Source organism: Aulonocara sp. 'chitande type north' Nkhata Bay, linkage group LG20 (assembly GCF_057382095.1).
Source record: "Aulonocara sp. 'chitande type north' Nkhata Bay isolate Kocher_YH1m ecotype deep benthic linkage group LG20, A_spYH_male_GT1.1, whole genome shotgun sequence".
In the NCBI taxonomy this organism is placed as follows: Eukaryota; Metazoa; Chordata; class Actinopteri; order Cichliformes; family Cichlidae; genus Aulonocara; species Aulonocara sp. 'chitande type north' Nkhata Bay.
This window is the reverse complement of record NC_141363.1, coordinates 27,309,443-27,412,522: the sequence shown is the minus strand read 5'-3', so window position 1 is coordinate 27,412,522 and position 103,080 is coordinate 27,309,443. Positions and strand designations below refer to the sequence as shown.

General features: G+C 41.1%; 2 protein-coding genes across 5 annotated transcripts; both read right to left on the bottom strand.

The window, feature by feature from the left end:
• Positions 1–5,766: 5,766 nt before the first annotated feature.
• LOC147305807 (E3 SUMO-protein ligase ZBED1-like) lies at positions 5,767–8,018 on the bottom strand. Its single transcript, XM_086277242.1, has 2 exons — positions 6,730–8,018; positions 5,767–6,566 (listed from the first exon to the last, which is right to left on the bottom strand). Exons 1-2 carry the CDS (start codon positions 7,794–7,796, stop codon positions 5,891–5,893), a joined length of 1,743 nt encoding a protein of 580 aa, XP_086133368.1. The 5' UTR covers positions 7,797–8,018; the 3' UTR covers positions 5,767–5,890.
• Positions 8,019–15,719: 7,701 nt separating this feature from the next.
• vps13d (vacuolar protein sorting 13 homolog D) lies at positions 15,720–88,281 on the bottom strand. Of its 4 annotated transcripts, none has more exons than XM_086278725.1 (70): positions 87,630–88,281; positions 86,508–86,709; positions 86,018–86,095; positions 83,081–83,271; positions 82,602–82,682; positions 81,936–82,052; positions 79,083–79,187; positions 78,434–78,604; positions 77,110–77,210; positions 75,767–75,935; positions 75,250–75,351; positions 74,851–75,040; positions 74,511–74,693; positions 73,740–73,870; positions 73,577–73,631; positions 71,665–71,844; positions 71,350–71,480; positions 71,073–71,205; positions 68,676–70,967; positions 68,426–68,577; positions 65,629–66,681; positions 64,279–64,369; positions 64,017–64,143; positions 63,737–63,917; positions 62,996–63,220; positions 61,651–61,804; positions 60,781–60,997; positions 60,136–60,307; positions 59,681–59,796; positions 56,793–57,017; positions 56,408–56,706; positions 54,304–54,437; positions 51,581–51,736; positions 50,154–50,340; positions 49,521–49,595; positions 49,233–49,433; positions 48,782–48,871; positions 47,239–47,379; positions 47,014–47,139; positions 46,473–46,547; positions 44,887–44,989; positions 44,478–44,630; positions 43,963–44,098; positions 43,786–43,833; positions 43,181–43,331; positions 42,784–43,000; positions 42,449–42,699; positions 42,171–42,362; positions 41,951–42,077; positions 41,687–41,829; positions 41,190–41,320; positions 40,615–40,790; positions 38,635–38,758; positions 37,946–38,181; positions 37,760–37,862; positions 36,702–36,859; positions 36,475–36,583; positions 36,208–36,378; positions 30,970–31,074; positions 29,669–29,818; positions 27,474–27,623; positions 27,200–27,296; positions 26,973–27,121; positions 25,328–25,462; positions 23,491–23,658; positions 22,394–22,526; positions 21,121–21,316; positions 18,969–19,100; positions 18,646–18,886; positions 15,720–16,671 (listed from the first exon to the last, which is right to left on the bottom strand). In XM_086278725.1, exons 2-70 carry the CDS (start codon positions 86,602–86,604, stop codon positions 16,540–16,542), a joined length of 13,221 nt encoding a protein of 4,406 aa, XP_086134851.1. In that variant the 5' UTR covers positions 86,605–86,709; positions 87,630–88,281; the 3' UTR covers positions 15,720–16,539. The 4 variants fall into 4 exon arrangements, with proteins under 4 accessions (XP_086134851.1, XP_086134852.1, XP_086134853.1 ...); XM_086278726.1 differs by having other exon boundaries at positions 74,511–74,690; XM_086278727.1 differs by having other exon boundaries at positions 63,038–63,220; positions 87,630–88,280.
• Positions 88,282–103,080: the final 14,799 nt, after the last annotated feature.

Genomic DNA, 103,080 nt, shown 5'->3' with positions numbered 1-103,080 from the left:
GCGCACGTGCAGCCCCGGACATCTAAGGGCATCACAGACCTGTTATTGCTTAATCTCGTGTGGCTGAACGCCACTTGTCCCTCTAAGAAGTTGGACTCAGACCGCACGGGGTCGAGTAACTAGTTAGCATGTCGGAGTCTCGTTCGTTATCGGAATTAACCAGACAACTCGCTCCACCAACTACAATTACTGGATCGGATATCGGAGAAAAATAAAAAATGTAATCCGATCCATTAAATATCACGAAAGCACCTCGCAAAACTTGCAACACGCCGTAACTCACCTCAGAACGTTAGCACGTCGGAGCAGTATGCATCACGTGATAGAGCGGCTGCCGCATGCGGGACCTGTCGTGGTCTGGATAGCATGTGGAGCTTCGCTAGCAACCCGGCATTTCATCTCCGACAAAGTTATCCCCGAGAGAAGTAAAGCAAGTGTGTAAGTCCATCTCTGAATGTTTGTAAAGCATTCCTGCGTTAAGCTTAACAAACGATATATGGAGCGACTGCCTCTTCCTGCTGCTACTTCAATCATGAAACTGCTCAATGATCAGCTGATCGGCTTTTCTGTCACGAGTCCGTCTCTCTTGTTTGTTTTTGGCCCACTTTGCACCAGAAAGAGGAAACGAGCGGCTAAACAACAGCAGCACGTTTAAGCTTGATCAGCTGTTGTTAGAATGTATTTAATATTACTTTCTACTCCAGGATCTTTTTCTAGTAGCTGACGCTGATAACTGTGCAGGGGCGGATCTAGCAAAGTTTAGCCAGGGGGGCCGATAGGGCATTAACAGGGAAAAGGGGAGCAGAAAGACATACTTTTCTTTCTTATTCTCATTTAAAATGTCTAGCTTTTAATAAATAATTATCTGACACCCAAAGTTTTAATTTGATGCAAAATGAATAGAAGTCCATTACTGTATATAGTAACTATTAAGTCTAATATATATACCCTAGTAAGCTATAGTACTTTTTCCTTTGGGAAGGTACCATCTGTGCAGTCTGCAATTTTGTTGAAGAAAGATGTTGAATCTATTTAATATTTTAATATATTGAAAAATAATTGATTTCTGTGCATTTTTTTTCACACTGCATCAAATTAAGGTTGATTACGTCGATTGAGCATCATGAGGTGGAGCGTGAGGGGTGGTTCCCTATTTTTTATTTATTTATTTTTGTTGTTGCTGGGAGTTTGAACCCTATTAGTTAGGTTGCTTAATATTTACGCTAAGTACTCTTTAAAATACCAGAATAGGGAGGATGGTGTAGGTTTAAGTTTATTAGATTGATCAGTATTGCTGAACTATGAAATATATTTTTTTGCATACAGGTATAACAGAATAGCTTTAGTGTAGTTGTTGTTTTAAACTTGAGTATGAACTTATACAAAATGCAGCAAGATATTTAAAAAAAACAGTTTTGTTGAAACACACTATATCGGATTCATATCGGTATCTGCAGATATCCAAATTTATGATATCGGTATCGGTATCGGACATAAAAAAGTGGTATCGTGCCATCTCTAGTGAATATAGAGTTTCATAGAAATCCCTAAAAATGTTGTTTATTCTTCCAGGGTCATATATTGTGTTTCCAGATAAATCTTTAACAGCACATATAGTTGTTTTTTCTTTATTTATTTTTAACTGGTTAGCTAGAAATTGACCTGATTTGTTACTGTGTTCAAAATTCTGCAAGCGAAGTCTTTGTACTAGGAATTGTGTTTTTTTTATTAATAATTTCATTTAATTCTAGTTTTGTTTTGCATATTTTGTTCATTATTTCTTTAACTTGGTCGCACACGTAGGCTTCTTCTAAGGATTTGATGGTTTTTTGGGGTTCCTGAATGTTTTTGTTTTCTTCTTTCTTTTTGTGTGATGAGAAAGAAATTATTTTACCTCTCATCACATCTTTCCCTGTTCCCATAGAACAGAAGCTGATGTTCCAGGAGTGTCATTAAAGTCTAAATATGCAGTCCACTCTTTTTTAAAATATTTAATAAAGTCTTCATCTTTGAGCAGCGATGTAGCGTTTTTCTTATGTATTAGTGTTAAAGATGCAGGAGCATGATCGCTGACAGCTATAGGGTGAATCTCAGTGTCTGAAATATCATTCAGCAGTGAGAGTAGGAGTGATGAACATGTGAGAAGAAAGAATATTCCTTACTGTTGGGGTGAAGGGAGCACCATGCATTGCAAAGGCCATAGTCGCTCATATACTGTTTGATTATATTTGTGGACTGCCAATTGCGCTGAGTTCCTGTGTTGTGTTGAGCCTATCCATTTCTTCATTTAATCCAAGGTTGAGGTCGCCTCCAAGAATAAGTGTGCAATCAAGGTGTTCAGAGAGTGCACTAAAAAATTCGTGGAAGAATGAGGGTTCATCAACATTTGGACCATATATACTTACAATACATAGCTTTTTGTTAAATACTGATAATTTAATAATAAGGAATCTACCCTCTGGATCTATAACTGTATTGAGTACTGTAAAATTAACATTTTTATGTATTAAAATTGCCCCTTTGTTTAGAATTATAACAGGCTGCAAACACATTAAGAAACTCAGTTGTTTTAAGTTTGTTTAAACCTGTGACAGGCCGGTCTCTTGTAATAAAACAACATCTGCCTGTAGTTTTTTAAGCTGGTTAAATATCTTTAACCTTTTTTTCTCTGGTGCCAGCTCCATTTACATTCCATGTGACAAACCTTAGTATGCCCATAATTGTGTGTGTATGTCTAATGATGTACGCTGGGTGTTTCGTTTAAATGGGGGAAGAGAATGTGGAAACATCACTTGTTTGTAAATAGAAAGAGAAAAAAATGGGTGGTGAGAGGCTGATTATGTGTGTGTATATTCACTAATATGAACAAGCGTGGCTTGCGTGTGTGTCCTATAAGTCTGTGTGTGCTGTGAGGCTGTTGTAAATGTGCTACCGTTGAGTGGATGTGTTTGCGTGATCGTGGTGTGTAAATATGCAGAAATATTGTTTGTAGGTGAGTAGGGAAGTAGGTGATCACAGCAGTGAAAGAAAAGAGAAAGAAAAAAAAACCCGAGAACGGTGAGTAACAACAACAAAAAAGAAAAGAAACGGAAACATTCCAATTACAGCAATGACGGAGGGTGACGGTGTTATATCAGCTATGACATCATACTGATATTACTGTCACGGTTCTGGGTCCGTTGGACCCAGTATTTTGAGTTTATTATGTTTTGGTTCACTTTTGCATCATGGATTATTCTTTGTTTCTCTGGTACTTTGTGTTTCAGTTATCTTGGTGTTTTGGATTGTTTCTCATTCTCTTGTTGTGATGTTTATTATTATTATTATTATTATTATTATTATTATTATTATTAGAGTTTCATGTTTCTATTATCCATGTTTTAGGAATGGTGGTTTCATGTATAGTTCAGTTCCATGTTTCATTTTCTGTCTCTGTGTTGAGTCCATGTCTCTGAGTTGTGATTCATGTTTCCTGTTTTATTGTGAAAGTCTTTGTCTTATGTTAGTGTGTGCAGCTTTGTTCCCCATGTCTCGTTAGCCCTGATCTCTCCCAGCTGTGTCCCCCTCCTGTGGCCCATTTCCTCATTACTACCCTGTGTATTTAAGCCCTGTGTTTTCCCATGCCCAGTGTTGCGTCGTACCCTCAGATTATGCCTGTGTGTCCTTGGTCTCAGTGTTCCATCCTCACTTCATGTTTGTTTTCCTGCCAGCAATAAAGCTGAGGTTTTTGAGTTACAATTCTGTGTTCGAGTCCTGCATTTGGATCCTCATCTCTGCCTGCCCGCACACAGAGCCCTGACAATTACAAGGTTAGACTCATGTTAAAGGAGAGAGTGTGAATGAATAAGAAAAGAGTGTAGTGGGTTTTTATCTGGAGTGCAGTCAATATAACCACGGAGTGGTGCCGGGGTTGCGGTAGAGCTGTCCGTCCACATAGAGCCGGTCCACGGTGATGACAGTGCGGGAGCCTCTCTGGATGAAGCTACGTCGAACTGGGAACAGGACCTTGCGTCGTTCCAGGATCTCTTTGGGGAACTGGTCGTTCACGCTGAAGTCCATTACTTTCAGCTCCCTGCCGCGACTCTTCACCTGTTCCTTCTTTTTGAATTGGCCGAATTTGGCCACAATTGGACGTGGTCTCCCAGTCGGCGACCTTACAGCCCCCAAGCGATGCACTGTTTCGAAGGCGATGTTCCTCCGGCAGCTTCAGGTGGGTTTTAATGAAGCGTTTCACCATTGCTTCCGCGTCCTCTCCGGCAGATTCTGGAATACCAGAAAACACAAGATTGTCTCGCAGCTACGGGCTTGTAGATCGATAACGGACTCTTTTATTTTCTATGTTTAACTGGGTCACGTTATCGGTGAGAGATTTGACCAACTCCCATAGCGTGGCATTTTCAGTGGCAAGCGTTTCCACCTGCTGCTGGCTGAATTCCAGGGATTCTCTCCGAGATTTAAATTCCCAGTGTAAAATCTCCACCAGGGACAGCCTCACATCAAAACTGGACAATCGCTTGTCGATTGACACCAGGATGTCTGCAATGTCTTTGCCGACAGGTGATGTTGTGCCGGAGGAGTGTGCCGGGCGACATCTCCTCGATGACGGTGTCTCAATTTTGGCCGGGGAAGATGCACTCTGAGCCTTCTTCATTACTAAATCTTGGAAGCACCGGTCGATGTAATCTTGGAGAGCGTCTAAACTCTCCCAGCTGTCCTCCAGGGTGTTAGAGATGACAGGAGAGATGTTGTTAGTTATATGACAATTGATTAGTTTATTTGGTAATACTGAAGCTTAAAGAAACTTTGTTAAATTCTACGCTACAATTCTCTTTTTTCCACCAAATCTCCGGCATCTGATGTCACCTACAACATGGGTCGCTTACCTTTTCCCATCACTTCCGTCACGTCCATCAGTCCCTCTGGAGTCATCCCTGTTAGGTGCATAGAGGCACTTAACCTGCTTGAAAACCTGTCATTTATCCTAGATAAAATATTACTGAGATATAGAGCACATCTATAATAACAACTAATAAGCCAAACCCTGTAGACAACAGCTAAAGCTACAGGATTGAGAAGCTGAATTAAATATGTGGACACCGCTAAGTTGATGAGCATGTTACACATTTTCTTTTATTTTTTATTTATTTGTTTTTAGAGCAGAGGCTGCATGCTATTAAAAGCCAACACATGCGGCTGTCTGTGAGCTCAGTTTTTACCTCACACTTCTGCTCTGTTTCAGTAGCAGCATTTTTCTTTTTGTGTCCTGACTCATGTATGTTTTCTGTTTTGGTTGATTATTTTATTTTGTTGGTTTGGAAGCGAATTTGTGACCATACTTGTGGATCACAGTGACACATAGTGATTAGGCATATGATTTACAAATGCCCAGTTTTAGAACTGTGAGCAATTCAAAGTTTAAAAATATATATATTTATATATTTATTTATATATATATATATATATATATATATATTAGTGCTGTCAATAGATTTAAAAAAAAAACAACTAACTAATCTCACAATTTTCTGTTATTAATTGCGATTAATCTCAATTACTTTATTAATAGCCTGGCTCCAATTACATTTTTTTATTCTTTATATTTTAAGATTGTAACAGACATTTATGCAACACAATGAAGTAAATGCAGAATAAACACAAAGAATGTATGCTGAAATTCAAAGAGAATTTTAATGGTTTTCATCAATCTTTAACACAGTGAAAACTTACAAAAAACCTTTAAGGCCATCAACAGTGACTGAACCCAGGCCTACAGGTTAAAGTGAATATCATAACAATAAAGGGTGCACAAAACTCAGTATTTAAAACACAAAAAGACACGGCTGAAAACCCAGAATGTTGAACATTTTTCACTTCAAAGGAGCAATCTGGATTAGTCCTTCTTTGCACTCAGCCAGTTACTGAGGCAGACTATTCTGTTTACATTGTCTGATGACAAAGAAGCACGCTTCTTTTGAATGATGTGACCTGAGAGTGAGAATAATCTCTCACAAGGCACTGTGGTTGCAGGGGTTGACAGGTACTTGCGTGCAATAGGTGCCAGCCTGGCATGTGCTCCTTCTCTCTTTAACCACCACTGTAGTGGACACTCTCCTATGTCAATTTTGGGCTTTGCTTTGTACAGATTCAGACAGCAGTCTATAGCATCTTCCTCTTCCTCTGTATCTGAATCAGGAGAACCCAGCAAGCAGATGGACATCTTGCTCTTCTTTGGTGAGGGTTCCTCTGTTGTCTGAGCAGATGGTTGGTGTGCATCCGTCTCTGACATCAGAAGGTCATGTACTGATGCCCACACCTCTCTTCTTTCATCTTTGGAAAGGCATTTAAGGTCTTTAAACCTGGGATCAAGGGCAGTAGCGATCTTCAGCCATGTGAGATTGCTGCTGTCCCTCCGCTGAGCTAGGTCTGTGGTAAAAATCTTCTTAAACCTCAAAACGTAGACTGGGTCATCATCTGAGGGCTCCATAATCCTGAACAAATGACACAAGGCTGGCAACACCATGGAACAAGAGACATACCGCTCTCCTCCCAGCAGTTCGGTAACATATCTGCAATAGAAAGATCAAGTCTGTATTTTTCTATTAATCACACAGAGACAAACATAAATACCACATATGAAAATACACAGAGAGGTGGAGGTGGAGAACATACTTGAAAACAAAGCTAGAATGCAAAGATAGACACACAATCATGAGAAACAAAATGATTTACCTGCAAGGTTCCAGTAGTTCCTCCAGCTTTTGCAGTCTGTCAAGCTCCTGGTCAGTCAACATAGTCACCTTGCTGTTTTGTTGAGTCAGGATGGTGGTCAGCCCAAATTTGTTTCTCTGGATCCGCTTGATCATCTCTAGGGTGGAGTTCCATCTTGTTGGAACGTCCTGAACAAGCGGTTCTGTTTGATGTCCATGTGCAGCTTGCTGTGCCTTTAATTCCTGAGCGTTTGCTGGACTATGCTTAAAATGTCCAACAATCTTGCGACATTTGGCCAGAGCCCTTTCAAATGCGCTGTCATTAAGAGAAACTGTGACCGTTCTTTGCAGAATGTGGGCCATGCAGGGCATGTGTTCAAATGGAAGTAGTCTGGCGGCTGCAACCATGTTACGAGCACTGTAGGTGCCAAGCGTGGTTACCTTGTCCTTGATTTTCCATTCGTTTGCAACATTCAGAAAATGGTCAGCACACGCCTCAGCATAGTGTCTCTCTTCAGTTTTACTCACCGTTAGTGCAAACGATTGCATAGTCCAGTCGTTATCAATAAAATGCGCCATGACCCCCAAGTAATTATCGTTGTTCACCGAAGTCCAGTGGTCTCCGGTGAGAGCGACATTCCTTACTTGCACAAGCTTGCTGGACTGCTGAGCCCTCTGGTCCCCATACAAAGTGTGCAGTCTTGACACAATGGTTCCTCTCGAGGGCAGATTGTAACACACATCTCCTGATGCAGCACGAATGACTTCTCTCAGTCCATCATCTTCTACTATGCTAACTGGTCGGCAGTTTTTAGCTATCCAAACAACCAAGGAATTGGTTACCTTTTCTCTCACATTTTTTGTTATTCGTCCACAAGCACCATACTCCTGAAGCGTAGACTGGCGAGGTCCCGTAGAGGTGGATTCAGTTGGGTGTTTTGCTCTCAGGTGATACGCCAGTGATGAACTGCTTCTGTGGTACTTGAATTCAGCTTTGCAAATTGTGCATATTACTCTCGTTTTGTCCAACAAGCCATCAGGCAACTTCTTAAAGAGAAACTTTCCACCCAAAAGTCCGCCCTCGTCCATGCTTGCGTGTGTTAGCTAGTGTTAGCTAGATAGTAGCATGGTGTCACTTCTTCTTCTAATCATTTCTGTCAGGCCAAACGCCAGCATAGCACACTGTTGCCCCCTCCTCCAGAGGTGCTCATGAATTTAAAGGTCTTAGATTACAGGAAATTAATAAAAAAACAAAATCAGCGTTAAATTTTTTTAATGCATTAAACATTTCGCGTTGATCTTAACAATTAACGCGATAATTTTGACAGCACTAATATATATATATAAAAACTCTAACTTCAAAGTTTGAAATATGTAAGATGTGTGAGAGGGTGAATTCTTTGAAAAACTAGAAGTTATCTAAAAATGCATTAAGTGAAAATGTAATGTTGCATCTATAGAGAAGAAAGAAGAAGCATTCAGTTGTTTAAAAATAGGCATTACAGACAGATACAGTTTTAGCATTGCCTGACTATGATAAGCCTTTCTACTTACGTGTAGATAGAGGAGCAGCTTATATGAAAGCTGTGATAACACAGGCATTTGGAGAAAAATAACGCCTGTTAACATTCCTGGTGAAACTTAGACTTGTGTAAATTAGACTCTGTTGCGTCAGGCCTGCCTGCATGTGCAAGTCTGTGTAGCCGCAGCAGAGGCAGTAAAAGAGTCAGCTGCACGTATGCAGTCATACGTGCATATGAATTGCACACAGGCCAAAATATAAATATATACACTGACAGCCAGTTTGTTTTTCAGCAGTGCACCACTTTGCAAAAATTTTGCATAATAGAGATATGGTCACCTCTACGGGTAACCCAGTGAAACACGGCAGCTTATTAAAAATCTTATTGGAAGTGATCACCTTGCCAAAACAATTGGCACTTTGCAAATGTGCAGCACATCAAAAAGACAATTTTATTGTCACAAAAGGAAATAATTTTGCAGATCAAGCAGCAAAACAGGCTGCACAACAATCGGCAGAGCTACTAGTATCCGACTACTGCCCAGAAATACCACTTGACGTACTAAAAACCGAACAAAAAGCTGCAACAATCACTGAACAAAACAAGTGGCTGAAATGTGGAGCACAACTGAAAGATGACTTAATGGTCTGTGATGGAAAACCAATATTACCAGAGTCGTTACACAGGACAGCGGCTGTAGTGACACATGAAGTAACACATGTGTCAACAGGAGGGAAATATAGTATAGATAAACAATACACACTTTTACACTATAAATTTTTACACTATAAATTTTGAAACTTCAGCGAAAAAATTTGTAAGAACATGCCTATTCTGTCAAAAACACAACTCACAAGGAAACTTAAGACCTAAGAGAGGCCAGTTCTCCACACAATCCACATGGATTTTATCAAATTGAAAGAATGTCAAGGATCAAAATATGCCTTAGTGATCACAGATGTGTTTTCAAACTGACCAGAGATACAGTGGGGCAAAAAAGTATTTAGTCAGCCACCGATTGTGCAAGTTCCCCCACTTAAAATGATGACAGAGGTCAGTAATTTGCACCAGAGGTACACTTCAACTGTGAGAGACAGAATGTGAAAAAAAAAAATCCATGAATCCACATGGTAGGATTTGTAAAGAATTTATTCGTAAATCAGGGTGGAAAATAAGTATTTGGTCAATAACAAAAATACAACTCAATACTTTGTAACATAACCTTTGTTGGCAATAACAGAGGTCAAACGTTTACTATAGGTCTTTACCAGGTTTGCACACACAGTAGCTGGTATTTTGGCCCATTCCTCCATGCAGATCTTCTCGAGAGCAGTGATGTTTTGGGGCTGTCGCCGAGCAACACGGACTTTCAACTCCCGCCACAGATTTTCTATGGGGTTGAGGTCTGGAGACTGGCTAGGCCACTCCAGGACTTTCAAATGCTTCTTGCTTCTACACTCCTTTGTTGCCCGGGCGGTGTGTTTTGGATCATTGTCATGTTGGAAGACCCAGCCTCGTTTCATCTTCAAAGTTCTCACTGATGGAAGGAGGTTTTGGCTCAAAATCTCACGATACATGGCCCCATTCATTCTGTCCTTAACACGGATCAGTCGTCCTGTCCCCTTGGCAGAAAAACAGCCCCATAGCATGATGTTTCCACCCCCATGCTTCATAGTAGGTATGGTGTTCTTGGGATGCAACTCAGTATTCTTCTTCCTCCAAACACGACGAGTTGAGTTTATACCAAAAAGTTCTACTTTGGTTTCATCTGACCACATGACATTCTCCCAATCCTCTGCTGTATCATCCATGTGCTCTCTGGCAAACTTCAGACGGGCCTGGACATGCACTGGCTTCAGCAGCGGAACACGTCTGGCACTGCGGGATTTGATTCCCTGCCGTTGTAGTGTGTTACTGATGGTGACCTTTGTTACTTTGGTCCCAGCTCTCTGCAGGTCATTCACCAGGTCCCCCCGTGTGGTTCTGGGATCTTTGCTCACCGTTCTCATGATCATTTTGACCCCACGGGATGAGATCTTGCGTGGAGCCCCAGATCGAGGGAGATTATCAGTGGTCTTGTATGTCTTCCATTTTCTGATGATTGCTCCCACAGTTGATTTTTTCACACCAAGCTGCTTGCCTATTGTAGATTCACTCTTCCCAGTCTGGTGCAGGTCTACAATACTTTTCCTGGTGTCCTTCGAAAGCTCTTTGGTCTTGGCCATGGCGGAGTTTGGAGTCTGACTGTTTGAGGCTGTGGACAGGTGTCTTTTATACAGATGATGAGTTCAAACAGGTGCCATTCATACAGGTAACGAGTGGTGGACAGAAAAGCTTCTTACAGAAGACGTTACAGGTCTGTGAGAGCCAGAGATTTTCCTTGTTTGAGGTGACCAAATACTTATTTTCCACCCTAATTTACGAATAAATTCTTTACAAATCCTACCATGTGGATTCATGGATTTTTTTTTCACATTCTGTCTCTCACAGTTGAAGTGTACCTCTGGTGCAAATTACTGACCTCTGTCATCATTTTGAGTGGGGGAACTTGCACAATCGGTGGCTGACTAAATACTTTTTTGCCCCACTGTATATCCAGTAAAGAGCAGAGGCAATCTCCATTGCAAAATGTTTATGTAATCATTTTATTCCAACATATGGTATCCCTTCTCTGATAAGATCAGACAATGGGACACATTTTGTCAATGATGTGATCAGTAAGGTCTCTGAAGCACTAGGATTCAGCATAAGAAATCAATGTGCTTATCATCTATGGAGTGCAGGGTTAGTAGAGAGAACTAACGGCACCATAAAACAGAGACCCAGAAAATGCCTGAAATAGATAAAAATGCAAAGAGTTTAGTTTATTTAAAAGGCAGTGTGTGTGAGAGGATTATGAAATTATTGTGTGAATGATGCTACATTTTAGATTAAAAGTTAGTAGAATTACAGAGGGTTTGTAGATTGTAAATACAAAATGAGTTTGATTAGCCTGTAGAAACACAAAAGAGAGTAACAGGAAGTGTGTGTGTGTGACAGGACCTTTGCATGCCCATAAAAGGAGTGAGCACCCAGAGAGAAAAACAGAAGAGACAGACTCTAGCCAGATGAAGCAAATGGAGGCTTTAAGAAAAGAAATGAAAATGATATTAATGTTATGGTTTAGTGTGTCAATATAGGTCACAAATAAATAAAGGTGGACTTTTCTCAACCTAGAATTTTGAGCATAGCAGCAAAACCATAGATTAACATAATTGGGAGAAAACAGGCCAAAGTTTGGCTTAAATTTTTACAGCTTGACCTCCCACTTGTCCCGATCCTGAGAAGAAGCTCAAAGGACAGTCAATCTCCTGATGAAGACCATCAGAACATCGTGGACTTGAAGAATTAACAGCAGGCTGGTAAGAACAGTGTGACATAACTGTTTAAAGGCACTGAATGTGATATTTTGCCTGGCTGGGACTTAATCTAAAAGGAAAATACTGAAAAGAAACAGAGAAGAAACAGATTATGTTTGCTGGAGATTTAAGACAACGAAGGATACTTTGAGAAGGGTACAGGGGCCAGTGAACGTGAAGCCCAGAGGAGTATAATTGGGTTGAAATTGAAGCCTGAACTCATGATGGTGTTTAGAGATGTCCACCAGATCACAACAAAGAGGTAAACAAAAATAGAAAACACACATATATACAGTAAATTGTTACATGTGAAATTATTTTTGGAAAGAATCAGAAGTAAGATAGTTTGAATCAGACCTCAGTGAAAAGATGCATGATTTGATGCAAGTGAACCAATAGATAAATCTGTTAGAGAGGCAACTTTAGTAGAAAATAGAGATATTGTTTTGAACTGCTGTGCGACGCTTCTCAAGTCTCTTGCAGATTAAAACCAGGCGATTGGGTCCTTATACGAGTACTCCAGAGAAAGAATTGGAACTCACCTCGGTGGGAAGGTCCATACCAAGTACTCCTAACGACACCAACAGCTTGCAAAATCGCTGAGAGGCCCTCTTGGGTCCACCAGAGCCATTGCAAAAAAGTGGAAGTGAGTGACAGCACAACCTAAAGACACCACCACCCCGACTCTTTGGTGATCTACAGGTGAAGGGAGGGCTGATTGGGTATATCCCGCCTTCTACTTCTCGCCTGTAGTCCACTCACCAGAGTAAATCGGTGTGTCTGGTCATCATGAAGATTATTCTGTTTACCACCTTGGCCCTGCTGCTTACAGCATGGACTCTGATGCACTTAAAGGATCAAGAAGCCAACTTGCATAGAAGGGCATGGACATATGACAACTCACACCTGGCTGAAGTGACACAGGACCACATCCATCCCTGGATGAACAAGGCCTGGTATAGATACATATATAATCGCACAGAAGGCAAAGATTGTTATATATACTCACACATGCCTGCTACAACACAGCATGCTACATTATATGGCAGGCCTATGAATATGACTCAAGTGACATGCGCAGCAAGCTTTGCCAGTCTAGGTTATCAATATTCAGGAATTGTCCTAAACCACAGCGACCCCCTGACTATTGGATTATCGTTTTGGGCTGTTTTTAAATGCATCGACCAGCATCAACAAAGAGCAAAATCAGGAAATTGATGCCATAAGAATAACTGTTATGCAACACCGAGTTGCCCTGGACATGATCTTGGCAGAAAAGGGTGTTTTGTTTAATACAACTTGTTGTACATATATTCCAGACAATGTGCATTCTGGTAATATGACAAATAATCTACAATTACTTCGAAACGTTCAACAGGCACAGGTAACCGATTGGGCAAATTCACAAAGTAATTGGTGGGATTGGCTTATGAGCGGCTCATGGAGAACATTGATGTTTAAGGTTTTGATGTTTATTGGCCTAATACTTATCATGTTTTATATCTTTACTACATGCATTATCCCCTGTGTAAGAGGAATGGTATCAAGAATGATATCTCAATCTCTTGTTGCATATGTCACTGTGCCAGACGAGGAAGAAGGAGAAGACGATGAGTATGAAACTAATGTGATGAATGATTATGTTTGAATGATACACATTTTATGACGACCAGACCGAAAGCACTCACAATGTAGGGTCTGTGTCTGAAACACGTTGATGTATCTGTTTAAATTCGCTACAACAGGAGGGAATGATGAAAGATTTTTTAGTTTTGTGATTATGTTTAGTTGTAGCTTCATTTAAAGGAAGGAGAGCTTGTGAATTGGAACCACCACAGGAAAAGAGAGTGAAGCCATATGTGTAGAAGAATGCTGTGACATATGATACTACCTCCTGTGTTAACAGACAAGTTAACGGTCTCTGAGTTGTGAGTTTCTTTGCCTTCTAACAATTTTCTCCTCACAAGGGGTGAAAGGTCTTCAAGAAACTTAGAGAATTCCAGCTGCTTTCTTTCAAAGCTCCTCAGACTACCATGACCTGGATGACTGGGAACCCTTTTTTTTCTCATTCATTGTGTGCAGTCCCTCTGGAGTCATCCCTGTTGGAGCTTGTTAGTAGCAAAGGCCTGAAAGTACAAAAATGGCTACTGAGGAGCGCTTAAGTGCATTTGATAATCAGCACCTGGCTGGACAGCTAACGTTGGCTGTAGGTCAGGAGGTATAGTCCATCTACTAATTGGAAGGTTGGTGGTTTGATCTGTGGCTGCTCCAGTCTGCACGCTGTCAGATTCATTTCATGAGATGAAAGACAAATATGCCCAAAGTACATTTCCTTAAATTTATTAAGCAGTTAAAAGGTTCAAGTTAAAAACACCATGCCTCTTAGGTTGTTCAGGAGACCCAGAGTTGTTTTCTTGTAGGTATCACAACCCAACACCCACATTGGAAAGATAACATTTGAATGTGTGAGATTAGATAAAACATAAATGTGTTATGAGTTTATTTGAAATATAAAGTAATGAGGTTTATAAGCATTAAACATAAAAAGTATATTCTAACAATGCCCAAGCATCTGTGGAAAAGACACTGATACCCATAGTTGCTCTCTGATCATTGGAATGTGTAGAAAAGTAGAATAGAAAAGTGATATATAAGAACCAGTCCATTTTCCATTTATTTGCCTAAATAAGGCTTTACTTAATTGTTTCACACTACTTCTACATTTGGATTTACTATACCTGTTAAGGACCAGATGATTTTTAAACATTTTTTGCCACTTTGGGAGCATCCATATAGTGTTTGTTGATTTTTCATCGTTTTCATATTCTGAGGAGCTTTGGGCTGCTTTCACTGAGCATATTTATCTATATCGGTTTTGTTTTTTGTTCAAGTAGCTGGTGGATACTGAGGTCTTGCTTTGGATTATTTACTGGTTGACTGGCATCTCCTTCCAGTACCGTGTTGGAGGGCCCAGTCTTTTTTCACTTTGATGGTTGACAGCTGCACATTTTCACTCGTAATAACTGCCACTCCACGTTTCCGGTCCTTTCACTGTTGGAAGTAAGGATCGACTCTATAATATTGAACCACCACTTTCTCAGCATCAGTTACATGCTCCTGCAGCTCTTCTCCAGTAACATTGCCTGTTTTACTTTTTTGCCCAGCAAAAGTCATCACTGAAAAAGTTACAAATAATCACATCCCGTCCAATTAAGAGTTCTTCATTCCCACTGTCACAGAGTGCTCCCCATTGGAAGGTCATCTGATTGTTGCGGTTTCCTCTCTAATATTGTAGGGGTAAAGTGCTGTAAATTGGTGCTATATAAATGAAGCACAAGTTTCACAAAGTTTGAGCTTGACAGTGGAGGAATAGAGCATCAATTAGAGTTTTCAGAAGAAAGAAAATGAATAAACTGCTGTCCAGTGATATAATGTATAAGGTTTAAATGTTAAACTACAAAAATACCTTAAATGTACATTAACTGTTATGAAGCTGACCCCAACTTTAGGTGGAATTTACTTAAAATGAGGTAGTAAAGACTAATATCAGTTTTTTAGGGATTTAATTTAATGTATAGATTATGTATGTAATTTTTAAAAATATCATTATACCTTTATATACAAACGTTATGTAAAAGAAAGAAACCCTCAACTGCATATGACTAAATAGATTAAATGTGGACTATTAAACATTAAGTGAACTTGATTAGAGCAGGCAGAATGCAATAGTTAAAATGAATCAATACCTAAATCATACTAACTCTCAGAATCCTTGAAGCACAGGCAGAGGAGGAAGAGGAGTGACAGCAGCAGTAATCTTTCTTGCCAGCTGTCTAATTTCAGGGTTTTGCAACCCCTCAGCTGTGGCTCCGGTAATAAAAAGAAAAACAAAAAAAATATATAGGGAAAAAACACTGAGATTGTAGACTTGGCCAGCTCTTTCTTCCACATTTTTGGTCTTGGTTTTCCTGAGACAGGACAGTAGTGGCCCCTGTGTATCATTGAAGTAAAGACCACTGGACAAGCAAGAAGTCAACAATGGAAATGTGTGTTTTGAATGAGTCGGAAAATAATGCGTTCCCCACAGTGAGTACTGCAATCTGGTGCTTTATTTGAAGTAGTGTCTATTTAAATCTTACCATTTTAACAGGATCACAGACCGAGTGTGTCATCTCTCTGACAGGCCTGTGATAACGCACGTGCACGCACACCTGCAAACAGTGGCTTCCTATCGTATGGGGCTGCTCAGAGTAAAAGGTAAAAAGGAAGCCCTCACTTTGCTTTAAAGTTTGGTTAGAAGGCTCATTATGAGGTCATTAAAAAAGGGTAGCTAAATAAAATTAGACACATTAGATTTATGATTGTAAAAAGCAGTGTAGGCGATGACGGACACTCCAGTGTGTATAATTGAAAGGATGAGGGGGCTGCATGTCCCACCCCAATGTCAGTGCAAATCAATGTCCCCATCTCTAATAGACTCTTACACAAAATACATTTGTAAAGGCAGTTTCTTACATAATCCACTTTAGTTGTGACTTTCTATATTTCATCATAATAGAGTATGTACAACAATTTATACTCTTGGTATGCAGCTCTATTTACATTTAAGTCTAGTCACAAATATATAGAACTGTTGTGGAATGTGTACAACTACAGCCATAAAAGTCATAAATGCAAAGGCCAAATGCAGTACAAGGGCTTTCTACATATACACAGTGAAAAGAACACTGCAGTGCAAGTTTTATTTTTTTTCTATCCTGTACATGTCTGTGCTTTCTGAAACATCAGGTCACGTATCTGTACCCAGTACCCTTTACTGCTGTTTGTCAAAACAGATTTAAAAAAACTGTTATCTGCAAAAATCAATTAAATGCCCCACAATCCTGCAGACACCATCTCCAAAAGTCCTGATCAGGATTCAAGCAGTAAGCAGTCCTCATTCTCAGTGGAAGGAAGCATGAGCTGTTGCTCGTAGTACAGACTCTTGGCGTAGTTGATTTCTTGAGATATTTTGATGGCGAGGCTCTCGCTTTTCACATGGACCTACGGAAGGAGCGTCAAAGAATGAAAACACTGAAGTTGGGAAGAGACAGAACAATTTGAATGAAAACTGGTCCTATAAGCCACCAGTCACTGAAATTGGAGAACTAAATTAGACAACTTCTTACAATTTAAAATGACATGGATTTTAAAAATTCAGCTGAAGTGTATCTCATTATCTGATTGAAAAAGAATCCTAGCTCATGAAGGTTCGGGATTAAAGAAAGTTATTTTGGTCTTCTAACCCACAACTTGACCTCTGCAATCATCACATTATGTAGGTGGGGAGTACTTCTAAGACCTTGAATTTTGTATCTGCAGGCTTCCCCAAACCATTATTATAAAGTGTCAAACTCCAGTCCTGGAGGGCTGGTGTCCCCAAAGGTTTACTTTTTTTGCTGCAACACACCTGAATAACATGAGTAGATCAACACTCTATAGACTTGACTGCATGCTGACAGCTCTGAAGCCCATGGGTGTCTGCCCAGAGTCAGCTGCCATAAGAGTATCATCTGTGATTTTGACCAGGGCTGTCTCACTACTGTGAAGTGACCAAAAACCAGAGTGAAAATGCTCAAACAGACGATTGTTAGGAAGGTGAGAGTAGATCTAAACAGCAAGTTTTCAAAAGAAAAGGTAAATTAGCAATTGGACACAAATTATTTAGGTTGGAAGGGTCTGCATCAGGTTTGTTGAGAGTTGGAATTATCACAGCTGTTTTAAGAGGTAAAGGAAAAAAGCAGAGATGAGGGAAGAATGAATAATGTCTGCTATTAAAGGAAAGAGTAAGGATAAGTAGGATTTAGCCTCCTAAGTGGGAAGTGGGTCAAATTCCACCCAGCAGAGTGGATAAAGGAGACACTGGGTTTTTAAAGGAGCAAAAATATCCATAAGACTGGAGTCCATAATTGCAGTGAGACACCAGTTCATCAGGAGTAGATAAATTGTCTCTGCTAGGAAGACTCAATTAAATGGGAGAAAGCAGTTATATCAATGTTCTTGATATTATGATAATCGAAATGGGAAAATTAGCTTTCTTCAGGCGGTGGATGTGCTCTCCCTTAGCATGGGGTGAGGAGTTCAGTCATTTGGGAGGAGTTCACAGTAGAGCTGCTACTCTTACATATCGAAATGAGCCAGTTGATGCGGTTGCCTCCTGGGTTCCAACTGGAGGCCACGGGGTAGACCCAGGACACACTGGATTGGGAATGAAGTGTTTTTTCCCAGATAAGGTGGAGAAGGTGGCTCACTGCTTTTTCAGTAACTTATCTTTCTTGTAGAAATGTGCTCCAAATAAAGAACTTTGTGTTGACAAGATTGTTAATTAATTGTTTACAAATCAATTGTCTGTATGGACAGCAATTTCCCCCCCCCCCCCCCAAAAAGTGCACATGTAAAACTGTGGTGTTAAGCAATGCGGTTGAAAAATTTGGGTGCACCTAACTTTTGTGCTGGTGCGCAAAAAGTACACTGGTGCGCAAAGTGCTCACCAGTGCAACCGTGGCAAAAAGTTTGTCTAGAGCCCTGTATATGAGTGTTTCTTAGTTTTAAATTGGTCTATTAGTCTCATTTTCCCACTTGCTTAGTCGATTTAGGAAATTAGTCGGCAGGAACATCCCTACTTGTGATGACACATGATCAGAGGGTAAGCACCAGACACTTACATGGCTACTAAGATGAAGTTATATTCTTAGTTACCAAACATACTGCAGAAGATGTTCAAAGGGAAATTAGGAGTCTCTTTTTCTGCAGTAAACCATATTGATGGGTGTAGTTGTTTGAGTATCACACAGGACACAAAATAAAAAACATAGTGGATTGGTTTCTTCTTCTGTGAATGAATCTGTGTCTGGCTTTTATTTGTCCTGCTTGGTCTAATGCAAACTATCTGCTTAAAGAGAAATGAGACAGTATTTTTGTCTAATTTGAATCAATCAAAACCACTGGAACAATCCAAAAATGTCACCGAAAACTCACCATGGGCTTCTGGTGGGAAGGACCGGGAATTGCCACACCACTGCTAGTATTCTCAGCCTTCTTGGTGAGTTGCACATATACCTTCCCATGATCCTTAGATACCAGACAGTGGTAGAGGTCATCGTATTTGACCTCCAGAATGATGGCCTCACGATCCACGAAGTCACCTGGCTTCAGGAAGTAGACAACTTTCGAGGAGATGAGTACGCAGTATGTGTCGATGGGCTCAACAGCAATGAAGCTGTAGGAAATAAAACATTAAGCTTTGCTGAATCTGCAGGCAATCAACTGTAAGAACACACAATGAACTGAGTTACACTCACAACTCAGAGTGAATGTTGTCTGTGAGGTGGAACAGTTGCTCCTGACCGTCCGCCTGTGTGGCTGAGTATCGAGGCAGCAGACCCTGGGGTCCCTTACAGCAGCGGGGCTTCCTCACACGCTGCACAGTGAGCCTGAACGACATAGCAGCAGAATGTAAACACTTCCAAGAACAAGAACGATTCAGGATATTTCAGTTCTAAGAACATTAGACAAAAATGAAGCTGTGCCTTAGGGTCGGGGAACGGGTCCTGACTGTCAATTGTGCTTATGCGCCGAACGGGCAGGGTGCTTGAGGGTGCTCCACCTGAGGACTCTTTTGTCCTACTGGGAGACTTCAACGCTCATGTAGGCAACGACAGTGACCTGGAGCATCGTGATTGGGCAGAACGGCCTCCTGGATCTAAACCAGAGTGGTGTTTTGTTGTTGGACTTCTGTGCAAATCACAGTTTGTCCATAACAAACACCATGTTTGAACATAAGGGTGTCCATAAGTGCACGCAGCTGCCCTAGGTCGCAGGTTGATGATTGATTTTGTAATCATATCACCAGACCTGCAGCCATATGTTCTGGACACTCAGGTAAGGAGAAGGGCTGAGCTGTCAACTGATCAACACCTGGTGGTGAGTTGGATCAGGTGGCGGGGGAGGATGCTGGACAGACCTGGCACACATAAAACGTACGCCTGCTGCCAGGTCTATGGCAGAACTTCAACAGCATTCTGAGGGAGACTGGAGACGTTGAGGTGTAAATTTGATCCAGGAAGTTATGGCCGCACATTGGAAAGTCTACATGCTGGTAATACTTAGCAGGAATTTCTTCTTGATTCTCAGCAGGGCTGAAGATTGGCTCCCACATACCGATGGACCATTAACAACTGACATATGAAATGATCTTGCGTGCCAGATATAATTGTATCGCTGACCGTAGGTTTGGCCCCCCTGGTCTAAATGGTTCAGAGAAGGCTTGGGAGAAAGTGCTGTGGTCAGATGAAACCAAAAAACAACTTTCTGACATCAACTAACCCATTTAAACCTGAACAAGAACCTCCCTCCCTCAACTAGAACAGTGAAGACCGATCGTGGATGAGTCTTCCACCATGGCAATGACTCAAAACATACCACCAAGGCAACAAAGGAGTAGCTAAAGAAGAAGCACACTGTAAGAGGCCATAAGAAGATCATTTGTAACCTCCACTAAAGCTGTTTCTGTGCTGTGATGAGTTTTGAAACCTGACTGAAACTGTTTGAATAAACCATTCCCCTGCAGATGATCTGTTAGCTGTTTTACAGCTACTATTTCAACCATTTTTAAGATAACAGGAAAGTTGGAGATTGTCTTTAATTAGAGAGTCTATAATTAGCTAAGACAGATGTGTAAAGCGATGGCTTTTGAGTAGTGGTTTAATCACTGCTAGCTTGAAAGTCTGTGGTACCGAGGTCATTAATAGAGATAGGCATGTTTAAGAGTGAAAGATTGTAGGATGGCAGGACTTCATTGAGCAGTCTTGTAGGAATATGGTCTAAAACACATGTTGATGTTTTGGAATTACTGAAGTAATAATTACTGAGGTTGGAGAAAAAGAGTCTAAATAAACTTCAGTGATACTGAAAGCTGTACTGCGCTGAAGAGAAATCTAAGGTTGCTATTATTTTTTTTTCAATCAGTGATGAACAGTAAGATGTTCTAGCTTCACAGGGAGCTTTTTTATAGAGTAACAAAGTATTTCAAAGTATCTTCAGGCTAAATGTAGATTGCACATTTCAGTTACATCTTTCCTTTTCAGAGGAGCCACAGTATCCAGACTTGTATGCACCAAACATGTAATACATTTAATAAGATAATTGATGTCTGGGGGCATAGAGTTTAAGTAGTTGCTCTGCACTGTGTGGGCACAAGGCATTGAAGGAGATAGTGGATAGTGGAGGAATAATATCCTTAAACTTACTTTCACCACTATCAGAAAAACATCTACTGAAATGAAGAGTATTCCCCACCGCAGAGTGGCCTAATCTGCTTGGAGAGAATCCGTGTGCACATGGTCAAAATATAAGCTGGTGCATGTTCAGGTTGAGGTTATATAATAAAACTGACTTTAACAAAATAAAAGAATGTTTTGGATTCGAATACTACAGAGAACAGACTTAACCCACCTATGATTACTTAGACTAGCCATATCACGGACTGTCTGGGCTGTCTCTGATGCAAAGTCCAGAGCTCCAGCCACCGGTTTGGTCACAGTACCAACAAGGCCTTTACCCAGGCCAGAGAAGAAGCCACCGACCCCACCCTCCGTCTTCACACCCTCCACTGTGGAAGTGATGATGCTCGTCATGCCTCCAATGATACCTGAGAGAGGACAGAACGTGTATTTAAAAGGATGTACAAACTTGCAAAAATGCTAGCTTCAAGGGGAGCAGGCAGTGGGTCTTTAGTTTAATGTAGGCAATCCGTAACTTTGATATTTCATGTGAGTAATGTTTCTGGTATGTTGTTCTGAGGCTCTTGGATGAGTCGTTGCTGCGCTGTGTAAGTTTGGTTGCCCAGCTACTCTTGGGAAGGTTCACTACTGTTCCATATTTTCGCCCTTTGTGGATGTCAGAGGTTGTGTGTGGAGGCGTGGAAGAGATGACCCAAACGCAGGACTCACGGTGCAGAAATGATGAGGATTTATTGGAGTGGGTGAATGAACAACGCAGGAACGGCAGAACTGACTAGCTGACTGAAAGACTGAGTGGCTGGCTAAATAACTGAGCACTAACGGGAACGACGACATAACATCAATGACATGACAAAAAACTGGTGAAACCGAGGAACTTAAATACACAGGTTGAATGATGACAATGATTGGAAACAGGTGAGTACAGGGCTGAACATAATCTGACTAATGACCCGGGAGACAAGCTGACACGGGGAAAAAACAGGAAGTGAGAACATTAATGTGGCGAACTAAACTGAACATGAGCAAACTGAAATCACTGGGTCAACGACCCAGGAACCCTGACAGTGGATAATAGTTAAAAAATTCCTTGCTCCATTAAACAGCACTTTTCAACTTTTCACAATTTCCATAGGGGGCTAATAATTCTGTCATCTGAAGATCAGCTCAAATTATGTAAAAATCAATTCTGAAACATCACTTATTCCAAAGGGCTCAAATATTTTCTATTAACAATTATCATTTTAGTGTCATCTTTCATTCAGTAATCTGTATTGTTTGATCTTAAATCTTTTGTTTCAACAATAATTTGTTCTCCCCACCACTTTTTTTTTTTTTTTTTTAGCATTTTAGCATACGGACAACAGAATTTACATAAATTACATTTTTAAGGGTTTGGGAGGCTCTTCATTCAGACACTAATTAAATGAATCTTTTATCAACTAGTGGTAGCATTAACCAGACAAAGAAGAGTTTTGAAGTTGTACCGTGAGCCAATCCATGAATCCCTGCTACCAGGTGCTCTCCACTGGTGGCTCCGTGGTATCTGATGTACTCTCGTTCATTCTGGTGCCGATTGTCCATAGTCTTTCCCAGCCCATCTGATAAAGTCCCTGCAAACTGACAAACAAAGTAGAGTCCCACCACACTATAAATGGACTGGTTCTATGCACCATTTCTGCAAAGAGTGTGGCGCAGGTGCCGTTTCAGGTCATCTCCAGAAAGACATACTGATCGACCAGGGCACATCGTTCATGTCTCGCACAAGTGAAATGTCACAGCTTGATGCGTAGCCCATGCCCTGGGTTGACGAGCTCACGGACCGGTTAGGCACTGCTCACTTTTTTTTACAACACTGGATTTAACCAAGGAATACTGGCACATTCCCTTGTCTCTGCAGTCTAAGGAAAAAAATGGCCTTCTCTACTCCATATGGTTTGTACAAATTTTTCACACCTCCTTTTGGCTTGTTCGGAGCCCCAGCCACTTTCCAACAGCTCATGAACCAGGTGCTACGTCCACAAGGTGAATATGCTGCCACCGAATTTGAATCATCCACAGTGACACCTGGGCGGAGCTTGATTAAATGATTAAATCATTTCAGATTTAATCTACTATAATCTTAGAATATTTAATCAACAAAAACGAATTAAAAGAATTTAGATGCCTAAATTATGACTAAAACTAAATGACGATTTGCTGTCATTGGCTGGACATTATACACCTAAACAACAAAACTTACTTAACTCTTCTAATGTCTATGTATATATTTGAGGCTTTATGTATATTTTTGATCATGTGTGGATTTGCAGAAAATCCTAAATAAATTTGAAGTTGTGTATCCGAATCTTGTTTTTTTTAATCTCATTAGAGATGCTGCACAATCATTCTAACCTGGAAAAAGAAAGTTAAAAGAAATGATTAAAAGATGACATTCATACCTAATGACCAGGGTATATAAACTATATAAAAATATCACAGAAATACAGAATTCCCTGAATTTTGGGGGTGAATAAAGTTTATCTGATTTTAACCAAACCTAAAAAGTGAGAGGCACCGTGAAACAAACCTAAGATATACATACCTTGGCTGCAGAGTTGGACACACCGTGGGTTACACTGCGTATGAGACCACCCACATTGCCATGTTTGAAGAGTTCAGTCATGCCCTCAGAGACGTCATTTAGGAGGCCCATGGGGTTCCCCAGGAAGTCCACAGACCCAAGTATCTGAGCCGCTTGACTGATGAGCTCCTACATAAAGACAACACTGCACTGTAAGGCTCTGACACAAGCTACACTGTCTACCACAGCACATGACATAGTTGTCTATGTGATAACTTATAGTGGATTTAAAAACATTTTTTTATAAACACTTTAACAGCTTAGAATTGTTGCAGTTTTAATTTTTTTATATATTTTTTGTTGTTCTACTAAATTCTTCTAAATGAAATCTCTGTTGACATGTAGTACTGTGCAAAATTCCTGAGCCCACCACATTTCTTTATAGTTTGCTATGAAAATGGGATATAATAGCTGCAGCCTTTCATTGAAGAAGAAAAAAAAAAAAAAAAAAAAAAAAAAAAAAAAATATATATATATATATATATATATATATATATATATATATATATATATATATATATATATATATATATATATGAATAAAAATGCAGTATATAAGGCAAGAACAGAAGTTGTACAATTTCACAAAGCTTGAAAGTCTATATTTGGTATTTTTCAACACAGCCTGAACTGTCTTAGGCAGCTTGGGATGGGAATAAGAATTGATAAGAATGTAGTTATTCCATTATCATTATTACTTATCGATTCTCATTTGCTACATTTTGAGAGTCACCACTGAGACATTACATTAATGCAAATTAATTACATGCTGTGGGTCAAATGTTTGTCCATGTTGGAGGGATTTACCTTCTTTGTTGCTATCAGCGTTGGGATCATTACTCAAAAAAGTATTACACAGAACACTTTTCTTAAAAGTAATGCAGGATAATACTTTGCTACACTATTCATTACAATACTACTGCATTTATCTGTAAAATGACCTAAAACATATTGCCTCATAATTACCATTTCATATAAACCTGAAGTTACAGTTCCACACAACAACACAAATCCCTGTTTACCATTGTTCAACTGTTCTATTTATGGTGGTGTAGATCAGCTGATAGGCTGTGGTGATGGTTGCAGTAGGAATTGTCCATCATCTAGTAGATCTTCAGAGGGTACTTCACGTGGTCTTGGTAACCGGCTATGGAGGGTCCAAGTTTCCAGCTTTGCCATAATCCTATCTTTCAGGTCAGCACCTCTCACACTCAACACTCCTTCTTCCTTCATACTTGGGGTTTGGTACCAAATGTCAGATGGGGGTTATGATATCTCCCCTCTGACCTGTCGTCCTTGGTGTAGCATTTTTGTTGTACCTCGTCAGTCTCTTACAGTGAGAGCAGTTACCTTCTTCTGAATGTTGGAACACTGAGCTACTAGTTGTTTTGCCATCAAACTGGATGCTGGATATCGAAGATTCCATAGGTCCCTCATCATGTTCATGTGACCACTTCCACTGGAGTTACTTGTATAGTAGTGTTCCAACAGTGTCCTATTCTCATCTCTTGTCTACTTGCACCTTCTTGCTCCAGAAGCTCACTTCTCATCAGTGTGTCCTGGTTCCTCAACACCTGACGCGGGACATTATTAATCTGGGCGACGTCTGAGCCGGTATGGCTTCAGTCTCTCGCTCATATCAGAGGTAGGATTGGTTAGCATGGGAGTTCTAGCCTAGGGACCCTTACTTGATACAGACATTCTTACCACTATGCTAAGCACGCGCACACACACACACACACACACACACACACACACACACACACACACACACACACACGTATATAAAGCCTGTTACCTCTCTAAAGTGCTTAAGGATGTCATTGATGATGATCTCCTGTGTTTCATAGGGATGCACTCTTGTGAATGGGTACATGTTGATGACTGCATCTTCAAAGCGAACTAGAGGAAAGCCCAGGGTACCTTTCAGGGCCTAAAATGACCAAAAAAAAGGAAAAGAAAAACAAATCATGTAATAATATGAGGCAGTAGCATGGCAGCTCTCAGATACTTGAATTGTTTTATGCCACAAATGCAGAGTGCCTGCAAAGTCAGGCTTTAACCACATTAGAATAGAATAGAATAATCCTTTAATTGTCCCACATGGGGAAATTTGGGTGTAACAGCAGCAAGAAAGACACATATACAAACAAACAGTACACATGACAAAGAACAGAAACATGCACAATTTTTACATATTTACATGAAGGACAATGGTTACCAAGAGTACTGTACCGTTATTAAATTAAATAATTAAATACAGATAAGAGGCAAACACTGTTTATAGTGTGAATCGGTTGATAAAATAGTGCAAGTTACAGCGCTGATGTAAACATCTATGTTTGTTGGGAGTGGTGGTCTGAAACAAAAGGCAGCCTCAGGGGCCCACGGACAGCCTGATACAAAACAGCTTGGTAAAAAAATATGTTGCCGTCCATCTCTCCCTAGTAACAACTATATGGGAAGTAATGTGTTTTTTACGATAAATCTCCCATTTGGACGTTGGTTAGTCAGTGGCTTGGCTGCTTGGATTGCCAGGTGTACCTGTGTAGTGCTTTAGCTAGCAGCTGTCTGACTTCACCTCGGCTAACTGTCAATGATCTGGACCTTTTAACAACGTTTGGGTTTTTGGCGCCATTTGGTACTATTTTAACAGATTTATCTAATCAGCAGATATGCACAGGTGTGTGTGTGTGTGTGTGTGTGTGTGTGTGTGTGTGCATGTGTTGCATCAAGCAGTTTATAGATGCCCCTTGGTAAATGAGCTACCAACTGTTAGCTGATAACGTAGCACTCCATATCGAGCTCCAGATGTACTCTCCAGGCTCCAAAACCCAATATGGTGACAGCTTTAAAATAAATTAATTAATAATCGGCAAAGTCACAATTTTATGGTGTGAAAACCAGCTGATCACACATAACATTATAAGTATTTAAGTATTTAATGTAAGAAATGAAAAGCACTGATCTCCTGTGACAGAATACGATGTTCTGGTTGGAAACCTTGTGTCCTAGTATTCATGTGGATATCTCCCACCTAAATATTGCTGCTGTTGGCAGCACGAGTGAGAGCTACACAGAACTGGTGCCTGTCTACTGTTATATCAATCCTTTAAGATTTCATCTGCCCTACAAAGACGTTTTCAACTTTAAACAATTAATTTAGCTTTATTATTTATAAAGATCCAAGCTACTCCAATTTTTATACTTGGTTAGGTTAATTAAATTGTATTTACATGTAAACAGCATATTAAGGAAAAGAAGAAAATATTCTCAAAATGCTGAGCAACTGCTTTAAGAAAATAAAACTTTTGAGTGGTCTTTGAGTGTCTACCATTAAGCTTTGGTTTTTGGACATGTTGCTCTCTATCAAAGGCACCGCCACTTTGCATTATCAGAATGATTTCAAGCTTGGTTATAAAAAAAGATCAGTGTCTGGTTACCTTGAGTTCAGCAGGCAGCTTGTGAGAGGTGAAGACACTCAGTTTGACCTGAGGAAGGCTGATCTTCAAATTCTCAAAGTAGTACCGTTTGTGAGGTCCAGTGTCCTCGTTGGGCTTGTCACGGAGGTTTTCATCCAACTTCTCCAGCTCTGGATAAGGATAAAAATGATCAGTTTTGCGGTGAGCCTCTTACCACTATTAACAATGATGCTGAAACAAAGACCCACCAGCATCTGTCTGTCCATATCCAACGAAACTGAGCAGCTTGAGCAGCAACTTCTCCTCAATTATGACAGTGAAGCGACGAGCTGTCACCATCAGGTGCTGCGTATATATCATGGTTACATCTTTAGTCACAAGATTCTGGTACAACAAAGCTATATGTTTTCTAAAAAAAAATATCAAGATTAAGTTAAAAAATATACTTTATGACAGTTTCATCAGTTTACTTTTCTACAGTCCCCAGTGATCACCTGTGATGGAGCACTGTGTGGTACTCACCTTGTAGAGGTCAGTAAGCATGAGGCTGCTAGGAACCTTGACTGAATTGACTTGCATCGCTGGGCCACTGTCACTTACACTGCTCTCACTGGAACTGGGAGTCACACACAGCATGACAGGATGAGTGGTACCCAAGAGCTGATTATCCACCTGATAACCACAATGTGACAGAAAGAGTATTTATAGAGTTAGCGAAACATTTACTACATAAACAAGTTCATGAGGAAAGCATTCACAGCACAGTGTCAGACTGAATACTTATGTACATATTATATTTTTATTTTCAGATTTTAATTTACAAGAATTTCAAGAAAACTTTTTCCCTTTGTCATTATAAGGTATGTGTGTAAAAATGTGAAATTAAAAAAATAAATAAATCCATTTTGGAATAATATGACAACATCTGGAAAAGGTTAAATGTTGTGAATACTTTCCAGATGCACTTATCAGACTCACAAGTACAGCAAGTTAAATAATTATTTGTAAATTTGCTCACTTACAATACAAAGATGTGAAATCTCTCATTTTTATGGCAGCTTAATTTTGATTTAAAAACATATTTCATAAAAAGTTACGAATTGATTTGTATGTCATTGAGTGAATTAAGTATTTGATGCCTAAGCTAAAATGACTTAGAAACCACAAACACAGCAATAAGATGTTTCTTGTAGGATTTTGGCTGGGGGGGTCAAAATCCTACAAGAAACATCTTATTAAACATCTAACGGCACCAAGAAACCTAAAGGAATTAGTGTTTCTGTGGAGATGGGGGATCTCCACAGAAACACTAATTCCTTTAGGTTTCTTGGTGCCGTTTGGCAACTTGAAGCTTTAGCTCCCTCCATACATTTTCTCTAGTACTGAGGTCTGGAGACTGGCTCCATGATGTTAATGTGCTTGTTATCTGGCTGTTCCTTTGTTAGGTTATGTTGTTGGTATGTTTTGGATAACCGTCATGCTGGAAGACCCATCATGACCCATCGTCAGCCCTCTGGCCGAGGGAAAGAGGTTCTCATCCAAGATTTTACCGTACACGATCCCATACATTGGCCGCTCAATACAACAAAGTCACCCTGTACCCTTAGCAGAGAAACAACTCCAAAGCATCCACGTCTGTGCTTGACTGTTATTTATATGAAGTGTTTTTCTGGATTTTTGGTTTATATTCTGTCTCTCTCCAATAAAATGAAACTACCACAAAATTTAGAGACTTTTCTTTTGTTTGTAAGTGAACTTACAAATTCAGAGGGGGATCAAACAATTTTCCTTCTTAACTTTCAGCATGTATACCACATGAATGTAAAATGAAGCATCTTTTGCATTCATTTATCTATATTATCAACCGCTCTATTCGAATTCAAGGTCATGTGGGGCTTGTGCCTATGAATGTATGTGTTAGATAGAAAGCACGGAAGCATAGAAAAAAGTGCCTGTATGAATGGCTGAATGAGGCAAGTTGTATAAAATCCTCTGAGTGCTCAGGTAGAGTAGAAAAGCAGTATATAAGAATCAGTCCATTTCCCATTTACTCCACATGGAAAGGCCCTAGTCTGGACTCTAACCCAGGACTTTCTTACTGTGAGGCAATGATGCTAACCACTGTATCATTCTGCCACCCATTTAAGCTGAAAGTACACATTTCAATAAAATCTTGGTTGCTTAATTGAAGTCATTTATGCATCTTTTAATAACATGAATTCAAATTTAAGTGATTTATGGCTCAGCTGCAGGGCAGAAGTGGAGCAGTGGGTTCAGGGTGTGGTGTCAGGGGAGGCATGAGACCTGACTGCAGAGCGGTGTCCTGTACTAGAGAGAGGAAGCTGGAAAACTGTTTTACTCTAGGGTTTTATGTAAGCTGGGTTTTATGTATTACGAAGGTGGTTTAATTCCTACTGTAAACCAGTATGTTGCCATGGTAATTTTTGCTTCCTCCCAGACTATCATACACCACAGAGGCTACAACTAAGAGAAAAAAAAAACAGATTAGTGAAACCTTGTGTTAACGTTGATAGCCAGCTTTGTGTGAAACTTATCCTGACTGTCAGTGTTGGGTAAGTGAGTCCAGATAATGGAAAGCTACCCTGAGCATGTGAAACAGTTCGTTTAAAGTAGCTCTGGAATAAACCTCACACTGCGTGGTCCTCCAATGCGTTTATTAAGTACTGTAAATATTTTCAAATGTGCAGTAAGCTCACCTGTATATTGTGGATGCTCAGCTCCAACACTTCATTGGCAGCAGTGCGAGTAAAGTGGACATCTATACCAGACAGCGTAGTAAAAACAAGCTCCTCAGGAACCTTGTTGACCAGAGACAGCCCTAGCCCCTCCTCCAAGTTCACCAACACCTGGGTATAATTACAGAGAAGAAGTGTATGATTCCTAGATGAACCATTTTAAGGTTTTCTAGAAAGCCTATTCTAACCAAGACCAGTGCAACAATGTAAAAAATTCTAGAAAATAATAAGATAATATTCATCCACACATTCACCATCTTTCTCTTATTCAGGGCAGAGTTGTAGGGCTAGGAAGAGAGAAGGCAAGACAACCCTCTCCCCACCCCATCCAGCATAACCAGGAGAACATTGAGAGATTCCCAGACACGCCAAGAGATGTAATTTCTCCAGCAGATCCAGGGGCTTTCTCCTGGTGTGACATGCTTGGAACATTTCACCCATTTCATCTTTGCCAGATTACTGAGCCACCTCAACTGGCTCCTTTCGATGTCGAGGAACGGGGGCTCTTCTCTAAGACTCTCTCAAATGACTATCTCCTCATCCTATCTCTAAGGAAGAGAGACCAGAGAGCATCACTGTAGCCATGGTCTCTTGCTCCCTTCTCCCATCAATCATGAACAAGACCCTGAGATACTTAAGCTCCTTCACATGACGCAGCAGCTCACGTGGAGGACTCCACCCTATTCCAGCTAAGGGCCATGGCCTCAAATTTGGAGGTGCTAATACTCAGGTTTTTTTTGTTTTTTGTTTTCTTTTGCCTGTCCCGTTTGGCTCTTTTGCCATCAGAATTATTGTCTAAAGGCAAAGAACGATGCCCAACAGATTTACTTTACCAAATTGACCATCCCAGCCTTGCCGTAATGGTCCATTTGATTCACCTTTTATTGTTTATTTTATTTTCACTTGCTGAATACGGGACAGACTTGACTGGGGGAAAGAAGGGGAGAAAGAAAGAGGGAAAGAGAAACAGCTCAGAAGAGGGAAGGGGGACTCATTGTTGGTACGTCACACTCTGCTGTGCTCCTATCCAGTACCATGGAACAGATTTTTCAAGGGAGGCTGTGGAGAGTGATCCCCCAGTAGTTTAAGCACAGCCTCCAGTCTTCGTTCTTAAAGATGAAGAGCTGGGAGAACATATTCACTTTTTTAAACTGTGAGAATATCTGAATCCCCAAATTGAGAAGTATATATACACTACAAATAAACACTTGAAGTGAAAGATTTTTGTTACAGCATAATAGATGCATTTCAAATGATTTTACCTCCAGCTCCTGCTCAGCCTCTCTCTTCTTCACGTCATCTTTGCCCCGATCCTGTTCTGTACTAGGTGAGCTCCTCATCATTCTCCTCTGATTGAAGTCACTGATCTGCAAAAAATGCAGTTTAAACCAAAATCAATACTGAGGAGGTTCACAGATATGAAATTCAGATATTTTCACAAGTATTTTTGGATCATTAGAGTGATAAATATCTGGTACATCATAAAAGAAGCAGTTACCAGATTTATAGTGTGTGAACAAAAAAGAAAAACCAAAGAGACTGTATATCAGATTTGGAACATCTGGAGTCAGGTCAAATATAAATGACTGAAGTAAAGACTGGAAAGCAAAAACAACTGTATTATGGAATTGCAATTTTTTTTCAACATCAAATGTGTTACTCTACCATCCCACCTTCAGTAAAAAAAAACAAAAAACACATGCTCAGATGGGTTAAAATCATTCAAGAACATTCAATTCTTTGTCCTAAGGCACGCTCACACAGGAAGTGATTTGCCTGTCGTGCATCATTTTGTTGCTCACAGTTGTTCGCTACCAGTGTTTTTAGGAATGTTAGTCAGAGGTTTCTAACTTGTTTTGTGTTGCATGCTCTGGCCCCTGGAATACATTGACAAGTCTCTAGGGTGGAAACATGAGTGAGTTGGTAGTGTACCCAAGGCTTCTGATTCACACAATTACTGGGGGGTGTCCTATTGACCATAGCATATTCAGGAGCAGGATAATGAGTCAAGACCTGCTCCCAATAACATGATCCCAAAAAGTTGATTCTGTTCATCCAGACATCTCGTTTTCAGTGGGAGAAACCTTTCGTCACTCATTCAAGTGACTTCTTCAGTCTCAGCTGACTGCAGATTTCCCCAACCTTATAAACAGTACATTTGCATAATGACTGAAACAAGCACCACTTGTGAAAAATGGGCTGTGAGGTCAGTTTCTTGATCATTATTGCGCATGAACAACCACTGGTCACTGACCACTGATCATTGGCCAATGACTAATGATCAGTGTCCATGAGTACCACAGAGAGTTCACAGAGAGTTGGGGAATGGCTGCAATCACAGCACTGCAAGATGGTGACAGATGTACCCTTAGGACCCCTCCTCGATTCAGAGATGGTCTTTCCCTTTTCATGTAAATGGCCTCTTTGACTCCCCACTCAAACCAGCGTTCCTCCCTGTCCAGGATGTGTACACCCTTATCACTGAAAGAGTGTCCACTGTGGTGAAGATAGACTGCAGAGTCCTGGCCTGACAACTTAACTCTTTTGAGTGTTGTGCCATCTGCTTCGCCAGAGGTTGTTTGGTTTCCCCGATGTATAAATTCTGGCAATTCTCCCGGCACTTAACAGTGTACAGTATACTACTCTGTTTGTGTCGGGGGACACGTCCTCCACGTCTGCAATGTTGCCGTTTCTGTGGCTGTGATCAGTTCCACTAGAGGGATTTGTTTCTGTGTCACAGCAAAGTTCAACCCTTTTGTTTTTCTCTGCTTGGATGAGTTGTCTGTTAGACATATTTTTCACCCACTTGTCCCCTTCGGTGTGGCATCCTTCTCTCTTCTGGCCGCATTGTAAGTCTCTGTTAGATCCGCTCCTCTTTCGCAAGTGGTGCTAGTTTTACTCATTGTGCAAATTTACTGTTTATAAGGCTGTGGAAACCTGCAGTCAGCTGAGACAGAAGAAGACACTTGGATGATTGACGAAACCTCCGGATGAACAGCATCAACTTTTTGGAATTTTCTTGCCTGGATGACTGAGCATTCATTAAGTCAATATCATGATGTTATAACAGTATGTTAAAGACTCAAAAAAAAAGCATACATACCAAGTTGCTTGAGAAGAGAGTACTGCACCTAATCTACAGGGTAGGCGAGTTTGCCATGTAGGGAGGAAAAGATTGATAACTCCCTGGTACGTTGTGGTTTCTAGTAAACCAGGTAAAACAACAATAAACTACAACAAACAAGCAGGTTAAACTATTGGTATGACCTTTTAAGATGAACAAAAGCTGTCAGAACGCATTTTCTTAGTTATTATTTTGAAGAGCCTGTTAGGTGAAACTGTTTGTAATTGCTGTGTTTTTTTATTTGTCTAAACCAGGGGTCAGCAACCTTTAAGACCCAAAGAGCCATTTGGCCCCAGTTTCCACGGAAAAGAAAACACTGGGAGCCGCAAATACTTTTTCACATCTAAAATGAAGATAACACTGCATACATTGTTTTTTTTACCTTTATGCTTTGTATGAACAGCTATAAAGTGTTGCTTATGAAATTCACGAAGTGCTACAAAGAAAATAAAATTTAATTCATGTAATGAACACATTTTGAACTCTTAAAAAAATTACAAAAAAGAATGACATCCAGCTGAAGGTCTCTTTTAAATGAATTAAAAGGCTGAACTTAAATTATCCATGTAGCAAACAAAAACTGAGCTGTCATTCTTATATCACCTTTGGGCTTGCTCTGAATTTTAAAAATAATTGGAAAAAAGCAACCTATCCCCACAAGCTTGTGGGGATAGGTTGATTGGATAATCCAAATTGTCACTAGGTGTGAATGTGTGAATGAATGTGAGTGCGAATGGTTGTCTGTCCCTGTGTGTTGGCCCTGTGACAGACTGGTGACCTGTCCAGGGCAGGGCTCGCAATATCGCTAGCCCGACGTCCCGGAGCTAGCGATTTTTCCAGTCGGGCTACCAAAATCTATCTCTGCCCTGCCCGTCGGGCTATTGTAGGAAGGAAAAATATATGTCAATGCTTTTGCATTCTTTCAGAAATGTAGCTGGGTAATTATGTCATTGGCATCGGTGAGCCACTGTCAATATGTGACATATTGAAATCGCGTTTCAATATGCGCTTGTTTTTTTGCTTTCACTTTGCAATCGTGCGAACTGTGTATAGAGAGCGACAGCACTGATCTGTGAGTGATGATAATTTGTGCACCAATTCCTCTGACATCGTCTTATCAATCGTTAGCTTACTATGCAAACATGACAAGTGAAATCTCCCGCAGCTTAAACATGTGAGAGGTTGATCGCGCAGAGAATCGCTGAGCGTTATGTGAGTGCGTGTGTAAAAGCAGCAGGATATATATTTTAGTTCTGCTGAGCCAAATAAGACAGGTCAGGGTGAAGAAGTGACAGCCAAAGAAAAGCTTACCACAAGCAGCTTTATGGTTTCATGGACAAAAGAATTTCTGTGGCTGCAATATGACGAGCTATATAACCAGGGGTGCACATAAGTGGTCCGCAGGTGCGCATTCGCTGTCAAAAAAAAAAAAAAAAAACGCGCACAAGATATGAACTTGCAACGCGTGTTTGCATACATAAGATTTTCTGGAGGAGGACAGACATTTGTTTAAAACTCTTAAAGATGTCGAAGAAGCTCCTTTAAGCAATTACTTTGGTGTTCCTCTACCGACAAGCGCCTTTGTTACTGGGACCAGTCATTTTAAGAAAGGCCCCCATTAGAACCCATGAGAAATGCAAGAAATGCATTATTGCTCAGTCTGCAATATCTTTCCCAGAACAAACACCAATTGCAAATAACATACTAAAAATAAACCTGAAAAATCTGTTTAGAACAGCGTACTATGTTGCAAAGAGTGAACTACCACTGGCAAAATTTAGCAGTCTTTGCAAACTTCAAAAAGCAAATGGCCTAGATCTTGGTTCCACTTGTCTCTTACCCGTGACTTCAGTGGAAATTTCAAATTCAGGATCTGACACAGACTGATTCATGTCCTACACAGTTCTTACAAGTTCATAGAAATTTCTGTTCAATTAGAACCAAGTATTTGAGTTGATGATTGTAATTTTTATACAATGTTGTAATTTGTTTTTCAACAATTTTTTGATTAATGTTTTGTTTCCTTTACAATATTATACTTTAATGTATAATATTGTAAAGGAAACAAAACATCAATCAAAAAATTGCTCTCTTTTTTATTCGGGCTACTTACATTTATTTTGGGCTACCAAAAACTGAAGAGTCCCTGCCCGAAGGGCTACCAGGAATTTTGAAATTTTGAGAACCCTGCAGGGTGTACCCCGCCTCTCGCTGGGATAGGCTCCAGCGCCCCCCGCGACCCTGAAAAGGATAAGCGGAAGCGAATGGATGGATAGATGGATGGAAAAAAGCACTATGCTGCTAAAAAATGGTTAATGTGTATGGCGGGGCGTGGCCTGCAATGCCTCTGCAGAAGAGGTGGACGCACCTGAGTATCATCCGCAATGACGCCTTGCCACCTTAAAGTCTGTGCTCTCTCTGCTGTTGTGTTATGTGTCGGGCTCTGTGCTGGAAAGCTAAAGCCAGCTGCATGTGTACAGCAACCGTGTGTGAAAAGTGGTCAATAAAGAGATGCTAAAAAGCATGTTCATGCAAACATTGTTGGGTCTGCCGTGGTATGTTTACAATGGGGCTTTTGCTCCTGAACCTCTGCGCACAGCGTCTGCAAATCGGGGCTGTATGAAGTCACTTTCATCTTTACGCAAGACTGTAAGCTGTCATCTGTGAGGCGCGAGCGGTTTTTGTTTTTAACGTAGTGGGGAATAGCTGCTCAAATACGTATGTGGATCCGAAGTCCGAATTTAGGCATACTGGCAGGCCTCGTCAGAAGTAAATGCAAATAAATCTGCCCAGGCATCATTAAATGTTCTATTTTCTTCAGATATTTTTCTTTTCTTACATTTCTCCATACTTGGCCTACCTGGGGTTGAAAGTCCCGAGTCACACTCGCGGAAGCCGGGAGTGTGACTCTTATTTTGAGCAACGAAAAATAATAAAATATCATTTTATATTTTTTCAAGATCACCATGGTAAATGGCCTGTATTTGTATAGCGCTTTACTTAGTCCCTAAGGACCCCAAAGCGCTTTACACTACATTCAGTCATCCACCCACACATTGGTGATGGCAAGCTACATTGTAGCCGCAGCTGCCCTGGGGCGCACTGACAGAGGCGAGACACTGCCGGACACTGGCGCCACCAGGCCCTCTGACCACTACCAGTAGGCAACGGGTGAAGTGTCTTGCCCAAGAACACAACAACCGAGACTGTCCAGGTCGGGGCTCGAACTGGCAACCTTCCGATTACAAGACGAACTGCAAACTCTATACACAGTATAAAGACTAAAGAGCCGCAGGTTGCCGACCCCTGGTCTAAACAATTCTTTACGAGCAGCTTTTTGTCATTTCTTTAGACTTTCCTGTTTTGGGTTTTTCACCTGTAAGACACGTGTGGGTCCATCTGGCAGCACCTGGACCGACAGAACCCCAGAACCCGGCCTCATCTTCTGGTTGATGAACTGCTGCTCAAGACTAGGCTCCAGAAGTCCAGAATCTGGTCCCAGAACCACCTCTGCTCCATCATACAGACCCGCAACCCCACCTTTCACCTGGAGAGTACCAGTCACCGAATAGTGTAAAACTGAAGAAAGTCATGAAAGGAAAAACACAAGCACAATAATAAGCTAAGCTGGTGGTGCACCTACCTGTACTACCAGTCGAGGCAGGCCACAGGTCAGCATGCCTGAGCTGAAGTACCATGTCTGGGTGGTGCTGCGTCGTGAGTCTGGCCTCCTCAGCATTAGTGGCTCAAAACTGGGAGAGGTAAAGAAATACCTCTTACACCCAGAGTTCATCTCAGCTTACGGTCTGGGGTCATTAAATTACTGAAAATTACTCCTGAGAGAGAATTCTTAAACTGCAGAGAACAAACCTGTTGTCACTAACAGCTGCAAGTCCAGCGATGTCCAGTACAAGAGAGGAGTCCAGTGGGCGTGGCTGAGCTGGTTTGCTCTGTGGTGGAGATGAACCTTCATGACAAAGCATGCCAGTCCCAGTCATCCTCCACAGCTGGGAACGCTTTCCTGGTTCCTGCACAATATTCCATGTAAACAGAATGATTAGAATTTTCTATAATTTTCCTCTCTCCTCTCTCTCTCACACACACACACACACACACACACACACACACACACACACACACACACACACACACACACACACACACACACACACACACACACACACACACACAGGAAAAGATAATGGCAACAGGTTTTCTGATCAGCCTGACACGTGCATAAAACTTGAGTTGATGGCAAGTTTTGCTGCTGGGTTGCTGCTTATTCACAGTAGTGGAGAGCTAGCCTGCACACAGATGAATGCGTTAACACAATTCCAGGTAGTATTTAAAGTGTGATATTAGCAATGTGACCATTTTTAAAAGAGGGCACCTATGACTGGAGATTCAAGCCATTGCACGGTTGTATAAGGACCGGTCAATCTAAGTCGCTACACTCACCAATAGACAAGTGCTAGTGACTGAAAGAATTAGATCTTGGATGTTAGATGAGCTTTCTCCAAAGGGTGGCTGGCCCTCGTTAAAGCCAGGGGGAGAAGCTTAGCAATTCGGGAGGGGTTCCAAGTAGAGCTGCTACATCTATTGATAGATTTAAATTTATCACAAGCAATGTGATGGAGGAGACTTGTACGTTTTTCTTGAGAGGCCATTAGTCTTATGTTGTGGGAATGTGGATCTACGTCATATTGTAGCTCTTGTCTTTTTCTATTGCATTCATTTTGAGACATTTTGAGTTTATATGGCTGCTAACCTGGCCAGGTCTCCCTTGAAAAAGAGATTTTATCTCAGTGAGACTTTAAGGTTAAATAAAGGTAATAACTAATAAATAAATCAATTACTATCTTAAATGACTTGTAAATCAGTGCATTCTGTTTTACATTTTACAATGTATAACCTAACAAATATACTACCTTCTTCCTCAGGATGACCCTCTGAGTCTTAGTGTCCACATCTAGAACCAGTTCAGCACAGCTCACCAAACACTTCTTCCCAACAAGTCGTCTCTCGACAATCCTGCAGATACAAAATTAACCTTTGAACTTTAAAAAAAAGGAAAACAAAGAAAATGATGTCCTTTTTAATTCCTTCAGCCATACTGTGAGAAAGTGTGCGTGGCTGCGATGTAGATGAAGTTCTCATAGTAGAGTTTGTTGTATTCTCGGAAGAAGTTCATGTCAGCTGTGACCTCAGAAGATCCAGCTCCCTTCACAGTGAGTATGAGGCATGGGGGCAATGTAGGCTCATCACATGCGTAGTCTAGCACTGCGCCTGGCTTCACCTCAGTGTGCAGCTGCATGTCAACTACACCATGCTGCCAGAATCGAATAGGCACCTGCAACAATTAAAACAAAGGAGTTTATTCTAACAATTTACCTCATGCTCCATTTGTCTTTCATTTTTACTGAAGACGTGTAACAGATAATAAAGCCAACCCAGACACTTTTGCATGTGAAGGACACAAAAAGATAAGAAATAACAAATAACCAGACCATAACTGCTATGGATCTCAAAAAAAGATTCTGAATTCCTCTCAGAACAACACCCCCCAAGTTGCAAATTAATAATAAGACCCTTTGTCTCTGGTATACTATCCATTACAGGAGGTAGAGCAGGTCGTTTAACACAAAGCACATCAAAGTATCCTTGGGCAAGTTACTGAACCCTTGGTTTACCTAATGTGTGAGAGTGTGCATGAACGTTAGACAAAAGCACTTGTTGTCCAGTGTTTTGAGTACAGGCGTTGTTTATCTGACTAACACAGTAGCACCTGACAGTTAGGACCAACCTCAGAGGTGTTGTCAATGCGGAAAGGAGGAGGCAGCTGGTCAGTGTCAGTAAAGGAGATCTGGTAGGTGGCTCCCTTGAGGGTGATCTCTGTCCGTAGGAAGAAACAATTCCCCAGTGTGTCCCTTTTTAAAATAAGATACAAATAAAATCAAATAAATACATAAAATATTGTGAAATGTGTTTCTGTTTGTCTGTCTGTAACACCTGCTCCCCAGTATCCTTCTCTGTCTCAATCACCCTCTCATGTCCTCCTTCACTACATTTGTGAATCATCTCTGAGGTTTCCTCCTGCCTGGCAGCTCCATCTTCAAACTCTTTGTCTTATGTATCCACCATCTCTCAGTTGCCCATGTGCAAACCATCTCTCTAACTTGCACTCAGCTCTACACACCACCCTTGTTCTTGAAAATTGATACCAGCGCATTTCTTTCAATTTCCAAGATTGTGTTAAACAATCTGAGTAAAACATCCACTGTCCTTTTTTCCGAGACATCTTCCTACCTGTGCAGGTATTTACACGAACCACTTTTCTACTCTTCATAGCCAAACTCACTTTTTCATTAAAAATCCTCTTCATTATTCACTAACTATTCCCCATCCCTCCTCCCGTAGATGTCTTTCTGAAAGTGCTGTAACTAAGTTTAAGAATATAATCCACCCACTGTTATCATCTTCAATGCCCTGTACCAACACAGAGCAGAGCAGCTACCTGAACACTACTCCAACAGAGGTGGATAGTAATTTTGCATCCTCACTACGTATGACTCTGGATACTGTAACTCCTCTGGAATATGGAGCCTCAAATCAGAAGTACCTGACTCCGTGGTATAATTCTCAAACACATAGCCTAAAGCAGATGACTCATAAGCTTGAGAGGAAATGGCGTGTCACAAATTTAGAAAATCATCATTTAGCCTGGAGAAATAGTGTGTTGCTTTATAAAAATAAATAAATAAACAAAATTAAATTTTAAAAAGCGTCCCCCCGTTAAGCTACAACATCTTTCTATTCTTCACTGATTGAAGAAAATAAGAACAACCCCAGGTTTCTCTTCAGCACTGTAGCCAGGCTGACAAAAAGTCAGAGCTCTGTTGAGCCAACCATCCCTTTAACGTTAACTAGTAATGACTTCATGAACTTCTTCACAAATAAAATGTTAACCATTAGAGAAAAAATTACTCATAATCATCTCACAGATGTAATATTATCTACAGCTACTTTTAGTACCATTGATATTAATTTAGACTCTTTTCTCCAATTGATCTTTCTGAGTTAGCATCAGTAATTACTTCCTCCAAACCATCAATGTGTCTTTTAGACCCCACAAAACTACTACTTCCTACAAAACTGCTAAAAGATGTCCTGCCATTAATTAACCATGGGTTCCTCAGTTTCAGCCAATGTGGCAACTTGTACATGGAAGAATGGAAAAACAGGGCTTTGTTATCCTACCCTGGTCATTGTCATTGTCTCAGGTATGTGGATGACACCTGGGTGAAAATCAGATCTCAAGATTTAAGAGATTTTATCCATAAAATATTCTCTCAGATTATTAGAGAAACAAAATTCATGAGAATTTTTTTTTACAGCCAGTAACAAGATTGCTTTCAATGCAACATTCGATACCCCTCATCAAGTGACAGATGGAGCTGTTTATCATGAATTTGTCTGCCATGACCTGACCTAATCAAGTCATAGCAGACACAGATGAGAGAGGGACATGGAAATCAAATAATCCAGACTACACATATGCATAGCAATTCCACAGTAGTATATCATTCCAGCTTTTGAATTTTTTGTTTAGAGGCCACGCTACACATAAATAGAAATGGCACATTCTTTAAATAACTGCATGTGAATTTCATCAAGCTGGCTGCTGAGTGGGGAAACGTGCTCCTAGAGGGACTTTGGCATCACGGAAAGACAACATGGACATTTGCTAAAAGATTAATGTGTCTTCATACAGTAGGTAGCTCACCTCATATTTACATGAAAAGACTTGGGTTTGTTAACCTCAAAACCTCCTGACCATGTGCAATTGGGGATGTCCATGAAGCGCACACATAGCAGTTGGTCATAATCATTTCGTGGCCAGTGAAAGACAACGCTGGAGCCTGGCAGGGTGGAGATGTAACCATCCGGGTTGGCCGTACCCTAGGACACACATGAATATTTGTTGTTATGGGAATACTGGTTCCCTGGAATCACTTTATTACTTTATTTATCTTTAATTATTTACTTAGTTACCAACCAGCAAAGCAAAAAGAAGCACTGTTTTAGTCTTTGGGCCTGAAAAGTAAAAGTCCAGAGTGACAGGGATGTCAAGGCTGAACCTGGTTGGTTTGTTTGTTTGGTTTGTTTATGTAGGGACAGGATATGGACAGTTTTTTTTTCCTGTTTGCGTATCGTATCTTTGCAGGTCAGAGTAAAGAAGTAGACAGGGAATGATAGAGAGGAGTATGAAACAAAGATCACTCTAAGCTGCCACTACTCTAAAACACCTGTGCAAAATAAATAAAAAATAAAATAAGTATTATCCAGAGTTTCTTTCACCTTTCCTCTTGCAAATTCTCTCTGAGCAAAGGCCAGTTTGTGTGTAGATCGGTTGTCCAGCAGGTAGCGTGGGGCAAAGGTTACGATGTGTGTGTCTCTATAGCGTCCTTTTCCTTTGCGCACACTGATACCTGTGTTAGTGAGACAGGGAACAGTTAATGAACTGACATTATATTTTGGGGTAGTGAGAAGAGAGTGCTGTAACAGGCGACATTTAGGAACAGGAGAAAGATCCTTGTTGCACAGAACTATAGAATCAGGGCAAAAGGCCACTATTTACAAGGCACAAAATAACTCAAAACTGATCAAAAAAATGAGGGAGAATACTAAGAAAATAATTAGAGAAAAAATATTAACTCATCTAAAATGTAACCATGAATTTGTTGCATCAGTACTGACAGCAAATCATCCAGAGAGGTCACGAACACACTATGATAAAATCTGCCGGACATCATTCAATCATTCAGCTCACACCGATTGTGAATAGACCAACTTGCCTATGTTGTAAATGAGGCCAGGCCTGTTTCCATGTTGGATCACTTTGACTGCTCTGACTCCACTTCCTCCATCCAGGGAGAAGCCTTGACACCAGCCAGGAATTCCATCTGGATGGATCCCTTTACCAATCCGCATTGTACACCTGGGATCATTATAGATGGGGAAATAAATAGAAAGTAAGGATGAAGGAATCAAATTCTATACCTGCTGGGTAGAACTTGAGGCTTACTGTGGAATCCCTGTTGTTTATGGCACACACTTACATGGCAGGCTGTTCCTTGTCGGTGTAGCAGAAGAGTAACGGGCTGAGGCTACGGGCCAGCTCGTGCTCCTCAAACTGGCCTGCTGCATCAGTCTTGGTATTGTCCTGACGGAAAATTAATGGCAGACCTGAGGGATAAAACCGGCTTTAGAGAACAGAAGCTTCCGGGAAAATGTTTGCTTTTAATAATCAGAGTAACTATTGCGTTCAGAAAACATTACCAGTCTTGTTGATAAGCCAGTAGGGGGCAGAAATCAAGATTTTTAATGCTCCTTGTGCTCGTAAAATGATGCGAATGGTGAGACAAAGAAGACGTTTGTTGGTGTCATACAGCCGCATGCGCACTACATAGTTCTGAGTTCCCGGAGGAATCAGCAGCTCTTTACACACAGGGAAGTTCTCCAGCAGGACTCCTAAAGAACGATGCACATCATCAACATGGAGACTGAGAATACAAGTTTATGACATAAACACCAGCTGATGTTTGGCTAATGCTCACCCAGCTCCATGTTCTGTGAGGTGTCAGCAGCATGGAGCACAGCCTCTTTTCCCGGCTTCAATGAGCCTTTAATGGACATTCCTTTAATGTAGTAGCTGATGTCACAGGGCAGCAAATTGGCCAGCACCATGGTAGGCAGAAGGTAGATCGTGTGCCCTGGCTGTCGATAGATTTGCTTTGTACTGCCAGAAACGTATTTGTTGGCAGGCTGCTGGTCTGGGTAGTTCTCCTTTTTTATGACCACGCAAAACCTGCAAGACAGGAAGAAACATTAAGAATGGTATTGAGCGCAGGCGAGACAAGAAGAAAGAGCAAAAACATCTGACCAGATCTACCTGAAGTTGAGCTTGAGGCTGTCATCAAAGTCTGCTGACTGACACTCCCTCTTACTGCTGCTGATCTCTCCAGGCCGCTCCACCGTGGTCCAGTGGATAGGAACCTTACAGAAGAACAAGCCCAGGCCTTTAGGCCGAGACTGCAGCCGCCAGGAGGTCAAGTGGAGGGGGACTGCCAAGGCCTGGCCAGGCAGGATTGGAGGCAACACTACTGGTTCTGTCAAAACACACACGCACACACAAATAGAAGGATTTGACAGAAGACAAGAAAATAACATAGAATAACCCAAACTACATACAATAAAACATAATTAAAAATAGGATAAATCAGTGGTTGATTGGATAGTTGATAAAATAAATGACCCTACAGTAGATGGGAAATTGAGCAGCGTCTTACTGTCAGGCGCGGAGGGGCTATCCAGTCTGACCTCCATAGGAACATCCAGTTGGTTCTTGACCATGAGGGCAGAGCGGACTGTGACCACCTTCCTGGCACTGCCCTCCATTGTGATGGAGAAGACCACTCTCACAGGAGGCAGGGCAGAGAACTGAGGAGCCATTAAGTATGAGGTGTATTATTAGCAACAGTCACGTCAAAGTCGTCCATCTCTTCACACTCAGAGTCTCTTAACTTCTGAGAACAGCTTAGAACCTTTGTAATTACTTTGACAAATGCAGCGAAGTTTGTCTTCAGCTTCTTTGTCCTTTTAACTCCAATGAACTTCATTTTTTTTTATTTGTAGTATTAGATCATAATCAACAATATACAAGGTACATTAAACTAGATAATCCTTTGTCATGTATTATACTGGGCTGCTATTTGTTGCCAGTCATTTGAAAACTGTGAAAAACCTGACTAGACTAAAGACTGACAGAGCTGTTCACAGTCTGATTTCCTGCTGCGTAACAAGCATTACGCTGTTACTGTAGCTTTAGAGTCTCTTCAAAATGCTTGCCTTCTCTGCTGTTCACTAATCTGGAAACAAGATGTGGCATACTTACGTAAACGTGTGGGTGGATAATGTTGGTCCTGCTGATAGGGCTGCCGACCTGTGGGAAAGTAAAGGAGCAAAAAATATTTAAGATGAGAAAAAAAGGAACAACAAAAAAACATCCAACCCTAGAAGGCAGAAAACCTTAGCATTACTAATATGAATTCTGTTTTTGAGTTGCGCTCACAGTGTTGGAAGAGCTGCTCCTGTCTGGAGCTGCATAACGAAAGAAAATGCCCACTTTGTCCACAGACACCGGCTTCACTTGCTCCCATCCACATACACGAACCAGCAGCTGGTGCAGTTTCAGCTCATGAGTGTGTCTGTATTGAAAAAGGCAGTGATACACAGTAAGGGTGCGTAGCTCTATAGAGATGAACCATCTAAAAATATGAGCTGCATCGTGTTGGAGCTCATTTACCTCAACCAAATTGCTATTCACCCTGTTAATGTACTGATAATTTTCTTTTGATTAAAAAGGCAAATGTGAAATGCTTTACACTAACCAAATATCATTCAGATTCTTCTTGCATATCATCATTTGAGCAAAGTAGACAGCTTCTTAACAACATCTTAATTTCAGACAGCTGCTTATTAATAGCACAGTTAAGCTGCTGTGTTATCACAAGTAATCAAACCGGGAGGAATAAAGATTAAGACAGTCAACAGAGTCACTGGATGCAACGTGAAGCCGAGCAGTACCGATGACGGAGTTTCTCATGGGCTTCAAACTCAAAGGGAATCTCCTCCCCAGGCAGCACCTCTCTCCACTGGCTCACATTGTGGCTGTCATCAGATCCTGAACTGTGGACATCAGAAATGGAGTCTGCACTACTGCTGTGGGAGAGTGCTACCCTGTGGGAAACATGTAAAGAGCTTCAGGTACTTGTCTATTCTTTGTGGCTGAGGCAATTCTTTGCTGTGTAAATTCATGCTTCATTAGATACAAATTAAACCCAAACGGAGAAAGTTGTGGTGTTAGCAAACTGATGCACTCAGCATTAACAGAACTGTCAGAGTACAGTCAGTGTTCACTTGTTGGCAGTTCATTTCTATGAAACATGGTGTTTCTGCAGATTGTATGCATTAAGATCGTTATGGTTACACCTACCTGGTGGGTGTTGTAGTCATAGTGGCAAACCACATAGTACATCCAGTATGGTTGCGTAGAGCATAGGGGACAAAGGGCTGCCTCTTCTTAGACAACTTGACATCTGACAGAAACAGAATTAAAAACAGAGTTTGTGTATATACATATACACAGACAGATAGAAAGATAGATATTCAGATGGGTTACTGGAACAAGAAGGTCTAAGTGGATGACGGATGAGAATAGGGAGCAGAAAGGATAACAATAAAATTAAATATATATAAATAAAACACATAGAACTAATAATGGTTCATCCTAATACCAACTGCAGTATTATTTTGAATCCCTCAGTAATGTTTGTAGCGCTGCTGAGCAGATAGAGCTAGACTTAAATGGGTTTATTTTTTGGTTAAGAACTCTAAATGCAGACATTTAGACACATTTTTTCCATTCCAAGTCATTTCTATTTTTTTGTATGCATGTTGTTTGTATGGTTGAGTACTATAACAGTATTAACAATTAATGATCAACGGCCAAAAGGAGTGATGTGTGCAAGCAAGAGAGTTTTACATCCAGAACAGGTTTTAGCAGTTCATCCACAACCAGAGACTGAAATGCACCAAGTATTGCATTTCACTTGGTATCAAAAAACTTAACAATACTCACTTAGAAGCTGGAAACATCACATTTTTTATTTAAAAGCTTTAGGTAACAGACATGAGGAGAAATGAGAGTGAGAGAGAATGAACAGATGGAGCGGCTCTGCTGTAAGTCGGCTTCTTGGTTATTCTTGTCTGTAGTTTGGCATTTTTAATACTGATATCAGACATAATTTATAGAGTACGATCATTTTGGTGCTAGTCAGAATCTGACTGAGCCTAGTATAATAAGGGAACACACAACAAACTGTGATGCAGTGATAAGAAGATTCAAACCCATCGGCCAGCTTTGCAAAATTTGCATGTTCTATGTTGTTTGGTTACGACAGCTTTTCCCCACAGTCCAAAGACACTGTGTTGGGTTAACTGGTGACTCTGAATTGCCTGCAGCTGCGAATGTGATTCTGCCTGTCAGTGTTAGCTCTGTAATAGACCGGGGACCTGTCCAAGGTGCACCCTGCCTCTTGCCCTATGACTGGGATAGGCTCAAGTAGTTAAGAAAACGAATGGACAGATCAATGGATGAAGTGAGGCTATCCAACAGAAGTCATTTTGTTCTCACTTCTAAACAACTTGTGGCAATTTTGAGCAAAAACAGTTTGGGTTTAGTAGCTAAAATAGATTCCCAGCACGAAGCAGGTGCCAGTGAAATCATGGCGATGCTGACATCAGGTCAGCTACAATTCAGCTTCACAGGTTTAGTACAAGTACTAACGCGAATTACAAGTACTGAAATAAAGAGACTACTCAGAAGAACAAAAGGTCTGCAGAGCTTAGGAAAAAGCTGGCTTTGTGTACCAGTGGAAACACATGGGGTATGTGGTTCCTAAAAGAGACAGGCATGCAAAACAAGAACCTCACCAGCACTCCAATAGTTAAAAAAAAATCCCTAACTGTAGTACTGATGCTACTGAGGAAGCTGAGTGGGTGGCTTAATCTGAACTGTACCTCTGGAATGAATCTGCTGCTCGAGGCAAGTCAAGCTGGCTGTGCTCCTAGTTCTAAGGTGAGCAAGAGGCGCACCTGATAGTAGAGACAGATAGTTGAAACAGAGACACATGCAGAGGGAACACACAAGAGGGTTAGTGTTATCCTTCAAACAAGAACACCAGCAATGCACTGAAAATCATCTCTCGACCAACACCCAGCTTCTAAACTAGGATAACAGGCGGGCTTCTGTTTTCTTACCCTGGCAACAATCTTACATAGTACTGTCTGAGCTGACAATACAAATAAAAACGGTTCAAAGAACACAATGTAACTGTTCATTCAGCTTTACAAAGTTACAAGACTGGAGATGTCATGCAGCTTGTCGTGCAGTGTTAGCATTGTACTGATAATGACACCTGAGTGCTGATGACACCTGAAACGGCCACTTTACCATTCAGGTGATTTTCAGGCGATTTCAGGTTTTTGGATTTTCTCTTTTACGCATTAAAAAAAAAAAGCTCTAGAGTCCATTAGGTGTTACCGATTTGCTGTAACTTACTTTGCCCAAAGCTGGGTGGATCAACTGAAGAGCCTATCCAGGGCATAGGGGGCGACGTCTGGGGGGGCTGGTCCTCCTCATTACAGTAGTCAGCTATCCAGGAGCTCTTGGTGGTGGTGTATTGTTCTGAAAAGGCCAGACATACACATGAGCCACAGGTCTGCCATGTGGGACAATTTTAACAATGTAACTGGAAACACTGTGTGAAAGTCCCTCCTTACTTACCCAGCAGGACAGACGTGATGTTGATGTCCAGTCTCTGCTTGGCTCGAATCCCCATCTTAAGACGTGGAGGATGGAGACGACCGGCGGCCTGCTGCTGCCACGAAAGGATGCAGGGCCAGGGCTCAATAAAGGGCTCCCAGCCTGGCACGCAGACAGAGATCAACTTAGCAAAACACTGTGCAGTATGCAGTATCATGGTAGTATTAATTTCTTATTATTTTTTAGAGCTAAATACTGCCTGAACTGAAGCTCCTATTTCTGCTTATCTAGCATTATGTCAAAGTTTATAGCAACTCTTGGCTCTCTATATTCTTCTGTTATACCTTTCTACTATAAGGTTGGACTGTCTGTGGAAGTCGCTTCTCTCATCTCGGGAACAATGTTAAAGTCAAGCCCTTGCTCCTCGATAAATGGATGATTGGGTGAATGAATGTTTTTCTCTCATTTACACAATATAATTCACAAATCCTGGTTTTGCATTCAGAGCATTCTGTTGTCAGTAACGTGCCCATTTTAAAGAGCTGCTTAAAACAAGCAGCCAGAAGGAATCTGAGTTTCTCAGATCAGAGAGGAGGATGAGCTTTGATGGTTGTAGCTCTATACCTTTAGAACTCCACCCTAATGGACTCTTGGGTCCTCCACTAGGCCTCAGTCCCCCCCTGTGAGCAAAGTGTGCAGTGACAAGAGAAGAGGCCTGGCCTGCCTACAGGGGCTGCACTTGACATGACTCACTTTGTTGATCGTGGTGCACATGATTCTGTTATACAAACCTGCTGACAACATGAAAATGAAGAGCCGTTGTTTTTCTAATGGCTGTAAAATAAGTAAACACGAGTTTCACACTAGGGCTGCCACGATTAGTCGACTAGTCACGATTATGTCGATTATCAAAATCGTCGACGACTGATTTAATAGTCGACGCGTCGTTTGAAGCTTTGTAAGGTCACAAAAGACGCAGGAATAAGTAGTGGGATTTAAGAGCGTAATAACGGACTGAAACAGAAGATGGCAGCACTGCATGTACAAGGATGCCAGCTGCCGTTAAACCCCGAAGAAGAAGAAGCAGCTCTGTCCCAGAATTCATAACGCAGCCCAGCTCAGTTTCCAACAATGGTGGCAGCTAGTTAGTTTTAATATTACTCTTATTATACTTTCTGGGTCACAAAATAAACGTTTAACATATTTTCAGGCGAGAATGTAACTGTATAAACCTCAAGTATCTGTTCAGTTTATCAAGACACCACATATTTTCAAAAGCGCTCCGACGTTTTCGGAGACGTCTGTTACCCACTAGCTTGATAGCTAGCTGGCGGCAAGGCTCTGTCTGAGATTGAGAGATAGATTCAGGTCACCTTGTTCTGAACTCTGTTGTGAAACATCCTAATACATTTTACAATGCCATTAAAACTCTTGTCAAACTCTGAAAATAACAGTCTACTGAGACACTACTTTTGATTAATCTGCATAAACATAAAAACACAGATGTAGGAAACAAAGAATGTTCACCATATTGTGTAAACATGCAGTAAGTAAATCCTATTACCCGACAGCTCTCTGTTGTAGTAGTCTCCAGACAGAGTGAAGCTAGCGTTGCCTTCATGGATGGAACCAATGCGCTGCAGCACGTAAAGTCCTTTAATGACAAAGACTCTGAGATCAGGCTGAGAAACAGGTGGATGCTGTTCATTGGATTTAGTGAAGGTGCTTACCTGTTTCATCTTATGCTTAAGGTCTAAAATTTCTAATACTAAAGTATTTTCTTCAATAACATAAAAGAAGCGCTTTCAATTTTGTTGTCCAACATTATTTGGAACACAAGCAGCCCATGTTAGTGGGCACGAGAACAGTAACTTCTAAGTGAATCTAATAAATGGCTTTGCTCAGCAGCAGTTGCTGAGGTAAGATTAAAATGTGCCACTTGAGCTTAAACTACTGGATGCTGACTAATCAATTTTAAATGTCTTTGGTAACAACCATTATTTAGAGAGACTTACTGGAAAAGGTTAGTTCTGCCAGCGGAATGTCACAGTCCAGGCAGTCATCGATGAAACAGATGCAGATGCTATCAGCCTTCACCTCCACTCCTGACAAAGGAGCCGAGTGGCTGCTGGTCCCAGAGCTAGCCCTGGCTCGATGATGACCTGCTATATTCTCAGCATTCTCCAGCAACCATGTTGCAGCTTGATCCAGCTGACCTGATGGACAAATAATTGGATTTTTAGGAAGGTTTGCACAGATTGTTAAGCATTTCATCTACTTCCAGTTTTAATAGTCTCACTCACCTTTACAGTGGATCAGGGCTGTTTTGCAGTCCTCCTTCCTGAAACCAAGGTCTTCTAAGTGGGTTAGCTGACCCTCTGAGGGAAACATATTTTAGAGGAATAACAGCATATAATCAGTAATCAGTGCAACTAAAAATACAATCTAAAAAGTCAGGAATGAGGTAATAATGTAAAAAATTATGTGTATACATGCACACTGATCCAAGGAGCTTGAAAAGAAAAGCGTGTGGATTTCTTTAAGTTTCCTTGAATACGTTTCACCTCTCATCAGAGAAGTTTCTTCAGTTCTAATAGCAACTGGTGGAGAGTTCCAGTCTTAACGCCCACTCACATCCTGGGCCATTTGACCTCAGGAAATCACATGATAGGGTGGGGCTAGGTTTCACAGTGGGTTCACCCAAAACCTTGGCTGATTGTGACCCACACAAGTTTTCTCACCTTGGCTTAGTGTGATTAAGCAGAGGATCAATAGGGGCTCCTTGACCCTCTTGGGGGACACTCCCATAGGGCTTAAAATCTGGGACTCTCCTCCATTTGACCTTAGAACTGATGAAGCTTGTCAGATGAAATGTCTTCAAGAAACTTAAATGCATTATGTTGATCTATGAAGACTTAAAAATCTGTACAGCATACCTATAAGGGACTCAGTCTTCTGCCTGAAGATGTCTTTGGGTGCAGGGCTGGCTCCTTTGGTGGGGGGAGCAGTGGTGTCAGAGACATGAGGCAGTGGGGCACTGGCAGTAGGGAGAGACTTGGTGATGGCCAAGAAGAGCTGTATGTCGTTGTAGGACAGACGGATGTCTAGAGCTGGAAACTGAATCTGCCAGAAAATCAGATCCAAAGCTAACTTGGTAATCCATAATGTTACATTCTGTGAAGAAATACTGGGAAATACTCCATATCTGCTTTCAAAGCTCTTTTTAACGTATGTCTTCTAACTTCAATTATTTTATGACAAAACTAAAACCTCAATCGTAGGACAAGTCTTTACCAGCCATGCTCAGCGTCACTGATATTTTTTTCACAAACTTATGTAGTTACTAGTTGAAGCTATCAAACATTAACAAAAATATAAACAATGAATGGAAATGATATGTGAATTAAATTTTATTGATGTTAGGGAAAATGTTCTAAAACACTTCTTCAGTAAAGACTCAGAGAAGAGAAACACACAGAACTTCTTGCTAGCAAGGGCAGCCTCCACTCTAAGAGACTCCAGTGAGAGAACTGCCCCGGTCTTTATTTATACTCCATTGAGCGTATGTGTGTGTGTGTGTGTGTGTGTGTGTGTGTGTGTGTGTGTGTGTGTGTGTGTGTGTGTGTTGATCAAAGGGTCATATAACATGAAAGCACAAAAGGTACATCCTTGGTCATAAAGAGGGTAGTCTCCCCCACCCTAGATGGCACGGTGAGGAAGTCCAGCAGTTAAAGCACTTAGACTAAAACAGACATAGCTACGTTAAAACAATAAAACAAGGTACGACCTCTCCCATGCTCCCAGGATGTGGGGGTGAACCAAGCCTGCTAAAAATCACACATCCTGTCACTACCAAATAACTACAAACAGCATCCTACCATAAGCAAACTTATATCACTAAAAGATTATACTGACTACTAAATACAATTTTCCATTGACAATTGACATAGAGGCAGCAAAGGTTGAGTTGAGATTAAGGAAATTGTCCAAAAATACAGTACAGCTAGCTTCATGTGCATTTCGAGTTACCAGCTTTAATCACCAAGTGTCATCATTATTCCAAAGCCATTGTCATTAAAGTTGAATCTTGCCCATTTCTATGCACTAACAGGCAGCCTGGACAACAAGGCTTTCTTAACTCATTCACTGCCATTGACGTCTATAGCCGTCAATTGCAGTGAATGAGTCAATGGGTTTAACTCATTCACTGCCAATGGCTGGCAGTGAATGAGTTAATAATCTTCGGGGCGTCCTGCCAATGTAATGCAATATCTTATCCTATGTCTCTTTTGAAAATATGTTGAACTTGCAAGTAACTCCCAACCTTAGTTTACTGTACATAGGTTGATTGTAAACCTCTAACCTCCAGCAGCGGTGGGATGTCCTCTACATTGAAGGCGTCCAACAGACCTGAACTGCTTTGGTATGTGGGGCTCCCACACAGCTCCAGCTGGATATTGACCGGGTCGATGATGGAGAGTGCAGTTTCCTGCTCGCTGCCCAGCCGACATGAGAACACCTGGTGTCACAAAATTCGTCAGAATCAAAGGAGTTGAAGTTGATAGCAGTTTTCATATGCTAACCTACTCACTCATCCAAGTTACTTCTGCAGTTTCAGCTGAATGCTGGTTTCCTCATTCTTATAAACAGAACATTTGTACAGGGTGGGCCATTTATATGGATAAACCGTAATAACATGGGAATGGTTGGTGATATTAAAGTCCTATTTGTGGCACATTAGTATATGTGAGGGGGCAAACTCCTCAAGATGAGTGGCGACCATGGTGGCTATTTAGAAGTCGGCCATCTTGGATACAACTTTTGTTTTTTCAATAGGAAGAGGGCCATGTGACACATCAAACTTATTGGTAATGTCACAAGAAAAACAATGGTGTGCTTGGTTTCAACGTAACTTTATTCTTTCATGAGTTATTTACAAGTTTCTCTTTGTTCACAGCCATTGACATGTCCAAGAGGTTAACACATGAGGAGCGGATCGAAATTGTGTTGATATCTGGTGACCGCAGTAACCGGGTCATTGCAGCAGATTTCAATGGAAGACACCGTACGAGACCACCCATCTCCCATGCTACAGTTAGCAAACTGCTTGCTAAGTTTCGTGAAACTGGTTCAGTGTTGGATTTGCCAAAATGTGGACACAAGAAAACTGTCACTAATGAAGAAACATCAGTGGCTGTCCTAGCTTCATTCAGCAAGAGCCCACAGCGTAGCACTCGCCGCATGTCACTGGAGAGTGACATTAGTCGAACATCCCTTCGGCGGATATTAGCTACTCACAAATGGCACCCTTACAAACTCCAGCTACTGCAGCATCTCAACGAGGATGACCCAGATCGGCGCACAGAATTTGCAGAATGGGCAAAACAAAAATTGGAACAGGATTTTGTTCAGTGATGAGGCAAACTTTTATGTGAATGAAGTTAACAAACAAAACCACCGCTATTGGTCTGACACTAACCCACATTGGATGGATCCCTCCAAGACTGTTGGACCAACAAAAGGGATGGTTTGGTGTAGTATATGGGGTACAACGATAGTGGGTCCATTCTTCATCAATGGAAACCTCAAGGCCACTGGATATTTGAAATTGCTACATGATGATGTGTTTCCCTCTTTATACACTGAAGCTGGCACGTTCCCTGAGTTTTTCCAGCAAGATGGTGCACCACCACATTATGGGTGCCAGGTCCGAGCATTCCTAGATGAACAGTTTCCTGGAAAGTGGATTGGTCGTCGTGGGCCAGTTGAATGGCCCCCAAGGTCTCCCAATCTGACCCCCTTAGACTTTTATCTTTGGGGTCATCTGAAGGCAAATGTCTATGGTGTGAAGATACGAGATGTGCAGCACCTGAAACTACGGATACTGGATGCCTGTGCTGGCATTTCTCCTGCGGTGTTACTATCAGTGTGTGAAGAGTGGGAGAAGAGGGTTGCATTGACAATCCAACACAATGGGCAGGACATTGAACACATTTTATAAGTGGTCAGAAACTTGTAAATAACTCATGAAAGAATAAAGTTACGTTGAAACCAAGCACACCATTGTTTTTCTTGTGACATTACCAATAAGTTTGATGTGTCACATGGCCCTCTTCCTATTGGAAAAAAACAAAGGTTGTATCCAAGATGGCCGACTTCTAAATGACCACCATGGTCACCACCCATCTTGAGGAGTTTGCCCCCTCACATATACTAATGTGCCACAAACAGGACTTTAATATCACCAACCATTCCCATGTTATTACGGTTTATCCATTTAAATGGCCCACCCTGTATATTGACTGAAACTAGCACCACTGACTAACAATGTGCTGTGAGGTAGTTTCTTGATCATTAATATGCATCATGACCATTGATCAGCAAATACTGATCAAAGACCATTGATCAATCTCAACTGATTAATGTCCATGAGTACCATTCACAGAGAGCTGGGGAATAGTTGCAATCACAGCATTGTAAGATGGTGACAGATGTACCCTAAAGCCCCCTCCTCAATTCAGAGATTGTCTTTCCCTTTTCATGCAAATAGCCTCTTTGACTGTTACTGATGGGTGGATAAGTGATGAAACACTTAATAATAATAATAATGGATTGGATTTATATAGCGCTTTTCAAGGCACCCAAAGCGCTTTACCATGCCATTGTTCATTCACTCTCACATTCACACACTGGTGGAGGCAAGCTACGGTTGTAGCTACAGCTGCCCTGGGGCAGACTGACAGAAGCGAGGCTGCCATATCGCGCCATCGGCCCCTCTGGCCAACACCAGTAGGCGGTAGGGTAAAGTGTCTTGCCCAAGGACACAACGACCAGGACAGAGAGCCCGGGGATCGAACCGGCGACCTTCCAGTTACAGATACGCTTCCCACCCCCCTGACCCACGGTCGCCCCACTTCTCCCACTGAAGGCGCTACATCCAGATGAACTTTTTGGTAGAGCCATAATACTAATACCACAATTAGATCATTTAATGAGTTTTAATTTTTAAACATCATCTCTTTGAACTGAATAAAAGAACTGTGATAAATGAGCAGCAGTACAACAACTAGCAGTCTCAGCTGTCACCTCTATTCCTGCCAGGCTGCCAGAGAAGGGTCGGTCCAGCAGACGGGGTTTGTAGGTAAGGACAGTGGTGCCCTTTAAAATGATGGCATTGGTATCCAGGCAGGACGAATCCTCCACAACCACAAACTCTGTTCCTGTAAATCAAATGGCAAATATTTAAAATGGCAAACTCAGTAAAATATGCAGGTCAGGTATTTTAGGATAACCCAAAATATTTCTAAGCCCTGGCATAATTTACAAATGCAGGAGATGAAATGCTACACAAATATATTTTTCTTCAGTGAGATTTAAGTTATTATGTGACTTTTTTTTAAACTATAAATGTAAAAAAAAAAAAAAAAGGTTTTAGTTGTCTGACCAGTGACTGCCCGATGTGCAAGTCCTGTTTTTTTAACACTATGCAAAATAATTGTTAACAGCATAGCATTCTAAAATGGGAGTGTATACAGCAACTAAGTTGTGCATGAAGATTGTGAGAGAAATACAGCACGTCATGTAAAGGAGATGGGGTATACAGCTGATTTTGTAAGTTTTCCCTCTAACAAAGAAATGATCAGCCTATAATTTTAATGGCAGGTTTATTTGAACAGTGAGAGACAGGACAATAACCAAAAAATCCAGAAAAATGCATTTCAAAAAAGTTAAAAATTAATTTGCATCTTCATGAAGGAAATAAATATTTGATCCCTTTGCAAAACGTGGTTTAGTACTTCGTAGCAAAACCTGTTTTGGTAACTGCAGAAGTCATATGTGTCTTGTCGTTGGACACAAGTTTTGCACATACCTCAGGGGGGATTTTGTCCCACTCCTCTTTGCAGATCCTCTCCAACTCATCGATGTTTCATGGCTAATGTTTGGCAACTCTAACCTTCAGCTCCCTCCACAGCTTTTCTCTGGGATTGGAGACTGACTAGGCCACTCCAAGACCTTAATATGCTTCTTCTTGAGCCAATCCTTTGTTGCCTTGGTCGTGTGTTTTGGATCATTGTTATGCTGGAATAACCGCCCACGGCCCATTATCAGTACCCTGGCTAAAGGAAGGTGATTATCACCCCATCCATCCTCCCTTTGATGTGATGCCGTTGTTCTGTCCCTTTGGCAGAAAAACACCCCAAAGCATGTTTCTACCTCCATGTTTGATGGAGTTCCTTCCGAGTAGTTCTGGCCTTCCGAGTAGTTCTGGCCTGATTCCTCACAGTTCTTATTTTATAAACTCCACGAGGTGAGATCTTGTGTGGAGCTCCAGACCGAGGGAAACTGGCAGTTATTTTATGATTCTTCCATATGCGAATAATCGCACCAACTGTTGTCACCTTCTTACCCAGCTGCTTGGTGATGGTCTTGTAGTCCATTCCAGCCTTGTGTAGGTCAACAATCTTGTCCCTGATATCCATGGAAAACTCTTTGGTCTTGGCCATGGTGCAGGTCGATTGATTGCTTCTACGGACAGCTGTCTTTTATACAGGTAACAAGCTGAGAAGGCTCCAAATGTCAGCTTGTTACCTGTATAAAATATAAATGGGAGCCAGAAATCTTGCTGATTGATGGGGGATCAAATACTTATTTCCTTCAAAATACAAATTAATTTACAACTTTTTTTAAAATGCATTTTTCTGGATTTCTTTTTCTCTCACAGTTCAAATAAACCTATCATTGAAATGACAGACTGGCCATTTCTTTACTGGTGGGCAAACTTACAAAATCAGTAGGGGTTCAAATAATTTCTCCCCTGACTGTGAGAGACCAAGCAATCTTTTCCCAATATGTCACAAGCACTAAAGGACAGTCTTATGAAGTAGTTAGCTCCATATAATGAGTGGAGGAAAATCAATCACTTTTCATTGCAGTTCTTTTCATTTGTAGATGCAGTGAAAATACAACTGCTGAATGGAAGTATTTCTGAATTCATTAAAAAATAAAACTATCTTTAAAAAAAACAACAAACTTGTTCCTGTTAGACTGCTAGTAGCATTAGTTACAGTACTGTGTGTAGCCACTGTAATCTGAAGTTTAAGCTACATTTTGGTGTGCCAACAACCACACTTTGACTACTTTTCAATATAAGAGCACACACAGTTTTCTTTCTTTGTTCTTCATGTCTGACCTGTGACGTTGATCTTGATCTCAAGGCAGCGCTCCTGGGTGACCGACACTGTGGACCTCTTGGTGACTACCCCACTCTTGACTGTCTTTGGCATAACAGTTCCTATTGTACTGGCCATGGTACAGGAACCTGAATCTGTGCTAGTGTTACTAGGCCAGTGCTGATGATGTTTGGCATCACTGGGTATCTTCTCAGTCGGCTTCTGCAGGAAGTCCTGTACCAGCTGGACCCAGTCAAAGATGAGAAAGACCCTGAGGTTGTTGAGGACCACTGTGAAGCTGGAAGACTCACGTGTGGATCTGTAGAAAGGGAGATCATAATGTAAGTGACTAACATTATCTAGAATGTCCACTTCTTCCAGTTCAAAGATGTTCTCCAGTGTTACCTATAATGCAGTTCAAGCTGTAAGGATGCCCGGTTGGTGCCTGTTTTGGATGCCTGGAGAATGCAATCAAATACATTGTGCCTTGCCCCATCATCTTCACCGGCTCTTTTATTTAACCCGGTGTATCGAGTGTCATATGCCAGCAGGGAATGAGACACCAGGTTGACAGACTTGGATCCATTAGAGAGACTCTCAAAGAGCAGCTTTGATTTAAGGAAGTCGAACCTTTGCAAGAAAAATAAAAACAAAAGGGTGAAATGGAATAGTTTCAGACTCCCCTGTAAAAAAAATTAACAATTTAAATCCCTCGAACACCACCACAGTTTTTCATCCATCGAATATTAGATGACCAAACCCAAGTTGCAACTTTTAGCTGATGTTTCTAGGAAATCAAAGAAGACATATAGCTTCTGTTTCTTCTTGGTGCACAAACTAAAATGATACCAAATGATTTAAAATTCTCTGGAGAAGTTTGGCTATGATGCACAGTGCCACGTTTGGAGAAAACCAAATACAGCATATCAACACACCTCATGCCAACTGTTAGCTTAATGCTAGAGCGGTGATGGGCTACATTGCAGCCACTTGCAGTCACTAAGTATGGAGACCATGAACAATCTGTGCACATATCTCAAGCACTGTCCACCATAATGGACATGATAAAAGCACCAGTTGCTAGGGAAAAATGTCTATTCCCCCACAGGCTGGCAGAGGTTTTTGGAGGTTTCTGGCTTTTGGTAGGTGACCTTGAATGCAAAGAAGGTACTGTACCAGAAAAGCGCCAAGTGTTTGATTTGATTGCTAGCAGACTGCCACAGTTGCCGGTAGCTTTTTATGTTTGTCTGCAAACTACGAGTTAAGCAGTAGTACATCTTGAGAAAGAGTGACGCAAACCAGAGATTAAGAAGATTGATCTCAAAATAAAAGTTGTGCCTTTGTGCTGCAGCCAACATGGTTCCTTAGGCACAGCATTTACTCTGAAGACAGTCTCCATTTCCAGTTTGAGGCACCCTTAGTTTCACTTCCGCTCAGAGAGTAACTGGCCAGCCTGCATGAACTGTGTAACTGAGGTTACACAGGCTTAGAGAATGTGGGTTCACTTGATCCCACATTGTCACGTGTCCAAAATGGCAAACAAACGAACCTCAGTACCAAAAATTCTAGGGCCAAATGTGAGGCCTCGTCTCCCACAGATAAAAGCTTGAATTAAACCGGGTCATCCATCAGGATAATGGTCCCAAGCACAGCAGGAAATCTACAGTTGGTAAAATAAATGTTTAACCACTCATCGATATTCGAAGTAAATATATGTCTAAAGGTGCTATTAACATGAATTTCTTAATAGATGTGGTAACAACCCATACAACCCACACGAGCAATGAAATCAAATTGTAGATGTCCATAAATTAAGTGCAATTAGCAATGAGAAATGACACGGAAAAAGTATTGAACACACGCAGAACAGGGGGTCATGACAACGAAAGCCATGACCCTCAAGACCTTTGTGACCTTATTATTGCAAAACATACTAAGGGGCAACAAAAGTCACAAAACAAGTTAAAAAGAGGTAAACAAACAAACATACAAGAGAATGTGTCTGTCTGTGCATGAGCGTTTGTCCCCAGCATGAGCCAAGGAAGGGGCCCCAGACACCAGCCACCCAAGAACTGCCTGACACCTGCCGCAGCTCTCACCTCACAACAGAGAGGCCTAAGTGACCGAACCAGGGAGCAGGCTAGCAACCACCCACTAAGCACCTACATCACGGGGTTGTTACCGTTCTAAACCATGTCCCAGAGGGACCCAAGACTGGCCAAACAGATACACACACAGAAACTGCACAGAGGCACACATCCTTCCACATCCACCAAGAATTATCGCAATAGCTGTGCAAGAGCCAAGGGCCCCTTGTGGAGAGCTTAAGAAAGACCCTGAATCAGAAGGTATGATTGTTTCAAAGAAAACAACAAGTAACACACTCAATCTCCATGGCCTGTACCGCACAACTCCATTGCTGAAGAAAGCCTGTGAAATACTGGGAAACTATAGCCTGCTAAGATGTTTGGAGGTCTAAAAGCACAGCATATCACCCCAAAAACACCATACCATGAAGTCTGGAGGTAGGGCTGTTTTTCAGCACACACCACTTCATATAACTGAAGGAAGGATGAATGGAAAACGTACAGAGACATTCCTGTTAAAAATCTGCTGCCATTAAAATGAAATGAGGGTGGACATTTCAGCAGGACAATGATCCCAAACACACAACCAAGAAAATAATCAACTGGTTTTAGAGAAAGAAAATAAAGCTGCTCTAATGGCTCAGCTAATCAGCTGACCTGAATCTAATTGAAAATCTAAATGCTAAAGCTCAGAGTTTAGGATTTGGAGACTCTGTGGAAGAATGGGCCAAAATCACACTTGAGGAGTGCATTCGACTAGTTTCCCTATACAGGAGCTTTCTTGAAACTGTCATCACCAATAAATGCTTTAAATAAATAAATTTCCGTCGCATAATTTTTGGACATCTATGGTTGGATTTCTTTGCATGTGTGGACTGGATGGGTTGTTACAGACATCTGGTGAAAATAGCACCTTTAGAAATATATTTGCTTAGAAAAATGGTGACCATACCTATGTTACCTGCTGTATAACACCATGGCTGAAACCCCGCCCACAAGGTGCTACAATGACTCAAAGTCCAAACCTCAACCTGACTGAAGTGCTATTGCGGGACTGTAAGAGAGCTGCGCATAAATGACTGCCTGCAAATTTCAGTGAAGTGAAGGAATGCTGTAGCTCCTCCACAACAACACCAGCCCGAAATATGTTAAAGAGCCGTGAAATAGCTGTAAATGCTTCTATATAGAAAGTCAGAAAGGACTTACCTTGCTAGTGAGCATTTGTGTTCACTGTTTTGGGGATTGTACAGTAGCTCCAAACTGACATCCATCATGTTCAACAAGAATGAAAAGTTGGTATAAACATCTCCACTCAACACCGTCTAGGGAGAGAGAAAAAAGTCAGTCTGCAAACTGAAATATGAAAAAAGAGCTAATCTGTTTTGCCATTCTGGCAATGAGATCTTCTATAATTGTAGTTGCTGTCCTCACTACCCACCACGTAGCCTCACCTGAAGAATTCCCTGCACTTTCCAATGTCAGCTTTACGCTCTACATCACCTCCTTTTTACAGCTTTTAAAATGAGTAAATGTTCTGCAGTATTTAAGACATCAAAAACCAGCAAATGCTATATTTTGTAGGATATATGACATATCCTTATTTAAAAATGTACTACAATGCACTGTAAACTGCTCAGGTGTACGTATGTGTGCTTTCTCACATAGGTGCTGGGATCCTGCAGGTTGTAGGGTCGCAGGAACTCTTCAATAGGCTCTCCCAGGTTGTTTTCCAGTAGCCCTCTGACAAGTTGGTAGTGGTCCACATCCAGAGAGCAGTGTACCGATGACAGGCTGCCTTGGATGGACATGTCGGGTACCACATGGCTGAGCTCTCTGAGTTAGGACCAGGTTTGGATTATGAGTATGGTCATATACTGAAACAATTCTAGCATGTGCTACAGAAAAAGGTTTTCTCTAAACATTATCCCATTATTCATGTGAGAGTTGCTGATGTTTAAAACTTCAGCATATCAATGAGTGTAGGATTAAAATATTTGATGTACTGAAAGCCTGTACTTTTCAGTATCCTTCAAAGTTGGAGGAGAACCCAACAAAGCCAAAGTTGGGTGCTCGTGAGCCTAATAGCCCTGAGTTATAACTGACTTATTTTACGGTAGGGGAGCAAAACAACACAAAAATAATGGATGGACAGTGAAAATATGCCCTGAAAACTGATTTTCAATTCAGCTTCAATTCAGTTTTATTCATTTAGTGCCAAATCTCAACAAAAGTCACCTCAAGGTGCTTCCACTGCTAAAGAAAAAAGAAAAGAAAGTCTGTTATGAGCATTTAAAAGCAGGGCTTACTTGTCCAGGTTGCGCTCCACTTTAAGTTTGAGGCGGCAGCAGTCTTTCAGCAGGTTGTTTCCGGTGCGACGGACACAATAGGAAGGAAAGACCAGGTCTGAATATTCAAGAGGTTTACCACCACTGTCCAAAGGTTGACTTGGCAAACGCTCTGCAGCAAAGATATCCATCTCCTGCAGGTCCAATGCAATGCAGTCCAACAAGCACACATGGTTTTCTAATGGGGATAAAGACACACCACATACAGCTAGGTTCATAGTGTTTTGGACAAATTCTATAACACTGCCTTTACCATCTTCAATAGATGACATGGCTTCCTTTGGCTGCTCTTACTTTCATAATTCTTTTCACTTCCCATCATTCTGATACAAATTAATCTTGTACCAGAATGATGGGAATCAGTCCAATGTTGTTTCTCTACAGGCCTCAACTGACATGTTAAATGTTACGTTTCATATCAGTATAATTACAGAAATATGGCCTGTTTGGAGTTAGGGAAAGTCTCCTCGCTCTTAAAGGAAGACAGCAGCAGGGCTAAAGTTTGCAAAGCTCCAGCTGAACAAAGCACAAGACTTCTATTATGTCCTTTGGATAGATGAGGTGAAAGTGGAGATATTTTGCCATAAGTTATGCAGTCTAAGACCTAAGTCCAGACCTCAACAAGATTAAAATGATGTGGTAGGACCTTAAGAGAGCTTATCATAAATGACGGCCTGCAAACACTATGAAACACCAAGGACTGCTAGAGATGTGTGAAATGGCCGTGCATCCTTATCGAGGGCTTTAAGAACTCAGAAATTACTCACCTTGCTAACGAGCATTTGCATTCACTGTTTTTTGGGACTGTACAGTAGCTACAGAGATGCTGACCTAAACTGCGAGGGCCATCCTTCTCAGGTGTCTTCTCTGTGTTTACGGTTTGTGGCCTCCCAGAGGTGAAACCTGTGTATGAGGTCGAACTGGATGTGGAGACTCTGCACGTCTCCTGATCACTGCACCTCTCTGCTGCACTCTGGACATGCTCCTTTAAAAAAAAGAAAAAGAAAAGAGCTGTATAGTTGAACACCAAGTACTTTTAAAATTGATTTCTACATACACACACAAATAGTAAATCATATTTTTGTTAAATGCCAAAATAACTAAAAGCAAAAGACACTATAAACTGTTTTACATATATATTTATGAGATGGGACTGTGGAAAAGCTTACCAAGAGCTTAGAAAATAATATACACGAAAAACAAATACAATTTTCAAAATACTTTATCATAATAACCTAAATCTAACATAATTCCTAAAATTTAGTAACGCCAATTGTTAATTTTTAAGTGAAGTCTATTTCTTTGTAAGCACATTTAAAAACAACACACAGATTGACCAAAGTGTCATGCAAACTGGGGGAAAAACACTGAAACAAAAACAGAGACAAGACACAAACCAAAAAAAGAATTTAAAAAAATCCTAGGGAGTAAAGACGTGTCTTCAGGCGGGTTATACAATACAATATTCTTAATTATTTTTATATAATTTAATCTGTGGATCTCTTTAGGTCACAGTTAAACTTATACATTCAAGCATGTATTTGTCCTTAAGAGTATTTTTTCCCCCCTGTGTTATACATTTATGACAGGAGGAGTAACCTCTGTTTAGTCAGTGTAACATGTAACAATAACTGTACAACCAGCTTTGTGAGGCAAATGAGTATGTAATATATGCCGATCATTGACATATCGGCATTACTTTACATCATCATTCAGATATTTATAGTATGGTGACTTGTGGCACTGTAAAAACAGTACAACCTGTTTCCACATCAAAAGCATTGTCCCATTTCAGATCCTTGTTTTTGAATTTGCTGGGATTTAATTCTTCTCTCTCACACACACACACACACACACACACACACACACACACACACACACACACACACACACACACACACACACACACACACACACAGATAAGCATCATTCCAAAAAAACAGTGATGATGTGCACACAGTCATCATAATAGCTGGTTAAACACCAAAGCCAATCAGAAATTGAACTACACTTGACAATCACTAACTTATAGTACATTAGTGTGTGAAGTGACATGTTGTTTTTTTTAAACGTATAATTTAAATAATAATAAATGTGGTGAAATTAGAAAAGACTGGAAGAGAAATGGGGCGCAGGCATCACTCCATGCATGGATGAAACCAGAAGCATGACTCACCAGAGAAGGGAAAAAGGCATGTGCCATGGTCAGTTTCTCTACCTTGTCTCTGAGGGAAAAAGTCCCATACGCCCCTGCAGGAAGGAAGTGGTTCTTCACCCTCAGCTGACCAAGGTTGACTACAATGAGCCTTGGTGACCAGGAGCTCTCTGGGATGAGAATAACTGGGGCACCAGCCTCAATATCCAGCAGGAGTCTGGATGCCCTCTGAGGCTGATCTCGTACCTTTTGACAGACACAGGGAGGAAGGAATGAGCAATATGCAACAAAACCCCCACTGGTTAGCACAATCTCTCCAGTGATTTATCATGAAATGTAATGGAAAAACACAATCTAATTAAAAAATTAACAAGTAAACACCTGTGCTTATTTAGTGCCCCTCCAATTAAAAAAAGTCATGCAAAGTGTAGTTACTGACAAAGCCTGCTCTGCCCAAGAGTGAACTGTGCCACTTTAGCAGTGGTCAAATTGACAATGTGGTCCATTCTCCAAAAGAAGGAACGAACCTTCTCAAGAACACTAAACGGCCTGAAGACCACAGAGGACAACTGAAGTCTTTCCTTGGTTAAGAGTCTTTACATCTAACCAAATGAAATGCAGCCTGGAGAACATATGCATAACTTTACAAGGGGCTACAGGCAATGACACCAACTTCACTAACATTTGGTTTGTAAAAACTACAGCCTAAAGAAATCATGTTGTTTTCTTTCCATGACGGCAGCCCTAGCAGACAGCACTCACAAGCTGGCCCTCCACTGCAGCCCGCTGCCGGCCTAGCACATCCTGTAGCTGAGTGAAGTGTTGGATGAAGGCTGCCACCTCAGCTTGAAAGCGCTGTGTGTGCACGTAATGCACTGACGCCATCTGCAAAGACACCTTGATGTCACATTCCCGCTCCAGGTCGGGGTCAGGCTGGCCATACCTGAGGAGAACAGAGCACACAGGTGACTAAAAACAGCACGATACTTCTAATTCCTTTAGCACAGAGGAACAGTCTTTCGAGCACTGCAGTGATACATACTTAAGAATATTGAAGATCAGTGCCTCCCCTCCTTGTGTAGTGAAACGCTCTCTGTAGAGATCACCATGTGGGGTCAGGTCACTCAGGGACAAACTTCCTAAAGCTCCTTGTAATGCCATGTCACCATCTGAAATACCAGACAAAATATAACAACAATATACATTTTGGTGAATCGATAGTAATAAGATAAAATCTGAATATGCACAGTTTGTTTTTTTGCTTTTACAATATGGAAAATAAAATAAAAAAGATTCATTCATACCAAACATCTCCAGATGAGCAGATAATTTGGACACACTTGCTTTGGCAAGCTCATTGAGTTTCTTGTTCAGTACAAGAGACAAAGAATGAACCTATGAATGAAAACACGGAAAGGGGTTAGCAATACAAAAATCACTTCAGAATTGCCACTTTACACTCACCAGCCACTTTTATCAAGGACACCTTGCTAGTAGTAGGGTGGACCCCATTTCACCTTCAGAACTGCCTCAGTTCTTATTGACACAGATTGAACAAAGTGTTTAAAACATTCCTCAGAGATCCATGTCCATGCTGATATGACATCATCACACAGTTACTGCAAATGTTTTGCCTGCATCCATGATTTTAATTCTCCTGTTGCACTAGAGCCCAAAGGTGCTCAAAGTATCTAGCCATTACATTACCGCCAACCTGAACCAATGATAAAACGTAGGATGGATCAAATTGTGACTACGATCCAAATCTTGCAGGAGAAACTGAAACTCATAAGACCAACATTTTTTTCCCCCAAATCTTCTGACCATTTTTGGAGAGCCCTTGTAAACTGCGGCCTCAGTTTTTAACCCCCTACTTAGCTGACAGGAGTGGCACCCGGCATGGTCTTCTGCTGCTTTAGCCTATGCGACTAGTTCACTCCCATGTATTCATGTGTGATTATCAGGGTTGCAGCAAGGCTATATGTTCCAGGTGTAATCTCTCCACTGTGGAGGTCTCTCCGGTTGGTTCACAGCATGACTGACTGTTATGAACCAACACTTGATGAATTTGCTAGTATGTTTACTAGATGATTAGCAAATGACATGGTATGCTTTAGATCATAAGCCCTGTTTTTCCCCAGCAACCCCCTCGCCTATTATCATTGTGCTACAAAGTCCTTCTTTTCCTTCTGTTTTTTTTATTTCTAGCAGCGTGACAGAAGTTTATGTTCTTGAATTATTATGCTATCTCTTGATTGCAGACTTTGAAAATAATACACCTACCTGTTAAGTACGTTCTTGACTTGACTACATGCTGTACACCACATTCCAAATTATTATGCAAATTGTGTTTAAGTGGCATAAAGATCAAATAAGTTGTTTTTCAATTAAACTCTTGGATGGAATTGTGTCTCAGGGCTCTTTGTATCACTGAAATTAATCTCGGATACCTATGATCATTCGTTTGGCAGGTGAGCCCAATTAAAGGACAAACCACTAAAATTGTATCTGACAGCCTTACATTGCTATCCTTAGAGCAATGTAGCCTGCATCAATGATAAACAGACTATATTTTCATACAGGATCTCTTAATTATTGAATCCATATGCATTCAGCATAAGGTCTGATAACTTTTAGCAGGCTATGTGACATACCTTTAGGTCGACTTTGGTGTTGACAGGCTCTCTTTTGTCTTTCTCACTGCTGTCTGGCTCATAGAGAGGCTCTCCTGGCGCGGGCTGGGGTGTCACAGGCACCTTGACTGCATGATTATTGGCAGTAGAGCCAACACCAAAAAAGTCCAGAATAACCACCCAGGTCTGCAGCGTGATCAAGACGTCCAGGCAGTTAAAGTCAACGTCCACACTTCGGCCTACGCTCCCATAACGCGTTCTGAACTCTGGATGGTTCTGGTCAACCAGCTGTACACTGATATGGACTAATGACTCATCAAAATCTGGTGGTGGGTTAGGAGAGGGTGTGTGGTGGTTCGGAGAAGGAGGAGGAGTGCAGGGACAGTCCGGGCCCCTCTTGGATTTGCGACTGCTAGATGAAGGGTTGCTGGGGTGCCTCTGGTACAGCTGGAAGACATTCTGAGCCTCCTCCATGTGAGCGGGCAGTGACCGAGGCATGACTGGGTACAGAGCATTAGATGCTGACGGACAGCTTTGAGAAAGGTACTCCTTTGGACTAAAGGTGGAAGGTTTGGGAGCTCCACGCGACACCATCAAATGTTTGTACTTGGACTCGGGATTCTGCTCCAAAAGGTCTTCCATGAGCAGGGAACGAAGAGCCAGCTGGATTTCCAGTAAATGAGGGTGATCCTTGGTAAAGTCTCCCTCCAAATCTTGGAAGCGCAAACTGACTAAGCCCTGGGACCCCTGTGTTAGATCAGCACTGAGATGAACCTGCAATTCTGCCACATGTAAGGTGACTTTTAGCTGAGTGAACGAGGAAGAGTCAATTGTATGTTTGTTTGACTGTAGAGGCAAAGGAGATGAAAGTGACATGTGAGAGAAGCTGAAGTGAGGAGGGTCCCTTGCAAACATTCCTCCCTGGGGGTCGGGAAAGCGGTGAGGTTTGGTGCAGGAAGGTGTTGGTGGTGGGGGTGTGGGCGGCTGGCTCGGTGTAACATGTTGCTCTTCAGTCAGAGACAAATTGTCCAGTGTCTGGAGGACTTGTTCATACACAGGCTTGCACAGGAACACCTGTCACCAGAATGAAATGTTAAAGCAATTAATAACCCAGCAGTAAGACTTGCACAGCCATCGCATGTTATATCCGACTTCATCTCAAGCAGAAGATGGTGCAGCTGTGTTGGAATAAAGTATTCTCAAAAGGGAAAGGTGAAGCCAGTCAAGCTAGTCTTGGTGTAACCATGTGATGTTGTGATAAGCCAAAATTATTAAAGTAATAGAGTCAGTTTAAAATTTGTATCTTTAAAATCTAGAAAAAAAGAGAGGTAGTTACATCTAAACAAAAACTGTGGTTTTTAAATTATTGCTTTTAATTACAAAAGTCTTACTTCCTAACTTTTTACAAGTATATTTTAGGAAGATTAATCCAAAATACTCTCCACCTTTCCACCTCTGAAAAATATAAATGATGCAGATGTGCCACAAACTGCAGTTACACGAGTGGCTGGCAGCTGAATTCCATTTTTATCTTAAAATGCACAACTCTACAGCAGCGTGTTATAGCCTACAATAAAAAATGTTTTTTGTCTCTATGTATAGTTTTCTCTATATTAAAAACATGCATGGGCGGTGAATTTTTTAAATCAGTTGTTTGGGGAATCTGGTGTCTACGACAGAGTATTATGGCCACATTAAGAAAAAAAACAAATACAGATCAATTTGAGAATAAAGTTGAAATTCTATTTTAAGAAAAAACTCAAAATGTGGAGATTACAGCTGTTTCTAGGCAAACTTCCACTTTCACTTTAATTTTAAAATGATCAATGCTATATTTGTTTCTTATTGTGGTCATAATACTGCTTCATAGATGTCCACAGCTTTTAGCTCAGGTCTCTGAACTAGACCTTTAGACCAACATTTTCTGTGTTGGTGCAACTTTTGTATATGATAAATTACATGACTTACTACATGTTACAGACCAGCTCAGAAACTAATGGAGGAAATCAAGCTATCTGTGTTATTTTTGTAATCTTGTTTATAAATTTAGTTTAAATATAGTTTACACTTCTCACACATTAATATTCAGTAATTGTCAGACTACTGTTGTTTAGAATTTTTCTTTTATAGAAATACAGATTTTTCCAACTATAAGGAATTCAAAATGTTCTACTTCATGGTTCTTTGTTCAGTATTGATGTGAAGGACACTTTACAGAAACATCTACTGACAGTAGTTTAAAGAAAGAAAGGTAAAGTACAGGTTTGAATTGTTGTAAGGACAGCATTTATGTTAAAAAGTGAAATTGGGCCCAGCTCTGTTGTAATACTGATGTGCTTTCCTTAATGTACTATGTGATCTGTAAAGGCAAAAACCACCAGTCTGTGTTTTCTATTTATGTGTTTAGAAGTAAATGGTAAATGGCCTGCATTTGTATAGCGCTTTTCTAGTCCCTAAGGACCCCAAAGCGCTTCACACTACATTCAGTCATTCACCCATTCACACACACATTCACACACTGGCGATGGCAAGCTACATTGTAGCCACAGCTGCCCTGGGGCGCACTGACAGAGGCGAGGCTGCCGGACACTGGCGCCACCGGGCCCTCTGACCACCACCAGTAGGCAAACACGGGGTTAGTATCTTGCCCAAGGATATTTGGCATGCAGCCAGGAGGCAGCCTGGGATCGAACCACCGACCTTCTGATTAGTGGCTGACCTGCTCTGCCACCTGAGCTACAGCCACCCCATAGTAACCAGTCCTTCATTCACGAATAGTGACTTATATTTAGAATGCATATATAGTTATGTTATATACCTTAACAGGATTAACAAATTTGCCCTCAATTCTCAGTAGTCCTGTGCTCTTGAAGGATTCCTCTGTGGTGAGGAGAGTAAACTGTGCATCTCCATCAACAGGAACTTTCTCCAGGGTGAACTGTATAGTGGTGTCTTTCAGTATATGGAAAGCTAATGAAAGAAAGAAATTATATGAACATACTTGCATTACCATGGAGAGAATCTGCCATCCGAAATACAACTATCCTAGAAATTTTAAGCGTGCTCACCTTTTCCATCATTTAAGGATTCAAAGAAGTCATGACGTGTGAACTGTGGTCCATCCTGAGTGTTGCTCCTGTTGCGAGTTGGTGACACGCTGCCAGCATTAACCCCCTTGCCTAGCCTCTTCACAACTAAATTACTCATGTTGAGTGAATAGAGGCAAATGTCCTTCACCAACACCTGCAACCTTTCTTTTTCTGAGTCTTGCCCAGCAACAAAATTCTGGATTGTTATGCTTCCCAGGTGACCAACCAAGAGTTCTGGGTGACCAGGTTTACGGGGAATGGACACAACTGGTGATTCAATGCTAATGTTGAGGGTCAGTTTTACTAAGAATGTATCTAAAGTGGATTCAGGTTCCTCCATGGGAACGTCCTCTTCATCCTCAAACGGATAGGCCCAGCTCTGACTCAAAGATCGCATTTTCCGTGACGGCGTCTCAAAGAGTGACACCATCCCACTATACTCTGCTGTTTTGTTAGCTAAAACTGTTGACACTTTCGTGGCAGCTCTTTTCAACATGGAGCGGAAATTGTCTTCTACTTCATTGGCTGACAGACTGAGTTCCTTTAAGAACTTAGCTGAGTGGTTGTAGTGCAATGATGCCATTTGAAGTTTCAAAGAACACTCTCCTTGGGATTTCTCCATAAGACGGAAATTCAAAGCTTCTGCAGGAGAACGTTCTCCTGTATTGGGAAGGAATGTTAATCCATCAAGACTTGGGGAGCAGTCTTCAACACTACCGATGCTGACCACAAACTGGCTTCGGCCTCCCTCCTGGGTTAGGTCCACCAGCTGCATGCATCCAAGTGAACCATTAATGTCCAACCGGCTACCCATGGACACATTGACCTTGGTACCAGTAATGCTGGCAGTGGCAATCTTCAAACCCTTCTTCTCAGTACCTAAAACAGTGCTGGTAGACTCTGTACGGAGGAGAAGCAGGTTGAGGCGATGGATCTCCACAGTCAGTTCTTTGTTCTGGTCATAGGTGGACTGATATATCCCATCTTGTTCCTCACCACAGTCCTGTTCTGTATGTTGTTGTGCTTTATCGTGTTGCACTGGTGACGTCCAGGTGCCTTCTTCTTTGGGGAAAGACTTCTGTAGGAACTTGAGCAGTTCTACCATAGTCTCAGGGTTGAGAATGATATCCAGGTTATTAACCTGCATGCTTGTAACCTGAAGGGAGCTTTCCAAATTCATGGAGGGGCAGTCTGAGCTGACAAACTGGTACTCAAGCTTAATCAGGGCTTCTTGGTCTTTGAAAAAGGAACTGAAGGGGGAGAGTCCATCTGAGGGCAGGTGAGAAGACTGCTCAGTATAGCTTTGCTGATGTGGAGGAGAACTGCCATTAGCTGAAACAGGAGACGATGGCTGGCTTTCTTTTAGGCTGCCTGTGGGTATGTCAAAACTGAGATGCTTATGAGAAGCAACAAGGAGGTCAAAGTCTGAGCCGTAGGTTTGTAGGGTGTCCACCAGCAGAAGACCATGGACAGTTAGAGCAACTTCTGCATCATATGGTCGCTTGACAAAATGAGCATTTGTGCCAAACACTTTAAGAACAGATATGTACCGCCCATCACTCTCTACACCAAGCTGCATGTAGTTAATGTTGAATTCAGCTAACAGTAGACGGGATTCCACCAAGACTTCACGTGTATGCTGCTCCAATGTCATCACGCTCTGAGTAAGATTTTTGGCTGAACCCTGCAGATTCCATGAGCTCTCTTCTCTTTGAAATATCTTTTCATGGCGGAGGGTAAGAGGATCAGAAGGTCTGACAGTCTGACTCTTCTCTTGGCCTTTGTTTCCTTCATTTACAGCTGGACTGTTTAGTCTAGCCAGACAACTCCTGAGAGCAGTCATCTTCTCAAGGTTCATATGGATCTTGAGGTCTGGTAGGGTTCCTGACAGCACAGCACCGGGGAGCTGGGGGTCAGATGTGTAGCGCAGTCTCTGCTCAAGCTGCAAGAGCACATTGAATTTCTCCACCACGTGTGTAGGCCCTACCTCACTCTCCTGAAGATGCTTCCAGTTGTCTTTATAGCGACCAACCATTATCTGGAGGTCTTTAAAGGACAAGGAATATTTTTCATAAAGCTTTTGTCTGTAGGCCTGAGTACCTTCCAGAGACCTGAAGCTTGTAAACTCAGGGTATTTCACCTGTGCTTTCAAAGGCACATCGAGTTCAGGTGGGGGAGATTCTGGTGGGGTTGCAAGAGGAGTCTGGTACTCATCATCACTTATGTTTTCTCTTTCTGGCTGAGTAGCCACTGAGTTGGACTTATTGTCATCTTGAAAAACAATGGATACAATAGCAGGGGTAAGTCAGATATCACTCTTAACAGTGGGAAAAATAACAAAGACACTGAGGCATATTAGTGAAATGGCTAATTTACCTTGAGAGTTTGTCAGTAGAATCCTGCCTAAATCAACAACAACAAGCATTGGGTCTCCTGACTGGAAGTCATCAGGAAAAATCACCTGGGGTGCAGAGATGTCCAATTTCATTGTCCAGCGCTTACTGTTCTCCTACGAATCAGACATGAGTAAGATTTAATGGTGATTTAACTTTTTCATACCACCATGAGCAACATGAGGCAATTGTTGTTGTGATTTGACACTATAAACTGAATTGACTGAAAAATATAATTGAATTCAGAGTATGTTTCTTACAATGAACTCTCCCACAAGCAGCTGATCGATGGTTTGTCGGATTTCTGCCTTGGTCTGCATTTTCAGCTTGTTGTACTGCCTCCTTGCAGCTTCTGCCACTCTCAGCTCCAGTTCTGACTGATACCCAAAACCTGGGTTTGAAAGACATTTATTTAAACAGTAAACTGTTTTTAAACAGTCTCAATTCAGTCAACTCTGCTTGTAATTGCATATCACATGACCACTCACGCAGAACACATTTCTGGTCTCAGTGCTTGCAAAACATGCTACAGAGGAAAACCAGCAAGGTATAAAATCCACTTTAAATATACTTACCCGAGGTGTGAATTCTTCCCTTATAAAAGAATTCAATCACTTCTTTTATTGCTTGTGGGTTGTAGATTATGTTCAGTGGACTAGTGTTTACTTCCAGTCTTCTCTCAAACTTGCACCTCACAGGGTTACGCTCGTAAATCATCTCAAACACTGGGCATGAAACGCATTCCACATTGCATCCTGACAGAAACATAACAAACAAAGTGTTCTCAAGTGCGTTATGTTAAAAAAGGAAATAGTCACTCAAATCTGGTAGTATGCAATAAAAGCACAATTCCATTACACAGCAGTGGGTGATAAGTTTCATCACAGCAGGTGTCTTTCTGAAAGTGCTGCAACTAAGTTTAAGAATACAATTCCTCTACTGTTATTTTCTTCACTGCCATGAGCCAACACAGAACAGAACAGCAACCTGAACTCTGCTCTCACATGTAGGCTGATTATCTCAGCTTTACATCTTCACTGCATATGACTCTGGATACTGTGTAAAGGAGAACAACCCTAGGTTTCTCTCTGCACGGTTGCCATGCTCACAAAAAAATAAGAGCTCTGTTGAACCAATCAATCCTTTAAATCTTAACTAGCAACCTTAAATAGCAACAGCTTTATGAATTTATCCACAAACAAAATTTTGCTCTTTGGAGAAGAAGTTACTCATAACCATCTCACAGACGACATTCAATTCAGTTCAATTTTATTTATATGGCACCAAATCAAATCAAAACAACAGCCGCCTTGAGGTGCTTAATACTGTAATTTAAAGAGATTAGTTAAATTAATACAACCAAATGCTTTGGTTACAGTGAGAAGGAAAATCTCCCTTTTAACAGGAAGAAACCTCCAGAACCAGCCTCGGGGAGGGGCAGCCATCTGCCATGATCGGTTGGGGCAATGAATGACAGGACAAAGACACACTCTGGAAGAGAGCCAGAGATTAATAATAATTAATGCAGAGTGGTGTATAAACACAGTGAGTGAAAAAGGTGAATGAAGAAGAAACACTCAATGCATTGTGGGAATCCCTCAGCATTTCCCTCGGGATAAATATCATCAATCAATCCATCATCCTAGACCTATTGCAGTGTAACTAAGAGGGGGTTCAGGGTCACTTGATCCAGTTCTAACTATACACTTTATCAAAGTAGAAGACATATATGATTCAAACCACTATAGCACAGTTCCTGTAATACCTACAGTATGCTCTAATAAGCACAACGATGAATCCACACCCAGAGACCACATTCTGTACTGAAACCTGACTGAAACTCAAATAAACCTTTCCTCTGCAGATGATCGGGAAGGTTGGAGATTGGAATGTAATTAGCTAAGAGAGAAGGGTCAAGTGATGGGTTTTTTAGTAACAGTTTAAATACTGCCAGCTTGAAGATCTTTGGTACATTTGGTACACAGCGGATTAATCGAAATAGGTTGATCATATTTAAGATTGAAACATTAATTAATAGTAGGACTTCTAGGAAGAAGACTGCAAAAGACTGACGAAGTTCATGAAGTCATTACTAGTTAAGGTTAAAGGAATGCTTGGCACAACAGAGCTTTGACCTTTTGTCAACCTGGCTACAGTGCTGAAGAGGAACCTAGGGTTGCTTTTATTTTCTTCAATTAGTGATGAAAAGTAAGACGTTCTACCTTTACAAAGGGCTTTTTTAATAAAAGCAGCAAACTATTTTTCCGGACTAAATTATGAGATGGTCTAAATTAATCCACTGGCAGGACACAAATATCGACACACTGAATTTAAAAACTTCCCCCAACCATTTGTGCACAATTTAATACTCACCCACATACAGCATGGCCACAAGCTCAGCGAACCAATTATTTTATTCCGTTTCCATAAAACTTTACTTCATAACTGTAATTGGTCATTAACATTAACACAAAACAAAAATCTTACCAGAAGTAGTGCTGGACTGGCTCGATGACTGGTTAGCTACAACAACAACGTTCCCCTATAACATGTAACAGCAAAATATAATTAACTGTGTGTTTGAGGAACTGCAATCCACTTTTTCAATATTTTTATGTGATGAACTCCCTGCTCTGCCATCACTGCTTACCGTTTTGGGCGACACCAGGACAGGAAAGATGGTGCCCTGAGTGGTCAAGTCTCGAAGGAACAAACTTCCCAGCTTTACAGACAATAAGGAGGACTCTGAGCGAGGGAGAGACTCCACCATCACTTTCACCCCTGTGGAAACAGTTACAGTCATTTGGATTTTAACAGACGTGCACAGGTTTTGAGTTTATTACATTTTCCCATCAGTCTATGGGAAAAACAGCTGTAGGTAGATTAAACTACAGCTAGATTGTGAACATCAGTCACTTGTTGGAACAAAGACTTTGATGGCATCAGTCATGTGACTCTTAACTGGCTGGTTTCTTATGTCTCTAACAGGTCCTTATCTGTAAGGCTAGGACATTAATGTTTTACGTGAGATCATCCATCTCAACTAAAATATTTTAGGGGGACTTGAATTTGTTCACCCAGGGTACCCCCCTCTCTTGATATTCAATGCAGACTGTATTCAACTATGTTTCCATCCTGCATCCTGCAGGTGAATGAAGCCACAAAACAAGTGAACAAACATGTTACAGTTTATCAGAGCTGCTGGGTCCATTTAGGGTTGATTAACTGCCCGAGTGGAAGAAGTTGAAAAATTACCATCATTGAGAGAGTATTAATGGTTCTCTAATAAATCTAACCAAAGCACGGCCTCCTCAATCCAACTCTTCCACACACAGCAGATTAGACGTGCAAATACTCTGGTTTTTCACTTGAGATGCTTGAGTTTAGACATTTAAAAGACACAATTCCTGCTTTGATATACCAGAGAATTCCAGCTGTATGACTCCACTCTCATGTAGCGTGTCTCCGCACTTGTCCTGGTGGAAGAGGGTGACTCCACCTTTCTCCAGTAAGAACTCCAACCGGCCAAACAGATGATCTCGCCTGGTGAAAGTGTTCAAAGTGTGAGAGTCCTCCAAGGGGTCGAACAAGTCTTCTGTTTCTGCTGGAAAAATATTAAACGTTTACATTATTTTAAACAGAAGATTGTTTCACAAGACATGTGTGCACTACCACAACTAGAGTTTACAAACAGATGAAAAATAGATGTAAAACTGTTCGCAGCTGGCATTTGTCAAAGGTACCACGATCGCCTAGCTCACCAAGAATATTCCAAGAGGATGGACTTTGCAGGAGTTCTTGTGGCCTATCTGGATCCTGGGACTCTCCATACCAGCCCCCCCAGCCTGGGAACCACGATTGTAGGTACTGGATCATTCCTGAACTCCCGCTCTTTGGAACAGATGTTGTAGATGAACACGTCTGGGGCTCACTGCTGGGCTCACGTGCATTCTGACAGAGGTGACACGGAAATAAGATGACTGGAACGTTCACAATGATCAATGACCGTCTGAGGAGTGATGGCTGCATTTCTTGTAGGCTGACTAGTTTAAGGGTGGGGGTGATTAATGACAACACAATATCTGAAAGGCATTTACGTAAGGCTGGGAAATGACACAATAATGTGTTTTTTGTTTAAAATGAATAAAACCTGAGAATACCTCTGCGATTACTTCCTGCTTTCGAAACCACTCATGGACAACTTCTCTGAGAAGCTGCAGCTCTTCAAAAGTCTGCTCCTCCTCAACCCGCTCCAGCTCACTCTAGATGAAAAAGTCCAGGGAAATGTTCTCAGAAGAATATAATCTTGAAAGATCAGTACAGTACAAATTAACTGCCTTCCTATCCATGCACTTGGACAGACAACAAGAGTGAATCTAAGAAGATAATGAGGTTAATGTGTTTTAGCTGGAAACAAATCCAACAATTTCACACACTTTTCATGCCATCACTGTTCAGCTAAGCAGGATTGTATACAAAAATATCTTTCTTATCTATAGAAAATGGTACAGATGTGGGCAACAGGAGTATCTGTTAAGGGATCTAGCCATCATTCAAAAATACTCAACACTGTGTACTTTTGGCAGTTTTTATTAGTAATAGATTTTTTCTTTTCATATTAGCAACATGTTATACTGAATGCTTATTATTCATCTCGTCTTTCTCTTACTGAAGTACCTCTTCCTGAGGACTCAGTGGAACTCCTTTGAGTCTTCTGAAGTAGAGGCTGGTGTAGGTTAGGGAGTCCCGGGCGCGCTGCAGGGCAAAGTCCCAACTGCCTCGCCGCCGTTGCTCGTTTATGTCACTCAGGTTGGCTTGGATGGCAAACATCCACCACTGTCGGCAGCTGCATGATTTCAAAGGTTTATTAAACAACAACCCGAGTATTAAAATACAGTACAGCATGTTATCAAGTCTACTGGTAAAGGAAAAAACAGACATTATTTTGACCCGTAGCAGAGCGGGGAGAATGTGACTGAACACTTGGGTTACTGACTGTTCTGAGCAGCGGGGTTACGGTAGCTGAACTCAGGAGAGACTTTAGAGTGTGGAAAACTAATCCGAGGAAATAAAGAGGAAATTCCATGGCCAAATGGTAAATGGCCTGCATTTGTATAGTGCTTTTCTAGTCCCTGAGGACCCCAAAGCGCTTCACACTACATTCAGTCATTCACACACACATTCACACACTGGCGATGGCAAGCTACATTGTAGCCACAGCTGCCCTGGGGCGCACTGACAGAGGCGAGGCTGCCGGACACTGGCGCCACCGGGCCCTCTGACCACCACCAGTAGGCAAACATGGGGTTAGTATCTTGCCCAAGGATATTTGGCATGCAGCCAGGAGGCAGCCTGGGATCGAACCACCGACCTTCTGATTAGTGGCTGACCTGCTCTGCCACCTGAGCTACAGCCACCCAAATAGTTTCAGGTCTGAGCAGCAGAGCTGAGGAGAGGCAGCTGCAGACTGAGGCGGAGCAGAGTGGATGCTGGATCAGAGGCTGGAAGTTTGGTGATCAGTGTTTGTGTGTCTGCATGTAGCTACGGGCCAGGCAGATACACAGTAAACCACAGGTGGAGAAAAGAACTTGTAGGCATTCGTGTGCTGTGGGGGCAAATTTGATTTGAGTGTACACCTTCAAGATATACCTTCAAATCAAGCTATCAAGAATCACATCTATGTTTTATCATCGAACAAAGTGTCCTTCACCAAAGAAGCAAAACATGAAAGAAAGGGACAACGTGACCAGCATAGGGATAAAGTAATCCGATTACAAAGGTTCATGTTTTTGTCATAAAAAACTAATTTCACCTCCTGATTTCCTATTCGCAAATATCAACTTTTTAAGAGAAAGTAATAGTTTATAACTCAAAAGCTAAAATGTCTTTGGTTACAGTCGCTAGTGTTATGGAGTTCAATCAAGAGAGGTAAGAAAACGGAATTCAGTTGACTGCAGTCTGCAATCTACTGACATCCAGCAGTGAGATCTTCCACACTGTACCTTTAAGTGTGAACTTACTTTCCTGAAATAGGTACTTTTGGTCTCCACTTTCTGTAAAACATCTCCCTTTCCCTGCGATCCAGCTCTTTAAGGAAGGCCATGATCTGCTGGTACTGCACCTAAGAGGCAAGACACACAGACAACAAACATCATCCAAAATTCTAGCCTTGGTCTGTGAAAGCTCTAGATTAGGTTCAGTTCCTAAGGATACAAGGAATGCTTCAATGGAAAATCCATACATCCATTTTCTACTGGTGATCAGGGGTCAGATTGTGGGGCAAGTAGCCTGAGCAGAGAAGCCCAGACTTCCCTCACCTAGTCCACCTCTTCCAGCTCATCCAGTGGGACACTGAGACGTACCCAAGCCAGCCAAGAAATGCATTCTCTCCAGTGAGTCCTGGGTCTGCCCTGGGGCCTCCTCCCTGTAGGACACCTAGGAGCCGTCTAGTAGGTATCCTAGTCAGACCCCCCCTGAACTACCTCAACTGGCTCATTTCGAGGTGAAGGAGCAGCGGCTCTTGTCTAAGGAAGAACCCAGCTACCCAGAAACTCATTTCTGCCGCTTGTATCCATGATCTCATTGGTCACTACTCATAGCTTGGCGCCACAGGTGAGGAATGCAGATTGACCAGTAGCTCAGCTCTTTTATGCTCAGCTGTTTCCTCACCAGAACAGATCTGTACAGCCCCAATCCATCTGTCAATCTCACGCTTTGCTCTCTCTTCACTAGCGAACAAGACCCCGATACCTCCTTCACCTGGGGTTCTAACTTTTCCTTGATCCTTTTCCAGCTGAGAGCCATGGTTTCAGACTTAAGAGGTGCTGATTCTCATTTCCACCACTTCAAGCTCAGCCTCAAATCACTCCGCTAAAAGCTGGAGGTCACTACCTGGCCATGCCTAGATTTTCTGTATATAAAAACTATGAAAAATCAGTGACAAAGGGTAGCTCTAGATGATCCCCTTAGTTCGAGCACATCCTCTGGTCCCTCTTCTGAAACAGGGGAACCACCTACCCAGTATGCCAATCCAGAGGTATCGCTCAAGACAACGTTGCAGAAACGTGTCAGCCAGGACAGCCCTACAACATCCAGAGCCTTCAGGAACTTTTAGGGCAAATCTTATCCATCCCAGGAGCCCACTGTACAGTTGTTTACCTACATCAGTTATCTCAGCCCCAGTTATGGGCAGACACTGCTTCAATCATACATCCCCACAGCATGACTGTGGGATTATGGAGATCCTCAAATTATTCCTTGGGGATATGAAACCCTCACATATATAATTTTACGAAAACAGTTGTCACTGTTTAAAAAAAGAGGGCATTAGGTTTTCATACAGACCTGTGAAAGGCGTAAAGACATAGACTCCAGCTGAACCTGGCCTTCGATTCGTGGGGTGTGTCGGGACCTCAAAGGCTCCTTGGAGGTGTTTCTTCGGAGCAGCACAGAGGCACACACCGGCTCAAAGATGTACTGATGCTCACGGCTTTGCATACACTGGCTCATAGCATCCTGTTAGTTAGAAAAACAATTAGCCTACTCATATGGGGTATCTCTTTTGAGAAAATTTTACTTTTGATCTATCTTTGTATAATCACAGATCAGAATCCAAGAGGATTTCTAACTGGTGGACTATAAAAAGAGGGGTGGCAAAGTAAAAGAAAATCATGAACCCTTGATCCTCACAGTATAACAATCAGGTGGACCTGTGATGCTGTGGGCATCATCTGGGTCCCTAGAGGACTATGGTCATCAGAATAAACGTCTTTTGAATGTGTTGTAATGCTATGGAAATTATAGTTATTTGATACAACCCAAACACGTTTCATCATCATCAAAACAGCAAAAGAGTGAATGTATTTTGGAAGATTGTTGTTCATTCTATCAGCGTTTTAGTGAACTGAATTTTAAAGACAAGCCATCCAGGTGGTCTTCAGAACTGAGCTGTAATACTCCAGTGATTTGCCACCAAGTTCACCTTATGACTGACCTGGATCTGGTTAATGGGCAGCTTTCCCAGCATTTCACACTCAGTGTCCCAGTAGACACTGAAGTCTTCGATCTCCAACTGCTTTTGTCTGAAGAGCTTCTGGACCTGCAAAAGAAAACCACCACTAACCTCAAATCCAAAGACCAAACCAAGTCCTTAATCAATAAAAGGAGCAGTTTACCCTCTAACCTCTTTTGTAAATGTGATGCACATCTGATATTAACTGACTGATTGACTGATGTCATTTTAGGGCATGTCTCAGGGTTAGCTGACAGATTAACAGACTGATGGCTCTTAATGGAAGTGTTTGATAATGCTTCTAATTTTCCACAGAAAAAAATGAATAGGCACACAGAATCTCTTTTTGTGATACTCTGCTGCTCATCAGTAATACTTAATACTTAAATAGTTAACAGTATTTAGTGCTTTCAAGGGAAATTTTGCATTAATGTAACACAGCATTAAGGAGGATGACTTGTGATTAGGCATCTGCACGTCTAGTTGACTAGCCGACTAATTGTCAGTGTTGTCACTGGTCGGTAACTAGGGGTGGGGGAAAAAATTGATACTGTGTAGTATCATGATATTTTGTTTGCTAATAATGTATCGATACAGGGACAGCAGAAATCGATATTTTGTTACACAAAAGGTTCTTGTGCTCTGACTTCAGAGCATGTTGATCCTTTTTCTGAGCAAGAATCCTGACATTCCTTCACTGTCCAAATGTGTTTAACTTATTTTTGGCAGCAATAAACATGACTGTTTACTTATTTTAATTTAAGACATGTTTTATTTTAATTACGTTTAAAACTTTTTTATTTAATGTAAAATTATATTTTGTTTTAATTTACTTTCAAATTCTTCAGTTGCTGAATGGGCTGCATAGTTTTCATAAATTGCATAGTTCAGAATAGCTATAATTGTACCAGATGGTTGCATTCAGTTAAGTTGGACTAGACTGTAATACAAACCGTTCAGTTTGTCAACAATAAAACTGACTGAAATGAGAGAAAGACTGAGTGCGAGACTTTGATATCAGATAAAATGAATATTGATAAAGTTTACCTTTATGTACAGAATCTGAATATCGCAAAATATTTTTAAAAAATTGCAATAATATCGTATCGTGCGTTAAGTATTGTGATAATATCGTATCGTGGGATGTATGGTGATTCCCACCTCTATCGGTAACAGACATAATAGTCTTTTAATCTAATAGTTCAAATTTGAATTGATGCCCAATGCCGGTAAGTTATTGTCCTAAATATTAGGCAGACATCTGCCACGAGATGGCACACTGTTGTTGAAAAATGGCGTAAATCTGTTAATCTAGGCCTGTTGTTTTTGCTAACCCTATCAGACTGAGATCACGGATATACCCGGAAATTAACTTTCTCCAAAAGGTGGGTTAGGAGTTCAATCATTCAGCAGGGTTTCAGAGTAGAGCCACTACTCATCCTGGATCGAAATGAGACACCTAAGGCCGTCACCTCCCGGGTAAGGTGCTTCGGCCAGGTATGGCCTACCGGAAGGAGGTCCAGGGGTAGACCCAGGACAAGATGGAGAGATTACATCTATCAGCCGGCCTGCGAATAGCTCGACGTTTCCCTGGATAAGCTAGAGGAGTTGGCGAGAGAGATGTCTGGGCTTTCCTGCTGCCATGCGGCCCGACTTCAGATAAGCGGAAGAAAATAGTTGGATGATTTATTGATTTATTATTTTAGATTTTAACCTACATTGAAGTGGTTGTCATGAATTTTCAAACCGCATGAATCATAATGCACGGCATAATGCTCCACTCTTTTCAGTTGCAATTTAATTGATCACATTTTAGTAATACCAAGTGATATCTTTTATAGTAACATGTTGGTTTATTTTAATTGTTTTTCGTCTGCTACTTAACGGTGCAAAACCTCATGTCGTGCATTATCAACATTACGCTGTGTGTAATGTTGCCACCAACATGATTTATTATTAAGAATGTCCTTAATAGTTTAAAATGCCTTTGTTATTAGTTTTTGACATTTTCCATTAAACGGTTCTCAGATGTAACTGAGTATATATAATAATGCAGTAATATCTTAGTGTTTCTTAGTTTCAGACTAGTCACCAGGAACATCCCTGTGTAATGACTGCCCATTTCATGAAAGAGGCTGAGAATGATCAGAACAAGAATAGATGACATATTAATCCACATCAGTTAAACTTTCTAATACAAATATATATGTTTACACTATAAGCTAAAGACCCTACAATAATACAGAGAAAACCCCAACTATGGGGTGATAACCTTCTATGAAAAAGCACTTGGTGACAGTGGGAAGGAGAAACTTCCTTTTATCAGGAAGAAACCTCCACCAGAACCAGGCTCAGACAAAGGCAGCCATCTGTCATGACTGGTTGGGGTGAGTTGGTTATGGTGCTGTAGGAAGATGAGAAGAACGTCTTATGGTAATGTTTTTTTGTTGTTCTTGTTTTCAGACAAACACAGGTAATTTCCTTCTTGTCTTTTCAATTTCCTTAGTTCTCATTCATTGCTACAGCTGCTGTTTGTAACCGCAAAATGTCATGATGGCTGCCAGTCCAAACTGAGAGTAGCAATAGTATGAGATGCAATAAGTTTACAGGTCTGGGCTAAGCTATAAAGTGAAAATGTCAATACATAAATCAGTATGCAATGGAAGAACTTGTTTACAATGATGCACACAGTGTTTTTGAACTGCTTTGATCAGAAAATCTTTATGTAGCAATAACTAGTCTTACAAGAAGAACAGAAAACAAATGGACTACTGTATCATCTGTTCTCATGAATATAACAAATGATTGGATTTTATGAAATCAACTAACACTTACCAATTCCCTGGAAGGGTTCTGAGCACATATATTTTTGATGCAAACACCAAAGGAAAAGTGCTTCTCTGGGTTGGAAAAGTCATCCTCAAATCGTAGATGCACATTTTGGATCTTCAGCTAGACATATAAAAAAAACATCATTTAGTCACAGTTCAATCTGTAACTCAAGGTCAGACAATGAGAACTACCTTAGTACCAAAGAGTTAAGATAACTTTTTAATGAAGCAAACCAGCTGTGTCGTTGTTCATAAATGAAGAAATTCAAAGTCTGCAGTAAATGTGACCCTGAGAGAATTGTGCCTGATGTGTGTATTCTGTGTAGTTTGTAACCCATTCATTCACATGTCAGGTGTTCTCAACAGGCCAAAATGACCCTCTGGTCACCGCCTGCTCCTTGTTCAAAAAAGATCACAAGCTGACTGCACACGCATGCACGTTTCTATTTTCAGAGACTTTTCAGGAAGATTTCTTTTAAAAGCTGCTTCATGGAAGAGAGGAGGTTATTTATTTATTTTTAACTGCTGAAGACAAAACCACCGCTGAGATCTACTGTGAGGGCAAAACATAAAATGGACCAAATTCTGTTTATCCGTTGGGCTGTTTGTAATAATTATTTATATTATTATTTGTTTTTGATATAATCTCAACTGGTATCTCATGTCTTACCTCAATATTTTCCACAATTCTGGTGACTAATGAGGCAGTCACAGAGTACCAGTACGACTCTCCTGTCTGTTCACACTCATTCTGAAAGAGCCAAAGACATACGAAAAATACATTAAAGATAACTGTGCTTAGTAGAAAAGCCAGACATCATAAAATCACTGTATGAGATAAAAGCGATTCCTGTGACTTCTGGATGGACAGACGAACAGACAACTTGTCATGTCATGAGCTCGTCTGGATATAAGACAGAAAAATTTTTTATCACAATCAAAAATAATAGTTAGGTGAGATAACCTTAAATTGTTTAGGCGAGAACTGATGCAGTGGCCTGCATCTACAATTTACAACGGTGTTTTCACTGTGTGGCAAAGTTCATTAGTAACCAGACAATTAAATGGCAAGACAAACTTATTGTTACATTGTTATTTTTTATTTCCACCATTTCTGGGAAAAAAACAAAACACTTTTGATCTACTTACTTTGAATTTGTCCTCGAGAGCTTTGAGGAGGCGTTTTTTGCGTTCTCTCTCCTCGTCTATGTCCCTCTCCCTATCATACTCCTGCAACTGGGCAGGGCCAACAATCAGGTTGAGCTGGGACATGGAGATGACCCATGGGTCACTGTGAGGCCGGTAGAAAGGGATCTGGAGAGTGATCTTTCCAATGAAGCCTAGTAAAAGAAACAGAACAAGTACTTTTTAAATTCATGTCTGTTAATCATGCATTGCAAGGCTTGAAATGGCTTTTAAACTCCCTACTGAGTAATCACTCAGTAACACAAAAAGAACCTGACACATAAGGCACTGCAGTGCTGTGGAAGTTTATTTTGTTGCACTTTGTTCACCACAGCTTTTCCCACTATTTGAGAAGGTCCAACGGAAAGCCATGATTGGACGATGGAGACCAGCAATGCTGGTTAGCCTCCCCTGACACCACCGCTGAACCCACTGCTCCAACCATCCCCAGCTGAGCCAGAAACCACAACCCACCAAAGACTCCTTACAGCATTTGTGCTTATTCCACTTGACTGCAGCAACACCTTTCAAAAACAGTTGCAACAAAAATTATTCACACTGTGTTGTACAACCTCTTCTTTTACCAAAATGCTGTAATGCTTTGAAACTGAAGAGAGTAATTGCTGCAGTTTTGAATCCAAAAGGTATCCTTTGTCATATTTTTTGCCGCCACCCTTTAAAGCCTGAATCATGAAATAACTGCAAACTGGAAAAATAGAGACTTAGCGGGGCTGCATTTTGATGCTATGTCATCTTAAATCGGTCATGTGATTTGGATTTAAGATAAGATAAAATAAGATAAGATAAGATAACCTTTATTAGTCCCACACGTGGGAAATTTGTTTTGTCACAGCAGGAAGTGGACAGTGCAAAAGTTATGAGGCAAAAATTAGAATACAATAAGAATAAATACAGTACACAACTGTACAGAATAGAATAAAATAAAATACTATATACAGTAGAATAAAATAAAATAAATATACAATAAGATAAAAATAGAATACAAATACAAATACTATATACAACTGAGTAAAAATACAACGATGACAGAAAGGATTATTGCACTTAGTATTATTGCATATGTATGGATGTGTGTGCTTGATCAGTTAAAGTCTTTATTATGGAGTCTGACAGCAGTGGGGAGGAAAGACCTGCGAAATCTCTCCGTCCCACACCGTGGGTGCCGCAGTCTCCCACTGAAGGAGCTGCTCAGTGCTGTCACAGTCTGCTGCATGGGGTGGGAGATGTTGTCCAACAGGGATGACAGCTTAGCCGCCGTTCTCCTGTCACTCACCACCTCCACTGGGTCCAGAGGGCATCCTAGAACAGAGCTGGCCCTTCGGATCACCCTGTTCAGTCTCTTCCTGTCCCCAGCAGAGATGCTGCCGCCCCAGCAGACCACACCATAAAAGATAGCAGAAGCCACAACAGAGCCACAACAATTTGTTGGCGTGTCTGTCGTCCCCAGAGGGTTAAAGGAAGCTTCGCAAGTTACTAAGCATCAAGTCTATTCGAACCAGCGTCTACCATCTGCTGAGGCATTGGTGGAGCAGCTGAATAACACCTTGAAGTTCATGCTTTGTAAGTTCATTCACAGGGATGAACGCAATTAGAATCCTGGTTAGACTCTCCCTTTGAGTTACTGTTCGCTCAGAGTGTTGGATCTGGTTAAAAAAAACTGGGAGAAAAGTCCAAGCCCAGCTAAGAACGAAATTCAATACATTCTGGACCTGAGAGCTGAACTTCACACATTGGTGAGGTTATCTCACGAAAATCCGCTCCAGGCTCAGGAATGTCAGCGCAGACAATTTTCACTCATTGCTCCCTTCATTCAGCTCAAAGTTACTCGCCAAGTGACAATGGCCCTTTGTTGTCATACAGCCAGTAGGGGATGTTCACTATGCAACGGTACGGTTGGATAGTGGGGGTGCCACACAAATATATCACCTCAACCTCCTGAAAGAATGGAGAGAGGCTAAATCACCTCTCTGGTGAGCCTGGTTAAAGAGATCGGTTGGGACTGGAAGTGCCTAATTCACCCATTCCATCCTTGCCTCATTGTGACAAGCGTATCACACAGGCCCAGACAGCAGATGTTGCTGCTGGACTGGGCTAGATGGCTTCCCGGCCGGTCAGAAGGTATGTAGCAGGGTACGGTCGGCATAACACCCCACTGTTAGAAAGGCAATGATAGAGAAAAACTTGTTTGACCTAACAGAGAAAGTCCTATCAGACAAATAGGAAAAAAAAAATTTAATGCAGAGCCAAAGATATCCACTACAGCCTTAAGCATGTTAGGTAAGAATTTATGGTAAACAGTATCAATGACTGATACTGTAGAAAAAAAATCCAGAGCAGTTCCCTGCATCGAAAGCTATCAAAAGATAACTATAGACCTCCAAAAGTCGAGTACTGCTTTTGAAAATCCCACTGAAAAGGGTGAAAAACCTGCCATTTGCATAATAAAGATCTGAACTGACTTTCCAACTTTTTAAAAATAATTTCCTAACAAAGGGCAAATTCAAAATATGGCAACAATTGCCAATAGAGCATGGCATCAGGATTACGTTTCTTTAGTTCTATATGACACTACTTGGATTACAAACACAACACAAAAGGCTTCTGGTACCAAATAAATGTGGAAGGAAATATTGATACAGAGATATATTATATCCACTGCCTCTTTTGATACACTGATGCCCAAAATCAATTGTTTTATGAAAACATGTAGGCACTCTGAAAATATTCTGTAGCCAGTCTGACAAACTACTTGGTTGACTGCTGGTGATTTCACTTAGCAAATAAGTGACTAGTAGTTCTGTGTATTCATACAGATACAGATCTGTTTAAACAAAGTAGTTGTCTCTACACTATGTGCAGATATCAGTGAATGTGTTTCACCTGCTTTGACTTCGAATGGTAAGTCAAACTCTCGAAGGGCATCCTTCCTCAGAGGGAGGTTCTCTAACTCCACCGCACCTGAGGAATAACAACAAACAGATAAACACCATGTTTACTAGGGCTGCTGCACACTCCTTTAAAAGTGTCTGAATTCAGATTGACCTTGACAGTTTTTACACTGTCTTTAAATGATTTTCCAAGCACACTCCCTTTGACCACACACAGTTAACATTGAGCTGCAGATCATTAAAACAGCAGCAGATCAAACCACTATTAGTCCACCGGCATAGCAGAGGTGTGCCAATCTTCATCCCCCTGAAATAAATTTTACTTAGAACTAATATTCATAAACTGGTTAAAGTGGAGTGGCAGCCATCTAGTACAACAGACTAGGGTGAGAGGAAAATGGACAAAGACAACAAGAAGAAACACAAGCAAATATGAAAGAAGTGAAGTTACTCGCCTGTACAATTTCAGCATGTGTAATTACCTTTCAGAAGAGCAATGGAAAGTTGATCTGTATTTAGGTTGCTAACATATTTTCCTAGGTATGTGTTCAGCACCCAGGCAACAAGGCCCTCCAACATCCTGATGGCTCGGGGGTGATGAGAGCCACCCGCGGTGGGAGAAAATTGTGATGATGAAAGATTGACCCTCTTGATTGCAGGTCTTACGAGGGAGCCGTTAAATGTCTAATAAACATAGCAAACAAATTTCTTTTAACCATTTGCATAATGTTCCTACAAAATTCTAGTAAATTGCTACAAGTCAGATACAGATAGATGACAGCTTAAAGAAATCAAGCTGTAGTGGTTCAGAGATAGCACTTGTACTCTAAAATGAAACATTTTGTCTTAATGGGACTGGTTTCGTGTGGGATTTCAACTACTTGGTCAATAGGGCACACACTGAATTGTACGAGAATGAAAATTGTGTGATTCATATGCTATAACCTTCACAATCATCATACCACTACTATGGGAGATTTTTGCCTGAGGGGTCAGAAAATGCTCTCCAACACCACCATTAAAACATTAAAGTATGGTGTCTGTTGGAGCAATTATGTTTAGCCCTCCTGTAAGATCCAAGGACTGAAGCTACTCTATCAGCATGTGGTGGCTGAACACTTTACTAACACAGGTTTTCCATGAAATGCCCTTTAACGTGTCACTTGTGCAGTGCCCCACTAAGAGACCCGAAATTCGTTTCGTAATCACACATATTTATTTATAAGCAACTGCGGTGCGGTTTTGGGGGTGTAGGCTTGCTGTTCTTTAGCCAAATGTAGCAGCCAGGCTGTGATAACCTTCTCTGCAAACTGGTATCCTCACAAATCAGCGGTTTTGCAGCTGGTTTCATCACCGAAATACTCACGGCAGGCACCAGGCTAAAGCTATCCAATCACGTGTCGTCAGAAACGGCTACTATTAATGAAGCAACGACATAGTCATATATATGGGATTAGCGGCAATGTTTTGATTTATCCAGTGTTAGCACAGAAGGACTAACTGGAAATTCCTCAACTGGAAAGTCAGCAGTTAGCTATCATATGCGTGTTACAACAAACATCGGTCAAATGTTACTCTCACGGACAGCAGTGCCACTGACTCACCGCCAAAGACGACAGCTGCCTTATCGATCCATCCTTGAGTTCTTGTCAGTACCAGCCTATTGCCACTATCAGTGGGTGGCCATGTCATGTCAGAGCACTCAGGACAGGACTTTAGAAACATTTAGCGGGACAGCAACAGCAACCCAAGGTAGTCAAATATGTTCCGGCATTAAGGAAGGGGCACTAGCTAAATAAGGGAAAAAGTGAAACTGAAAGCGGACTTATTGACAAGCGTTATTCGTCAAAAGAGAGCACCCAAGTCGAGATGGCTGTAGTGACGGGTGATAGCAAGGTAGCCAGTATGCTAAATGCTAAATCTAGCATGTTACAGAGCTCACAACCCGCTAATCTAATAAGCAACTGATGGCAACACTGCTGAGCTTCTCAAAATAAAAAAAAACAACAACCTGTAACTGTCGTATTTCAATGCGTTAGAGTTATGTGTCGCTACATTGTAAATAACACACTTCCGAATAATGTCGAACTTCACGTATACTTCCTGTCACATGACAAAAACAATTCTTCTCGTGTGGCGTTGATGAACCACGGGGAAAATGAATGATACTAATATCTCGTCGCAAAACTAATTTCGATAAACAAGTATTTGTTAATGATGTACAGCCAAAAAACTAATCTTCGTACAGCACACTTGTTCCCGTATTTCGTTGATATTAGCTGTCATTTAAAGTGTTGGCGTATAAAAAATGTAAATCCCGTGTGCTGTCATTAACAAAGGAAAGAGACCATAAACACAACACGAGCACTTCCGGTACTAGGTAAGTTGGCAATACTGGAGTAATACCTGAACTTCCGGTTCATATCGTAAGAAAGAAATATGCTTTATGCAACAGTCTGTGTAATCCCGTGTGCAGGAATATAAAAACATAGTTAAACACAAGCATCCGCACATGACGACGTGTTTTCACATACGAAATCGTTTCTACCTCATAACTTCCGTTTATATCTTTCAAAGTAAAAGTCCTCCTGAAGGCAATAAAACAACTTGTACATTAATAATTACACGGAATCAGATAGTACTGATAAAGCACGTGTGAAGAAAAAATAAAACACAAACAAAAAAATAAATAAAGTACACAAACTGATTCATGGAGGGGTTCTGAAGCCTGTACAAGTGATTCTTGTTCGTGGCAGATACTTGAACCACCAGAAGGGACTTCCCAGGGTACCTGTCCCTCCTCTACGGAAAATATGTGAGGGCTACCTCGGTGCCCTGGATCCCATCATAGAAGAGTATGAGTTAAAGCAAGCAAAACAGATGGTGGAGACGTTTATGAAAGGAGGAGGTGTTGGAGAGGAACTGCAGAGAAACCTGGTGAGGAAAGCATGCAACACTGACAACTGGGTGAGCTCATTTACTGCCACTAAAAGAGAGATCCAAGTTGCAGTGAGCGGACATAGGGAACTGACTGATAATGAAAGAAAGTATGGAAATTCCAACTCGTGATCATGCTATAGGGAAGGAAGAAGATGGAATTACATAGGTCTGCATAAGGATTGCATATCGTGGATAGACAGGTGGGATACCCCCCGAAATAAATCGCACATCATACTTTATAGATGGCATATAGATTCGGAACTGATAACCATTCTGATTGAAAAGATGAAGTGAATCTTTATTGGCCTTATGAATTCACAATGTTGCATTAAACAGTAAAATGAAACACTGTTGCAGCAAATGTGTTGATATTAATCCAAAAGAGAACTTGTTTTTTGTTAATTGCAAGTGGGGGTTTGAGGGATGCAAGTGAAATTTATATAAGTCTGTTTTTCTGCTCACTGTGCTCCAGGTGCTGCCATCAGTTTCTAATCTGACAGCTGCTCATCAGTGTTAAAACATTTTATGTTTAAATGCATTGGGTTAAAGTTTACTCTGTTTCAAGTCTGACATTGTCCCACAGCCTGATTTGGAAACTAGTTTATCGCCAACAAAGTGTGATACATTTTATTGAGTGAATGCGATTCCCGAGCAGTGGCAAAGGTAGGATTTTGTCTAGAAGTAATCACACATTAATCATTACATTTTTTGTTTATGAGCAGTTTTAGTTTTTAGTCCAATAAAATACCATTCTTTAAGTGAGCTGTGGTACTGCATTCAATGAATTTAAAAATCTTTTAAAAATAACTCTCAGGTGAGAAGTTGTTTTTTGTGCACAACATATTACCAGAGGCTTTGTGCAGATACTTGCAAAGAGCCAAAGTTGTTTTACAAGCATAATGCGGTTGTTTCTGTTCTGGATATAGTATACACTTTGCCATCAAGCTTTTGTGCAATTGAAATAAAAGTAATGTTCATATCTATGGAGGAGACTGTGCCACTGTCTCCTCTGAGACAAAATAAAATCAGCTGATTGTAGTGCAAGTGGAACCGATTAATGGACTCGATAGGCAAGCGAGCTAACAATTCCAACAAACTGAACTACTGGGATGAAATGAGTACACCTTTTTCAAAAGACATTTGATTATTTGCTTGAATATTGTAGTGTAGCGAGTCACATTTTCACAGGTTTGACATAGGATTGTTGCTCCTGGCTACTGACCTGGGAAAACACTGTCCTACTTAATGTTAGCTTAATATTTGCTCTATAAACACTACTCATGACCTAGAAAAAAAACTGTCACATGGATTCCATTTGTCACCATTCCTTATCTTTGCATATTCTCCATTGCTCAAAGGGTATTTTCCTTCCTCTTCTTATCCTCCACCACTTGGTTGGTGGAGGACCACCAACCAGTTGGTTTTATTTATACAGCACCAAATCACAGCAGCAGTCGCCTCATGGCGCTTTATATTGTAAGGTAGACCCTACAACTTATCAATAAAATCATAGCAAAAGATTTAAACCCCCGTCAGTTCCGTACGTTACTGGATGAGGTGGAGAGCACGTACTCTGATCTCCTGCTGTATAACAGAGTCCAGTGGCTTTCCAGAAGAGAGGTGCTGAAACGGTTTGCTGCATGTCTGGGAGAGGTGAAAACTTTCATGAGCAGCAGAGGGCTCACCTTTTTTGAGCTGGAACAGCCAGAGTGGCTGGAAAGCTGCACTTTATGGTGGACATGACAGCAAACCTGAACAAGCTGAATACAACTCTTCAGGGGAGAGGAGGCAACACGTTAGTGTTTGAGCTGACAAACTGACAGTTTTAGCCAGAGATTTACAGAGGGCTCTTTGCTTAGGCTGCTGCCCTCGCGACCCGGCCCCGGATAAAGCGGATGAAGATGGATGGATGGATGGATTTACAGAGGGCCACGATGTCTGTCGATCTTCGAATCCACATACGTATGTGAGCAGCTATTCTCCACCATGAACTATGTTAAAAACAAACACTGCTCACGCCTCACAGACGACAGCTTACAGTCCTGTGAAAAGATGAAAGTGACTTCGTACAGCCCTGATTTGCAGACGCTGTGCGCAGAGGTTCATGAGCAGAAGCCTCATTAGCCAGGTAAAATAAATATTTAGCAAATATTTATTTTTCATAATTAATTTCGAAAGCCCAAAGGTGATAAAGATGACAGCTCACAATTTTTTTTTGTTTGCTACATGGATAATTTGAGTTCAGCTTTTTAATTCATTTGAAAGACACCTTCAACTCGGTGTGTTTCTTTTTTGTTATTATTTTTTTAAGAGTTCAAAATGTTTAAAATGTGTTCATTACATAAATATAATGTAATTTTCTCTGTAGCACTTCATGGATTTCATAAGCAACACACTATAGTTGTTTATACAAAGTGTAAAGGTAAAAAACAAACAAATAATATATATCGTGTTATCTTCATTTTAGTTGTCAAAAAGTATTTGCAGCTCCCACTGTTTCCTTTTCTGTGGAAACCGGGTCCAAATGGCTCTTTGGGTGTTAAAGGTTGCCAACCACTGCTCTAGGAGGCAGGATCAACTTTTTAAAAATGTGCATACTCCCTAAAGTCCTGTACTTGTTCCAATGTCTCCCTATCTTCCTAAAAAAATCTTGTTTATCAACTTAAATAGCCAGGTATCTCGGTTTGTATGGAACAAAAAACAACCATGAAACGCAAAATTGGCGGCCTATCCCGTCCAAATTTTCTGTTCTGTTATTAGGCAACAAACATTGGCCATTGCTTGTTTGGGGGGATGAATGGCGCTGTTTCCAAATTCAGCTGGCTAGCTCTGGAGGACAGCTCAATTAAAGAAACATCTCTTGCAGCTGTACTGGGATCCAGCATACTGTGAGAACTAGAAATGTTTGGTTTACAAGACCTATGCTCGCAAATGATACAGATGTCTTTTTCTTGTGTGTAAATAAGTAACGCACTACATTACCTTTAAGAAAAATGTTCTGTGTAACATTCTGTGTGATAATGACTTTTTTGAGTGATCAATGTTGGGGTACATTGATCACAACAAAGAGGGGAAATACCTTCAACGTGCACAAACATATGACCACTTAGCACGTAATTAATTTGCATGAATGTAATGTCTTTGATATGCTGCTTAGAGGAGGTGGAGCCAATGACAATTGATAAGGAGTCAGTTATGCTGGAGGTTTCCTCCTGTTAAAAGGGAGTTTTACCTTCCTACTGTCACCAAAGTGACAGTAGGAAGTAGGGGGTCATATGATTGTTGGGTTTTCTTTGTATTATTGTAGGTCTCGAACTTGGAGCCCAACCCGTCATCCCTATTTGCGCCCCGTATATTGACGTGGTGAAATATGCGATTTGACCCTTGAAATTACGTTTTTTGTTAGGGAGGATTTGGTTGTTGTTGAGTGCAATGTTAAAATGTTTTTTTTAAAAAGCAAAACATGATTTAATATGAAGGTGATATGAGCAGAGAGTACAAATTATTATTGTTATTTGTAAAGAAAACAATTTTCACGCAGGCAAAAACTAATGTGTACACTTATGTCTGCATTTTTATTTTGTTAAATACAAAGCAAAAGTATAGCAGAAGTGCTGCCACGTGTCTGGCCAGAAAGAGAGTACCAATTTGTTTATTTGGTAGTTCAATGGAAGGCTTCAGTTACTTAAGAGCGAGAAAAATCCCCTGTTGTTGGATTTATCTTACAGTATAAAGCGCCTTGAGGCAACTGTTGTTGTAATTTGACGCTATATAAACTACCAGTCAAAAATTTTGACATACCTTCTCAATAAATATTTTTTCTTTATTTTTACTAAATGGTAAATGGACTGTTATAGCACTTTTCTACTCTCCCAGAGCACTCAAAGCGCTTTATACAACATCCCATATTCACCCATTCACACAAGCACTTTCTTCTATGCTTTTCAGTGCTTCCTAGCTAACTAGCTTACCTGGATGATTGAGCGTGCATCAAGACTTCCTAGCTAACACACACACACACATTCATATTCTGATGGATGCAGCAGAGAGCAACCACTTGGCATGCAAACTGGGGGAACGAGGAATCAAACCACTAACCTGATCAGTAGATGACAGCTACCCCTACCATCTACATTGTAGATACATACTGAAAAAAATCAAATATATGAAGCAAGACATATGGAATTATGTAGCAAAGAATAAATAACAAGAATAAACATAATAAGAATAAATATGTTTTATATCACAGATTCCTTTGCTTTGTTGACAGTGCTGCAAACCCTCGGTCTTCTCTCAGTGAGTGTTAGGCTGCCTGGGTCGTTGACCCAGAGTTTTGAGTTTATTATATTATTTATCATTTCTAGTTTTTTGGTTTCTTTGTCAGAGTTGTGTCTTCTGGTTTCTGTTCTGTTCCATAGTTGCTGCCTCCCTGTGTCCAGTCAGAGTCTGTGGCTGTGTCCCAATTCAGGTTCTGCACGCTTGAAGTACGCATTTTAAGTGCGATTACGTCACCGCCACGCAACGACGGCTGTCCCAATTCGAAGTGTACTCCAAATGCGCTCGATTTCCCCAAATATCAAGCGTGGTCCGGTGCACGCTTCGTGGTTCCATATATCCCACAATTCATAGCGCGGCGGTGGGTGTGGATAATTTTGCCGTAAGAATACGGCAGAAGGGAGCGGCCGAAGAGTGAACTGTCAAAAGTAAGTACTGAATATGATGTCACTTATTTATGTGCTAATGTTTAATAACGAAGAACATTAAAACATTACAGTTGACCACATGTCGGCAAAGTTGTGTGACATTAGTGATGTTTGTACTTTCAGCATTAACTTGGTTTTAAACCTTAAACCATCTTAACCTTTATACCTTAATCTTACAGAGAATGTGATGATTTTATGGATAATTAAAGTCAGTCATATATCCACAAACACAACAAGCTGAAAGTCTGTGATACTGCTTGGTTTGTAGTCCTGAATATCACGGCACAAGCAGGATTCACTGCACTGTTAATGTTAGCTATGTTATATTGCTGCCTCTGTTCGGTGGTGTCGAGCCAAACGGACTTTAACGTGTGTTTGAACGAGCTGACGGTTCACTCGTTAAGCTGAAGGAAAGATGCTTTAATCACAGGAGTCACACATGTGTCCACTGTACCATCTGGAAACTCTTCTTGTTTCGTAATAACACAAACACTAAATCCTCCTTCTCTTGTGCTGTTTTGTAGCAGTGTATACATCTGAGACTGTCACCTGTCTGTCTGTCCTGCACTCTCTCTGTTTCTTTCTCTCTGATTGTGGAATAAAAGTATGAACATGTATTTATAAGTTACACTTGTGTTTGAATCTTGCAGTTTATCACACATTTGATTTCCATGTGTGACAACTGTTCCCTGTTTGTGAAGGACTGCTAGAAAAGTTTAAAATAACTAATTGTCTGTCCTGAATCAGTCGTATTAGGTAATGTTCAAACAATTTTATCATTCCAGTGTTTTCAGTGTGGGAGAAAATACTCAGGGCCTTCAAGTTAAACACTATGAAAGGCAGAAACAAGTTTAATATTCAGAAACCTAAAGTATGTATCAGCAGCAGAATGGACCTAAAAATAAATGTTTGTTTCAGTTCTATGAAGCTTTGAGTATTTTCGGTTAGTAGTACTGCTGTGTTTGCTGCATCATATTGCTGTAATTGTTTATATGCTTTATATATCCTGAGGTAAGTTGATCTATAGTGTTACATCATATTCTATAAGGATGTTATGTGTTTGTATACTTTCTGCCCAGTTTGACCCATTTAGCAGAAGTCAGCCTGTTTAAGGCTCTGATATCTATTCTGTATGACTTAAAGCAGTTATGACATGGTATGATTTTCTCACCCAATAAAGGAATATTTCATATATCAGTTTACTCTTCATTCTATCAGAAACAGTTTTCACAGCTCGTACATTTTCCTTTTTACACATATATGTAAGCATTGAGCCAAATGTAATAATTCCAACATATTAAACGAACAATATTTGTCTCTTATGTATAATACATCTGTATATACACTGTCACAGATACTTGTCTTTGAGTGAAGATTTAAGGTGATAGGAAATATAAATAACTGCAACTTGAATCTTTGACGCAGAGTTCAAGCTCACTGCTGTAATATATATATATATATATATATATATATATATATATATATATATATTAGGGGTGCAACGATATTCGTATCGATATTGAACCGTTCGATACAGTGCTTTCGGTTCGGTACGCATATGTATCGAACAATACAACATTTGTAATTTATTTTATCAATTTTCCTTCTGACGATGCTGTCTGTGTTGAGCGCTCAGTGAATCTGCGTTCGACTACTCCGCCTAGGCTGCACTGTCGAGCGCAGATCCACTGAGCGCTCAACACAGACAGCATAGTCAGAAGGAAGAGCGCAGGGCAAGCTAGCAAGACAGAAGTTAAGCTCTCCTTGCAACATGGACCTCCCCCACTCTCATTCAGATCTGGCGTTTGGAATTATTTTGGTTTTCATGTGGCGTATGACCCTGAAGGTAAGCGAGTCATGGACTAAAGTAGGGCTGCCACAAACGATTATTTTGATAGTCGACTAGTCACTGATTATTTTTGCAATTAGTCGACTAATCAGATCATCATCCATTGGACGTAAAACTACAGCTTATTGCACCAGCAGCATCTGCTCTTATATAACTATCATTAGCTTACAGCTTTAAGTGTTTAAGGTCTGTGCTAACTAAAAATAAAGACAAGATGATAGTTTATTAAATTTTAATGACATTTGCAGATTGTTTCGGTGAAGTTTAATAAACTCCTTGCTATCTAAAATATAACAGGACACTGGAGTATATTCTCGAGCATCTCACACTTCTGATAATCAGTTGTCTGCTTGACGTTTATTCAGCTGTGTAAAAACTATAACTTTAATCTCAGACAAACCGATTTACTCAGGAACAAATAAAATATTTAAAAAAAAAGCCAAACAATAACATTTTAAGTTATCTAAGTGACTCATATATATTTAACCTGAGTAGCGAAAGACGGCGGTGGGTTTGAAAACGATTTGCGGGGAGTCCGGTGTTCTCACGGCGCTAGTGAGCCTAGCCCCCGGCTCGCTAACAAGCTAGTGGGTAACAGATGTCTCCGAAAACGTCTGAGCGCTTTTGAAAATATGTGGTGTCCTGATAAACTGAGCAGATATTTGAGGTTTACACAGCTACATTCTCGCCTGAAAATATGTTAAACGTTTATTTTGTGACCCAGAAAGAATAATAAGAGTAACATTAAAACTAACTAGCTGCCGCCATTGTTGGAAACTGCGCTGGGCCACGCTATGAATTCTGGGACACAGCTGCTTCTTCTTCTTCTTCTTCGGGGTTTAACGGTAGCTGGCATCCTTGTACATGCAATGCTGCCATCTTCTGTTTCAGTCCGTTATTACACTCTTAAATCCTGCCACTTATTCCTGCGTCTTTTGTGATCTTACAAAGTTTCAAACGACGCGTCGACTATTAAATCAGTCGTCGACGATTTTGATAGTCGACGTAATCGTGACTATCGTGTTTCAGGTTGTTGGTGTCGTGATCTACCTTTATCTTGCTGTGTGTTCTGTTTGCGTAGGTTTACCTTGGAGTCTCAGTTTTGTTACATTTTTGGAGTTCAGCATTAAAGCTGTATTTAAGTTCATCTTTTGTCTCCGGTTGTCTGCACTTTGGGTCCTTTTCCTGCCTGCACACAGCCGTCAAATAACAGTTAGCTTCATGATGTCGTCACCTGAAATGGTTTCACTTCACAGGTGTGTCTGTCAGGGTTCATTTGTTGCCTTCTTAATGGGGTTGGGACCATCAGTTGTGTTGTGTAGCAGTCAGGTTGGTACACTGCTGACAGCCCTATTTGACAACTGTTAGAATTCATATTATGGCAAGAACCAATCAACTAAGTAAAGAGAAACAACAGTCCATCATTACTTTAAGAACGGAAAGTCAGTCAGTCCAGAAAACTTTGAATGTGAAACTGTCTCACATGAGGACGCCCCAGGAAAGGAAGACCCAGAGTCACCTCTGCTGCTGAGGACACATTCATCCAAGTCACCAGCCTCAGAAATCACAAGTTAACAGCAGCTCAGATTAGAGCCCAGATACATGCCACACAGAGCTCCAGTAGCAGACACAGCTCTACATGTTCAGAGCAGACTGTGTGAATCAGGCCTTTATGGTCAAATAGCTGCTAAGAAACCACGACTAAGGAAAAGCAACAAGCAGAAGAGATTTGTTTGGGCCAAGAAACACAAGGAATGGATATTAGACCAGTGGAAATCTGTGCTTTGGTCAGATTAGTCCAAATCTGAGATGTTTGGTTCCACCCGTGACCCAGAAAGATGAATGGATGGTCTCTACATGCATGGTTCCCACTGTGAAGCATGGAGGAGGAGGTGTGATTGTGTGGGGGGCTTTGCTGGTGACACTGTTGTGGATTTTCAAAAATCAATCCAATCTGGTTTGCATTTAGTTGGACCATCATTTATTTTTCAACAGGACGATGACCCCAAACACACCTCCAGGCTGTGGAAGGGTTGTTTGACCAAGAAGGAGAGTGATGGAGTGCTGACCAGATGGTCTGGCCTCCACAGTCACCTGACCTAAACCAAGTGGAGATGGCTTGGGATGAGATGGAGCGCAGAGTGAAGGGAAAGCGGCTCAGCACCTCCTTCAAGACTGTTGGAAAACCATTTCAGGTGACGACCTCATGGAGAGAATGCCAAGAATGTGTAAAGCAGTAATCAAAGTAAAGGGTGGCTGTTTTTAAGAATCTAAAATATAAAACATGTTTTGAGTTATTTCACACTTTTGTATTTACTACATAATTTAATGTGTTTATTCATAAGTTTGATGCCTTTAATAACAATCTGCAAAACAAACAGTCATGAAAATAAAGAAAAAATATTAAATGAGGTGTGTCCACACTTTTGACTGGTAATGTAAATAAAACTGAATTCAATTCAATTTTATTTATATAGCGCCAAATCACAACAAAAGTCGCCTCAAGGCGCTTCATAGATACAGAGAAAAACCCAACAATCATATGACCCCCTATGAGCAAGCACTTTGGCGACAGTGGGAAGGAAAAACTCCCTTTTAACAGGAAGAAACCTCCGGCAGAACCAGGCTCAGGGAGGGGCGGGGCCATCTGCTGCGACCGGTTGGGGTGAGAGAAGGAAGACAGGATAAAGACATGCTGTGGAAGAGAGACAGAGGTTAATAACAGATATGTTTAGTTCTGTGTCTTGTTTGGTTCCCCGTGTCTGAGTTTCCTGTTTTATTGTGAAGGTCTCTGTCTGATGTGAGTGTGTTCAGTTTACCTTTCCCCTGTCCTGTCAGCTCTGATTCCTCCCAGCTGTGTTGCCCTCCTGTCTCTCATCCCCTGATTACTGGTGTGTGTATTTAAGCCCTGTGTGTTCTCCTGCCTGGTGCTGGTTCCTCTGCGTTCCCCTTCGTCTGCCCTTCGTCTGCCTCTCATCCCTTTGTCGTATGCTCCCAGGTCTGTTATTTTAGTTCTCCCAGTTTAGGTGTCTTCAGTTATTTTGTCATGCCCCACTGCTCGTTTGCCACTACACCACCTTGTAAATAAACTTCACAAGCATTTTCATCCACTGCTTGCATCTTGGGTCCTCCTTCCTCCACACCCCACAGCTCGCCTCCCCAGCCGTGACAGTTTAGTTCCTTTTCCAGGCCAAGCCCCTGGACTCTTTTCTGTTTTGTTTTGACTCTGAGGCTTTTTGTATGGCTTTTGGTTTTATTAATGTTGTTCTCTGTGTTTGTTAATTCCTGTTTTATTTTTTATACACCCTTGATCTGTGTGCATTATGTTCAGTTTGTCAGCTGTTTTCCCACCTGTTTCTGCTTCCCTCATACCCTCTGTGTATTCTGTCCGTCCATCCTCATATTTCTCCCTTGTGCTACTTCTCTTTGGATGATTTGTTCCTGGTTAATGTTGTATTATGTTCAATTCAATTCAATTTTAATTATATAGCGCCAAATCACAACAAAAGTCGCCTCAAGGCGCTTCATAGATACAGAGAAAAACCCAACAATCATATGACCCCCTATGAGCAAGCACTTTGGCAACAGTGGGAAGGAAAAACTCCCTTTTAATATTAGATCTGCTCAAACTCTTGAGCAATTTAAATCTTTACTAAAGACACACTTTTACGCTCTGGCTTTTAACACATTATGACCCAAGCATTTTGGATTTATCTGAATTAGTTAGTATTGTTTTAATTCTTCTATTCTATTGTTTCTATTGTTATTATTGTACTGAATTAGTTAGTATTGTTTCAATTCTTCTATTCTATTGTTTCTATTGTTATTATTGTATTACACTGTAGTTTTTAATTTTATTGTTATTGTTAAGCACTTTGTGCAGCATCGGCTGTTGGAAATGTGCTATATAAATAAATCTGACCTTGACCTTGACCTTGACCTTTTAACAGGAAGAAACCTCCGGCAGAACCAGGCTCAGGGAGGGGCGGAGCCATTTGCTGCATGTCCACAGCATGTCTTTTATCCTGGGGTGAGAGACAGGATAAAAGACATGCTGTGGAAGAGAGACAGAGGTTAATAACAGGTATGATTCAATGCAGAGAGGTCTGTTAATACATAGTGAGCGAGAAAGGTGACTAGAAAGGAAAAACTCAATGCATCATGGGAATCCCCCGGCAGCCTATGTCTATTGCAGCATAACTAAGGGAGGATTCAGGGTCACTTGGTCCAGCCCTAACTATATGCTTTAGCAAAAAGGAAAGTTTTAAGCCTAATCTTGAAAGTAGAGATAGTGTCTGTCTCCTGAATCCAACCTGGAAGCTGGTTCCACAGAAGAGGGGCCTGAAAACTGAAGGCTCTCCCTCCCATTCTACTTTTAAATACTCTAGGAACAACAAGTAAGCCTGCAGTGCGAGAGCGAAGTGCTCTAATAGGGTGATATGGTACTACAAGGTCATTAAGATAAGATGGGGCCTGATTATTTAAGACCTTGTATGTGAGGAGCAGGAGTTTGAATTCAATTCTGGATTTAACAGGAAGCCAATGAAGGGAAGCCAAAACAGGAGAAATATGCTCTCTCTTCAATCAGTGACGAATAGTAAGATGTTCTGGCTTTGCTTTCTTATAAAGCAACAAACTATTTCTCCAGGCTAAATGATGATCCTCTAAATTTGTGACACGCCATTGACCCCAGTTGCTCTAGTCCCCGCCCCCGTAACACTGCTCTTTTATTGAGGTTACATGAATATGCATAGGTTCATTAACATATGACGTCTACATACAAACAAAGAGTACCTTGTGTGTGTGTGTGTGGTCAGAGTGTGACCCCATAAATGACTTCCCTAAACCTGCTGGTCTGGAAGTCCAGCAGTTCATCTAAACAAAAGGCACTTAGACTAAAACAGATATAGCTACGTTTATCCTACCATAAAACAATAAGAGAAGGTACGACCTCTCCCATGTTCCCAGAGTGCTCTGGAATGCACACAAAGTTTTACAGACTATTAAGGATCAAACCTCTACCAATCTACAACTAATTATAAAACTCTAAGCATATATAAGTAGATATTTCTAAGCATAAATGACAATCAACAATACAAAATCTAACAGTTCAGACAGGAGAGGGTTTTCAGGAAACATTGTTAAATGTTCAGTTTCTATGCCATATGTTAAAACAAGATCTAGTGTGATTAAAGTGGTGGGTGGGTTCTTTTACATTTTGAGAGAAGCCAATTGAGTCTAATAACAGATTAAATGCCATGTTGAGGCTGTCATTTTTAGCATCTACATGGATGTTAAAATCACCCACAATAATTATTTTATCTGAGCTCAGAACTAAATCAGATAAAAAGTCTGAGAAATCAGAGAGAAAAACTGTGTAAGGGCCAGGTGGACGAGAGATGATAACAAGTAAGACTGGTTTCTGAGTTTCACAGCTGGGGTGGACGAGGCTAAGCATCAGGCTTTCAAATGAATTAAAAGTCTGTCTTGGTCTTTCATTAATTAATAGGCTGGTGTGAAAAATTGCTGCCACACCGCCCCCTCGGCCTGTGCTTCGAGATTTCTGGTAGTTAGAATGACTCGGGGGTGTTGATTCATTTAAACTAACATAATCATCCTGCTGCAACCAGGTTTCTGTAAGGGGGGGGGGGGGGGGGGTAACAGGAGGAGAGAAGCTGCAGAGAGGCGTGTAAGACTGCAACTGAAGCTGAATTGAATTGACTTGGATGAGCAGTGTCAGAGCCCTACAAAATGACCTTCAGCAGGCCATTGATGTAAATGTCTCTGACCAAATAGTCAGAAACAGACTTCATCAAGGTTGCCTGAGGGCTCGATGTCCTCCACCGGGCTTTGTGTTCACTGCCTGGCACAACTTATTGTCAGAACCTATCATGGTGCAGTGGGTCCTTGGTTCCTGCTGGTGCATGACAATGCCCGTCTTCACATGGCAAAAGTATGCAGGCAGGTCCTGGAGTATTAAGGAAGTGATGCTTACCTGACCTAAATCCAGTAGAACACCTCTGGGACATTATGTTTTGGTCCATTTGCTGCACCCAGGCCACGCCTCAGATTTTCCAGGAGCTCAGCGATACTCTGGTTCAGGTCTGGGGGAGATCCTCTATGTGCTGTCTCACATTAGAAAGAAAGAGAGTGTACTTTATTGATCCCCGTGGAGAAATTCCTCTCTGCATTTAACCCAATCACTCAGTGAAGCAGTGGGCAGCCATTGGACGCCTGGGGAGCAGTGTGCAAGTACGGTACCTTGCTCAGGGTACCTCAGGGTAGCTGTTCAGGGGAATCGAACCCCCGACCTTCCGATCATGGGGCCACCACTCTACCTACTGAGCTATCCCTGCCCACATTAGGAGCATGCCCCGACATTGGCAGGCATGTATACCAGCACATGGGGTCTGCACAAACTACTGAGTACTATTTTGAGTTGCTGCAGTTAAATTTTGGCCAAAATAAATAGCCTTCCACATCATTTTTTCACTTTCACACAATTTTCAGCGCATCTCTTAATTCAGCCCTCTGTAGGTTGATCATTTTCATTTCCATCAAACGATGTGGCATCCTTTTGTATCTAACATATTACCCAGTCAGTGAAATTAATGATATATATTTTAGACATTTTTCCCATTGAGATCTGATGTGCCATTCTTGCAACAAGCATGTATACTACGATTTTGAACCTCACCCTAAACCCTACACAACAAATGCAAAACTCTACCGTCCTGTGGCTCATATTAAGTCCTATTAAGAAATAAGCATTACTTAGTTTAATGCTTATTTCTGTCTTTGGTCTTTTCTTAACTACTTTTAATCATTTTTAAAAATTTTCACTGTTTTATCCTGTATTTTTCTTTTATGCTTTTATATGCATTTCTTTTGCTACTGTGTTTTAATGCCATTTAACATGCTACCATGTTGGTACTTCATCCGCCCTGTTACTTCATCTTACTCTGTTGTATGTTAAGCACTTTGGTACACCACTGGTTTTTAAATGTGCTATATAAATAAAGTTTTTTTTTGTTCAAGTTCAAGTTCAAGTTCAACTTTATTGTCACTTCAACCATATACAGTTTAAAAATACACAGTGAGGCGAAACAACGTTCCTCCAGGAACCAAGGTGCTACAAGACAAGTTAGTGCAAAAAAAATAATAATATATAATATATCTAGTAATAATATTGTGCAAAAGAGCATTTACAGGTTGGTGTGTGCGATGGTTTGGTGGTGTAGGTCAGTGTGTTTGCGCTTGTGTTGGTTAGTCAGTCCAGTCTCAATGTTTTGAGGTATTTGAGTTAAGCTGAGTGATAATGTTAGTGAATGTGTGTGTGTGCGTGTTTATCAGTCAGTCCCTTTTTGCTGAGGAGACGGATGGCTTGTGGAAAAAAGCTGTTGCACAGTCTGGATGTGCGTGCCCGAATGCTTCGGTACCTTTTTCCAGATGGCAGGAGTGTAAAGAGTGTGTGAGAGGGGTGTGTCCGATCAGCCACAATGCTGGTGGCTTTGCGAATGCAGCGTGTGGTGTAGATGTCCTCAATAGAGGGTAGAGAGACCC

Coding starts and splice junctions, on each gene's coding strand:
- LOC147305807 (XM_086277242.1), bottom strand. CDS start 7,796: ATGGACGAGGGCGGACTTTTGGGTGGAAAGTTTCTCTTTAAGAAGTTG. Junction 6,567..6,729: donor GAACTACTGGAACCTTGCAG/GTAAATCATTTT, acceptor TTTCTATTGCAG/ATATGTTACCGAACTGCTGG.
- vps13d (XM_086278725.1), bottom strand. CDS start 86,604: ATGTTGGAGGGCCTTGTTGCCTGGGTGCTGAACACATACCTAGGAAAA. Junction 73,871..74,510: donor CATACAGCTGGAATTCTCTG/GTATATCAAAGC, acceptor CTGTTTCCACAG/GGGTGAAAGTGATGGTGGAG. Junction 59,797..60,135: donor TGCAGGATCCCAGCACCTAT/GTGAGAAAGCAC, acceptor CTCTCTCCCTAG/ACGGTGTTGAGTGGAGATGT.